Source organism: Triticum urartu, chromosome 1A (genome assembly GCF_056163025.1).
Source record: "Triticum urartu cultivar PI428250 chromosome 1A, HENAU_Tu73, whole genome shotgun sequence".
In the NCBI taxonomy this organism is placed as follows: domain Eukaryota; kingdom Viridiplantae; phylum Streptophyta; class Magnoliopsida; order Poales; family Poaceae; genus Triticum; species Triticum urartu.
The window spans coordinates 557572972-557717150 of NC_141873.1; the positions used below are offsets into that span (position 1 = coordinate 557572972).

The 144179-nt window shown below is 46.5% G+C and overlaps 9 protein-coding genes and 3 pseudogenes across 9 annotated transcripts; 8 read left to right on the forward strand and 4 right to left on the reverse strand.

Annotated features, from left to right (window-relative positions):
* Positions 1-10883: 10883 nt before the first annotated feature.
* LOC125530323 (monothiol glutaredoxin-S9) lies at positions 10884-11714 on the reverse strand. Its single transcript, XM_048694721.2, has one exon. The coding sequence runs from the start codon at positions 11697-11699 to the stop codon at positions 11202-11204; it is 498 nt and encodes a 165-aa protein (XP_048550678.2). The 5' UTR covers positions 11700-11714; the 3' UTR covers positions 10884-11201.
* Positions 11715-13752: 2038 nt separating this feature from the next.
* Positions 13753-16786, forward strand: LOC147992671 (splicing factor U2af small subunit B-like). The gene is made up of 2 exons (XM_087531354.1): positions 13753-13909; positions 15559-16786. The coding sequence occupies exon 2, from the start codon at positions 15590-15592 to the stop codon at positions 16556-16558; it is 969 nt and encodes a 322-aa protein (XP_087387480.1). The 5' UTR covers positions 13753-13909; positions 15559-15589; the 3' UTR covers positions 16559-16786.
* A 776-nt stretch (positions 16787-17562) lies between these two features.
* LOC147992672 (uncharacterized) lies at positions 17563-20424 on the reverse strand (annotated as a pseudogene).
* A 13460-nt stretch (positions 20425-33884) lies between these two features.
* Positions 33885-37978, reverse strand: LOC125530324 (polyubiquitin 11 pseudogene; annotated as a pseudogene).
* Positions 37979-42216: 4238 nt separating this feature from the next.
* Positions 42217-45432, forward strand: LOC147992673 (uncharacterized). The gene has a single exon (XM_087531356.1). The coding sequence runs from the start codon at positions 43716-43718 to the stop codon at positions 45318-45320; it is 1605 nt and encodes a 534-aa protein (XP_087387482.1). The 5' UTR covers positions 42217-43715; the 3' UTR covers positions 45321-45432.
* A 5465-nt stretch (positions 45433-50897) lies between these two features.
* On the forward strand, positions 50898-51985 carry LOC147992674 (uncharacterized). The gene is made up of 2 exons (XM_087539101.1): positions 50898-51550; positions 51911-51985. The coding sequence occupies exons 1-2, from the start codon at positions 50915-50917 to the stop codon at positions 51983-51985; spliced, it is 711 nt and encodes a 236-aa protein (XP_087395227.1). The 5' UTR covers positions 50898-50914.
* A 14332-nt stretch (positions 51986-66317) lies between these two features.
* On the forward strand, positions 66318-67750 carry LOC147992675 (uncharacterized). Its single transcript, XM_087539102.1, has one exon. It carries the CDS (start codon positions 66440-66442, stop codon positions 67748-67750), a length of 1311 nt encoding a protein of 436 aa, XP_087395228.1. The 5' UTR covers positions 66318-66439.
* Positions 67751-70290: 2540 nt separating this feature from the next.
* Positions 70291-71754, forward strand: LOC147992676 (uncharacterized). The gene has a single exon (XM_087539103.1). It carries the CDS (start codon positions 70291-70293, stop codon positions 71752-71754), a length of 1464 nt encoding a protein of 487 aa, XP_087395229.1.
* A 2375-nt stretch (positions 71755-74129) lies between these two features.
* Positions 74130-75497, forward strand: LOC147992677 (uncharacterized). The gene is made up of 2 exons (XM_087539104.1): positions 74130-75062; positions 75423-75497. The coding sequence occupies exons 1-2, from the start codon at positions 74130-74132 to the stop codon at positions 75495-75497; spliced, it is 1008 nt and encodes a 335-aa protein (XP_087395230.1).
* A 1671-nt stretch (positions 75498-77168) lies between these two features.
* Positions 77169-79340, forward strand: LOC147992678 (uncharacterized). Its single transcript, XM_087539105.1, has 2 exons — positions 77169-78905; positions 79266-79340. The coding sequence occupies exons 1-2, from the start codon at positions 77973-77975 to the stop codon at positions 79338-79340; spliced, it is 1008 nt and encodes a 335-aa protein (XP_087395231.1). The 5' UTR covers positions 77169-77972.
* A 3814-nt stretch (positions 79341-83154) lies between these two features.
* On the forward strand, positions 83155-83290 carry LOC125533312 (small nucleolar RNA Z247; annotated as a pseudogene).
* Positions 83291-101236: 17946 nt separating this feature from the next.
* LOC125533118 (uncharacterized) lies at positions 101237-103672 on the reverse strand. The gene has a single exon (XM_087539106.1). It carries the CDS (start codon positions 103670-103672, stop codon positions 101237-101239), a length of 2436 nt encoding a protein of 811 aa, XP_087395232.1.
* Between the last annotated feature and the right edge of the window lie 40507 nt (positions 103673-144179).

The window sequence follows — 144179 nt, forward strand, 5'->3', positions numbered from 1 at the left end:
ATTGATGGGAAATGATATAGAATTCTTGGAAAGCATAAAGGCCTATTTGAACAAGTGTTTTTCAATGAAGGACCTTGGAGAAGCTGCTTATATATTAGGCATCAAGATCTATAGAGATAGATCGAGACGCCTCATCGGTCTTTCACAAAGTACGTACCTTGACAAGATATTGAAGAAGTTCAATATGGATCAGTCCAAGAAGGGGTTCTTACCTGTATTGCAAGGTGTGTGATTGAGCACGGCTCAATGCGTGACCACGGCAGAAGATATAGAAGAGATGAGTGGCATCCCCTATGCCTCAGCCATAGGGTCTATTATGTATGCCATGCTGTGTACCAGACCTGATGTAAACATTGCCGTAAGTTTGGTAGGTAGGTACCAAAGTAATTCCGGCAAGGAACACTGGACAGCGGTCAAAAACATCCTGAAGTACCTGAAAAGGACCAAGGATATGTTTCTCGTTTATGGAGGTGGCGAAGAGCTCGTCGTAAAGGGTTACGTCGACGCTAGCTTCGACACAGATCTGGATGACTCTAAGTCACAAACCGGATACGTGTATATTTTGAATGGTGGGGCAATAAGCTGATGCAGTTGCAAGCAAAGCGTCGCGGCGGGATCTACATGTGAAGCAGAATACATGGCAGCCTCGGAGGCAGCACAAGAAGCAATCTGGATGAAGGAGTTCATCACCGACCTAGGAGTCATACCCAGTGCGTCGGGGCCGATGACTCTCTTCTGTGACAACACTGGAGCTATTGCCCTTGCCAAGGAGCCCAGGTTTCACAGGAAGACCAGGCATATCAAGCGTCGCTTCAACTCCATTCGTGAAAGTGTTCAAAATGGAGACATAGAAATTTGTAAAGTACATACGGACCTGAATGTAGCAGATCCATTTGACTAAACCTCTCCCTAGAGCAAAACATGATCAACACCAGAATTCCATGGGTGTTCGATTCATCACAATGTAACTAGATGATTGACTCTAGTGCAAGTGGGAGACTGTTGGAAATATGCCCTAGAGGCAATAATAAAATGATTATTATATTTCCTTGTTCATGATAATTGTCTATTATTCATGCTATAATTGTATTATCCGAAAATCGTAATACATGTGTGAATAAATAGACCACGATGTGTCCCTAGTGAGCCTCTAGTTGACTAGCTCGTTGATCAACAGATAGTCATGGTTTCCTGGCTATGGACATGGGGATGTCATTGATAACGGGATCAAATCATTAGGAGAATGATGTGATGGACAAGACCCAAACCTAAGCATAGCACAAAGATCGTGTAAGTTCGTTTTGTGAGAGCTTTTCTAATGTCAAGTATCATTTCCTTAGACCATGAGATTGTGCAACTCCCGGATACCGTAGGAGTGCTTTGGGTGTATCAAACGTCACAACATAACTGGGTGGCTATAAAGGTGCACTACGGGTATCTCCAAAAGTGTCTGTTGGGTTGGCACGAATCGAGACTGGGATTTGTCACTCCGTATGACGGAGAGGTATCTCTGGGCCCACTCGGTAATGCATCATCATAATGAGCTCAATGTGACCAAGGGGTTGGTCACGGGATCATGCATTACGGTACGAGTAAAGTGACTTGCCGGTAACGAGATTGAACAAGGTATTGGGATACCGACGATTGAGTCTCGGGCAAGTAACGTACCGATTGACAAAGGGAATTGAATACGGGATTGATTAAGTCCTCGACATCGTGGTTCATCCGATGAGATCATCGAGGAGTATGTGGGAGCCAACATGGGTATCCAGATCCCGCTGTTGGTTATTGACCGGAGAGGCGTCTCGGTCATGTCTGCGTGTCTCCCGAACCCGTAGGGTCTACACACTTAAGGTTCGGTGACGCTAGGGTTGTAGAGATATTAGTATGCAGTAACCCGAAAGTTGTTCGGAGTCCCGGATGAGATCCCGGACGTCATGAGGAGTTCCGGAATGGTCCGGAGGTAAAGATTTATATAGAGGAAGTCCAGTTTCGGCCAGCGGGAAGGTTTCGGGGGTTACCGGTATTGTACCGGGACCACCGGAAGGGTCCCGGGGGTCCACCGGATGGGGCCACCTATCCCGGAGGGCCCCATGGGCTGAAGTGACGTGGGAACCAGCCCCTGATGGGCTGGTGCGCCCCACCCAAGGGCCCAAGACGCCTAGAGTTGGAAACCCTAGGGGGCCGTTGCCTCCCGAGGGGGCATGCGCCCCCCTGGTTGGAAACCCTAGGGGGCCGTTGCCTCCCGAGGGGGCATGCGCCCCCCTGGTTGGAAACCCTAAGGGGGGCGTTGCCCCCAGGGGCCGCCCCCCTTTTAGATGGGATCTCCAAGGGGGCATGCGCCCCCCTAGCCCCTATATATAGTGGAAGGGAGGGAGGGCAGCCGGACCTTGCTCTTGGCGCCTCACTCTCCCTCCGTAACACCTCTCCTCCCCGCTTGTGCTTGGCGAAGCCCTGCCGGGATCGTGCTGCATCCACCACCACGCCGTCGTGCTGCTGGATCTTCATCAACCTCTCCTTCCCCCTTGCTGGATCAAGAAGGAGGAGACGTCTTCCCAACCGTACGTGTGTTGAATGCGGAGGTGCTGTCCGTTCGGCACTTGGTCATCGGTGATTTGGATCACGGCGAGTACGACTCCATCATCGCCGTTCACTTGAACGCTTCCGCTCACGATCTACAAGGGTATGTAGATGCACTCCTATTCCCCTCGTTGCTAGAATACTCCATAGATTGATCTTGGTGATGCGTAGAATTTTTTAAATTTCTGCTACGATCCCCAACATTCTTAAGAATGAAACGTGGCGACTGGTTCCTCCCAAGGCTGGTGTCAACATCATTGACTCAAAGTGGGTCTTCAAGGTAAAGAAACATGCTGATGGTTCTATCGAGAGATACAAGGCTCGACTGGTTGTTAAAGGATTCAAACAACGCCATGGCCTTGATTATGAGGACACCTTCAGTCCAGTGGTCAAACCGACCACGATTCGGCTTCTGCTCTCACTGGCAATTACCCGTGGATGGTCTCTTCGTCAGCTTGATGTTCAGAATGCTTTCCTTCATGGTGTTCTTGAGGAGGAGGTTTACATGCGTCAGCCTCCCGGTTTTGTTGATCCAGCTCATCCGCAACATCTATGTCGTCTTGTTAAGGCACTCTATGGTCCGAAGCAGGCTCCGCGCGCTTGGCATGCGCGTCTTGGCACCACTCTTCGGGCTCATGGATTTGTTCCCTCTCTGGCCAATACCTCGTTATTTCTTCTTCAGCGACCTACAGTTACTATGTACCTACTGGTCTATGTTGACGATATCATCTTGGTCAGTTCCTCGGATTATGCCGCGGATCGCTTGGTTTCTGCTTTGAGTGCTGACTTTGCGGTTAAGGATCTTGGGCAGCTTCACTATTTCCTTGGCCTTGAAGTATTGTCCTCTGGTTCTGGCTTGACTCTCACTCAGCAGAAGTATTGTCTCGATATTCTTCGGAGGTCTGGTATGCTCCAGTGCAAGACAGCTACTACACCTATGTCCTCCACTGACCGACTATCTGCTCTCGATGGTTCTTTCCTCCCTGCTGATGAGGCTACTGAGTATCGCATTATTGTTGGTGGCTTGCAGTACTTGACTATCACTCGTCCTGATATCTCCTATGCGGTCAACCGGGTCTGCCAGTTTCTTCATGCTCCTCGAGACTCTCACTGGGCTGTAGTTAAGCGCATTTTGCGTTACATCCAGTCCACTTCTTCTTATGGCTTGCATCTGCAACCGGCCCCCTCTGGCGTTCTCTCTGCGTTCTCTGATGCGGACTGGGCTGGGAGTCCGGATGACAGACGATCAACGGGGGGATATGCAGTGTTCCTTGGTTCGAACTTGATCGCCTGGAGTGCTCGTAAACAAGCAACGGTGTCCCGCAGTAGCACTGAAGCTGAGTACAAAGCAGTTGCAAATGCCACAACAGAGCTTATTTGGATACAGTTTTTGCTCAGAGAGTTGAAGATTCCTCAGAAGCAGCGGCCGGTGCTTTGGTGTGATAACATTGAGGCGACGTATTTGTCTTCAAATCCAGTCTTTCATGCTCGCACCAAACACATTGAAGTTGATTACCATTTTGTCAGGGAACGTGTTGCCCAGAAACTACTTCTTATCAGGTTCATCTCCTCGAAAGATCAACTTGCTGACATATTCACGAAGCCACTGCCTCTTCCTGAGTTTGAAGGGTGTAGGCGCAATCTCAACCTAGTGAATTCTTCTGAGCACGGTTAAGATTGAGGGAGGGTGTTAGACTCTGTATATATTGGGCCCCACTTGTAATTATGTTGTATATCACTATATAATGGAAAGGTCACCCCACGTTTGGAGGTGTGCCACAAACCCTAAAACCCTTGTCTAATAAGGAGGAGGAGGAGCAGACGAAGGAGAAGGCGAAGGTGGAGGCGAGCACGGGCACGGGGAACCGCCGACCACCCACGGAGACGGAGGCTGCGACGAGGAGGATCCACCCCGTTCTTCTCTGCCGCCGGGCCTCGCCATCGTCCCCGAGGTTCACGCCCCCATACCCTCTCCCATAATCGATCTGGTAGATGAACTGGAACCTAGCCCAATCGGTCTGTGCTAAACGAATCGCCTCTGCCTTTTTTTCAGAATAAGAAGAGGAAGCACGAGCAGGCCCAGGTGTTCATCCCGGAGGGCGTCCTCATGGAGATCCTGTCGCGGGTGCCCTACAGGTCGCTATGCCGCTTCAAGTGCGTGTCCAGACCATGGCTCGCCCTCTGCTCCGACCACGGCGTCCGCAAGAGGTCGCCACTGCTGGCTTCTTCCATTTTAACCACGGCTTCTTCCATTTTAACCGCTGCTGGCTTCTCTCCGGCTTCTTCCATTTTAACCGCGGCTGGCGCTTCCGCAATTATTTGTCCCGGAAAGGCCCTCCCATGGTCGACCCCGGCCTCCCTTTCTTGTGCGGCACCTACGGACACTTTGAGGTCGAACAATGCAGCACCAGCCTTCTCCTCTGCAGATGCTGGAAAGTGCCCCATCCTGAGCTACTCAGTTGGAATTCGTTTCCGAAAGGCAGGGCTGTTGAGCGCTTCAGATGGGAGGCTGAGGCTGATCAATTCGATTATGTCGTCTGCAATCCTGCTACTCGGCAGTGTGCTTTGCTGCCTCCTGTTCCTCCTGTAGAATTGCACAACCAGAAGCAGGCAGATGATGACCTTTTCCGTGCCATCACAGGACACTACTTTTTGGGTTCTGATCCAGCCGTTCCATCACGCTTTGTGGTGCTTGTGCCCGTGTTTGGCATCGGCCTGCCGATGACATGGATCTACTCATCAGAAACTAGAGGATGGACTTCCATCCGGTGCCAGCTGGATGATTATGTTAATAATCCACGGTGCTTCTTTCTGAACGACACTATCCTTTATTTTTGTAACTTCCTTTCAATAGTCACGGTGAACATGGAGGGAAATGTGTGGCGGGAAATGAAATTGCCACCTGCCATGACAAACATATATCTTGGTCCTTCCTTTGGGCAGTCCCAAGGATGCCTGTATGCTTGGCGGATGTACGATTGCCAACTCTCTGTTTGGGCTCTTGAGAACTATGATGGTGGACAGTGGACCCTAAGGTGTGTTGTTGGCTGCCTTGAACTGTTCGGAAGGGATTGTCGCAAACAAGACGAGGCCTGCTGGATGTTTGCAATTCATCCAGGTAGGTAGAAAAGGGAAGCAATGATGGAGGGGAGGAGGAAGAGGTAATATATATAGTGGTTGTGGCGTTACAGACTTAGTAGTAATGGCGCACCACACCCATGGTGCGCCACTACTAACTTTGTTTATTTTTTGATTTTGGAAGGCGGGAAAATTACTAATGGCGCACCACACCCACGGTGCACCACTACTAATTTTTTTTTTTCGATTTTTTTGCCTCCAGATCTTAAAATCCTCGTAACTTTTTTCTGTTAGGTTTTTGAGGATTCTAGAAAATCGAATACGGGCATAGCCCGTCAAATTCGGATGTAATATTTCGAGTAGATGATTTTTCATATAAAAACTTTTTCATCGGAGGTCGTATGCAAAAGTTACGGCCATTTTACCGAAACACGGCGGCCTTTTGCAAAAAAATTCAAAATTCATGTTTGTTAATTTTCCTAACAACTAGAACACATAACACATGGGCATCTATTTTTTTGAATCTTTTATCATTTTCTTTTATTTAAAAAAACAAAAGACGATCCAGGAGGTGTGTTTGTGTGTGTGAGATGGCGCACCCCCCTGGTGCGCCATTACTAACCTCTCACACACACGCAGGCACACCCCCACCAGACATAGCAATGGCGCACCACACCTAGGTAGCAATGGCGCACCACACCTAGGTGCGCCACTACTATGTAGCATAGCTGTGGCGCACCTAGGTGTGGTGCGCCATTGCTATGTCTGATGGGGAGGGGGTGGACAAAAAAAATAGCAATGGCGCATTGCTCATGTGGTGCGTCATTAGTAAAAACATAGTAATGACGCACCTGATTCTGATGTGCCACTGTTATATAGCAGTGGCGCATCACCATTGTGATGCGCCACTAGTAGAGATATAAGCCTTTTTCTAGTAGTGTGGAAACTACTTTTTTTTTGAAAAGGAAGTTGAACCCCCGGTCTCTGCATCAATCGGTGCATACATCCATCTTTATTAATTATTCCACAAAGATTTAACAAAAACATACATCAAGCCACCCGAAGCCACCACTCGCATCTATAAACTATTTCTGAGTTGGATTATTGCATTGTAAACTGAGGTAGCGTATTTTACGTTTCCAAACAGCTCTGAGGGAACAATGATGGCAAGCAGACCTTCACGTACATTAGTTTTGGGGAGCGTTGGGCTTGTAATGTCGATCGCGGTCTTGGAAAGTGGCAACAACCGGTTCTGGCTTATGACCTCTAGCCCCTTGAAGTATGTCTCTGCGATAGATGCACTCTACTAGCCAAAAATTTGAATGAAACTTACAATACAAATGTGGTAACTGTGTTTTTTTATGGGTGTCCCAAGGGAGTGTGCTATTGGACAAAAGCATCGAGGAAACACAAGAGATCAGTTCTTGTTGGCCGAGTCATTGGTGACTTGGGACGAAAACCTTGTGCGAACCTTCTTTGCTGATCCTATTGCGGAACAAATTCTACAAGTTCCCATAAGTCGTTTTGGGGGAGATGACTTCCTGTCGTGGCCCCATGACAAGCTTGGCACCTACTCGGTCAAGTCTGGCTATAATCTTACTCGTAGTGAGAACTTCTTCTCCTCTACAAGTGGAAAGGGCAAGGGTCTGGCTTCCAATATTCAGGTGCAAGAAAAGGAGTGGAAGGCCCTTTGGTCAGTCATTTGTCCAAACAAAATGAAGATTGTTTTGTGGCGTTTCGTGCATGATTGTTTGCCTACGGGTTTCCAGCTGGTGAGGCGTCACATTCCAGCTAATGATGGCTGTTTTTTCTGCAACCGGACAGAGAGTGTGGAGCATCTCTTCCTGCTGTGTCCCTTCGCTCGTTCCGTTTGGAAAGGGGTTAAAAGGAGTTCAGTGTCAGCTTGTGTAGAAAAGACATGGTTAATGGCCGTCAATGGATGTTCGATTTCCTGGCTCATGCTTCAAAGCTCCAAGCTACTGTTGTGGCTATCACTCTATGGCATATCTGGGAAGCTAGAAATGAGGTACGTAATAATGGTACCAATGTGCATCCTGCTAGAACTGCTTTAAAAGTTCGTGCCTATGTCCGTATGGTGTTGCAGCATTATTCTAAGCCTAAACCTGGTCCCAGGCGTGAGTCTTCTTCTTCAACTCTTATTTGGACTCCGCCACCTGCTGGTGTGGTGGCTGTGAATGTTGATGCGGCGCTGTTCCCTTCTATCCGACAGATGGGCATGGGCTTTGTGGCTAGGAATCATCTTGGGAAGTGCATGTTTGCTGGCAATGAGCAGCTTTAGGGCTTCTCTGAACCGGAGATGGCTGAGGCGCTTGCCATCCGGCGTGCTCTTGAGGTTTGTCGATCTGAAGGCTGTTTGTCAATTGTTTTGGCATCTGACTGCCTCTCCATGATGAACAAAATCAAGTCTCCGGCTCAAGATCGATCAAGAGTGGGCACTGTTGTCTCGGACATCAAGTCTCTCGCGTCTGGGTTTACTCAATGTTCTTTCTTACATGTTCTGGTAGTTGTGAGCATTCCGTTAATCTTTTTTATCTTGGTGTGGTTCCGGATTGTATCAGGGACGATCTTTGTTGTGATGTTCAGTAATCAATGAAGTACTGTTAATCTAAAAAAAAGAGATCAAGGTCAAGATGGTCTTCTGTGATGATGACGGGAACATATCCGAGGTTCTTGTGCAGGGCATTGATGTGCAGGTTGAGCAGATGAAGAAGGAGCTAATGATATATGTGAATATATAGGATATTCGAGACATGACCAATAGTTTAATATCTAGTACTTCCTTTGATCTATAATAAGTGTCGCAACACTTATTTTGGTCGAAGGGAGTAGTAACCAAACAAACCGTTCAACCTAGGCTTGCATGTGATGCACAAACTGGCGAGAAGCAACAGAGAAAAGTTTGTTTACAGGACTGATCATGAACTTATGTGCCCCAAAGCAAGTTGTGATAGGTTTTTTTTTTTTGACGGTAAAGTTGTGATAGGTTAGCAGAACTCCATCCAGTGGGTTTGGCACAAGGAATCGAATAGGTCCGTTCCCCTGGACTTGATGATGCTCGGACAGCACCGCAGCCTAATATAATTAACTGTAGTTTGTATAGAAATTAGCCTGAATGCTTGTTTTATTATCTCCCTAGTTGTAGCTTAATTAATAAACAGAAATGTTTCGTTTCTCTTGCTTCATATTTTTGCTTAGCAAATACCAGGTCCTAATTAGCCAAAATCTTCCTTCCACTAGGATGGGCTGAAGACCGTGGGCACTGATCCATGGCGTATTTTCAGCACCACATGCGCAAAGGTGTGACATGGACTATCCAGGAGTCGTCTCGGCAAGCCATTTGCCTGCAGCATAAGTAAGTATCTGTAATCCAACCACTTAAGCTGACTACTTGTTCAAACATTGTTGATGTCAGGAACTGATCTGATCTTCCAGAATCCAGATGTTCATCCCACTCTCAGATCAATCGTCGTACCGTGGCCTTCGTCGCCCCACGTAGGCAGGCGGCACAAGGCGCTGTTGGAGTCGTCATCACCTGATTACTTCTACACGTTTTAGATATGTGATGATCACGGCTCTTGGTTGATTGTGCTGAACATGGACTTGAATTCTGGGAGGCGTCATGCCAGCTCCTTATGAACACGCCTCCAGGTGAAATTCAGGCGGTGAAAATAATTCAGTTTGACTAATTCACATCTAGATGTTTTTTAAGGATATCACATCTAAACTTCCACAAATATATAATGCAGCAACAAAAAACAAAAAAAACTAGAACAAAAAAATAGACCATAAAAAGAGTGGACATCAGTTTAGATGTGACATAACTATGTCACATCTAGATGTGTCTTAGACGAATCCAAAATAATTTAGCGGTTGGGAAATCCACGAGAATTTTACAAGAATTTCACGAGAAACAATTTGATTACAGTACGACCGGAATTAAGAACAAAATAAATAAGATGTACCTAACGATCAGAATCAACTGGCCTGAATGTTGAAGCCATGCGTGCATTTTTCAGCCCTTAAGCGTCATCGGACGGCTTCCCCTCGCACGTTTCACTGGTCATAGACTCGCTCGCACAAGGGATCTCTACCTTCTGGAAATTCTTGACCCTTTCAGTTCGATCTTTTTCACCGTCACTTTCTCCTTTCAATTCACCAACCGTTGGCACATGCCCTTGTGCGTCTTGAGTCGCTGAGCTCATCTGAATCTGGGCGAATTGTGTCTGAGCGCGACGTGTCAACTTCACCAGCTCATGCAGTAGCATACTGGAGTATCTCTCTCTCTTTTTTTTTACCTGGAGGGCATTCTCTCGAGAGCATTATCTCACGTCGTTTTCCCAATAGAAGAAAAGGTGGAATTCCCATTATCGGTGTTAAACAACATATTGTCACGTCATATATGTTGTTACGTTCCATATCGCTTCGGCTAGAGGTTAGCACAAGTAGAGATAGATAGGATTCTGTTTAAGTGTTGTAATCTCCTGATCTTTTCTTCTCTTTCAAGATGTAAACCTCCTGTAACCGAATTCTTTGTACGCAATCAGGGTTTTGCCCCTGACCTATATTAACACGCAGGCTCGGTCTCAACAGGTACGACGCTTCATAGAAAGTTTACAATCGGAACGCGAAGCATGCAGCGTCAGCAATGCACAATTAGTCAATGTTTCTTTCATTTTACGCATCTATGCTTTGATCAGACCTCCATTCGTCATACCTATGTTTAAGACGGACTCGGCACCCTGCTGAGCTCAACTGAATCGGTGCAAGTTGTGCTGAGCTTGACGTGCTAACTGCAGTAATTCTTTTTTAGCTGAATGACATTTGAGCATGCATCAGCAATGGGTAGTTATTCAACGTACGTATGGAGATAGTCAACGCTCATTTCATATTTGTACTACTGCTCCATCTTGATTGAGATTTGAGCCAATGGGTTGGTGACACGCAGTGCCCTCAAGAGCGCATAACAGGGAAATCAATGTTGAAGCCATAGGAAAAACAGACAGTGGTGCTGCTGGGAGATTTCCATGTTAAACGTTTACTTTGCCTGGGCTCAAGTTCGCATGATGAGCTCGGTTTTTGCTTTTTCAAAAACGAAGGCAAGAGATTTGCCTCGTCGATTAATTAAACAGAAGAGAAATTGTTCAGCTAATTTTTGGGAGGAGGTTTCTCTTGTCAACACGATCAGAATATCCGACACAGTGCCGTTTCATGAAAACATCCAGAGAACCATGCAAAGCTAGCTGCTGTACAATTGGAACGAACATCATTTACATACAGTGCTAAATACTCCAGTACAGTACATCTATCTTCACTCGTCGATCTATTTACAGGCGTGTGTGGTCGAAACTAAATTCACTTGAAAGAATTTAAAATTATCATCGACTAGCTAACTATCCCTAATAGCATCACCATTACTGATTGATCCCAAGAGTCAAAAGGAGAAATGAAAACAGGGAGAAAAGATTGCTAACTACGAACTCCCAATCAGAAGGCCCGTCCCGTATATGCGTCTCCGATTTGTCTCACAGCCAGAGCGCGCCGGCGTCCTTGAGCATGGGCACGAGCTCGCCGGAGATGTGCACGGCCATGAGCCGGTCGAGCCCGCCGAGGAGCCTCCCGCCCACGAACACGGCCGGCAGCGCGAAAACGGCCTCGCCACCGGGAGCCCCGGCGAGCTCGGCCTCGTCGGCGACCTCGTGCACGGCGGGGTTCACCCCGAGCCCCTGCAGCAGCCGCTCCACCACGTGGCTGAGGCAGCACCCGCGCCTCCCCACCACCAGCACCGGGCTCTCCGCCACCGCCCTCCTCACCGCCTCCCCTCCATCGCCTGCCCGCCTACTCTCCTGACCAGCCGTGCCGACGACCTCGGCCGGCTCGGACCGCCGCGACCACGCCGGCAGCCGGGCGGCGCTGTACGGGATCGCCTGGTACATCTCGACGCCGATCAATTGATGCGTGGTGCCGTGGTGTGTGCAGCTTGCGTACGTGGTGTGACGAGCAACGGGAGCGAGGCTGGACATATAAAAGGGAGGAAGGTGGGGTGGCGTCACCCGACGACCATCGCGAGCGCCGGCCAGGTGGGTATGCGTTCTTCTCTTGGGCGGGCTCCACGCGGCGAGGACGACGGCGACCGCGGCCTTTCCGCGCTCCGTGTGTGTGTGCATGCAACGCGCCGTGACGTGTCGGCGGGTCAGCCGCGGTTGCGGGGCGGTTTGATGGGCCCGGCTCGTGACGCGCGGCTACGTGGCGGGTCACGATTGCCGGGGTGGCTGGCTCTCTCTTGCTCTCTGGTGGGCCCGCCCGTAGCCGGCTGGCGCACGAGGGCATCGTGGAAAAAATTTAGGATCAGCTTGCTTCAATTTTTTTCTAGGGGTGCCAACACCCTATTGATCTATTTGGACAGTGAGAGGGGTGCGGGTTAATGACATAAGTGGCGACCCTGATCAAGCAAAGAAGAATGTTTGGCAAAGTTGTGTGCATCAACATTTGATGCTCTACTTTCAAAAATAAAACAACTAATAAAATTATATCTAAGAAGTGATATTTCTCTAATTACTGTCAAATAAGCTCCCCCTTTTCATCATGTATGCCATCTATCACTGGTTTGCAATCACACGCCACCATGAAGTTCTTAAGAGAAAGGTCTTCTACAAGTGCTAGTGCCTCATGGAAGGTTATGGCCTCCAAGACTGCCGGATTGGTAACTCCCAAAATCACGAAGCTATGTGTCACGGAAGGTTATAGCCTCCAAGACTGCCGGATTGGTAACTTCCAGAATCACGAAGCTATGTGTCACGGAAGGTTATGGCCTCCAAGACTGCCGGATTGGTAACTCGCGAAATCTCGACCGACCGGAGCGCTTGCGCCGGCGGAAAACGGGGAGGGAGGACAACACAGGAGCCGATCGGTAGGGAGTCGACGGTTGCCGCAGGAGAACGCCGCGGACGCACGCGCTAAAGTGCGTTGCCTCGCGGACAGGGAGTGCGTCCACGTCAAGCGGAGCCTCCTGAAGCCAGGCGGAGTCGTCGGCGATGAACGTGAGCGCACCGAGACGGATCTCACGGCCCTCCACCAAAACTCTGTCGAAAACCATGATGATTCGGGTCGGAAAAGATCGCAACTCCTCCAACAAAACGCTAAAACACCGACCCCACGGTGGGCGCCAACTGTCGTGGTTCTAAGTCTGACAGTAATGTAGGGGGTAAGTATGGAGAGGCGAGATCTTAGCTATGGAGAAGTTGTAAGGACGCAAGGTTTACGAGTTCAGGCCCTTCTCGGAAGAAGTAAAAACCCTACGTCTCGGAGTCCGGAGGCGGTCGACTGGATTATGTGAGTATGAGTTACAGAGGTGCGAACCCTTGTCTCGGAGGAGGGGGGTGGCTTATATAGAGTGCGCCAGGACCCCGGCCAGCCCATGTTACGAAGGGTTCAATGTACATTAAGGCAGGGCGTTACTGATAATGCTAGTAATAAAGTGCTATGATGACCATAAAAGCTACTTAATGACCGACCGTTAGCGTGCGGAGTGACTTTAGGTCTCCTGGCCGTCGAGTGGTTGCATCTTGGTCGAGTAATTGCTTCTTGGTCGAGTGGAACACCTCCAAGTCGATTGAAAGGTGATTTATTCTAGAGGTGTCCTTGGGTTGGGCAGTTAGGACAGGTCCGTGACCCTACCTTAGGTACATAGCTTCATCAGACGCGTTTTGGGTTTTGGTCTGCGCGTTGGGCTGATGTTTTCGTCCGTGACGACTCAAACCGATATGGACGAACGAAATAGGTCGCCCGGTTGGAGTTGCTCGTAGTGTTCATTGGAGTATGGGTAACGAATCCACATTAAGAGGATGGGAGGGTACCTTTTTCATTTCCTTTCCTTTGATGAATGATGAGAAAAGAAGCCCCTGGAATTTCTTTCTTGCGGCATAATAGCCGAAGATGGTTTCATTCACCCACTCGAAGAAAAAAAAAAGAAAAAAGACAAACCCATCCACCAACGTCAGCCATCAGTCCCCGATCGTACGGCCCGAGACGAGCCACGCGCTCCGCCGCTCGTGCTCTCCCTTCCCACCAGGCTATATTTACGCGCACCCTCCCCATCCACCCCGACCCCTCTCTGCCTCCTCCGCCGCGCCGCCACAGCCAGGTCAGGTGCGCCTCCTCCGTCAACCCCCGGCCGCGGCAGCGAAGCCGCCGGATCGATCGAGACGATAGCCGCCGTCCTCCCGCTCCCGAGGTGCGTGTCCGCCCGACCCCCAGATTGTCTGTCTGCTGCCCCCGTCTTCCTCTCGGCGGCCGATCTAGGTTTCGCGCTAGATTTTTCCGCGTTCTCGGTGGACGATCTGTCGATTTGCGCCTGGTAGATGTCGGATGCAGTAGTTTTTGCATGTCTCTCGGGAGCAAATAGATCGTTGCGCCCGAATTGGTTCGGGAGATTTCGGCTGGGAATAACCCGAGGTTCAGCGATAGGGGAATTGAATCTAGGGTTTTGCAATTCCTGTGCTGGAAGATTGTTGCTATTAACTGGTAGGTGCCCCCCATGAGATTCCTAGAGCAAATAAATCGATCACTCTTCTGTTGTAAATGTCACCCTAATTGAATCTAGGGTTCTGCAAATTCTTTGTTGTTTATATCAACTACTAAATAGTGCAGGGGAAACTGAATTTATATTCAATTTTTAGAATGAATTGCTCTCCAAATTTTGCTGTTGGGTTGGGACTTGGGAGTATAAGTTGGGAATATGTTGAGATTAACTAACATGGAAATTGAATGTAGGGCTATGCAAATTCTATGTTCAAATGCCCTTGATATTAAGGGGAACTAAATTTATGGTCAGCAGTAGATGCTGAAAATTTGTCAGGGTTAAGGACGTTGAAGCGTATTCTTACCATCTATGCTGCAACAGCTGCTGCTGTTGAGTGCTCTTTGCTGAATCCTTTTGTGTGGCTAGAAGTGCTTGTTTGACGGGATACCTGGGTGGTTCTTATTGAAGTTGTATACCAGTGGCCTAGTTTAGTGGAGCTTGGGGTTTATAATTTAGACACACCTTTTACTGGATTACAAGAGGTTTGTGAGCATGTACGCAGCAGTCTGCTCTAAATTATGTGTGCATCTATGTCGTTCTGGTTGGTACTTGTTTTTGTTTGTTTCGGGTTGTTCTCTTCAATCAAAGATTAATATTCTAAAACGGTGTGCAGATTAGGTTTTAAAACGGATCGAATAGTAATCTTTGTCTGGCGGATATAACAAGGCCTGCAACCCAGAAGGAGTGCCCTCGTGCAACAGGCAAAAAGTTATTTCTTTTGTGCTATGTTGTTTGGTCTCTTTTTGCAGTTGCAGGGGGAGAAACACTAACATTCTAGTGGGAGGAACACTTCATCTCTTTATTTCTGGTTTAACCGTTTTCAACGGTGTGCAGATTTATAGGTTAAAAAAATCGATCAGATTACTAGGAGCAGATCTAGTCCTGATGATGCCTGAAGTAGATCATGATTCTTCTGGTCTTCTTTCTATTGAGCTTGTTGTTATAATATTAACGAGTTTGAATAAGTGTGCAGATTAGGTTAAAAATGGACTGGGAATAGCTTGTGCTTTATAATGTTCCAACCAAACAGTGAGCGTTACAGGGGTAAATTCACAGGAATTGTACATGTTGGTGATATTAAAAAAGATACATAGGTCTTGTGAGCCTGGTTGGTTTAATCCTATATGTTCCCTTCAATATTTTGTCTTCTGTAATGCACTATGACGACCTTAATCGAGGTATTCCAGTATTCCTTGCTCCCTGTTCTTGCCAGAGAACCCAATAATGTATTTTTTAAGCACATAGATTCTTTTGTTCTGGATAAGAATTTCTGATGCTGTTCTTATCTTTGTTTTGTGCAGCTTCAGCATCCTCTGAAGTGCTCCCAAAACAATGGCGGAGCACTTGGCTTCAATTTTTGGCACGGAGAAGGATAGGGTCAACTGCCCCTTTTACTTCAAGATTGGAGCTTGCCGTCATGGGGATCGTTGCTCCCGTCTGCACAACAGGCCAACCACATCGCCAACCATTGTGCTTGCTAACATGTACCAGCGGCCTGATATGATTACCCCTGGAGTTGATGCCCAAGGTGTGGCTATTGCACCAGAGAAGATGCAGGAGCATTTTGAGGACTTCTATGAGGATATCTATGAGGAGCTGAGCAAGTTTGGTGAGGTTGAGACCCTGAATGTGTGTGACAACCTGGCTGACCACATGATCGGGAATGTCTATGTCCAGTTCAGGGAGGAGGAGCAGGCAGTGGCTGCTCACAATGCCCTCCAAGGCCGCTTTTACTCTGGTCGCCCAATCATTGTGGAGTACTCTCCTGTGACGGACTTCCGTGAGGCGACCTGCAGGCAGTTTGAGGAGAACAGCTGCAACCGTGGCGGCTACTGCAACTTCATGCACGTGAAGCAGATTGGCAGGGAGCTCAGGAGGAAGCTATATGGGGGGCGGTCCAGGAGGAGCCACGGGAGGAGCCGCAGCCCAAGCCCACAGCACAGGAGGGACAACCGTGACCGTGGTGGTGACTTCCGCCGTGATGGCCGGGATGAATACCGTGGCGGCGGCGGCGGTGGCGGTTACCGTGGAGGCGATGGAGGTGATGGTGGCGGTTACCGTGGAGGCGGCGGTGGTGGCTACCGTGGAGGTGATGGGGGTGGCTATCGTGGTGGTGGTGGCGGCGGTTACCGTGGTGGCGGCAGAGGAGGTGGTGGCAGGCATGATAGGTACGATGATGGACCGAGGCGCAGGTATGGTGGCAGCCCGCCACGACGTGGAAGGAGCCCTCCTACAAGGGAGAACAGTGAGGAGCGCAGGGCCAAGATCGAGCAGTGGAACCGTGAGAGGGAGGAGAAGTGATGAAACCGCGAGTAGTGGAACCGCAAGCGTCATTTTACCTTTTCATTCTTGTGTCGTTAGTTTGCTCCTATGTTGAGTCTCTGTTGGTTTGCCGTCAGACATTAGTGTGGGTCGATATATTACTATTGCCTTGTTGAGTGACCTGTCAAGTGCAGGATTCTAGTTGAGGCGTGTAAGCTGCTATTTGTGCTCGATATTTATCTGCAGGATTCTCGTATTATCTGCCAACTTTACAGTGTTCTGCTTTTGTTGGTTTGATCTTATATGGTTTTGTTTTCTCATTTAGAATAGAACATCTATCTTCTGTTGTCGGCCATATAGTAAGCCATTTTCGATGTTTTCTTTCCTGGAACGCAACGGCGCAAGAGCCAATTTCAAGATGAAATACGCGGCAGCATAAAGGGCAAAAGCGCAGGGCGAAGTTTGAACAGGGGAGCCGTGAGCGGGAGGAAACAAAGTGATCTCTCTACTGCTGCTCCACTCTGTTTGGTCGTGTCGATCGCAATATTGCTTGGTTGAGTAACCTGTCAGGTGCACAGTAGTAGTATTTTCTAAGTAGAATATCCGTAATTTCCCACATTTATAAGTTCTCTTTAGAATGAAGGCTCAAGTCAAACCCTGCTTTGAATCAACAAAGCTAGCAACCGGACAGGATTACAGCATCAACCACAAGAACGTCCTGTAAATTGGTGTAAACTGGAACACAATTTACCGACTCAGCGATTTGGTTTTCCGGGGAAAATTTTGCGTGACCATCCATTGCCGAGCTAAAACCCGCTAAGAACATAATTAAATTACACTATCCAAACAGGGTAATGGATTAAGGCTGCATTTGATATTGTGGTGGAATATGATAGCCCCAATGGCTTTGTCTATTTATTAGATTTCTTTATACCCCTTGTTGCATATTTTGTGGCTAATTTTTTTTTTCACAAAAGAATATTAAGCACAACTGAGCGGAGTGGATCAGTTAGTGAATTGTCGTAGTAACTCAAGGTTCAAGGTTCAGACACATCAAACTAGTTCTATCATAATGCAGAGGCAGGCATAACAACATAGGATGGCCAAGCCAGAGATACACGAGTACAACTTCGGACAGAAAGAGGGTACAGATTTACCAGATAGTGCGATGAGAAGCATCACAACAAAGTTATTGCAGACGAAAGGATAGGATACTTGATTTGACTGTACTAATCTCTTGCGTGTTTCGCCATCGTCCACACGATGGTTGTTAGGTCACTGCCACGGCCGAGTTGCTTGGCATGGGACTCCCTGCTGCATCGGATGGACGCCTGGACAAGCAAACACACCCAGGCATCAAAGATGAACTCCAAATATCCCCTATATCACTTGCAGGAGGATAAGCCAAACGTGGGATCCAGCGTGCAAACCCTGTAATGATCCAGGTAGGCGTGACATTTTCGGTAGTTTTGCTCAGTAGGCTTAGCAGCACCTGGGCGAGGTCAGTTCCTACCCGGATGGTAGTATTCTCAATATTATGTGGCATTAACCTATGCAGCACCCACTCAGCAAATTCTTCAGTTGAACTAGTATACCCATTGGGTCTACTGGAACTGGTCTCAAACGCCATGGCGCTCCTCAACTCCTCGAGAGCACGGCGGGTAATCTCATACAGGCTGCGGTCAAGGCCCCGTACCATGTGGGGGCGTGCTGTGGCGAGGAACATCATGTAATCGGACATCACCTTGATCGCCTTCGCAGGTTCTTGGGATGCTGCTTCTGTGATGATATGGGTGGTGCTCATGAGGAAAAGGTCCGTGGCAATATGCCAGATGAGGATGACCTCTTGAAATTCAGGAAGAAACCTCATATCTCCGCCTGACTCCATAGGCTCATAGGGCATGACCATGGCCTTCACAGCTTGCTTATTTTTTCTCCCATCAGCACTGGTCCGGGGCTTTGCGGGAACACCGAAGAACCGTCTGCATATATTTTTGAACACCAGCTTCTTGACATTCTCTGGAATCTCAAGGTGCCTTGAGTGTGTTTTGATTCAATCTTCTTCGCCAGTCCATGAGTGCAGTGGTACAACAGGTTATGCTGCCCAAAAGTTCTAGCCCAACTCCTGTAGCTTTTGGGCTCCTTGCTACATGTACATGTCCACAACCACGAGGAGAGCTTGGAAAGACTGAGAGAAACCACAAAGCCACGGACCTTGTGCCATCTCCCCTGGCAGAAAAGTTCATGCTTCAACCAATTGTGTTGCCTAACTTTGAAGAATGAGTATGTCCAGGTTGACACTAGTGCTCTGAGCAGCCACACAATGTCGAGGATAAGGGCCGTCCAAAGCAACGTGTAAGTGATAACTGTATCTATTCGCTCCAAATCCACTTTATAATCAAGCCAAAACAGTAGTAGCGCTGCGGCTGTGAGGGGCGGCGAGGCCAGACGGATGGCGTAGCCACCCCAGGTGTGGACCACGGATGCCTTGGTGTAGAGGATGTCGTGCATGAGGGAGAGTTCCATCTCCACCACCTTGAACATAGTCTTCCATCTGCCAGCAAAGATGCTTCTGATGGCATCACGATCTATGTACTCCATCGGGTAATCAGAGAATGTACCCTTGCAGATGTCAAACAGACTGTGAGCAACCAGCCTTTTCATCATCTAGCTCCAGGTTCTTGACTTCACCAAAATCATCATCGACCAAGCTACTTGGCAGTTGCTTGAATGAGCTCCGGACAACGGCCAAGTCACCTCGCCGTAGCGCCACCGCACTCTCAACATATTTGAAAATGCCCAAGAACAACATGATGCAGGACGCTTGGCGCATGCTTCCCGTGGCAGGGTCTTCAAGTATGTACCGATACAAAACATAGATGGCTCTGAATGACTGAACGGGAACCAGCAGCATCCGACGTGCCCAGGCCTCATGGTCCTCCATGGCGTAGGCGCTCATGTTGTCTGGGCGAGCATGGTGTTGCAGGAGGAACGGCACCCAGAACGCAACAATCAGCTTCTCTTGCGGCGTAGTATCCAGGTAAAGGTTAGCAAGGACATACATCGGGCCCCACTCAGTCACCTGATATGCCACCCATATGAACCGCCTCTTCCACCCATGGCCTTCACGCCGGCGGCTCTCGGAGAAGACGGCGAGGACAAGATGCATGGCTAAGCTCGAAAGCACCACTGCCCGGAACACCCAGAAACCCAACAACTTCACCGTCTCTTCCAGCCATCCTTCAGCAGCCATTGCTCGCTCCTGCTTCAATCTGCATGCACTGTAGTCAAGATTAGTTACATTGCACCTGAATGCTAGAGAGAGGTGGTAACTAAGGACGAGATCCAGCGTGAAAATGCAGACCGGTGGCATGCCATACCTGGTTAGGGGGATCAAACGATGCTTCCAGTTGAGATCTGAGTCGGCAGAAAAGGAAACCGTTGCAGAGTGTTGCTTTTCTCAAGTGTCAACTAGAGATAAACAACTTTGCCTGCACAAGGTTTGTAAGATTTAAGACTGTATTAGTTGTTTATGCATTCAGATTCTGTAAAGTCCCAAGGAAGTGGTACAAAAGTTGCCCGAGAGTGGCAAGAGCTTGCTGTTGATCTGAATTAAGAATGCCAGTTGACTTCGGCAGATCCAATTTGCACAACTTGTTCTACTTGCTCAACCTTCCACTTATTAGAACATATACTATACTAACTGCCGACAAAACTAGTGATGAGTTCGTGAACAGGAGTGAAAGTGAACAAAGAATTGCTGAGGAAATGGGGGCAAACCACATGCTTCCACACGCATTTGAAGCTAGTATGTAGCCGGAGAGTGATTTTTCGACCATCCACATATAGCCGATACAAGATAGGCTCTAAAATATTAATGGTTCTTTGGGCAGGAACTCGGGATACTACTGGATACTACTGCTTCCCGTCCTCCGTGTCAGGACATAGTCCTGCTACGGCCTCACTGAAGAAACAGACACTCGAGACAAAGCAGATAAGGATGGCAATTTTACCTATGGATACGGGTATCCGCGGATACTGTACCTGCATGGGCAGGGTATGGTCACACTTTTATACCCATGGGTAGTACCCATACCCTACCCATTAAGTCATGGGTAGGGTACAGGTATAACCTTGTCCCGTGGGTATACCCATACCCTGCCCGTTTGTGAACTAATGTTAAGTTGTCGTCAGTTAGCCATTAGTTTGTCATGTGACGCATCTACTCCTATTGAATTAAGAGTATGTTATGATTTCTAAATTTTGATATATGTCATTTACTCATCTGCCTGTTATTGAGCTGAGATGATTGATTTTTTTGTCAAATGTGCTATCAATGAGCATAAAATTGTGAAGAACTTGTGTACTATTTGTTCTACCCGTTGGGTACCCAATGGGTATGGGTACCCGTCGGGTATGGGTATGGGTAAAGTTTCATAACCATGGGTACGGATATGGATAGAATTTTGTACCCACTGACTATACGGGTATGGGTATGGTATTGCTCTACCCTGCGCATACCCTACCCATTGCCATCCTTAAAAGCAGAAAAGTTCAGATAAGGGACGGCTGGGATCGACGTGCGCCACGTAAGTCAAGATGGACGGGTCGGATGACCTCGCCGTTACTTTACCGCCAATGACTACGAGACTGTTAGTTTAAACCAATCAATGGTAAATCAAGAGCACTGTAATTCCTGGGCGGCCTTATAAGCCGAACCCCGTTACCTGTAATCGCATCTCACCTACTCCAAACTCTATTGTAGCTTTAAAACCCTAGCTATCGTACTGTAAGCCGGGTCTCTTCCCATGCGGCTACTCAATTTACCCCCAAATTCGACCAGCGAATCCATCTGTTCTTCGACTCTTTGCATAGACTGAGTGATTCTTGTGATTTGGGTCTCACAAAGGTATCAAAAGCCAGTTAATTCCTCGGTGACGACGACGCTACGGCGGTGGATCAAGTAGAGGAGGACGAGGGATTGGGATCTCTCGTAAAATCCCTCCCGTCCCTCCCTGTTTGCGGCCGCAGTGGTGAACAATGTGGTGGCGTTCATTCGGGCACAGATCAGCGAGTCCGGGAAGATTGCTTGGGGATCTTCTCCTAGCTGTAAAATCCCTGTCCCTGAAGTCGATCGGTGTGCCAGTGGTGGCGCCGGACTTGAGATAGGTGGTCGGGTTGGGATTACTGTAAAATTCCTGCTCCTCCTACTCTTGCTCAAGGAGTTGTGTCCATACTAGAGCTATTGGGACGAGATTGATAGCCCGTCTCTCACACCGATCCGATCTGAAGATGGCGGACACATGTGCCAAGGTTCAGATCACAGTTGACAGGCTTGAAGGTGAGGTTTCTGAACTACGGGCTGAGCTATCGGACTTGAAGGAATTACGAACTGAAGTGCAACAGTTGAGATCTGAAATGGTAACTATGCCTAGAGTGGAACAGAAATTAGCTGATCTGAATTTGGGGATTCAGAAAACACTGAAACTCATCTTGGAAAGTGTCTCACCCACCAAAGCAGAGTGTGTGACTCCATCAGGAGCACCTAGCACTGGTCCAGTTATAAACACACCTCAACGTATAAAGGGTTTTGATGAGGCTTGGCGACGCCAGGTAGAATCCTTTACACAAAAAGAAAGTGTTGGAATTAAAGTAAATGATGATATAGGGCATTATTTCCAGACACACAAAGGCCTGAGGCAAGGTGATCCAATGTCCCCGATTTTGTTCAACATTGTGGTTGACATGTTGGCAATTCTCATTGATAGGGCAAAGGAGGCCGGTCAGGTGGGTGGCTTGGTGCCCAACCTTGTTGATGGGGTGTGTCTATTCTGCAGTATGCTGATGATACAATCATCTTTATGGGGCATGACCTGGCAAAAGCGAGAAATATGAAGCTGGTGTTATACTTATTTGAACAATTGATCGGGTTAAAGATTAAATTTCATAAAAGCGAGTTGTTCTGCTTTGATAGAGCCAAGGAGGAACAAGAGGCTTATAGGCAATTGTTTGGTTGTGAATTAGGGACTTTACCTTTTACGTACCTAGGTATACCCATTCACCATGGTAAGCTAACGAACAGAGAGTGGAAATGTATCGAAGATCGGTTTGAAAAGAAACTTAGTTGCTGGAAGGGCAAACTTATGTCATATGAAGGCCGGTTAATTCTTATTAATTCGGTGCTTACAAGTATGCCGATATTCCTACTATCTTTCTTTAAGGTTCCAGTTGGGGTTAGGAAACGGTTGGACTTCTATCGATCGAGATTCTTTTGGCAGAGTGATGAACTTAAGAGAAAGTATAGACTCGCCAAATGGGATGTTATTTGTCGACCAAAGGACCAAGGGGGTTTGGGTATCGAGAATCTTGAGGTCAAGAACAGATGCCTGCTTAGCAAGTGGCTGTATAAGCTTTCTGTTCAGACTGACGCAACTTGGGCGCAGATTCTCCGCAACAAGTATCTGCATTCCAAAACTTTGTCCCAGGTGACAGTGAGACCAACTGATTCGCCGTTTTGGAAGGAGCTTATGAGAGTTAAGACAGCCTTCTTTAATAGAACAAAGTTTATTGTCGGTGATGGCAAAGATACACGATTCTGGGAGGATACTTGGCTGGGTGATACACCATTGGCACTACAGTATCCAACCTTGCATCGTATTGTCCAGTGACGTGATGCGTTAGTTGCAACGATCATGTAGTCCATTCCCCTTAATATTCAATTTCGGAGGGTGCTTGTTGGTGATAGATGGGAAGTTTGGCTTCATCTGGTGCGTAGACTGATGGAAGTCCAGCTAGCTAATCAGCCCGATCAGTTGTGCTGGAAACTTACTAGGTCTCGACAATTTACTGTTAAGTCTATGTACATCGATGTTATTAACTCGACTGCCATTCCTAGTTCCAAACATGTTTGGAAAGTAAAAGTTCCTTTGAAAATTAAAGTGTTTATATGGTTTGTCCATAAACAGGTTATTTTAACAAAGGACAACTTGGTTAAGCGCAATTGGACAGGATCTACTAGGTGTAGTTTCTGTGATCATGACAAGACCATTAAGCATCTTTTCTTTGAGTGTCCGTTGGTGAGAATTCTGTGGCGCACCGTGCAAATTGCCTTTAACATTACTCCTCCGAGTTCGGTCGGGTCGTTATTTGGAACGTGGCTGGATGGGATAGAGTCCGATACAGCTAGACATATTCGTGTAGGAGTTTGTGCGTTGTTATGGGCAATTTGGAACTGCAGAAATGATTTGGCTTTTAACAGAATAACTACTATTCATTTTTTGCAGGTTATTTTCCGTGCTACGGCGTTGATCCGTATGTGGTCCTTACTCACTCTGACGGAGGCCAGGGAGCGTTTGGTTATTGGATCTGTCCGGTGGGAGATGGTAGCGCAACCGGTTTGGATGGCGGTCATGTCATAGGATAGGCAATTAGTTTTCCTATATTTATCTTGCCAGCCGGTTGTGGCTTTTTGGCCTGTTCTTTTTTCAGCGTCGAGGTTCTTTGTGAGCTTGCCTTTATTTTGCTTCAAGACTTTATGACATTGTTGAACCTATTTTATTTATTTAAGTGGCCGTATGCATGGTTCAGATGCAGAGGCCGGGGAATCTCCCCTTTTCGAAAAAAAACACACCTCAACAGCGAATTCATATAGCTGCTGATCATGTACCTGTACGGCTGTACCCAGTTCTCCTACTGTTACAAATAATTTGAACGCAGCCTTTGAGTTACAGAGTTCTGCTCCTAGCACACATATCCCAGGGGCCACAACTAGCATGCCCTCAGTGAATATGAATTTGTTTACTGACAGTACTCACACTACCACAGTCAGGCAACATCCATTGCCTGAACATCCACAATTTTGAATGGCCCCACAGGAAATTAGCAAAAATGACAAGGGCACAGGCCATGGGTTTTACAGGTAACAGTGGGCATTATTCCCCTTTGTCAGCTCCTGTTTATGTCCCTCCCGACACCTACAACACAATCACAGGGCAGTTCATAGATACTGCTCCAACCAGTCAAATGCAGCCCCAGGTGTACCAAGCTGCTGGACAATTATATGATGCACAAAGGAACCAGCATGCAACTCAGTTAGGAGGACCTTCATATTTTGCTGAAGCTACATTGAGAGGGCCTAGACTGGAAATTCCATTATTCAGTGGAGAGGATCCGATTGGCTGGCTAATTACTTGTGAGAAATTCTTTGACATGTCAGGTACGTACTCCCCATAATCAATGGGTCAATCTAGCAACTGGCCATCTGCAAGGCAGAGCAGCAAATTGGCTAAAGAACATTTGTGTCCCTTGGCCATCTGCAAGGCAGAGCCGCAGGGTTAGTGGCTTCCTATCCAAAATTAACCATGAAAACCGCAGTTAGAAATCTCGGAGGCAGATGTACCGGAGGCCGCGGCACACGGAATCTTGAACACTCGAGATTCACGGTCATGCCCGATCCAGCATTGCCCCCCTTATCCTGCTCGTCGGGCGGGCCGGCCGATCCAGCACACGTCGAGGGGAGCCGGCCGCGTCTCCTCGTCGCCGGATGTGCTCGTCAGGGCTGCCGGCGCCGGCGCCGCCATCACCATCCTCCCCGGCCGCCGCGTTTGGGAACGAGTGCTCCCAGTGGAAGGGCGCCTTGATGTCCTTCTCCCCGGTCGGCTCCGCGCACGCGGGAGAGGGCGCTGCCCTCCTGGGTTCTGGCCTCCGCTCTAGGATTTGGGACAGGGATGGTCCCGCCGGACGGGGCGACGGAAGGGGCGCCGCCATCGCTGGTCTCTGGTGGGTATTTCCAGGATTTTCAACAAATTCTGACCTTCTTTTGTTAAACACAGTGCAGCTATGAACACACCTACACACTCCCTATTCATATAAGCACCTCCGATAGAATCGTATGAGCACACGCACACATTCTTTATTCATATAGGCACCTTTGAGAGAATCATATGAACTCCGAAAGACTTAGTCGGCAAACCTTGGAATTTGCTTGCTATTGTCGTCTTTCATTAAAAGAATATTTTGTATTTACAAGACACCAAAAAGTCAAATCTAACGCTTGGTTCCTAAAAGCATCTATCGCCGGGCTCCCTAAATACTGGGCGAACAGCCTGGTCAATGCCGGTCACAGAAACATGACCTAGTCGGCTTCCCAAATTAGTTGCGGACGTCCAAACTAATCGACACCTCTCAAACTCAGCCTAATTCTGGGACAAGTATTAGAGGCCCAACGAGCCCGGACGCGTCCTCCATGTTGGATCGGCCCACCCAAACCTCACATAAATTCCCACCCTGACGAACGGTAGACCACAGTCAAACACTCACTCCACTCCATTCTTCATCTCCTCCTCTTCCTGTTAGCTCTACTTTCAATCTGATGTCGAGCTCCGGCAGTGCACCATCTGGTGCCGAGGACCCCACACACTGGGAGACCCTGATGCGCGGTGCGAAGCAAGACTACATGGAGGAGCTCGTTGTTCGCATCACACTGCGTTGATCGCCGCCTCTTTTATGAATTCTCCCGATTAACTAGTTAACTTGTCAATTAATCCTTACTTGTAGGGTCACTGAGTAGCCGGTAAACTGATAAATCGATCGATTGACTTGCCAATTAGCCTATTAATCCGTTACTCGCAAGCCAACCGAGCAGCTACCAGTTAACGAGTTCCTCAACATCACAGCTGGACCGGGGAGGCAACGGAAGCTCTGGCTTCACACCGTCCCCCGTTGTCCGGCAACGCAGTGTGGACAACGGCAACGGCCTATCGCATCCACGCAACTCCCGGTGCTCTGTACCCCTCTCAATTCACCGCCCGTGTGCCCTCTCTGCCTTCTCTATCTACTTCAGACGGCGTCCCTGGCCACTGCTGGCTCCTCGTGTGCCCACGCCAGCGCCCGCGCTGACAGTACAGTCCGTGGCCCAGTTCGTGGGCCGCACACAGCGAGAGGCAGCGGGCGAGGGAGAAGCCGGCGACGGAGGCCTTGTCCTCTAGCCGGGCCCACATGTGGGCACCGGTGGATCCGACGGACCAGCTCCTCACGACGTCCTCCACCGCTCGCTCACCATGGCAGAGGCCAACGTGCGCTGGCTCCACCGCAAGAACGCACATGCGCTCCAGCTCGCCATTGAGCGGTCGGAGTGCAATGCAGCGGTGGATAAGGCGGCCAAAGCTGAGGCCGCCCGGCTGGAGAAGGAGCAGGAGTGCGTCGTCCGGAGGATGGCCGATGTCGTCACCTGTGATGACAGCTCCACCGGCTCCGATGACGATGCCCCTCCTGTCGCCGATGCCTGCACGGAGGGGTAAAGCCGCGCCTGCGACCTCAAGGGGAAGGGGCCGATAAGGAAATGGTGTTTTCCTCCGCTCTTCTATTTCCCCATTTAGTTATTGAGTTATTTTAGTTTAGATCGTTGTCCTTCTGGCGATGAATTGTGCATGTTGGTCTGATGAATTGACATGTTTATGCCCGTATCCGTATGCAATTGATCTATGTTCATTTGTTGCTTTGTTCGATATGATTATCTACGTATTTTTGTACAATGGAGGATCAATGAATCATCCAACTAAGACTCAGGTTGGGTTAGAGTGATTACTAGATCATTGATGGTGGGCAATGTCACGCTCTCTATTTTGACAACAAAATGATAGGAATTTTCATAACTATCTGTATACGTTTATTTTTAAGTAATGTAAGAGTTGAATATATGTTAGTAACAGCATCTACTCCCTCCATCCTGCAATATAAGAGCGTTTTTGGACACTACACTAGTGTCAAAAACACTCTTATATTATAGGACAGAGGGAGTAGTTGAGAAAGCTCAAGTGCTTCCGCTTGATGTCCTTAATTTGAATTTGCAAGTTCCTTGATGTGCAGGACACATAACTTTGTTTTACCAAGGTGACTGCTTTTATGGATGATGTCATACTTTGTCACTATGACTACAGGTCCAGTACTATTAAAAGAAAAAGAACAGGTAAAAAAATCAGGGTTGTGGAATTCGTTTGTTTGCATTTACTGATATGAGGTCGTAAGACAGTGTAGCATAGAAGAATAATTTAGCAATCGGTGACCTTTTAACTGAAGAAATCAGAAGAAATACAACATGGCCAAGGTAATTAATGCCTCATGATTGAGCAACACGCTTTGATTCTTCAGCATCACTTTCCTCAAGAGCAGCCAACAGTTTCATGCCACTTCTCAGGAACCTTGAACCTTGCAATGCAGCATAAGAGGAAAGAAAGGTGATTTAACTCAACCATCACAACACAAAATATTTTACATGCCAATGCACTAACAGTATAACATCAATGCAAAACTTACTTTGGGCAATCAGTGTAGCATTTCCGAGCTTATTGGATTTTGAAAATCATGTTCATACATAGATGATGATTGCAGTCGGGTAAGCCTGCACACACGTAGTACAACTTTGGAATCAAATACTTCTGGCATTCAAATTGTGATACTGCTTAATTAAACAACCAAGATCTAATATATTTTTCGTTTTCCACATGAACATTTTATCAAGGATAAGCCTCCCACTGACTGTAGAGGCTGAACTTTTAAGCTAACATAGAGATCACCTAGAGGACAACGATCTGAATTCCTTGGCCAGCACTGAGACGAGAGTGTTTTGGACATCTAGTCAAACAAAACAAGAGCATGCAGGTGAAGAAAATAAAGATGTGTAGCCTGAATAATTCAAACGCCGAGATGTTTGTTTGGATCAAGTATTTCTACAGCAAAATAAACAATGAGCTGGAAGTGTCTCCTGGGTACTTGCATATGGTTGAGAAAGAAATTCCTAAATGTGGTATTGTCGATCGATACTAATGATTCACATACACCAAAGCTTGAGGCTAAGATTCAACGCTTGGAGAATGCATCCAAACTGAAAGGCTCAAATTCAACACTGGGAGAATACGTTTGCAAGCATCCAATTTGTTTATTGTGCAACCTTTCAGTCCTACCATGGAGACATCTTTTGTACACCAGTATTTTTTACACCAACGAGTTCCCTATTTGAGAAGTGTGTATGAGCATCTTTGTTTCACAGGCTAAGCTAAATCCAAACAAGGGGGATACCAGAACCTACCTATTAAGTTCTGACACCATTGTAATTAATGTTTGCCTTGTTTTGGCTTAATCATATCAGTTGGGATCCGATAAACAAATGCCGACTTAATAGGTATATATTTATGCGTTTACATTCTTTTCATTCTAAAAAAATGTGGATCGGAGAGTTTAAACAAGATATGAGAACATTCTTGACCTGGTAGATCTTACCTGTCTTTTGTCGCAATTACGAAGATTTTCTAATTAGGGACCACCTATTACAAACAGTCTCATCTCTTTGCAAGTGTGGGGCTGGATATGAGAACCAACAACAATAACACATCCAAAATTGCTCTTCAGACCATAACAAGAACACATCCTTTTTGCTGAAGAACACACCCTTGTCATGCCCATTTGCGTTGGGCCAGCATGCTGCACCACTAAGCCGAGCAGAAATTGTAGCTATGCTTCCAGGTTAGAGTGCATTCTTGACATGCACTAGCTTCCCAGCACCAGCAGCTATAAATTCTCCCATGTCAGTGTGAACCTTGACGGAAAGCTGCATCAAAGTTGATCTTCACACAGCCCTCATTGGCGCGCTTCCATGTATGCACGCTCGGGCTTGCTTGGGCCAGCGTTTTTTTCTGTTCCAATGTGAACTCTTTTTTGACAAGCCGCATCTTTTCAGCATTACAGTGAAGCTTTTATCTTTATTTTTAAAAAATTGGCGAGAATCCAGATCCATTGATCATCTAACGACGACTACAAGTGAGTATATGGATCAACCAATAGATAGATAGGGCCAACTTATATCAACAGAAACATGCTCGGTTTTGTATTTTTGGTAGTATGCAAATGTGGAAATTAGTAATTCCAAATTGTGCACATGGTTCAACCTTATTGCAGTAATAGTCCCAAAAACAAAAGGATACATCATGGTAGTTTCTTAGAGCATCTCTAGCCTCGCCCCCAACAAGCCCCCCTCCCCCCCAAGGCCCTTTTTTATTACCGGCACCGAAAAAACGGCCTAGTCGCGCCCCCAGAAACCCAAGCCGAACCCGGCGTGCAGAGGGCGCCGGGGGAAACGGTTTTGGCGCGAAATCCTGGCGGGCCCGCCGAGTCAGCGGCCCAGCACGCTCGTCGTCTTCATCGTCTCGGTTTCCCGCGGGGAATCAACGACAAGGCTGCCGCGCCGATCAACCTTTCATTGATGTCTCACGGGTGGCACACTGAAGGCACGACGACGCGCGTCCCGCCACGCGTACACACGCATGCCGCCCGCTCACCGCCCCCGCCTTTATAAAAGTCGGCCCCTCCCTAGCTGGTGAGCGCACACCCTCCATCGACACAGAATCCTCTCCCCCTCTCGACCTCACACCGCCGACGCGCGTCTCTCCTCTCTCCCCCCGACGACAAGCATGGCAGCGCGGTAGCTCCTGGACGCCGCGACGAATGGAGACGACAAGTTCCTCGTCATCGGGCTCCCTCTCCTCCGGCTCGCCAGCGTTGCGCCCCATCAAGGCGGAGCCACAAGAGACGGCACTCAGGCGCCGCACCCGCGGCGGCGCCCTCGTTATCAACGAGGGCGGCCGTGGCCCCTCTCCTCCCTCTTACCGCATCGTCCGGCCAAAGACCGAGCCGGGGCTGCTCCCCGTGAAGAAGCACGAGGCCATGGCCGCCACCAACGAGACCACCCTCAAATGGGAGTGGGAGGATTACGTCCACGAGGAGGGCGGCATTGTTATCCTCGACAACAGCGACGAGGAGGCGCCCAGGCCGTCCAACCCCCCCACACATCAGACGCTAGTAAAGGGTGTAGCAGAGACGGCGGCGACTACACCAAGATGTACAGGCTGCTCGGCATGTAGAAGACAGGCGGCAGCGGCGTCTTTACTATTAGTAGCACTTTATTCTCTGATTCAATGGCTGGATGTGGAGCATCGTTCCAAAAACGTCGTGTGTATAGCAGCTCTCTTACTATTACGAAAATACTAGACAGACGACACTCCACGCACGATGCATGCACGATTCACAATCAAATGGATGTGAAGCACTTTATTCTCTGATTCAATGGCTGGATGTGGAGCATCGTTCATGCATCGTTCCAAAAACATCGTGTGTATAGCAGCTCTCTTACTATTATTATTAGTAATAGTATTTTAGTGGTCGTATTTAGTTGTTTTTAATTTGTGTTTCAATTTTTTACTATTAGTAGTAGTATCTTAGTAGCCAAATTTGTGTTGCGTTTGGCTGGCCGAGTTTAGTATAAAAAAAGGCGACTACTAGGCGCCGGCGCGCTGGCCCAAATTTGGGCCGGCCGCCCCGTACGCATCCGATATGCTGTGTTTTAACCGTCAGATCATGGTCTTCGTCCTCAAAGCACTCTTCTCTCTGGCTTTTGCCCCCAAATCACGTGAGCGCGGTGCAGGACGAGAACAAGACGACCGGCCTTCGAAGCTAGCCGGACCACCGTCGCTCTTTGGATCGCTGTCGCTGGCCGGGTCGCTGCTACTCACCAGATCGCCATTGCTCGCCTGCTTGCCGCCCTTGCTACCGGGTTGTATCAAACCTCCTCCTCACCCTCACCCTCCTCCCCCCCACCCACCCCCGCGACCGCCGTTCCAGCAGCCCCGACGACCTTGCAGCACGTCTCGCCGCGGTGGCCGTCGTAGCTCGCAGTGCCGGCCCGTCACGGCTCTAAAAAAGCATCGGTTGTCGCAGCTCTGGAATTGCTAGTTCCAGCAAAAATAGATGCCGGTTGAAGCAAAACTGCTCGCCGGTTGTATCAAAAATGGCTTGCCAATCCCAACGAAGAAAAATGTTTCCATACTCGCATCCATGAGAAATCGCTGGTTCCAGCAAAAATGTCTGATAGTTCCAGCAAAAACAAATGGCTGGTTGAAGCAAAAAACAGAGTTGCAGGACTCACATGAAGATGAATGTAGCAAAAATCCACAAACACCGGGTAGTAACAAAAATCAAAACGGTTGTAGCAAAATGATTCACCGGTTCCAGCAAAAATCACCGTGGTAGCAAGTTTGGGATGTTGGGGTGGTAGCAAAAACATCGGCTGGTTCCAGCAAAAACAAAATATGGTTGTAGTAAAAATCCTGCCACGCCGACCTTGGAGAGCAGCGCACCCAGCTGCGGGTGGCCATAGCGACAAGCGCTGCAGCACTGTCGTGATTGCTGCAACCCACTCAGCTCCGGCCACCGCTCGCAGCAGCGGGTGGCTCAGTTCCCAGCAGGCAACGACCGCTCCTCACCCCTGCAGTAACTCCGGCCACCACTCGGCGGAGTAGCAGAACCCCTGCAGTAACTCCGGCCACCGCTCCCGAAGCAACAGATCACCGGGATCTGAGAAAAAATGAAGGATGTGGTGCTGAGGGCTTGTTTAGAGAGATGATGGGGAGGGAAGGAAGAAAAGTAATGGACAGAAAGAGATAAGACACTAGACGTGGTTCCACCAGGTTACGTGTCGCCTGTATATGAAAACGTAGCGAGCGCGTGGGTGAGGCACCGGCCGAAGCTTCGGCCGGCCTGCCGATTTCAAACGTTTCCCATAAAAAAAGGCGTCTAGGGCAGTCTTGGGGCGGCGGTTGAGAAACCAACCGCCCCATGCTGATTTTTTTGCCGGCGTTTCTACAACAAGATAGACAAATGAACTGGAAGTTTCCTGGGTACTTGCAAGGCTGAGGAAGAAATTGGTTATTCCTAAACGTGTATTGCAGATTGATACTATTGATTCACATGTACGTTTGAGGCTCAAATCCAACACTTGAGAATACGTTTGCATCTGCATCATGGATACCTTTCACGGGCTAAGGCCTCTTTTAGTTCATAGGATAGGATTATCACAGGAATAGGAATTTTGTAGGAAATGAGATGACATGTACCTCAAATCCTATGAATAGAAATAAAAAACAAGATGTCATTTGATTAACACCAAAAGAATTTTTCCATTAAGTCTAGACTCTTTTTTATTTTCCTATGAAATGTGAAGGATAGAAACCAATCCTATATAAGAATAGGAATTCATTCCTATGAACCAAAGGGCTCTAAAGAAAAAAATCCTATAAGAATCCTATCCTCTAGAATTCCTATGAAATTCCTCTCTGAACTCTGCCACAGACAGGTTGGATATGAGAACCAACAACAAAAAAAACATCCAAAATTGTTCTTCAGACCATAATAAGAACACATCTTTTTTTCTGAAGAACACACCTGTTGGTTCAGATGATACTGATTATATTTGAGACCATAATAGGATATGTCCTTGAGAAAATGGACGATGCTGCATTTGTGGAACAGACCCTTAATATAAGGGATGCAAAAATAGAAATGCATTTGAATCAACTGACATGTCTGTAGATGATAATTCAAACAGGAAACTTAACTGCCTTGTTGCAACAGACATTAATAAATAACCGAATTGCCGTTGCACTTCTGCTTATTCTCATAAGATTTGTGACAAGTGGGCCTTTTAAGTCCAATGCATCGAAACTATTGTAAATTACAGAGCTTTAACATATGTTAACATATGTTAAATGACTAATCACAACCCATGAACAAACTAAAAAAAGAAGAGCAATACTTAACAGCCAAAATACCAGAGGTAGGCAATGGTAAATGGTGAACACACACAAATCTGATGGCCAAACCACAAGGCAGCACCATACTCCACACTAGCAATCACACTGCCACTGTCCACAGCAAGGTAACTGGATATATTCACAACTAAACCAAAATTACCACCACAAGGTAAGCAATGGTGAACACACACAAAACTGGTGGCTAAACCACAGGGCAGCACTAGCCACTATGCTCCACACTAGCAATCATCGCACTGCCACTGTCCACAACAAGGAAACTAGATATACTCACATATTCAACCAAAATTACCACCACAGGTAGGCAAAGCAATGGACCAATGGTGAATGGTGAACACACACAAAACTGATGATAAACCAAAAGGCAGCACTATGATCCACACTAGCGATCATCACACTGCCACTGTCTAAAGCAAGGTAACCGGGTATATTCACAGTTTCAGACACATCTAGGTATGAAATAACACATATCTAGAACAAACCAACCACACGATCTCTTGGAATGAACTGAATTCTACTTGCAAGTGACAAAGATCACACTACCTCAACAATAAACACATGACAAACAGCAATAGCAAAATATCTATGGGCTAGTAAAACCTGCAAGAACACATGTATCAACAAGATACATGTTCTACGATCTTATCACCATCAGAACAACAAAGGATAAAAAATGATAGCCGACATGAAATAGATTAACGTCATCAGAATGACCAAAATTTAAGCCCACATCGCATATCAGTAATATCCAGGAAAGATAACATAATACTCCAAGGTTTCAGTTTTCAAAGACAAACGGGACACATATAAATGAGTTCAATTTGAAGAGCAATCGCAAGCCACCTCTAAGCCTTCTGGTTGTAGACGTAGGTGAGGCCGCACTTGCCGCAGTAGTGGCGGTCGAAGTGGTTGGCCATGAAGGTCCCGGCGCCGCAATCGGCGTTGGGGCACTCCTTCCTGAGCCTGGTTACCTTGCCGGTGGCGTCGTCGACCTTGTAGAACTGGAGGACGGCGAGCTTCACCTTCTTGTGCTTGTGCTTTTGCTTCTTGGGCTTGGTGTACGTCTTCTTCTTGCGCTTCTTGGCGCCACCGCGGAGGCGGAGCACCAGGTGGAGGGTGGACTCCTTCTGGATGTTGTAGTCGGCGAGGGTGCGGCCGTCCTCGAGCTGCTTGCCGGCGAAGATGAGGCGCTGCTGGTCCGGCGGGATCCCCTCCTTGTCCTGGATCTTGGCCTTGACGTTGTCGATGGTGTCCGAGGACTCCACCTCCAGCGTGATGGTCTTACCCGTCAGGGTCTTCACGAAGATCTGCATCTTGGCGGCGGTGGGGTGGTCGCCTCCGCGCGCTGCGGCGGCGACGGTGGCGGCGGCTGCTGCTGCGCTGGGGTGGGGGTTGGGCGGCGGTATGCGGGCTAGGGTGAAGGGAGAGTCAGGCTTTCTATAAGTACAATCGGCAGGAGAATATGAGCTGTCGGATCTAGGGGTTCCAGATCGGACGGCTGGCTTTCGTGGATGGTATTTTGGGCTGGGCTGTATCGGATTGATTATGCTTGTGGCCCATGACTCGTCAGGAGGGTTCGATCCACTGTCAATATAAACATGTATATTCCGTTCACTTGCCCCCCAAAAAGTGTAAATTACATTGACACCTAGAAACGTGTAAATTCAATTTAGTACTGCAAATTATTTTTATGAAAGAATGAACGTGTAAGTTTTATATCTTGCCTAGCAAAAGAATTGGCCTCACAATTATAAAACATAAACAAGCAAGGCTCTACAAATTCCAACATTGGTTACTTTCGCAAAAAAAGAAACATTTGTTGCCACTCACGAATTGCGCAGCTTCTGGTCTCGCTTCTTTTGTTTTTCCAAGAGAGCCTCACACTTAACAGGTAAGTGGCATGTACACACTCCTAAATTCCCATGAAAAACAAGCGGGCACCCTCCAAATTAGAGAAGGGACTGCAGGGGGTGCTGCCGGGGTTTGCCCAATATTCAGCTTCGATTCCAATTACGAATACGACCATCCAAACAACAACATTCAGGCCGTCCCAATGCCAATATCCAATTGTAAGCCCCAATATCAACACTCAAACGGTGCCTGAGTGATATTTAGTTTGCATCCCACCGGTGCCTGAGTGATATTTAGTGGTGTTTGCGGCATGGAATTTGATTCCACCGTGTGCCAACCATCACTCATGGTTTGTTACTTTGCAACAACATTCTGGGCATAGCTGTTCGAGAGTGTAACATGTCAATCAATTCTAAATATGCAATCTTGAGACGACCAATTCCAAAAATGCATGAAGGATGATGTAACTAGTGTATGCCTGAGCGGAAATGCCCAACATTACTCCATGCCGAGGCCACATAGTGTATGACTGAGCGGAAATGCCCAACATTATTAAGCAACGTTCTAAGCTCACCACAAATAGAGTCCGCCACAACTAAGATCAGTCAAACAGTCACAACAACGACGGCAGCAAACAGTAATTCCAGCTGCATGATCATTGGCATGGCATGACAAATACAAACCACAATAACCGTTGAACAACCAAACGTGTTTTTGTCCGTTGCAAATAGCATTGGGCCATTTCAGAAATCAAATTGACAAAACTAAGCAAGTTTCTGAACATGTCCAGTTATTACCACACTTGCAATTATAAATTACTCCATGCCATAGAAATTTGGCATATGCAAACTAATGCCACGTCCAGAAAAAAATCCATGACAAACAACACATGCACAGATATATCTAAGGTTGTAACCACATGCACAGATATGGTATGACCACACAATTTTGTGAATCCAACCAGAATAAACAATGAAATGCACCCAAGGCAGGCAATAGTTAATGATGGAACACAAAACAGATGGATAAACGACAGGCAAGGACTTTGCAGCATTTCTTCAGAGAAGAATTTGGATAATAGGGATGCAAAAATAGAAATGCAGATCATGGCTACATAAATGTACATATTTGGATAATTACATCAAATGGGAATCTGTAGAGGCATAATGAATAAACTAAAATATCTGTAGATGAGAATTCAAATAGCTGAACTGCCTTGTTGCAACAGCCATGAAAAATAAACAACTGAATTACTGTTGCACTTTTGCTTATTCTCACAAAAGTTCAGTGACAAGTTGGCGTTTTAATTCTAATGCATCGAAGCCGCCTTCTGTACTAGTTGTAAATTACAGATCTTGACTGTATGTGAAATGACTTGTCACAACCCAAGAACAAACCAAAAAGAGAAGAACAGAAGTCAAACTACAACTGTAAACCGACAGACATATGGTATGATAGACCCAATCAAAATTACGACCACAGGTAGGCAAGGCAATGGTGAACACACCCAAAACTGATGGCTAAACAACAAGGCAGCACTATGCTCCACACTAGCAATCATCGCAATGCCACTGTCCACAGCAAGGTAACTAGATATATTCACAGATTCAACCAAAAACCACCACAAGGAAAGCAACTGTGAATACACAAAACTGATGGCTAAACCACAGGGCAGCACTATGCTCGACACTAGCAATCATCACACTGCCACTGTCCACAAGGAAACTAGATATATACATATTCAACCAAAATTACCACCACGGGTAGGCAAAGCAATGGTGAATGGTGAATACACACAAAACTGATGGCTAAACCACAAGGCAGCACTATGCTCCACACTAGCAATCATCGCACTGCCACTGTCTACAGCAAGGTGACCAGGTATGTATATTCAGAGTTTCAGGCACATCTAGGTATGAACTAACAAATATACTACCTAGAACAAACAAACCACACAATCGCTTGGAATGAACAGCACTCTAATTGCAAGTGACAAAGATCACACCCCTCAACAATCAACACATGACAAAACAGCAACAGCAAAATATTCATCTACATGTGAATCCATGCATAGTTATTGGCTAGTGACACCTGCAATAAAGGGTTAAGCTCAAGAACACATGTATCAAAAGATACATGCTCCATGATCACATCACCATCAGATCAACGAAGCATAAAATACGATAGCTGCCATGAGATAGATTAACGTCATTCAAAATGACCAAAATTTAAGCTCGCATAGCATCTCAGCATTAGGCAATCAAATATCTAGGAAACATAATACTCCAAGGTTTCAGTTTTCAAATACAAACAGGGACACATATAAATGAGTTCTATCCTCGACAGGTAAAAGAGCAGAGCAAACGCAAGCCACCTCTAAGCCTTCTGGTTGTAGACATAGGTGAGGCCGCACTTGCCGCAGTAGTGGCGGTCGAAGTGGTTGGCCATGAAGGTCCCGGCGCCGCAATCGGCGTTGGGGCACTCCTTCCTGAGCCTGGTTACCTTGCCGGTGGCGTCGTCGACCTTGTAGAACTGGAGGACGGCGAGCTTCACCTTCTTGTGCTTGTGCTTTTGCTTCTTGGGTTTGGTGTACGTCTTCTTCTTGCGCTTCTTGGCGCCACCGCGGAGGCGGAGCACCAGGTGGAGGGTGGACTCCTTCTGGATGTTGTAGTCGGCGAGGGTGCGGCCGTCCTCGAGCTGCTTGCCGGCGAAGATGAGACGCTGCTGGTCCGGCGGGATCCCCTCCTTGTCCTGGATCTTGGCCTTGACGTTGTCGATGGTGTCCGAGGACTCCACCTCCAGCGTGATGGTCTTACCCGTCAGGGTCTTCACGAAGATCTGCATCTTGGCGGCGGCGGGGTGGTCGCCTCCGCGCGCTGCGGCGGCGACGGCAGTGGCGGCGGCGGGGTTGGGTTTGGGCTGGGCGGCGGGGTGGAATGGAGGCTAGGGTATGGAAGGGTCTGGCGTTATATAAGTATAAGTAGGCGGGAGAATATAAGCTGTTGGATCTAGGGGTTCCAGATCGGACGGCTGGCTTTCGTGGACGCTATTTTGGGCTTGGCTGGATAGGATCGATTTTGCTTGTGGCCCATGGTTCGTGTAAATTGCCAAAAAAAGTGTAAATTCCATTTAGTAGTGTACGTTATTTTTATGTAGGAATAAACGTGTAAATTTGTATCTTGTCCAAAAAAAGAATTGGCATCACAATTAAAATATATGAATAAGCAAGACGCTAGAGATTTTTTTTGTGCGAAAAGGATCAAATCTATTATAAAGATTCACCGAAAGTACAAAACGCCTCAAACATAATAAAATTTTCATTGAGGTTCATGGACCACCGAACGACCATTGCTGCTACCAGAACGACCCGCCGACGCGCCATCGTCGCTCCCATACCGGAGCCGACCCGACCTTATCGACGACAACCGGGGAGTCTTCGTGCACGTGTCCATAAGGACCAGCGCCCTGGAGCCGCATTCGTCGTCGCTGAATCCGTCAATCGATCTGAAGAACCTGACACCAAATATCGTCGCTACGTATGCACGACGAGAAACTCTAACCTCACCGCCCCAAGGAGCTGATAGGAATCTACGCCGAAGCTCCGTCTAATCCGTCCCAACGAACGAACTAGAGGAGGATCGGAACCCGGAAGACTGACTCGAAGAAGGAGCGCCGCCATCCGTCCAAACACCGTCCCTACAAGGACTAAAACCATATACATCTACTAGCTGGAGTCGAGACACCATGATTCTCCTCCCCACCACCGGCCGCCGAAGCGGCAGGCGGAGGGAAAGCGAATCAACAGGCTCGCCGGCGAAGATCGAGAGGAGGAAGGGTTTCCCAAGTCGCCTTAGGAGAGAGGAAAAAAATGGAACATTGGTTAAAAGAAAATTAAAACTCATCCAATTCGGATATTAAAATGAAAAATCTATCATCAAGAAGAATTTTTTGTATAAGTGATACATAGTGCCCAAATAGAAAACTCAACAAGCTCCTGGGGCACCGGGTCGATACAGAGTATAGCAAAAACATGTTACAGCGAAGGATTAAAATACTCCCTCTCCCGGTTTATTTGTCGCATAAATGAATAGAAATTAATGTATCTATAACTAAAAATACATTTAGATATATCCATTTCTGCGACAAGTAATTCGGGACAGAAGGAGTAGTTCTTTAAGGATTGAAAATGAATCAATCTCTCATCAGCAATACTTCTCAGTTAAGGATGAAAAGGCTGGACGTGGAGTATTTGCTCCGAGCTCAAATGTACCCCGATGAAGAGTAAAATAATAAAAATCCAAAAAATAATAAGAATATTCAAAAAGAATCTATTTTTTTGTGATAGCTGTACGCAGGGAGATTTTGGGGACCCGGGGCGAACCTAAAATCCGGGGCCCTTAGTAAACACATCATAGTAGTAAAAATAAATGTATGTATATATGAATATTTAGCAATAAAACTCCAATGCATTCAAAATCAGTGTGCGTATCAAATAATTTATACATAATACCTTAAAAATTCTTCTAACATTCCTCGATGCAAAGTCGCTTATGATGGGGTCGATGTCAATCTCATCCAATAATTTCTTCTCGATGCATGATGTAGCCAAACCATTTAACCTCTCTTGAGTCATTGTTGACCTCAAATAATTCTTCAACAATTTCAGCTTTGAAAAGCTTCTTTCAGCCGATGCGACCGTCACAGGCACAGTAAATAAGATGCGATAAGCAATGAAGATATTTGGATAACAATCAACTTCTCTGACATGCCCAAAAATCTCCATGGCAGACATTACGCCATTTGGCAAAGTGAATCTCATAATCTTCAATTCAGAAATAAGATCATATACCTCTACATCAGATGAACCAATGATATAATCCATCATGTGCTAAGGGACTCTGACTCCTGCTACTGCTAGACTTGAAGATCTTACAACAAAAGCAAAAAACTTTGTCAACACCTCCTGAATAAACTAGCCATTTTCTATCATGTTTCTCTCCATTGCTTAATTTCCTATGATAATGAACATAGGAAAAATGCCTTCCTGCATCATCTACACGGTATTCCATTTTATCCTCTTCCTCTCTCATTGGCCCTTTCTCAACTAATACATCTCTTGCTTTATTGTCAAGATTATCCCAATTTCTTGGATCATAAATATCAGGAGTATAGACTGGTTCATCAACACTAGGAGACTGTCCTTGTGCATCCGATGAATTACCTATATTCTCGGAGCCACTTACATTGTTGTTGTCGATGTTGGTGTCGGCATTTTCTTCTTGCTGATCAGATTCTGAATTCACATTATTTTGTTGCTCTTCCTCTGTGGCAACTATCGCCAACTCATCACCTCGGTTTATCGAAGTAGTGGAAGTACGCTTGAAATATCTGTGCACATGTCCATGTTGTGATTGTACCAATTTATGTGCGGCCTTCTTCTTTTTCCTTTTTTTGCTACCTGATGCATACTTCCTATTTCTCGGAGGCATGCTAAAACACAATCCTGAAAAAGTAATTTTTGCATCAATTATTAAACAGTACCACATACGCATCAAGGGACGGCCAAACACAAATATAGTATACCTGGTTCTGATGATCTGAATTCTGATAGCATCAGTCCGAGTGCTGTTTGCAGCGCCTAGACTCGGAGAGCAATGAGCAATTGACCAAGACTGAGGGCCCCCTGAATTGAAATCAGCTGTGAACTGTATTAGGAAGGGGATTAGGAAAAGAGAATTAGAAATTAGCAAGAGGCATATGGCAGTCGGCAGACCTGCAGTACGGCGCGTCGGCGACGGCGGGCGGCGGCCTAGGGCTGGGAGCCTGCGTGATGAGACGGATCGAACTGTCGAGAATCGACAGGATCATGATTGGCCTTTTTTTTCTAGGTGAAACTGTGAAAGGATAGCATATTGTTGTCTTTTTTTTAACATGGAGGACGACGAAGGAAAGCGATCGTTAATCAAGCCGCGCATGTCGCTAATCCTGCCGCTGCGGCTCGTTTCGCTTGCGAGCCTGTGCGTGTGCGTGAAAGGCTGATGAAAGGCCTCGCCTTTGGCTATTTTGTTTGACATGGGCCTACAGCCTGCTATACGTATATATCTTGTACATACCTGGGTGGGGGCCCCTACCTTGTGGGGGCCCGGGGCGGCCGCCCCCTGCCCCTCCCCAGGGCCGGCCCTGGCCGTACGGACGACGGATGGCACGGGCCTGCTCCCTTGTGTGTCGTGCCGCCTTTACCTTGCACTCCTCCCTCGCGAGGCACTTGGAAGCCTTGAGCGCGAGGCGGAGCGCCTCGCATCAGACTCCGCCTCATGAGTTCCACTGTCAATAAACGTGTAAATTCCATTTAGTAGTGTAAATTATTTTTATATAGGAATAAATGTGTAAATTTGGTATCTTGTCCAAAAAAAGAATTGACATCAACATTTAAAAATACGAATAAGCAAAACTCTAGAGATTGATTTGCTACATGAACATTGGTTACTTTCGCAAAAATTTGAACATTGGTTAAAAAAAATCAAAACTCATTCAATTCGGATATTAAAATGCAGTTTTGTTAAAGTACATCTAGATGTGCTCTAAGTATTGCACATCTAAATCTTATGTCATTGATTTTACGTTAAGATTCATGCAAGAATTTCTTTTGTCTTTTTTCCTTTTCTTTCTAGTTTGATTGACTCACTTAACGCTCTATCACCAGGAAGCTTTTTTTTGGTATAGAAGAAATACATAGTGCCCAAATAGAAATTAACAAGTTATAGGTCCTCGGGCACCGGGCCGATACAGAGTACAACAAAAACTGGGTTCCTCAAGAAGGATTGAAAATACAGTAGTTCTTTAATTAAGGATTGAAAATGAATCAAAAATTTCATACTTCTCAGTTAAGGGTGAAAATTCTCTGTGTTCCGGGTGCCTTTTGAAGCACACACAATTCCAGTCATGAGCTTCTCTGTAAGAATGTTTAGCACCGCACCCCTTTTTTCTGCAGAACAGTCCAAGAATCCAGTGTAGAGCATAGAGTAAAAATTACATCAATAGGATCTCTAGGTAGAAGGCTCTGAAAACAAGATTTATTTCTCGTTTTCCATATAGACCAAAGTAAGGCAGCAATAGCAACAGAAAACAATGGCACGATCTTTATCTATCAACATTCAGACACATCACTTACTAATAATGCAGATCAAGGGTCGTAAGGAAATGACGACCAATTAATCCAGAGATACATGGGTACAGACCAGAGATACTACATGAGTGCAACCACCAAATCAGAAAAAACAGAGATAACATGACTAAAAATACAGACTTAAAGATACTGAAGGAGAGCACATGAGTTCAACCACCAAACCAGCAAAAAACAGAGTTAATGACTATGAATAGGGACTGAAGGAGAGTACAGATCAGTTACTGAGGTGAAAAGCATCGCAACAGAGTTTATTGCAGAGGAAGATACATGGAAATTTTCAACGGAAAAGTTTCTGGAGATGGTTTTTCACGACACTGTTCTTTGTGTGTTCCGTGATGTTCCATATGAGGGTCGTGAGCTCGCCACCGCAGCTGAGTCGCTTGGCATGAGAATCCCTGCTGCACCACATGGACGCAAACATGAGCAGACGCACCCACGATTCCAAGATGAACTTCAACATGTCTTTCATATCCCAGTGTTCAGGTCCTTTCACCATACCTGCAATTTCTTTGCTGGGAAGTTTCTGCAAATCTGGAATCCAGTGTTCAAGTCCTTTCACCATATCTGCGACTTCCTTGTTAATTTTGCTTTCTCCACCCTTGGACGGTTAGCCTAGCAACTTCCAAGCAAGTTCAGTTCCTGCCCGCACAATAGTCATACCTGGGCCCTCAAGATAACGTTTTTCTACATTTTGATTTCCTTTCCCGAAATTTGGGTCATTTAGATTATCCCTATTTTCCAGCATCCACATGGCAACCACATCCTTCTTTTTGGTTCTGTAACTAGTGGGTTTAGCCACATTCCATATCTCCACCACAGCACAGCGTGCTCTCTCATGCAGGCTGTGGAGGGTCAGTGTCAGCGACCTTGCTATGGGCCGGCCCTATTCACATCGATCTGGCCCAGAAGATGGATGGCCTCCAACTACAAAAGGCACACGGGTGCCCATGGAAGAGGTGGCTTGGATCGGAAGGCTTCGGCCTGGCTTGGCTGGCTAGCGTCTCTCTATCTCTTCTCTGGTTCCTCATCGTCTCCCTCCTCTGATCTCCTTCTTTCTCCATGTAACTTGAGAGATGTAAGCAAATTCATGGTGATTGAGTCAATATAGTACTGGGTACCTAACATTTGGTATTCAGAGCCATAGATCCTAGCCTCAGAGTTTCAATCAAAAAATTTCTCCACCACTGCCTACAACCTGTTTAACAAAATGCCAAGCCACAAATTCGCCTGCCCCAAGGGCGTTCTTCACGCCCGGATCAGCGACGTTCGTTAGGTGGTCACCATCGAGTCGATTCGTCAGTTGTTCCGTCGCTCTGGTGATGGATATGTGATCTGCGTGTACGAGCGGGTGGTGGACGGGATGTATGGCGTGGAGGCATACGTCGAGTTCCGGTCTCAATAGAGGGCGACCCGAGATCGAGCTGCCTTGGATGGCCATGCTATCTATGATGGCTGCTGCATCCTTGTCGTCGACCTCGTCCCGACGGTCTACACCACCATCACCATGCCGGATGACGACGAGATGGCACCCTCGTACTTCTACGACGACACTCCCTACACGGAGTGGACTGCGGCGTTGGCCGCAGCTGAGTGCCATGATGAGGTGCCCGCTACATCCACCGACAGCCTCCAACTCGAGGCGTCCATGGGCGCCATCAGCGCGAGTCTGTCCGAGCTCGCCGCGCCTGCAGCACAAACTCTGTCCGCGACCACCGACATTGCCGTCCTGGAGCTCAGCGTGAGTGACAAGGTGCTTGAAGTTGACACCAACACCGCCGCTCCGACGCCCACCACCTGTTCGATAGGTTGCCCAAGAAGCGACACGCCCGAGGAGTCAGCGCTCACTTCGTCCACGATACTACCTTCATCCATGATCGTCGGCGACATCGCTCCTGAGCTTGCTGCACATGTATGTGGCCTCTATCATATTACTGACAGAGACGACCCAATGGCGTCGTTCCTAGTTCCCTGGAGTGCACCTACATCCTTCACAATGCCACATGAAGCCTCGCCAATGCCTCTGCGTTGGTTGTTCCCTGTCTTTGATATGGATAACTTTGCAGTTACTAAGTGTTCAACCGATTGCTTCGACTACAACACCAACGAAGCCGTATCTTCAGTTATTGAGCAAAAGGTACAGGTACTCCGACCTCTGCCATGGCCTTCCTTTTTCAGTGATTCGGCATGTATTAGCGAATCCTTGAGTGGTGAGCAGAATATTTTACACGGGTGGTTCCTTCAAAATGATCTTCTCGAATCATGTCTAGCTATCACATCATCAATTACGCCGCAACTAATGGTGCTGATGGAAGAATTTGGGAGTCTACTGACAGTTGCTTCAGCTGGTATACCCGTGCATCTATCAGTTGGTGAGAATAGTACCATTCTTATTTACACTGCTAGATGGTTGCTACAGATATCTTCCAGTTCAGTACTGCAATTGCCTTTAAGTGGATCTGCACCCAATTTTATTATGGCGATTTTTTCCGAGTGTGGCAGTTTGCTGAAGTGTGGATGGAGAGGACAGTTTGGCTTGCAAGATATTCTTGTACAGATTACCATTCCCCAAGCTGATGCAGTTTGCTATTTTTGGGAAACATCTAACCATGGGGGACAAGGTTCTTATTGCCATCCACGATCTGAGCAGGACAAGTTTTCTTGTACTACAGTAGAAGTTGATCATGCTATGAGATGGTGCTCTGTTGAATTGATATCCTGGTCATTGAAATGGAAACAGATCTATTTACTAGTATCAGAGGGAGTGAGATCTTGGCCTTGCTGGGATAAATTTGTGTTGGTTCCTGCAATGATGCGAGTTACATTTGACAATTATCACAGTATAGTGGTGCTCATGTCGACAATAGGAGAAGGAATTACCAGTTTGCAATACCTTGGAAAATTAAATAAGGAGTACCCCAGTTGCAAAGAGGCCCTGTTTGAGCAAGCTACATTCTATGATTCTGAATGTTTTGCATGGATTCTAATGGACACTATTTGTGCCTATTCAGATATTGGAGGGAGTGGACATGTCATTCACTGGTGTAAGTTGCTGGGTCAATCAAAATATTGTTCTTCATGCTATTCTTACCAGGACCATTCTGTTGCATAAGATTACAATCAACTACAGATTCTTCACAAGTCGAACGAGTGGAAGGGCTTCCAAGTGGTTCTACGACCAAAATTCTTTTGGACATATTCTCAGAGGTTATGAGCTCTTGGAGTTATTCTATATTAGGTGCAAAACCTGGAATTTTGACGAGGTATAAATTCTCATGTGTTTTGAACTGTTCTGGAGCAGAGCTACTGCATGATCGTTATATTCAAGTTTGGGTTAAATTCCTTTTTGTTGGACAACTTATTTCTGTGTGCCTTTAAGATGAACCATTGGAGAATTGCTTGGATACTAGCCTGGGATGTATATGAACATGCTGATATGAAATTGAGGGAATTATGGCTCACGAAAATGGACCAGGAGATCTGCTATTGTATTGGCAATGTTACTGCTTGGTACTTGTCCTTTACTCAATTTAGACCCACTGATGCATATTTTGTTGAGCATAAGATGCAAATTCTCGGAGGAATTGAGAAATGGCTATCATATAATCAATATGTGCAGCCAGCTGCTGAAAATTTTGAGGCTTCTCCTTGGCATGTGTTTTATGTTTCTGGAAGTTTCTTGCAAGTGAATGCTACAGGTTTAGCCCAACATTTGTTCCTTGGGCTAACCTACAGGAAGGTGGCACTAGCGAGGCTGAAGCCATGGCCTTCTTGAAAATGCTTCTTCTGGGAAGAAACGATCAGCTGACTACTTTATGTTCAGTGATGCTATATTGTAGTGGTGGAAGTACTTCATTATATGCAGCTATTGAACTTCACGGAAGTGAACAATTTCCTTGCGTCATTGCTTGGTGGAGTTGCTGCACTACTAGATCCATGTGTAAGGTGCAGTGGGTGATTCTTACCTGTAAAAATTTAAGGACTGGAGGTGATCTGTGCAAGTGGAAGCAACTACTAATGTTCATGTTTGCTGCAAGGGGTGGCACTGTTCTGATTCTGGCATGTGATCCTGACAACTTTCCAATGAAAATAATGGTCGACCTCTCTGCTCCGGAACTGAACCAACAAGGTCATGCACTGATGCAATGGAAGATCCCATGGTTCCAAGCACTGCTCGAAGAGTGCTCTCCTGTGATCTATTGCTTGAAGATTGAGGTCAGAAGCTTAGTTGTCCGTACCATTTCTCTGTTGCACTTGCCTTGGGACCCTGGTGGTCTTACTCGTCGTCGGCCTGGGATCAAGCCAAACTTCATGGGGATCGTTCAGTGGGTGCGAGGATGGTGGATTTTTGTTATGCTGATATGTTGTTGTGGCCACTAGTTCGACGGTGCATTATACCTTGACCAAGTCTGTGCCGACCAAGACTACCACCTCCATGTCTTGGTCGACCAAGTTCCTATTGGTCATGACGATGACTACATTGTCACAAGATTGAGTCAGTGGCATACAATTGGTCAACAAGGTGATTTGTGTCTAATTCTGGTTCCTGATGTGCTCATGTTACAAGACCTACAACTGGCTTGGGATCTAGATGAGAAGGTCCTTGATTGGGTTCAGTTTGCAATGCAAGTTCCTTGGGATCCCGGTGGTTCGACATGGAGTTGGCTTGAGGGCAAGCCGAAACTTATGGAGGGGGGATTGTCAGCGACCTTGCTATGGGCCGGCCCTATTCACATCGATCTAGCCTAGAAGATGGATGGCCTCCAACTACAAAAGGCACACGGGTGCCCACGGAAGAGGTGGCTTGGATCGGAAGGCTTCGGCCTGGCTTGGCTGGCTAGCGTCTCTCTATCTCTTCTCTGGTTCCTCATCGTCTTCCTCCTCTGATCTTGAGAGATGTAAGCAAATTCATGGTGATTGAGTCAATATAGTACTGGGTACCTAACATTTGGTATTCAGAGCCATAGATCCTAGCCTCAGAGTTTCAATCAAAAAATTTCTCCACCACTGCCTACAACCTGTTTGACAAAATGCCATGCCACAAATTCGCCTGCCCCAAGGGCGTTCTTCACGCCCGGATCAGCGACGTTCGTCAGGTGGTCACCATCGAGTCGATTCGTCAATTGTTCCGTCGCTCCGGTGATGGATATGTGATCTGCGTGTACGAGCGGGTGGTGGACGGGATGTATGGCGTGGAGGCATACGTCGAGTTCCGGTCTCAATGGAGGGCGACCCGAGATCGAGCTGCCTTGGATGGCCATGCTATATATGATGGCTGTTGGGTAACGTAGTAATTTCAAAAAATTTCCTACGCACACGCAAGATCATGGTGATGCATAGCAACGAGAGGGAAGAGTGTGATCTACGTACCCTTGTAGATCGACAACAGAAGCGTTTGGTTGATGTAGTCGTACGTCTCCACGGCCCGACCGATCAAGCACCGAAACTACGGCACCTCCGAGTTCTAGCACACGTTCAGCTCGATGACGATCCCCGGACTCCGATCCAGCAAAGTGTCGGGGAAGAGTACCGTCAACACGACGGCGTGCTGACGATCTTGATGTACTACTATCGCAGGGCTTCGCCTAAGGACCGCTACAATATTATCGAGGACTATGGTGGCAAGGGGCGCCGCACACGGCTAAGAATATGATCACGTGGATCAACTTGTGTGTCTATGGGGTGCCCCCTGCCCCCGTATATAAAGGAGTGGAGGAGGGGAGGGCCGGCCCTCTCTATGGCGCGCCCTAGGGGAGTCCTACTCCCACTTAGATAGACATCCCTCTAATCCTCTAAGTGATTACGTGTTCCAAATCAACTAAACCATGCTCGATCATCACGTGAGATGGAGTAGTTTCATTGGTGAACATCACTATGTTGATCATATCTACTATATGATTCACGCTCGACCTTTCGGTCTCCGTGTTCCGAGGCCATATCTGCATATGCTTGGCTCGTCAAGTATAACCTGAGTATTCCGCGTGTGCAACTGTTTTGCACCCGTTGTATTTGAACGTAGAGCCTATCACACCCGATCATCACGTAGTGTCTCAGCACGAAGAACTTTCGCAACGGTGCATACTCAGGGAGAACACTTCTTGATAATTTAGTGAGAGATCATCTTATAATGCTACCGTCAATCAAAGCAAGATAAGATGCATAAAAGATAAACATCACATGCAATCAATATAAGTGATATGATATGGCCATCATCATCTTGTGCCTGTGATCTCCATCTCCAAAGCACCATCATGATCACCATCGTCACCAGCGCGACACCTTGATCTCCATCGTAGCATTATTGTCATCTCGCCAATCTTATGCTTCCACGACTATCGCTACCGCTTAGTGATAAAGTAAAGCATTACAACGCGATTGCATTGCATACAATAAAGCGACAACCATATGGCTCCTGCCAGTTGCCGATAACTCGGTTACAAAACATGATCATCTCATACAAAAAAATTCAGCATCATGTCTTGACCATATCACATCACAACATGCCCTGCAAAAACAAGTTAGACGTCCTCTACTTTGTTGTTGCAAGTTTTACGTGGCTGCTACGGGCTTAAGCAAGAACCAATCTTACCTACGCATCAAAACCACAACGATAGTTTGTCAAGTTGGTGCTGTTTTAACCTTCGCAAGGACCGGGCGTAGCCACACTCAGTTCAACTAAAGTTGGAGAAACTGTCACCCGCAAGCCACCTATGTGCAAAGCACGTCGGGAGAACCGGTCTCGCGTAAGCGTACGCGTAATGTCGGTCCGGGCCGCTTCGTCCAACAATACCGCCGAACCAAAGTATGACATGCTGGTAAGCAGTATGACTTATATCGCCCACAACTCACTTGTGTTCTACTCGTGCATATAACATCAACACATAAAACCTAGGCTCGGATGCCACTGTTGGGTAACATAGTAATTTCAAAAATTTTCCTACGCTCACGCAAGATCATGGTGATGCATAGCAACGAGAGGGAAGTGTGATCTACGTACCATTGTAGATCGACAACGGAAGCGTTTGGTTGATGTAGTCGTACGTCTCCACGGCCCGACCGATCAAGCACCGAAACTACGGCACCTCCGAGTTCTAGCACACGTTCAGCTCGATGACGATCCCCGGACTCCGATCCAGCAAAGTGTCGGGGAAGAGTACCGTCAGCACGACGGCGTGGTGACGATCTTGATGTACTACTGTCGCAGGGCTTCGCCTAAGCACCGCTACAATATTATCGAGGACTATGGTGGCAGGGGGCGCCGCACACGGCTAAGAATATAATCACGTGGATCAACTTGTGTGTCTATGGGGTGCCCCCTGCCCCCGTATATAAAGGAGTGGAGGAGGGGAGGGCCGGCCCTCTCTATGGCGCTCCCTAGGGGAGTCCTACTCCCACCGGGAGTAGGATTCCCCCTTTCCTAGTCCAACTAGGAGTCCTTCCATGTAGTAGGAGTAGGAGACAAGGAAGGGGAAGAGGGAAGAGAAGGAAGGAGGGGGCGCAGCCCCCCCCCCCCTAGTCCAATTCGGACTAGGCCTTGGGGGGGGGGGGCGCGGCCTGCCTCTCCCTCTCCCCTAAAGCCCAATAAGGCCCATATACTTCTTCTCCCGTATTCCCGTAACTCCCCGGTACTCCGAAAAATACCCGAACCACTCGGAACCTTTCCGATGTCCGAATATAGTCGTCCAATATATCGATCTTTACGTCTCGACCATTTCGAGACTCCTCGTCATGTCCCCGATCTCATCCGGGACTCCGAACTCCTTCGGTACATCAAAACTCATAAACTCATAATATAACTGTCATCGAAACCTTAAGCGTGCGGACCCTACGGGTTCGAGAACAATGTAGACATGACCAAGACACGTCTCCGGTCAATAACCAATAGCGGAACCTGGATGCTCATATTGGCTCCTACATATTCTACGAAGATCTTCTATCGGTCAGACCGCATAACAACATACGTTGTTCCCTTTGTCATCGGTATGTTACTTGCCCGAGATTCGATCGTCGGTATCCAATACCTAGTTCAATCTCGTTACCGGCAAGTCTCTTTACTCGTTCCGTAATACATCATCCCGCAACTAACTCATTAGTTGCAATGCTTGCAAGGCTTAAGTGATGTGCATTACCGAGAGGGCCCAGAGATACCTCTCCGACAATCGGAGTGACAAATCCTAATCTCGAAATACGCCAACCCAACATGTACCTTTGGAGACACCTGTAGAGCTCCTTTATAATCACCCAGTTACGTTGTGACGTTTGGTAGCACACAAAGTGTTCCTCTGGCAAACGGGAGTTGCATAATCTCATAGTCATAGGAACATGTATAAGTCATGCAGAAAGCAATAGCAACATACTAAACGATCGGGTGCTAAGCTAATGGAATGGGTCATGTCAATCAGATCATTCATCTAATGATGTGATCCCGTTAATCAAATAACAACTCTTTGTCCATGGTTAGGAAACATAACCATCTTTGATTAACGAGCTAGTCAAGTAGAGGCATACTAGTGACACTCTGTTTGTCTATGTATTCACACATGTATTATGTTTCCGGTTAATACAATTCTAGCATGAATAATAAACATTTATCATGAAATAAGGAAATAAATAATAACTTTATTATTACCTCTAGGGCATATTTCCTTCAATGGCTGCTGCATCCTTGCCGTCAACCTCGTCCCGACGGTCTACACCACCATCACCATGCCGGATGACGACGACATGGCACCCTCGTACTTCTACGACGACACTCCCTACGCGGAGTGGATTGCGGCGTTGGCCGCAGCTGAGTGCCATGATGAGGTGCCCGCTACATCCACCGACAGCCTCCAACTCGAGGCGTCCATGGGCGCCATCAGCGCGAGTCTGTCCGAGCTCGCCGTGCCTGCAGCACAAACTCTGTCCGCGACCACCGACATTGCCGTCCTGGAGCTCAGCGTGAGTGACAAGGTGCTTGAAGTTGACACCAACACCGCCGCTCCGACGCCCACCACCTGTTCGATAGGTTGCCCAAGATGCAACACGCCCGAGGAGTCGGCGTTCACTTCATCCACAATACTACCTTCATCCATGATCATTGGCGACATCGCTCCTAAGCTTGCTGCACATGTATGTGGCCTCTATCATATTACTGACAGAGACGACCCAATGGCGTCGTTCCTAGTTCCCTGGAGTGCACCTACATCCTTCACAATGCCACATGAAGCCTCGCCAATGCCTCTGCGTTGGTTGTTCCCTGTCTTTGATATGGATAACTTTGCAGTTACTCAGTGTTCAACTGATTGCTTCGAGTACAACACCAGCGAAGCCATAGCTTCAGTTATTGAGCAAAAGGTACAGGTACTCCGACCTCTGCCGTGGCCTTCCTTTTTCAGTGATTTGACATGTATTAGCGAATCCTCGAGTGGTGAGCAGAATATTTTACACGGGTGGTTCCTTCAAAATGATCTTCTCGAATCATGTCTAGCTATCACATCATCAATTACGCCGCAACTAATGGTGCTGATGGAAGAATTTGGGAGCCTACTGGCAGTTGCTTCAGCAGGTATACCCATGCATCTATCAGTTGGTGAGAGCAGTACCATTCTTATTTACACTGCTAGATGGTTGCTACACATATCTTCCAGTTCAGTACTGCAATTGCCTTTAAGTGGATCTGCACCCAATTTTATTATGGCGATTTTTTTCCGAGTGTGGCAGTTTGCTGAAGTGTGGATGGAGAGGACAGTTTGGCTTGCAAGATATTCTTCTACAGATTACCATTCCCCAAGCTGATGCAGTTTGCTATTTTTGGGAAACATCTAACCATGGGGGACAAGGTTCTTATTGCCGTCCACGATCTAAGCAGGACAAGTTTTCTTGTACTACAGTAGAAGTTGATCATGCTATGAGATGGTGCTCTGTTGAATTGATATCCTGGTCATTGAAATGGAAACAGATCTATTTACTAGTATCAGAGGGAGTGAGATCTTGGCCTTGCTGGGATAAATTTGTGTTGGTTCCTGCAATGATGCGAGTTATATTTGACAATTATCACAGTATAGTGGTGCTCATGTCGACAATAGGAGAAGGAATTACCAGTTTGCAATACCTTGGAAAATTAAATAAGGAGTACCCCAGTTGCAAAGAGGCCCTGTTTGAGCAAGCTACATTCTATGATTCTGAATGTTTTGCATGGATTCTAATGGACACTATTTGTGCCTATTCATATATTGGAGGGAGTGGACATGTCATTCACTGGTGTAAGTTGCTGGGTCAATCAAAAATATTGTTCTTCATGCTATTCTTACCAGGACCATTCTGTTGCATAAGATTACAATCAACTACAGATTCTTCACAAGTCGAACGAGTGGAAGGGCTTCCAAGTGGTTCTACGACCAAAATTCTTTTGGACATATTCTCAGAGGTTATGAGCTCTTGGAGTTATTCTATATTAGGTGCAAAACCTGGAATTTTGACGAGGTATAAATTCTCATGTGTTTTGAACTGTTCTGGAGCAGAGCTACTGCATGATCGTTATATTCAAGTTTGGGTTAAATTCCTTTTTGTTGGACAACTTATTTCTGTGTGCCTTTAAGATGAACCATTGGAGAATTGCTTGGATACTAGCCTGGGATGTATATGAACATGCTGATATGAAATTGAGGGAATTATGGCTCACGAAAATGGACCAGGAGATCTGCTATTGTATTGGCAATGTTACTGCTTGGTACTTGTCCTTTACTCAATTTAGACCCACTGAGGCATATTTTGTTGAGCATAAGATACAAATTCTCGGAGGAATTGAGAAATGGCTATCATATAATCAATATGTGCAGCCAGCTGCTGAAAATTTTGAGGCTTCTCCTTGGCATGTGTTTTATGTTTCTGGAAGTTTCTTGCAAGTGAATGCTACAGGTTTAGCCCAACATTTGTTTCCTTGGGCTAACCTACAGGAAGGTGGCACTAGCGAGGCTGAAGCCATGGCCTTCTTGAAAATGCTTCTCCTGGGAAGAAAAGATCAGCTGACTACTTTATGTTCAGTGATGCTATATTGTAGTGGTGGAAGTACTTCATTATATGCAGCTATTGAACTTCACAGAAGTGAACAATTTCCTTGCGTCATTGCTTGGTGGAGTTGCTGCACTACTAGATCCATGTGTAAGGTGCAGTGGGTGATTCTTACCTGTAAAAATTTAAGGACTGGAGGTGATCTGTGCAAGTGGAAGCAACTACTAATGTTCATGTTTGCTGCAAGGGGTGGCACTGTTCTAATTCTGGCATGTGATCCTGACAACTTTCCAATGAAAATAATGGTCGACCTCTCTGCTCCGGAACTGAACCAACAAGGTCATGCACTGATGCAATGGAAGATCCCATGGTTCCAAGCACTGCTCGAAGAGTGCTCTCCTATGATCTATTGCTTGAAGATTGAGGTCAGAAGCTCAGTTGTCCGTACCATTTCTCTGTTGCACTTGCCTTGGGACCCTGGTGGTCTTACTCGTCGTCGGCCTGGGATCAAGCCAAACTTCATGGGGATCGTTCAGGGGGTGCGAGGATGGTGGATTTTTGTTGCGCTGATATGTTGTTGTGGCCACTACTTCGACGGTGCATTATACCTTGACCAAGTCTGTGCCAACCAAGACTACCACCTCCATGTCTTGGTCGACCAAGTTCCTATTGGTCATGACGATGACTACATTGTCACAAGATTGAGTCAGTGGCCTACAATTGGTCGACAAGGTGATTTGTGTCTAATTCTGGTTCCTGATGTGCTCATGTTACAAGACCTACAACTGGCTTGGGATCTAGATGAGAAGGTCCTTGATTGGGTTCAGTTTGCAATGCAAGTTCCTTGGGATCCCGGTGGTTCGAGATGGAGTCGGCTTGAGGGCAAGCCGAAACTTATGGAGGGGGGATTGTCAGCGACCTTGCTATGGGCCGGCCCTATTCACATCGATCTGGCCCAGAAGATGGATGGCCTCCAACTACAAAAGGCACACGGGTGCCCATGGAAGAGGTGGCTTGGATCGGAAGGCTTCGGCCTGGCTTGGCTGGCTAGCGTCTCTCTATCTCTTCTCTGGTTCCTCATCGTCTCCCTCCTCTGATCTCCTTCTTCCTCCATGTAACTTGAGAGATGTAAGTGAAGGAAATATGCCCTAGAGGCAATAATAAAGTTATTATTTATTTCCTTATATCATGATAAATGTTTATTATTCATGCTGGAATTGTATTAACCGGAAACATAATACATGTGTGAATACATAGACAAACAGAGTGTCACTAGTATGCCTCTACTTGACCAGCACGTTAATCAAAGATGGTTATGTTTCCTAACCATGGACAAAGAGTTGTTATTTGATTAACGGGATCACATCATTAGTTGAATGATCTGATTGACATGACCCATTCCATTAGCTTAGCACCCGATCGTTTAGTATGTCGCTATTGCTTTCTTCATGACTTATACATGTTCCTATGACTATGAGATTATGCAACTCCCGTTTGCCGGAGGAACACTTTGTGTGCTACCAAACGTCACAACGTAACTGGGTGATTATAAAGGAGCCCTACAGGTGTCTCCAAAGGTACATGTTGGGTTGGCGTATTTCGAGATTAGGATTTGTCACTCCGAATGTCGGAGAGGTATCTCTGGGCCCTCTCAGTAATGCACATCACTTAAGCCTTGCAAGCATTGCAACTAATGAGTTAGTTGCGGGATGATGTATTACGGAACGAGTAAAGAGACTTGCCGGTAACGAGATTGAACTAGGTATTGGATACCGACGATCGAATCTCAGGCAAGTAACATACCGATGACAAAGGGAACAACGTATGTTGTTATGCGGTCTGACCGATAAAGATCTTCGTAGAATATGTAGGAGCCAATATGGGCATCCAGGTCCCGCTATTGGTTATTGACGGAGACGTGTCTCGGTCATGTCTACATTGTTCTCGAACCGTAGGGTCCGCACGCTTAAGGTTTCGATGACAGTTATATTATGAGTTTATGAGTTTTGATGTACCGAAGGAGTTCGGAGTCCCGGATGAGATCGGGGACATGACGAGGAGTCTCGAAATGGTCGAGACGTAAAGATCGACATATTGGACGACTATATTCGGACATCGGAAAGGTTCCGAGTGATTCGGGTATTTTTCGGAGTACCGGGGAGTTACGGGAATACGGGGGGAAAAGTATTGGGCCTTATTGGGCCATACGGGAAAGAGAGAGGGGCTGCCTAGGGCAGGCCGCGCGCCCCCCAAGGCCTAGTCCGAATTGGACTAGGGGAAGGGGCTGCGCCCCCTCCTTCCTTCCTTCTCCCTTCCCCTTCCTTGTCTCCTACTCCTACTACATGGAAGGACTCCTAGTTGGACTAGGAAAGGGGGAATCCTACTCCCGGTGGGAGTAGGACTCCCCTAGGGCGCGCCATAGAGAGGGCCGGCCCTCCCCTCCTCCACTCCTTTATATACGGGGCCAGGGGGCACCCCATAGACACACAAGTTGATCTTCGTGATCGTTCCTTAGCCGTGTGCGGTGCCCCCTCCACCATATTCCACCTCGGTCATATTGTAGCAGTGCTTAGGCGAAGCCCTGCGACGGTTGAACATCAAGATCGTCACCACGCCGTCGTGCTGACGGAACTCCTCCCCGAAGCTTTGCTGGATCGGAGCCCGGGGAGCGTCATCGAGCTGAATGTGTGCCAAGAACTCGGAGGTACCGGAGTAATGGTGCTTGGATCGGTTGGACCGGGAAGACGCACGACTACTTCCTCTACGTTGCATCAACGCTTCCGCTTCGGTCTACGAGGGTACGTAGACAACACTCTCCCATCTCGTTGCTATGCATCACCATGATCTTGCGTGAGCGTAGGAATTTTTTTGAAATTACTACGTTCCCCAACAGTGGTATCCGAGCCTAGGTTTTTATGGTTTGATGTTATATGCACGAGTAGAACACAAGTGAGTTGTGGGCGATATAAGTCATACTGCTTACCAGCATGTCATAATTTGGTTCGGCGGTATTGTTGGATGAAGCGGCCCGGACCGACATTACGCGTACGCTTACGCGAGACTGGTTCTACCGCCGTGCTTTGCACACAGGTGGCTAGCGGGTGTCAGTTTCTCCAACTTTAGTTGAACCGAGTGTGGTTACGCCCGGTCCTTGCGAAGGTTAAAACAGCACCAACTTGACAAACTATCGTTGTGGTTTTGATGCGTAGGTAAGATTGGTTCTTGCTTAAGCCCGTAGCAGCCACGTAAAACTTGCAACAACAAAGTAGAGGACGTCTAACTTGTTTTTGCAGGGCATGTTGTGATGTGATATGGTCAAAACATGATGAGATATAAGTTGTTGTATGAGATGATCATGTTTTGTTGAAGTTATCGGCAACTGGCAAAAGCCTTATGGTTGTCTCTTTATTGCATAAGATGCAAGCGCCAAATAATTGCTTTACTTTATCGCTATGCGATAGCAATAGTTGCAAGAGCAATAGTTGGCGAGATGACCATGTGACGACATATTGATATAGATCAAGATGATGGAGATCATGGTGTCATGCCGGTGACGATGGAAATCATGACGATGCTTTGGAGATGGAGATCAAAGGCACAAGATGATGATGGCCATATCATGTCACATATTTTGATTGCATGTGATGTTTATCTTTTATGCATCTTATCTTGCTTTGATTGACGGTAGCATTATAAGATGATTCCTCACTAAATTTCAAGATAAAAGTGTTCTCCCTGAGTATGCACCGTTGCCAAAGTTCGTCGTGCCCAGACACCACGTGATCATCGGGTGTGATAAGCTCTACGTCCATCTACAACGGGTGCAAGCCAGTTTTGCACGAGCAGAATACTCACGTTAAACATGACGAGCCTAGCGTATGCAGATATGGCCTCGGAACACTGAGACCGAAAGGTCGAGTGTGAATCATATAGTAGATATGATCAACATAGTGATGTTCACCATTGAAAGCTACTCCATTTCACGTGATGATCGGTTTTGGTTTAGTTGATTTGGATCACGTGATCACTTAGAGGATTAGAGGGATGTCTATCTAAGTGGGAGTTCTTAAGTAATATGATTAATTGAACTTTAATTCATCATGAACTTAGTCCTGGTAGTATTAGCATATCTATGTTGTAGATCAATAGCTCGCGTTGTTGCTTTCATATGTTTATTTTGATATGATCCTAGAGAAAAATTGTGTTGAAAGATGTTAGTAGCAATGATGCGGATTGGATCCATGATCTGAGGTTTATCCTCATTGCTGCACAGAAGAATTATGTCCTTGATGCACCGCTAGGTGACAGACCTATTGCAGGAGCAGATGCAGACGTTATGAACGTTTGGCTAGCTCAACATGATGACTACTTGATAGTTTAGTGCACCATGCTTAACGGCTTAGAATCGGGACTTCAAAGACGTTTTGAACGTCATGGACCATATGAGATGTTCCAGGAGTTGAAGTTAATATTTCAAGCAAATACCCGAGTTGAGAAATATGAAGTCTCCAACAAGTTCTATAGCTAAAAGATGGAGGAGAATAGCTCAAGCAGTGAGCATGTGCTCAGATTGTCTGGGTACTACAATCACTTGAATCAAGTGGGAGTTAATCTTCCAGATAAAATAGTGATTGACAGAATTCTCTAGTCACCATCACCAAGTTAGTAGAACTTCGTGATGAACTATAATATGCAAGGGATAACGGAAACAATTCCCAAGCTCTTCGTGATGCTGAAATCGACGAAGGTAGAAATCAAGAAAAACATCAAGTGTTGATGGTTAACAAGACCACTAGTTTCAAGAAAAGGGCAAAGGGAAGAAGGGGAACTTCAAGAAGAACAGCAAGCAAGTTGCTGCTCAAGTGAAGAAGCCCAAGTCTGGTCCTAAGCCTGAGACTAAGTGTTTCTACTGCAAAGGGACTGGTCACTGGAAGCAGAACTGCCCCTAGTATTTGGCGGATAAGAAGGATGGCAAAGTGAACAAAAGTATATTTGATATACATGTTATTGATGTGTACTTTACTAGTGTTTATAGCAACCCCTCAGTATTTGATACTGGATCAGTTGCTAAGAGTAGTAACTCGAAACAAGAGTTGCAGAATAAACAGAGACTAGTTAAGGGTGAAGTGACGATGTGTGGTGGAAGTAGTTCCAAGATTGATATGATCATCATCGCACACTCCCCTAAACTTTCGGGATTAGTGTTGAGCCTAAATAAGTGTTATTTGGTTTTTGCGTTAAGCATGAATATGATTTGATCATGTTTATTGCAGTACGGTTATTCATTAAAGTCAGAGAATAATTGTTGTTCTGTTTACATGAATAAAACCTTCGATGGTCATACACCCAATGAAACAAGTTCGTTGGATCTCGATCGTACTGATACACATATTCATAATATTGAAACCAAAAGATGCAAAGTTAATAATGATAGTGCAACTTATTTGTGGCACTGCCGTTTAAGTCATATTGGTGTAAAGCTCATGAAGAAACTACATGCTGATGGGATTTTGGAATCACTTGATTATGAATCACTTGATGCTTGCGAACCATGCCTTATGGGCAAGATGACTAAAACGCCGTTCTCCGGAACAATGAAGCAAGCAACAGATTTGTTGGAAATCATACATACTGATGTATGTGGTCCGATGAATATTAAGGCTTGCAACAGGTACCATTATTTTCTGACCTTCACAGATGATTTGAGCAGATATGGGGATATCTACTTGATGAAACATAAGTCTGAAACATTTGAACAGTTCAAAGAATTTCAGAGTGAAGTGGAAAATCATCGTGACAAGAAAATAAAAGTTTCTATGATATGATCGCAGAGGTAAAATATTTGAGTTACGAGTTTGGCCTTCAATTAAAACAATGTGAAATAGTTTCACTACTCACGCCACCTGGAACACCATAGTGTAATGGTGTGTCCGAACGTCATAACCGTACTTTATTAGATATAGTGCGATCTATGATGTCTCTTACCGATCTACCACTATCGTTTTGGGGTTATGCATTAGAGACAGCTGCATTCACGTTAAATAGGGCACCATCTAAATCCGTTGAGATGACACCGTGTGAACTATGGTTTGGCAAGAAACCTAAGATGTCTTTTCTTAAAGTTTGGAGTTGCGATGCTTATGTGAAAAAGTTTCATCTCGATAAGCTCAAACTCAAATCGGAGAAATATGCCTTCATAGGATACCCAAAGGAGACAGTTGGGTACACCTTCTATCACAGATCCGAAGGCAAGAAATTCGTTGCTAAGAATGGATCCTTTCTAGAGAAGGAGTTTCTCTCGAAAGAAGTGAGTGGGAGGAAAGTAGAAAACTTGATAAGGTAATTGTACCTTCTCCCTTATTGGAAAATAGTTCATCACAGAAATCTGTTCCTGTGACTACTACACCAATTAGTGAGGAAGCTAATGATGATGATCATGTAACTTCAGATCAAGTTACTACCGAATCTCGTAGGTAAACCAGAGTGAGATCCGCACCAGAGTGGTACGATAATCCTATTCTGGAGGTCATGTTACTTGACCATGACGAACCTACGAACTATGAGGAAGCGATGATGAGCCCAGATTCCGATAAATGGCTTGAGGCCATGAAATCTGAGATAGGATCCATGTATGAGAACAAAGTGTGGACTTTGGTGGACTTGCCCGAGGATCGGCAAGCCATTGATAATAAATGGGTCTTCAAGAGGAAGACAGACACGGATAGTAGTGTTACTATCTACAAAGCTAGAATTGTCGCAAAAGGTTTTCGACAAGTTCAAGGTGTTGACTACGATGGGAGTTTCTCACTCGTATCTATGCTTAAGTCTGTCCGAATCATGTTAGCAATTGCCGCATTTTATGAAATCTGGCAAATGGATAAACAAAACTGCATTCCTTAATGGATTTATTAAAGAAGAGTTGTATGTGATGCAACAAGATGGTTTTGTCAATCCTAAAGGTGCTAACAAAATATGCAAGCTCCAGTGATCCATTTATGGACTGGTGCAAGCATCTCGGAGTTGGAATATACGCTTTGATAAGTTGATCAAAGCATATAGTTTTATACAGACTTGCGGTGAAGCCTGTATTTACAAGAAAGTGAGTGGGAGGACTACAACATTTCTGATAAGTATATGTGAATGACATATTGTTGATTGGAAATAATGTAGAATTATTCTGCAAAGCATAAAGGCGTGTTTGAAAGGAGTTTTTCAAAGAAAGACCTCGGTGAAGCTGCTTACATATCGAGTATCAAGATCTATAGTGATAGATCAAGACGCTTGATAAGTTTTTTCAATGAGTACATACCTTGACAAGATTTTGAAGTAGCTCAAAATGGAACAGTCAAAGAAAAAGTTTCTTGCCTGTGTTACAAGGTGTGAAGTTGAGTAAGACTCAAAGCCCGACCATGGCAGAAGATAGAAAGAGAATGAAAGTCATTCCCTATGCCTCAGTCATAGGTTCTATAAAGTATGCCATGCTGTGTACCAGATCTATTGTATACCATACACTGTGTTAAGAGAGGGAGTACAATAGTGATCTAGGAGTAGATCAATGGACAACGGTCAAAATTATCCTTACTTGAATAAGGATATGTTTCTCGATTATGGAGGTGACAAAAGGTTCGTCGTAAAGGGTTACATCGATGCAAGTTTTGACACTGATCCAGATGACTCTAAGTCTCAATCTGGATACATATTGAAAGTGGGAGAAATTAGCTAGAGTAGCTCCATGCAGAGCATTGTTGACATAGAAATTTGCAAAATACATGCGGATCTGAATGTGGCAGACCCATTGACTAAACTTCTCTCACAAGCAAAACATGATCACTTTTTGGGTCTTAATCACATAGCGATGTGAACTAGATTATTGAATCTAGTAAACCCTTTGGGTGTTAGTCACATGGAGATGTGAACCAATCACATAAAGATGTGAACTATTGATGTTAAATCACATGGCGATGTGATCTAGATTATTGACTCTAGTGCAAGTGGGAGACTGAAGGAAATATGCCCTAGAGGCAATAATAAAGTTATTATTTATTTCCTTATATCATGATAAATGTTTATTATTCATGCTAGAATTGTATTAACCAGAAACATAATACATGTGTGAATACATAGACAAACAGAGTGTCACTAGTATGCCTCTACTTGACTAGCTCGTTAATCAAAGATGGTTATGTTTCCTAACCATGGACAAAGAGTTGTTATTTGATTAACGGGATCACATCATTAGTTGAATGATCTGATTGACATGACCCATTCCATTAGCTTAGCACCCGATCGTTTAGTATGTTGCTATTGCTTTCTTCATGACTTATACATGTTCCTATGACTATGAGATTATGCAACTCTCGTTTGCCGGAGGAACACTTTGTGTGCTACCAAACGTCACAACGTAACTGGGTGATTATAAAGGAGCCCTACAGGTGTCTCCAAAGGTACATGTTGGGTTGGCGTATTTCGAGATTAGGATTTGTCACTCCGAATGTCGGAGAGGTATCTCTGGGCCCTCTCGGTAATGCACATCACTTAAGCCTTGCAAGCATTGCAACTAATGAGTTAGTTGCGGGATGATGTATTACGGAATGAGTAAAGAGACTTGCCGGTAACAAGATTGAACTAGGTATTGGATACCGACGATCGAATCTCAGGAAAGTAACATACCAATGACAAAGGGAACAACATATGTTGTTATGCGGTCTGACCGATAAAGATCTTCGTAGAATATATAGGAGCCAATATGGGCATCCAGGTCCCGCTATTGGTTATTGACCAAAGACGTGTCTCGGTCATGTCTACATTGTTCTCGAACCGCAGGGTCCGCACGCTTATGGTTTCGATGACAGTTATATTATGAGTTTATGAGTTTTGATGTACTGAAGGAGTTCGGAGTCCCGGATGAGATCGGGGACATGACGAGGAGTCTCGAAATGGTCGAGACATAAAGATCGATATATTGGACGACTATATTCGGACATCGAAAAGGTTCCGAGTGATACGGGTATTTTTCGGAGTACTAGGGAGTTACGGGAATATGGGGGGAGAAGTATTGGGCCTTATTGGGCCATACGGGAAAGAGAGAGGGGCTGCCTAGGGCAGGCCACGCGCCTCCCAAGGCCTAGTCTGAATTGGACTAAGGGGAGGGGCTGCGCCCCCTCCTTCCTTCCCTTCTCCCTTCCCCTTCCTTGTCTCCTACTCCTACTACATGGAAGGACTCCTAGTTGGACTAGGAAAGGGGGAATCCTACTCCCGGTGGGAGTAGGACTCCCCTAGGGCACGCCATAGAGAGGGCCAGCCCTCCCCTCCTCCACTCCTTTATATACGGGGGCAGGGGGCACCCCATAGACACACAAGTTGATCTTCATGATTGTTCCTTAGCCGTGTGCGGTGCCCCCCTCCACCATATTCCACCTCGGTCATATTGTAGCGGTGCTTAGGCGAAGCCCTGCGACGGTTGAACATCAAGATCGTCACCACGCCGTCGTGCTGACGGAACTCCTCCCCGAAGCTTTGCTGGATCGGAACCCGGGGAGCGTCATCGAGCTGAACGTGTGCCAAGAACTCGGAGGTACCGGAGTAACGGTGCTTGGATCGGTTGGACCGGGAACACGTACGACTACTTCCTATACGTTGCATCAACGCTTCCGCTTCGGTCTACGAGGGTACGTAGACAACACTCTCCCATCTTGTTGCTATGCATCACCATGATCTTGCGTGTGCGTAGGAATTTTTTTGAAATTACTACGTTCCCCAACAATATATTGCTTGAAGATTGAGGTCAGAAGCTCAGTTGTCCGTACCATTTCTCTGTTGCACTTGCCTTGGGACCCTGGTGGTCTTACTCGTCGTCGGCCTGGGATCAAGCCAAACTTCATGGGGATCGTTCAGTGGGTGCGAGGATGGTGGATTTTTGTTGCGCTGATATGTTGTTGTGGCCAGTACTTCGATGGTGCATTATACCTTGACCAAGTCTGTGCCGACCAAGACTACCACCTCCATGTCTTGGTCGACCAAGTTCCTATTGGTCATGACGATGACTACATTGTCACAAGATTGAGTTAGTGGCCTACAATCGTCGGCGACATCGCTCCTGAGCTTGCTGCACATGTATGTGGCCTCTATCATATTACTGACAGAGACGACCCAATGGCGTCGTTCCTAGTTCCCTGGAGTGCACCTACATCCTTCACAATGCCACATGAAGCCTCGCCAATGCCTCTGCGTTGGTTGTTCCCTGTCTTTGATATGGATAACTTTGCAGTTACTAAGTGTTCAACTGATTGCTTCGACTACAACACCAGCGAAGCCGTAGCTTCAGTTATTGAGCAAAAGGTACAGGTACTCCGACCTCTGCCATGGCCTTCCTTTTTTAGTGATTCGGCATGTATTAGCGAATCCTCGAGTGGTGAGCAGAATATTTTACACGGGTGGTTCCTTCAAAATGATCTTCTCGAATCATGTCTAGCGATCACATCATCAATTACGCTGCAACTAATGGTGCTGATGAAGAATTTGGGAGCCTATTGACAGTTGCTTCAGCTGGTATACCCGTGCATCTATCAGTTGGTGAGAGCAGTACCATTCTTATTTAAATTGCTAGATGGTTGCTACAGATATCTTCCAGTTCAGTACTGCAATTGCCTTTAAGTGGATCTGCACCCAATTTTATTATGGCGATTTTTTCCGAGTGTGGCAGTTTGCTAAAGTGTGGATGGAGAGGATAGTTTGGCTTGCAAGATATTCTTGTACAGATTACCATTCCCCAAGCTGATGCAGTTTGCTATTTTTGGGAAACATCTAACCATGGGGGACAAGGTTCTTATTGCCATCCACGATCTGAGCAGGACAAGTTTTCTTGTACTACAGTAGAAGTTGATCATGCTATGAGATGGTGCTCTGTTGAATTGATATCCTGGTCATTGAAATGGAAACAGATCTATTTACTAGTATCAGAGGGAGTGAGATCTTGGCCTTGCTGGGATAAATTTGTGTTGGTTCCTGCAATGATGCGAGTTACATTTGACAATTATCACAGTATAGTGGTGCTCATGTCGACAATAGGAGAAGGAATTACCAGTTTGCAATACCTTGGAAAATTAAATAAGGAGTACCCCAGTTGCAAAGAGGCCCTGTTTGAGCAAGCTACATTCTATGATTCTGAATGTTTTTCATGGATTCCAATGGACACTATTTGTGCCTATTCAGATATTGGAGGGAGTGGACATGGCATTCACTGGTGTAAGTTGCTGGGTCTATCAAAAATATTGTTCTTCATGCTATTCTTACCAGGACCATTCTGTTGCATAAGATTGCAATCAACTACAGATTCTTCACAAGTCGAACGAGTGGAAGGGCTTCCAAGTGGTTCTACGACCAAAATTCTTCTGGACATATTCTCAGAGGTTATGAGCTCTTGGAGTTATTCTATATTAGGTGCAAAACCTGGAATGTTGACGAGGTATAAATTCTCATGTGTTTTCACTGTTCTGGAGCAGAGCTACTGCATGATCGTTATATTCAAGTTTGGGTTAAATTCCTTTTTGTTGGACAACTTATTTCTGTGTGCCTTTAAGATGAACCATTGGAGAATTGCTTGGATACTAGCCTGGGATGTATATGAACATGCTGATATGAAATTGAGGGAATTATGGCTCACGAAAATGGACCAGGAGATCTGCTATTGTATTGGCAATGTTACTGCTTGGTACTTGTCCTTTACTCAATTTAGACCCACTGATGCATATTTTGTTGAGCATAAGATGCAAATTCTCGGAGGAATTGAGAAATTGCTATCATATAATCAATATGTGCAGCCAGCTGCTGAAAATTTTGAGGCTTCTCCTTGGCATGTGTTTTATGTTTCTGGAAGTTTCTTGCAAGTGAATGCTACAGGTTTAGCCCAACATTTGTTTCCTTGGGCTAACCTACAGGAAGGTGGCACTAGCGAGGCTGAAGCCATGGCCTTCTTGAAAATGCTTCTCCTGGGAAGAAACGATCAGCTGACTACTTTATGTTCAGTGATGCTATATTGTAGTGGTGGAAGTACTTCATTATATGCAGCTATTGAACTTCACGGAAGTGAACAATTTCCTTGCGTCATTGCTTGGTGGAGTTGCTGCACTACTAGATCCATGTGTAAGGTGCAGTGGGTGATTCTTACCTGTACAAAATTAAGGACTGGAGGTGATCTGTGCAAGTGGAAGCAACTACTAATGTTCATGTTTGCTGCAAGGGGTGGCACTGTTCTGATTCTGGCATGTGATCCTGACAACTTTCCAATGAAAATAATGGTCAACTTCTCTGGTCCGGAATTGAACCAACGAGGTGATGCACTGATGCAATGGAAGATCCCATGGTTCCAAGCACTGCTCGAAGAGTGCTCTCCTGTGATCTATTGCTTGAAGAATGAGGTCAGAAGCTCAGTTGTCCGTACCATTTCTCTGTTGCACTTGCCTTGGGACCCTGGTGGTCTTACTCATCGTCGGCCTGGGATCAAGCCAAACTTCATGGGGATCGTTCAGTGGGTGCGAGGATGGTGGATTTTTGTTGCGCTGATATGTTGTTGTGGCCACTACTTCGACGGTGCATTATACCTTGACCAAGTTTGTGCCGACCAAGACTACCACCTCCATGTCTTGGTCGACCAAGTTCCTATTGGTCATGACGATGACTACATTGTCACAAGATTGAGTCAGTGGCCTACAATTGGTCGACAAGGTGATTTGTGTCTAATTCTGGTTCCTGATGTGCTCATGTTACAAGACCTACAACTAGCTTGGGATCTAGATGAGAAGGTCCTTGATTGGGTTCAGTTTGCAATGCAAGTTCCTTGGGATCCAGGTGGTTCGACATGGAGTCGGCTTGAGGGCAAGCCGAAACTTATGGAGGGGGGATTGTCAGCGACCTTGCTATGGGCCGGCCCTATTCACATCGATCTGGCCCAGAAGATGGATGGCCTCCAACTACAAAAGGCACACGGGTGCCCACAGAAGAGGTGGCTTGGATCGGAAGGCTTCAGCCTGGCTTCGCTGGCTAGCGTCTCTCTATCTCTTCTTTGGTTCCTCATCGTCTCCCTCCTCTGATCTCCTTCTTCCTCCATGTAACTTGAGAGATGTAAGCAAATTCATGGTGATTGAGTCAATATAGTACTGGGTACCTAACATTTGGTATTCAGAGCCATAGATCCTAGCCCCAGAGTTTCAATCAAAAAATTTCTCCACCACTGCTTACAACATGTTTGACAAAATGCCAAGCCACAAATTCGCCTACCCCAAGGGCGTTCTTCACGCCCGGATCAGCGACGTTCGTCAGGTGGTCACCATCGAGTCGATTCGTCAGTTGTTCCGTCGCTCAGGTGATGGATATGTGATCTGCGTGTACGAGCGGGTGGTGGACGGGATGTATGGCGTGGAGGCATACGTCGAGTTCTGGTCTCAATGGAGGGCGACCCGAGCTCGAGCTGCCTTGGATGGCCATGCTATCTATGATGGCTGCTGCATCCTTGCCGTCGACCTCGTCCCGCCGGTCTACACCACCATCACCATGCCGGATGACGACGAGATGGCACCCTCGTACTTCTATGACAACACTCCCTACGCGGAGTGGACTGCGGCGTTGGCTGCAGCTGAGTGCCATGATGAGGTGCCCGCTACATCCACCGACAACCTCCAACTCGAGGCGTCCATGGGCGCCATCAGCGCGAGTCTGTCCGAGCTCGCCGCGCCTGCAGCACAAACTCTGTCGGCGACCACCGACATTGCCGTCCTGGAGCTTAGCGTGAGTGACAAGGTGCTTGAAGTTGACACCAACACCGCCGCTCCAACGCCCACCACCTGTTCGACAGGTTGCCCAAGATGCGACATGCCCGAGGAGTTGGCGCTCACTTCGTCCACGATACTACCTTCATCCATGATCGTCGGCGACATCGCTCCTGAGCTTGCTGCACATGTATGTGGCCTCTATCATATTACTGACAGAGACGACCCAATGGCATCGTTCCTAGTTCCCTGGACTGCACCTACATCCTTCACAATGCCACATGAAGCCTCGCCAATGCCTCCGCGTTGGTTGTTCCCTGTCTTTGATATGGATAACTTTGCAGTTACTAAGTGTTCAACTGATTGCTTCGACTACAACACCAGCGAAGCCGTAGTTTCAGTTATTGAGCAAAAGGTACAGGTACTCCGACCTCTGCCATGGCCTTCCTTTTTCAGTGATTCGACATGTATTAGCGAATCCTCGAGTGGTGAGCAGAATATTTTACACGGGTGGTTCCTTCAAAATGATCTTCTCGAATCATGTCTAGCTATCACATCATCAATTACGCCGCAACTAATGGTGCTGATGGAAGAATTTGGGAGCCTACTGACAGTTGCTTCAGCTGGTATACCCGTGCATATATCAGTTGGTGAGAGCAGTACCATTTTTATTTACACTGCTAGATGGTTGCTACAGATATCTTCCAGTTCAGTACTACAATTGCCTTTAAGTGGATCTGCACCCAATTTTATTATGGCGATTTTTCCGAGTGTGGCAGCTTGCTGAAGTGTGGATGGAGAGGACAGTTTGGCTTGCAAGATATTCTTGTACATATTACCATTCCCCAAGCTGATGCAGTTTGCTATTTTTGGGAAACATCTAACCATGGGGGACAAGGTTCTTATTGCCGTCCGTGATTTGAGCAGGACAAGTTTTCTTGTACTATAGTAGAAGTTGATCATGCTATGAGATGGTGCTCTGTTGAATTGATATCCTGGTCATTGAAATGGAAACAGATCTATTTACTAGTATTAGAGGGAGTGATTTCTTGGCCTTGCTGGGATAAATTTGTGTTGGTTCCTGCAATGATGCGAGTTACATTTGACAATTATCACGGTATAGTGGTGCTCATGTCGACAATAGGAGAAGGAATTACCAATTTGCAATACCTTGGAAAATTAAATAAGGAGTACCCCAGTTGCAAAGAGGCCCTGTTTGAGCAAGCTACATTCTATGATTCTGAATGTTTTTCATGGATTCCAATGGACACTATTTGTGCCTATTCAGATATTGGAGGGAGTGGACATGTCATTCACTGGTGTAAGTTGCTGGGTCAATCAAAAATATTGTTCTTCATGCTATTCTTAGCAGGACCATTCTGTTGCATAAGATTACAATCAACTACAGATTCTTCACAAGTCGAACGAGTGGAAGGGCTTCCAAGTGGTTCTACGACCAAAATTCTTCTGGACATATTCTCAGAGGTTATGTGCTCTTGGAGTTATTCTATATTAGGTGCAAAACCTGGAATGTTGACGAGGTATAAATTCTCATGTGTTTTAAACTGTTCTGGAGCAGAGCTACTGCATGATCGTTATATTCAAGTTTGGGTTAAATTCCTTTTTGTTGGACAACTTATTTCTGTGTGCCTTTAAGATGAACCATTGGAGAATTGCTTGGATACTAGACTGGGATGTATATGAACATGCTGATATAAAATTGAGGGAATTATGGCTCACGAAAATGGACTAGGAGATCTGTTATTGTATTGGCGATGTTACTGTTTGGTACTTGTCCTTTACACGATTCAGACCCACTGATGCATATTTTATTGAGCATAAGATGCAAATTCTCGGAGGAATTGAGAAATGGCTATCATATAATCAGTATGTGCAGCCAACTGCTGAAAATTTTGAGGCTTCTCCTTGGCATGTGTTTTATGTTTCTGGAAGTTTCTTGCAAGTGAATGCTACAGGTTTAGCCCAACATTTGTTTCCTTGGGCTAACCTACAGGAAGGTGGCACTAGCGAGGCTGAAGCCATGGCCTTCTTGAAAATGCTTCTCCTTGGAAGAAAAGATCAGCTGACTACTTTATGTTCAGTGATGCTATATTGTAGTGGTGGAAGTACTTCATTATATGCAGCTATTGAACTTCACGGAAGTGAACAATTTCCTTGCGTCATTGCTTGGTGGAGTTGCTGCACTACTAGATCCATGTGTAAGGTGCAGTGGGTGATTCTTACCTGTAAAAATTTAAGGACTGGAGGTGATCTGTGCAAGTGGAAGCAACTACTAATGTTCATGTTTGCTGCAAGGGGTGGCACTGTTCTGATTCTGGCATGTGATCCTTACAACTTTCCAATGAAAATAATGGTCGACCTCTCTTCTCCGGAACTGAACCAACGAGGTCATGCACTGATGCAATGGAAGATCCCATGGTTCCAAGCACTGCTCGAAGAGTGCTCTCTTGTGATATATTGCTTGAAGATTGAGGTCAGAAGCTCAGTTGTCCATACCATTTCTCTGTTGCACTTGCCTTGGGACCCTGGTGGTCTTACTCGTCGTTGGCCTGGGATCAAGCCAAACTTCATGGGGATCGTTCAGTGGGTGCGAGGATGGTGGATTTTTGTTGCGCTGATATGTTGTTGTGGCCAGTACTTCGACGGTGCATTATACCTTGACCAAGTCTGTGCCGACCAAGACTACCACCTCCATGTCTTGGTCGACCAAGTTCCTATTGGTCATGACGATGACTACATTGTCACAAGATTTAGTCAGTGGCCTACAATTGGTCGACAAGGCGATTTATGTCTAATTCTGGTTCCTGATGTGCTCATGTTACAAGACCTACAACTGGCTTGGGATCTAGATGAGAAGGTCCTTGATTGGGTTCAGTTTGCAATGCAAGTTCCTTGGGATCCCGGTGGTTCGACATGGAGTCGGCTTGAGGGCAAGCCGAAACTTATGGAGGGGGGATTGTCAGCGACCTTGCTATGGGCCGGCCCTATTCACATCGATCTGGCCCAGAAGATGGATGGCCTCCAACTACAAAAGGCACACGGGTGCCCACGGAAGAGGTGGCTTGGATCGGAAGGCTTCAACCTGGCTTGGCTGGCTAGCGTCTCTCTATCTCTTCTCTGGTTCCTCATCGTCTCCCTCCTCTGATCTCCTTCTTCCTCCATGTAACTTGAGAGATATAAGCAAATTCATGGTGATTGAGTCAATATAGTACTGGGTACCTAACATTTGGTATTCAGAGCTATATCCTAGCCCTAGAGTTTCGATCAAAAATTTTCTCCACCACTGCATACAACCTGTTTGACAAAATGCCAAGCCACAAATTCGCCTGCCCCAAGGGCGTTCTTCATGCCCGGATCAGCGACGTTCGTCAGGTGGTCACCATCGAGTCGATTCGTCAGTTGTTCCGTCGCTCCGGTGATGGATATGTGATCTGCGTGTACGAGCGGGTGGTGGACGGGATGTATGGCATGGAGGCATACGTCGAGTTCTGGTCTCAATGGAGGGCGACCCGAGCTCGAGCTGCCTTGGATGGCCATGCTATCTATGATGGCTGCTGCATCCTTGCCGTCGACCTCGTCCCGCCGGTGTACACCACCATCACCATGCCGGATGACGACGAGATGGCACCCTCGTACTTCTATGACAACACTCCCTACGCGGAGTGGACTGCGGCGTTGGCTGCAGCTGAGTGCCATGATGAGGTGCCCGCTACATCCACCGACAACCTCCAACTCGAGGCGTCCATGGGCGCCATCAGCGCGAGTCTGTCCGAGCTCGCCGCGCCTGTAGCACAAACTCTGTCGGCGACCACCGACATTGCCGTCCTGGAGCTTAGCGTGAGTGACAAGGTGCTTGAAGTTGACACCAACACCGCCGCTCCAACGCCCACCACCTGTTCGACAGGTTGCCCAAGATGCGACATGCCCGAGGAGTTGGCGCTCACTTCGTCCACGATACTACCTTCATCCATGATCGTCGGCGACATCGCTCCTGAGCTTGCTGCACATGTATGTGGCCTCTATCATATTACTGACAGAGACGACCCAATGGCATCGTTCCTAGTTCCCTGGACTGCACCTACATCCTTCACAATGCCACATGAAGCCTCGCCAATGCCTCCGCGTTGGTTGTTCCCTGTCTTTGATATGGATAACTTTGCAGTTACTAAGTGTTCAACTGATTGCTTCGACTACAACACCAGCGAAGCCGTAGCTTCAGTTATTGAGCAAAAGGTACAGGTACTCCGACCTCTGCCATGGCCTTCCTTTTTCAGTGATTCGACATGTATTAGCGAATCCTCGAGTGGTGAGCAGAATATTTTACACGGGTGGTTCCTTCAAAATGATCTTCTCGAATCATGTCTAGCTATCACATCATCAATTACACCGCAACTAATGGTGCTGATGGAAGAATTTGGGAGCCTACTGACAGTTGCTTCAGCTGGTATACCCGTGCATCTATCAGTTGGTGAGAGCAGTACCATTCTTATTTACACGGCTAGATGGTTGCTACAGATATCTTCCAGTTCAGTACTGCAATTGCCTTTAAGTGGATCTGCACCCAATTTTATTATGGTGATTTTTTCCGAGTGTGGCAGTTTGCTGAAGTGTGGATGGAGAGGACAGTTTGGCTTGCAAGATATTCTTGTACAGATTACCATTCCCCAAGCTGATGCAGTTTGCTATTGTTGGGAAACATCTAACCATGGGGGCAAGGTTCTTATTGCCGTCCGCGATCTGAGCAGGACAAGTTTTCTTGTACTACAATAGAAGTTGATCATGCTATGAGATGGTGCTCTGTTGAATTGATATCCTGGTCATTGAAATGGAAACAGATCTATTTACTAGTATCAGAGGGAGTGAGATCTTGGCCTTGCTGGGATAAATTTGTGTTGGTTCCTGCAATGATGCGAGTTACATTTGACAATTATCACAGTATAGTGGTGCTCATGTCGATAATAGGAGAAGGAATTACCAGTTTGCAATACCTTGGAAAATTAAATAGGGAGTACCCCAGTTGCAAAGAGGCCCTATTTGAGCACGCTACATTCTATGATTCTGAATGTTTTGCATGGATTCTAATGGACACTATTTGTGCCTATTCAGATATTGGAGGGAGTGGACATGTCATTCACTGGTGTAAGTTGCTAGGTCAATCACAAATATTGTTCTTCATGCTATTCTTACCAGGACCATTCTATTGCATAAGATTACAATCAACTACAGATTCTTCACAAGTCGAATGAGTGGAAGGGATTCCAAGTGGTTCTACGACCAAAATTCTTCTGGACATATTCTCAGAGGTTATGAGCTCTTGGAGTTATTCTATATTAGGTGCAAAACCTGGAATGTTGACGAGGTATAAATTCTCATGTGTTTTGAACTGTTCTGGAGCAGAGCTACTACATGATCGTTATATTCAAGTTTGGGTTAAATTCCTTTTTGTTGGACAACTTATTTCTGTGTGTCTTCAAGATGAACCATTGGAGAATTGCTTGGATACTAGACTTGGATGTATATGAACATGCTGATATGAAATTGATGGAATTATGGCTCACGAAAATGGACCAGGAGATCTGCTATTGTATTGGCGATGTTACTTCTTGGTACTTGTCCTTTACATGATTCACACGCACTGATGCATATTTTGTTGAGCATAGGATGCAAATTCTCGGAGGAATTGAGAAATGGCTATCATATAAGCAATATGTGCAGCCAGCTGCTGAAAATTTTGAGGCTTCTCCGTGGCATGTGTTATATGTTTCTGGAAGTTTCTTGCAAGTGAATGCTACAGGTTTAGCCCAACATTTGTTTCCTTGGGCTAACCTACAGGAAGGTGGCACTAGCGAGGCTGAAGCCATGGCCTTCTTGAAAATGCTTCTCCTGAGAAGAAAAGATCAGCTGACTACTTTATGTTCAGTGATGCTATATTGTAGTGGTGGAAGTACTTCATTATATGCAGCTATTGAACTTCAAGGAAGTGAACAATTTCCTTGCGTCATTGCTTGGTGGAGTTGCTGCACTACTAGCTCCATGTGTAAGGTGCAGTGGGTGATTCTTACCTGTAAAAAATTAAGGACTGGAGGTGATCTGTGCAAGTGGAAGCAACTACTAATGTTCATGTTTGCTGCAAGGGGTGGCACTGTTCTGATTCTGGCATGTGATCCTGACAACTTTCCAATGAAAATAATGGTCGACTTCTCTGGTCCGGAATTGAACCAACGAGGTGATGCACTGATGCAATGGAAGATCCCATGGTTCCAAGCACTGCTCGAGGAGTGCTCTCCTGTGATCTATTGCTTGAAGATTGAGGTCAGAAGCTCAGTTGTCCATACCATTTCTCTGTTGCACTTGCCTTGGGACCCTGGTGGTCTTACTCGTCGTCGGCCTGGGATCAAGCCAAACTTCATGGGGATCGTTCAGTGGGTGCGAGGATGGTGGATTTTTGTTGCGCTGATATGTTGTTGTGGCCACTACTACGACGGTGCATTATACCTTGACCAAGTTTGTGCCGACCAAGACTACCACCTCCATGTCTTGGTCGACCAAGTTCCTATTGGTCATGACGATGACTACATTGTCACAAGATTGAGTCAGTGGCCTACAGTTGGTCGACAAGGTGATTTGTGTGTAATTCTGGTTCCTGATGTGCTCATGTTACAATACCTACAACTAGCTTGGGATCTAGATGAGAAGGTCCTTGATTGGGTTCAGTTTGCAATGCAAGTTCCTTGGGATCTCGGTGGTTCGACATGGAGTCGGCTTGAGGGCAAGCCGAAACTTATGGAGGGGGGATTGTCAGCGACCTTGCTATGGGCCGGCCCTATTCACATCGATCTGGCCCAGAAGATGGATGGCCTCCAACTACAAAAGGCACACGGGTGCCCACAGAAGAGGTGGCTTGGATCGGAAGGCTTCGGCCTGGCTTGGCTGGCTAGCGTCTCTCTATCTCTTCTCTGGTTCCTCATCGTCTCCCTCCTCTGATCTCCTTCTTCCTCCATGTAACTTGAGAGATGTAAGCAAATTCATGGTGATTGAGTCAATATAGTACTGGGTACCTAACATTTGGTATTCAGAGCCATATCCTAGCCCCAGAGTTTCAATCAAAAATTTTCTCCACCACTGCATACAACCTGTTTGACAAAATGCCAAGCCACAAATTCGCCTGCCCCAAGGGCGTTCTTCATGCCCGGATCAGCGACGTTCGTCAGGTGGTCACCATCGAGTCGATTCGTCAGTTGTTCCGTCGCTCCGGTGATGGATATGTGATCTGCGTGTACGAGCGGGTGGTGGACGGGATGTATGGCATGGAGGCATACGTCGAGTTCTGGTCTCAATGGAGGGCGACCCGAGCTCGAGCTGCCTTGGATGGCCATGCTATCTATGATGGCTGCTGCATCCTTGCCGTCGACCTCGTCCCGCCGGTGTACACCACCATCACCATGCCGGATGACGACGAGATGGCACCCTCGTACTTCTATGACAACACTCCCTACGCGGAGTGGACTGCGGCGTTGGCTGCAGCTGAGTGCCATGATGAGGTGCCCGCTACATCCACCGACAACCTCCAACTCGAGGCGTCCATGGGCGCCATCAGCGCGAGTCTGTCCGAGCTCGCCGCGCCTGCAGCACAAACTCTGTCGGCGACCACCGACATTGCCGTCCTGGAGCTTAGCGTGAGTGACAAGGTGCTTGAAGTTGACACCAACACCGCCGCTCCAACGCCCACCACCTGTTCGACAGGTTGCCCAAGATGCGACATGCCCGAGGAGTTGGCGCTCACTTCGTCCACGATACTACCTTCATCCATGATCGTCGGCGACATCGCTCCTGAGCTTGCTGCACATGTATGTGGCCTCTATCATATTACTGACAGAGACGACCCAATGGCATCGTTCCTAGTTCCCTGGACTGCACCTACATCCTTCACAATGCCACATGAAGCCTCGCCAATGCCTCCGCGTTGGTTGTTCCCTATCTTTGATATGGATAACTTTGCAGTTACTAAGTGTTCAACTGATTGCTTCGACTACAACACCAGCGAAGCCGTAGCTTCAGTTATTGAGCAAAAGGTAAAGGTACGCCGACCTCTGCCGTGGCCTTCCTTTTTCAGTGATTCGACATGTATTAGCGAATCCTCGAGTGGTGAGCAGAATATTTTACACGGGTGGTTCCTTCAAAATGATCTTCTCGAATCATGTCTAGCTATCACATCATCAATTACGCCGCAACTAATGGTGCTGATGGAAGAATTTGGGAGCCTACTGACAGTTGCTTCAGCTGGTATACCCGTGCATCTATCAGTTGGTGAGAGCAGTACCATTCTTATTTACACTGCTAGATGGTTGCTACACATATCTTCCAGTTCAGTACTGCAATTGCCTTTAAGTGGATCTGCACCCAATTTTATTATGGTGATTTTTTTCTGAGTGTGGCAGTTTGCTGAAGTGTGGATGGAGAGGACAGTTTGGCTTGCAAGATATTCTTCTACAGATTACCATTCCCCAAGCTGATGCAGTTTGCTATTTTTGGGAAACATCTAACCATGGGGGACAAGGTTCTTATTGCCATCCACGATCTAAGCAGGACAAGTTTTCTTGTACTACAGTAGAAGTTGATCATGCTATGAGATGGTGCTCTGTTGAATTGATATCCTGGTCATTGAAATGGAAACAGATCTATTTACTAGTATCAGAGGGAGTGAGATCTTGGCCTTGCTGGGATAAATTTGTGTTGGTTCCTGCAATGATGCGAGTTACATTTGACAATTATCACAGTATAGTGGTGCTCATGTCGACAATAGGAGAAGGAATTACCAGTTTGCAATACCTTGGAAAATTAAATAAGGAGTACCCCAGTTGCAAAGAGGCCCTGTTTGAGCAAGCTACATTCTATGATTCTGAATGTTTTGCATGGATTCTAATGGACACTATTTGTGCCTATTCAGATATTGGAGGGAGTGGACATGTCATTCACTGGTGTAAGTTGCTGGGTTAATCAAAAATATTGTTCTTCATGCTATTCTTACCAGGACCATTCTGTTGCATAAGATTACAATCAACTACAGATTCTTCACAAGTCGAACGAGTGGAAGGGCTTCCAAGTGGTTCTACGACGAAAATTCTTCTGGACATATTCTCAGAGGTTATGAGCTCTTGGAGTTATTCTATATTAGGTGCAAAACCTGGAATGTTGACGAGGTATAAATTCTCATGTGTTTTGAACTGTTCTGGAGCAGAGCTACTGCATGATCGTTATATTCAAGTTTGGGTTAAATTCCTTTTTGTTGGACAACTTATTTCTGTGTGCCTTTAAGATGAACCATTGGAGAATTGCTTGGATACTAGCCTGGGATGTATATGAACATGCTGATATGAAATTGATGGAATTATGGCTCACGAAAATGGACCAGGAGATCTGCTATTGTATTGGCGATGTTACTTCTTGGTACTTGTCCTTTACATGATTCACACGCACTGATGCATATTTTGTTGAGCATAGGATGCAAATTCTCGGAGGAATTGAGAAATGGCTATCATATAAGCAATATGTGCAGCCAGCTGCTGAAAATTTTGAGGCTTCTCCGTGGCATGTGTTATATGTTTCTGGAAGTTTCTTGCAAGTGAATGCTACAGGTTTAGCCCAACATTTGTTTCCTTGGGCTAACCTACAGGAAGGTGGCACTAGCGAGGCTGAAGCCATGGCCTTCTTGAAAATGCTTCTCCTGAGAAGAAAAGATCAGCTGACTACTTTATGTTCAGTGATGCTATATTGTAGTGGTGGCAGTACTTCATTATATGCAGCTATTGAACTTCAAGGAAGTGAACAATTTCCTTGCGTCATTGCTTGGTGGAGTTGCTGCACTACTAGCTCCATGTGTAAGGTGCAGTGGGTGATTCTTACCTGTAAAAATTTAAGGACTGGAGGTGATCTGTGCAAGTGGAAGCAACTACTAATGTTCATGTTTGCTGCAAGGGGTGGCACTGTTCTGATTCTGGCATGTGATCCTGACAACTTTCCAATGAAAATAATGGTCGACTTCTCTGGTCCGGAATTGAACCAACGAGGTGATGCACTGATGCAATGGAAGATCCCATGGTTCCAAGCACTGCTCGAGGAGTGCTCTCCTGTGATCTATTGCTTGAAGATTGAGGTCAGAAGCTCAGTTGTCCGTACCATTTCTCTGTTGCACTTGCCTTGGGACCCTGGTGGTCTTACTCGTCGTCGGCCTGGGATCAAGCCAAACTTCATGGGGATCGTTCAGTGGGTGCGAGGATGGTGGATTTTTGTTGCGCTGATATGTTGTTGTGGCCACTACTACGACGGTGCATTATACCTTGACCAAGTTTGTGCCGACCAAGACTACCACCTCCATGTCTTGGTCGACCAAGTTCCTATTGGTCATGACGATGACTACATTGTCACAAGATTGAGTCAGTGGCCTACAGTTGGTCGACAAGGTGATTTGTGTGTAATTCTGGTTCCTGATGTGCTCATGTTACAATACCTACAACTAGCTTGGGATCTAGATGAGAAGGTCCTTGATTGGGTTCAGTTTGCAATGCAAGTTCCTTGGGATCTCGGTGGTTCGACATGGAGTCGGCTTGAGGGCAAGCCGAAACTTATGGAGGGGGGATTGTCAGCGACCTTGCTATGGGCCGGCCCTATTCACATCGATCTGGCCCAGAAGATGGATGGCCTCCAACTACAAAAGGCACACGGGTGCCCACAGAAGAGGTGGCTTGGATCGGAAGGCTTCGGCCTGGCTTGGCTGGCTAGCGTCTCTCTATCTCTTCTCTGGTTCCTCATCGTCTCCCTCCTCTGATCTCCTTCTTCCTCCATGTAACTTGAGAGATGTAAGCAAATTCATGGTGATTGAGTCAATATAGTACTGGGTACCTAACATTTGGTATTCAGAGCCATAGATCCTAGCCCCAGAGTTTCAATCAAAAATTTTCTCCACCACTGCCTACAACCTGTTTGACAAAATGCCAAGCCACAAATTCGCCTGCCCCAAGGGCGTTTTTCACGCCCGGAACAGCGACGTTCGTCAGGTGGTCACCATCGAGTCGATTCATCAGTTGTTCCGTCGCTCTGGTGATGGATATGTGATCTGCGTGTACGAGCGGGTGGTGGACGGGATGTATGGCGTGGAGGCATACGTCGAGTTTCGGTCTCAGTGGAGGGCGACCCGAGCTCGAGCTGCCTTGGATGGCCATTCTATCTATGATGGCTGCTGCATCCTTGCCGTCGACCTCGTCCCGCCGGTCTACACCACCATCACCATGCCGGATGACGACGAGATGGCACCCTCGTATTTCTACGACGACACTCCCTACGCGGAGTGGACTGCGGCGTTGGCCGCAGCTGAGTGCCATGATGAGGTGCCCGCTACATCTACCGACAACCTCCAACTCGAGGTGTCCACGGGCGCCATCAGCGCGAGTCTGTCTGAGCTCGCCGCGCCTGCAACACAAACTCTGTCCGCGACCACCGACATTGCCGTCCTGGAGCTCAGCATGAGTGACAAGGTGCTTGAAGTTGACACCAACACCGCCACTCCGACGCCCACCACCTGTTCGACAGTTTGCCCAAGATGCGACACGCCCGAGGAGTCGGCGCTCACTTCGTCCACAATACTACCTTCATCCATGATCGTCGGCGACATCGCTCCTGAGCTCGCTGCACATGTATGTGGCCTCTATCATATTACTGACAGAGACGACCCAATGGCGTCGTTCCTAGTTCCCTGGAGTGCACCTACATCCTTCACAATGCCACATGAAGCCTCGCCAATGCCTCTGCGTTGGTTGTTCCCTATCTTTGATATGGATAACTTTGTAGTTACTCAGTGTTCAACTGATTGCTTCGAGTACAACACCAGCGAAGCCGTAGCTTCAGTTATTGAGCAAAAGGTAAAGGTACGCCGACCTCTGCCGTGGCCTTCCTTTTTCAGTGATTCGACATGTATTAGCGAATCCTCGAGTGGTGAGCAGAATATTTTACACGGGTGGTTCCTTCAAAATGATCTTCTCGAATCATGTCTAGCTATCACATCATCAATTACGCCGCAACTAATGGTGCTGATGGAAGAATTTGGGAGCCTACTGACAGTTGCTTCAGCTGGTATACCCGTGCATCTATCAGTTGGTGAGAATAGTACCATTCTTATTTACACTGCTAGATGGTTGCTACACATATCTTCCAGTTCAGTACTGCAATTGCCTTTAAGTGGATCTGCACCCAATTTTATTATGGTGATTTTTTTCTGAGTGTGGCAGTTTGCTGAAGTGTGGATGGAGAGGACAGTTTGGCTTGCAAGATATTCTTCTACAGATTACCATTCCCCAAGCTGATGCAGTTTGCTATTTTTGGGAAACATCTAACCATGGGGGACAAGGTTCTTATTGCCATCCACGATCTAAGCAGGACAAGTTTTCTTGTACTACAGTAGAAGTTGATCATGCTATGAGATGGTGCTCTGTTGAATTGATATCCTGGTCATTGAAATGGAAACAGATCTATTTACTAGTATCAGAGGGAGTGAGATCTTGGCCTTGCTGGGATAAATTTGTGTTGGTTCCTGCAATGATGCGAGTTACATTTGACAATTATCACAGTATAGTGGTGCTCATGTCGACAATAGGAGAAGGAATTACCAGTTTGCAATACCTTGGAAAATTAAATAAGGAGTACCCCAGTTGCAAAGAGGCCCTGTTTGAGCAAGCTACATTCTATGATTCTGAATGTTTTGCATGGATTCTAATGGACACTATTTGTGCCTATTCAGATATTGGAGGGAGTGGACATGTCATTCACTGGTGTAAGTTGCTGGGTTAATCAAAAATATTGTTCTTCATGCTATTCTTACCAGGACCATTCTGTTGCATAAGATTACAATCAACTACAGATTCTTCACAAGTCGAACGAGTGGAAGGGCTTCCAAGTGGTTCTACGACGAAAATTCTTCTGGACATATTCTCAGAGGTTATGAGCTCTTGGAGTTATTCTATATTAGGTGCAAAACCTGGAATGTTGACGAGGTATAAATTCTCATGTGTTTTCACTGTTCTGGAGCAGAGCTACTGCATGATCGTTATATTCAAGTTTGGGTTAAATTCCTTTTTGTTGGACAACTTATTTCTGTGTGCCTTTAAGATGAACCATTGGAGAATTGCTTGGATACTAGCCTGGGATGTATATGAACATGCTGATATGAAATTGAGGGAATTATGGCTCACGAAAATGGACCAGGAGATCTGCTATTGTATTGGCAATGTTACTGCTTGGTACTTGTCCTTTACTCAATTTAGACCCACTGATGCATATTTTGTTGAGCATAAGATGCAAATTCTCGGAGGAATTGAGAAATTGCTATCATATAATCAATATGTGCAGCCAGCTGCTGAAAATTTTGAGGCTTCTCCTTGGCATGTGTTTTATGTTTCTGGAAGTTTCTTGCAAGTGAATGCTACAGGTTTAGCCCAACATTTGTTTCCTTGGGCTAACCTACAGGAAGGTGGCACTAGCGAGGCTGAAGCCATGGCCTTCTTGAAAATGCTTCTCCTGGGAAGAAACGATCAGCTGACTACTTTATGTTCAGTGATGCTATATTGTAGTGGTGGAAGTACTTCATTATATGCAGCTATTGAACTTCACGGAAGTGAACAATTTCCTTGCGTCATTGCTTGGTGGAGTTGCTGCACTACTAGATCCATGTGTAAGGTGCAGTGGGTGATTCTTACCTGTAAAAATTTAAGGACTGGAGGTGATCTGTGCAAGTGGAAGCAACTACTAATGTTCATGTTTGCTGCAAGGGGTGGCACTGTTCTAATTCTGGCATGTGATCCTGACAACTTTCCAATGAAAATAATGGTCGACCTCTCTGCTTCGGAACTGAACCAACAAGGTCATGCACTGATGCAATGGAAGATCCCATGGTTCCAAGCACTGCTCGAAGATTGCTCTCCTATGATCTATTGCTTGAAGATTGAGGTCAGAAGCTCAGTTGTCCGTACCATTTCTCTGTTGCACTTGCCTTGGGACCCTGGTGGTCTTACTCGTCGTCGGCCTGGGATCAAGCCAAACTTCATGGGGATCGTTCAGGGGGTGCGAGGATGGTGGATTTTTGTTGCGCTGATATGTTGTTGTGGCCACTACTTCGACGGTGCATTATACCTTGACCAAGTCTGTGCCGACCAAGACTACCACCTCCATGTCTTGGTCAACTAAGTTCCTATTGGTCATGACGATGACTACATTGTCACAAGATTGAGTCAGTGGCCTACAATTGGTCGACAAGGTGATTTGTGTCTAATTCTGGTTCCTGATGTGCTCATGTTACAAGACCTACAACTGGCTTGGGATCTAGATGAGAAGGTCCTTGATTGGGTTCAGTTTGCAATGCAAGTTCCTTGGGATCCCGGTGGTTCGACATGGAGTCGGCTTGAGGGCAAGCCGAAACTTATGGAGGGGGGATTGTCAGCGACCTTGCTATGGGCCGGCCCTATTCACATCGATTTGGCCCAGAAGATGGATGGCCTCCAACTACAAAAGGCACACGGGTGCCCACGGAAGAGGTGGCTTGGATCGGAAGGCTTCGGCCTGGCTTGGCTGGCTAGCGTCTCTCTATCTCTTCTCTGGTTCCTCATCGTCTCCCTCCTCTGATCTCCTTCTTCCTCCATGTAACTTGAGAGATGTAAGCAAATTCATGGTGATTGAGTCAATATAGTACTGGGTACCTAATAGTCAGTCCTGGTAGCATTTCGGGGCGGTTAGCGACGAGGAACATCATATAATCTGACATCTGCTCGATCACCTTTGCTTGTTCTTTGGACTCTTCTCCTGTGATCCTGGGGCTGGGGCTGGAGCTGTACGAGAGGAAGACATTTGTAGAGATATGCCAGATGAGGATAGCCTCTTGAAGCTCAGGAGGGAATCCCATATCTTTGTCTGGCTGGCCTTCGTCTGATTGGCCCTGACGCTTAGTGTCCAGCGGGATCCGAGCATAACTAGAACTGGTGTGGACATGCCTCAATATATTAGCTTGCTCATATGGTTCAGGAGGGGCTCGATCATACCTCCATCGATCAGTTTGTTGCTCGTAGGGTTCGAGCGAGTACTCTGCAGCTTGCTCGTCAGGGTGATGGTGTGGTCTTGCTTGCACATTGTATTCGTTTTCTTCAAATGGTGCATTTCTAATACCAGCACAGACCTGCCAGGGGTAAGGCAGCCTCGGGGGCTCATTGTTGACACTGATGCAGATCCGCTCCCTAGGGTATTGCAGCCATGGAGCAGCCTGATCCTCCACGCTGTTGCAGATCCACTTGTTAGAATAGACGTGTATAGGAGTTGTATAGGGATAGAAGTTTGTTTAAATTCTGTACTATCTCTTATCCCTTCTTCTCTCTTATCCTTCTGTAACGACCGCCCCGGTCGATCTCTTGATCGTTCTCTCGATCTCCCCTGTAACTTGTATGCCAAGGCTTTTGCCCAATATATACGTGCGGCCCGAGACAAAGGGTTCTACGCTTCCCATATACTTTTACATGGTAATAGAGCCTCTTCCTCATCCAATCGAGAGAGATTGCATCTAGCTACCCCGCGACCAAGACCATGTCCACCACTGCCGCTGCCATGCTGCCGAGCACCATGGGTGCGCTCTCCACCACCTCATCCTCCACCTTTGCATCATCTTCCACCTCCACCCACAATACCACCTCCCTTGGATCGCCACCACAAGAGAAGCTTACGAGGGGCAACTTCCTGCTCTGGAAGGCCATCGTGCTCCCGCAGATCAGGGGCGCGCAGATGGAGCACCACCTCGATGAGAAGAGCCCGCCACCGCCGGCCACTCTCACCATCACCAAGGACGGCAAAGACGAACAAGTCGACAACTTTGCAAGATCCCTCTGGTATGCACAACAGCAACAACTTCAAGGATACTTAATGGGTTTGTTTTCCCGTGAGATTCTTGCTCAGGTCGCCACGCTCCAGACGCCGGCCGAGGTGTGGCGCACCATCCACGCCATGCTTGCTGCTCAAAGTCAAGCCCAAGCGATAAACACTCGCATCGAGCTCACCAACCTCAAGAAAGGTAACATGTCCATGGTTGATTATCTTGGTAAGATCAAAAGTCTCACTGATGAGGTCGCAAGCACGGCTGCGGCCCTCTTTGATCCGGAGATTGTCTCCAAAATCCTTGCTGGTTTGGACATGGAGTACAACCCGGTGGTATCTGCACTTGCTGCCAGGGTAGAACCCATCACCGTCCAAGAGCTCTACAGCCAGCTGCTCAGTTTTGATGCCCGCCTCACCCTCCTTCATGGCGGCGATCTTCGACAGTCCTCTGTCAACTCCGCCTCTCGTGGTCACGGCCGTGGGCGCGGTCACCAGGGCCAACATGGCGGTGGGCGCAGATGCGGCGCTCCTCCAGGCGATGCCGCCCGCTCTGGTGGGGGTTCTGGCTCCCATGGCGGGGGCGGATACAACACCAACGGCCATGGCGGCGGCTTCAACAACAACAACGGCCGTCGCCCTCCTTCCCATGGCCGTCCTCGCTGCCAGCTTTGCAAAAAGTCTGGCCATGAGGTGATTGACTGCTGGCATCGTTACGACGAAGACTTCGTGCCCGACGCCCGCCATGTTGCTGCTGCCATGCGTGACCAGTGTGGTGACGGTGTCTGGTACGTGGACTCTGGCACTACGGATCACGTGACAAACGAGCTCGAGCAACTCGACCTCCGTGAGCGGTACCATGGCACCGACCAGATTCACACCGCCAGCGGCGGAGGTATGGATATTTGTCACATCGGTCAAGGTTCTATTAATTCCCCTACTCTTAAACATAATCTTGTTCTTAGAGATGTCCTTCATGTTCCTCAAGCTGACAAGAACCTTGCATCCATGTCTCGTCTAGCCACCGACAATAATGTCTTCTTTGAAACTCACCCTCGTTATTTTTTCATCAAGGACCGGGCAACGAGGGAACTACTTCATCACGGTAGATGCGTTGGAGGGCTCTACCCCATTCCATCCGGAGCATTAGGTCGCAAGCGTCGTCACGTCTACTCCGTCATCAAGCCCTCCTTGGCATGATGGCATCAACGATTAGGGCATCCATCTTCGATCATTGTCAAACAAATAGTCAATAAAGACAAACTTTCTTTGTCTTCTAGTCAAGTTTGTGAGTCTGTTTGTGAAGCTTGTCAATGTGCCAAGAGCCATCAGCTTCCTTATCCCAAGTCAACTAGTGTGTCTCATGCTCCGTTAGAACTTATTTTCAGTGATGTATGGGGCCATGCCTGAGATTCTTTTGGTAGAAAAAATATTATGTCTGTTTTATCGATGATTATAGCAAGTTCACTTGGATCTATTTGCTTCGATATAAATCTGAGGTTTTCTCTATTTTCCAAGAATTTCAGAAACTTGTTGAACGCCAATTTGATAGGAAAATTCTTGCATTCCAAAGTGACTGGGGAGGGGAGTATGAAAAACTCCACTCTTTTTTCCGTAGCATTGGAATAATCCACCATGTGTCTTGCCCTCATGCTCATCAACAGAATGGCTCTGCTGAGCGCAAACATCGCCACATTGTTGAAGTTGGCCTTTCTCTTTTAGCTCATGCTTCCATGCCTCTCAAGTACTGGGATGAAGCTTTTATCACTGCCACTTATCTTATTAATAGGCTCCCTAGCAAAGTTATTGGCAACACTACTCCGTTAGAGCATCTCTATCATCAAAAACCTGATTACAACTACCTCAAAATATTTGGGTGTGCTTGTTATCCAAATTTGCGTCCCTACAATCATCATAAACTTGAGTTTAGATCCACTTAATGTGTTTTTCTTGGCTATAGTAATCTTCATAAAGGTTATAAATGCCTTGAAATTTCTACCGGACGTATATATATATTTCTCGTGGCGTTATTTTTGATGAGACACTCTTTCCTTTTGCCAAACTCCATCCCAATGCGGGGCCCTGCTTCGTGCAGAAATTGCCCTCCTTTCTGATCCTACTACACTACCTGATCGTGAGGGGGAATTAAATGATCTTGATCATGTACAAAAATCCCAAGAAAATTCTGGTTCTGTTGATGTTTGTGCTAATTCACGTTGTCATTTTATGTGTGAGGAAACCAACAAAACAGGCACGGAAATTGTTGCTGATTCGGCTAACAGCGGGCGATCCCAGGCAGATTCACCCGCCCAGCCTGCTGTCTCTGACGGCGTCCAGGTGGATTCCCCCGAGCGCCTGGCCTCACCTGGCCTGGTGGCCGACCGCGCTGACTGGGTGGCGCCCACCGGTCCCTCAGCGTCGCCTCGCACCAATCCCGCTGCGCCTTCACCCGCCACGTCTCCCCGCGCTGACAGCCCATGTGCGGGGGGGGGGGGGGGGACGAATCGGACGCGTCGCCTGCGCGGGTCTCCACCACGCCCGACCGTGAGTGCAGGCCTGAGCCCATAGCGGCTGGCGCGCCTAGTCGGGGGCGTGCGGCTGAGTCGTTGCATGGATCCGTCTTGGATTAGGACCCGACTGGCTCTGGTTCGCTGCATGGATCCGTCTCGGATCAGGAGACGGCTGGATTTTCTGTGACAACAACTGCTCTTGTACCGCCTACATCTTCTCTTCGGCAAACACGGTCTCGGTCAGGTATCGTCAAAGAAAAATAGTACAATGATGGTACGATAAGGTATGACCAAATCAAACGTGCTTTTCTTACCACCACCGGTGAACCAATTCATTTGCATGATGCTCTTGCTAATAAGGATTGGAAGGAAGCTATGGATAATGAATATGATGCACTTATGAAAAATAAGACTTGGCACTTGGTTCCACCAAAGTATGGAGACAATGTTATTGATTGCAAATGGGTGTATAAGATAAAAAGAAAGTCTGATGGAAGCATAGACAGGTATAAGGCTAGATTAGTTGCCAAAGGATTTAAACAAAGGTTTGGGATTGATTATGAAGATACCTTTAGTCCTATTATTAAGTCAACTACTATTCGACTTGTCTTGTCTATTGTTGTTTCCAGAGGATGGAGTTTAAGACAGCTAGATATTCAGAATGCGTTTCTTCATGGTGTTATTGAGGAAGAAGTGTTCATGCGGCAACCACCAGGTTATGAGAATCCCAGCACACCACAACATGTCTACAAGTTGGATAAAGCTTTGTATGGTTTGAAGCAGGCCCCAAGAGCCTGGTATTCAAGACTGAGTATGCAGTTGCAACGTCTTGGGTTCATCCCATCCAAGGCAGATACCTCATTATTCTTCTTTAATAAAGGCAATGTCACTATCTTTGTGCTTGTTTATGTTGATGATATAATTGTTGCTAGTTCAAGTTCAGATGCCACCACTTGCTTGCTTAAAGATCTTAAGTTGGAGTTTGCTCTCAAGGACTTGGGTGATCTTCACTATTTTCTTGGTATAGAGGTTAAGCAAGTTAAAGATGGCATACTTCTCTCACAAGAAAAATATACAACTGATATTCTCAGGAGAGTAGGATTGGAGAAGCGTAAGCCTGTTAACACTCCGATTTCTACCTCAGAAAAGCTTACAGTGGAAAGTGGAGAAGTTCTTGGACCAGAGGATGCAACAAATTATAGGAGTGTTGTAGGTGCCTTGCAGTACTTGACACTCACTCGTCCTGATATATCTTATTCAGTAAACAAGGTATGCCAATATTTACATGCACCTAGAACTACTCATTGGACTGCAGTTAAAAGAATTCTAAGGTATCTCAAGTTCTCAGAAGGTCTTGGTCTCAACATTACCAAGTCCTCTTCTATGCTTGTTACTGCATACTCTGATGCTGACTGGGCAGGATGTGCTGATGATAGAAGATCTACATGTGGTTTTGTTGTGTTTCTGGGAACTAATCTTGTGTCATGGAGTGCAAGAAAACAGGCCACGGTTTCTAGGTCAAGCACAGAGGCTGAATATAAGGCCCTGGCTAATGCTACAACTGAAGTGATGTGGATACAAACATTACTCTATGAGCTTGGAGTTAAAACTCCACAGGCTGCGAGATTATGGTGTGATAATATTGGTGGAACGTATCTCTCAGCAAATCCTGTTTTCCACGCACGGACAAAACACATTGAGGTTGATTTCCATTTTGTCAGAGAAAGAGTAGCTCGAAAGCTTCTGGAAATTCGGTTTATCCCCACAGGAGATCAACTTGCAGATGGGTTTACAAAGCCCCTTACAGAGAGAAGGTTGAATGAATTTAAGTACAATCTTAACCTTGGCAAAGCTCATTGAGGTTTAGATTGAGAGGGAGTGTTAGAATAGACGTGTATAGGAGTTGTATAGGGATAGAAGTTTGTTTAAATTCTGTACTATCTCCTATCCCTTCTTCTCTCTTATCCTTCTGTAACGACCGCCCCGGTCGATCTCGGTCGATCTCTTGATCGTTCTCTCGATCTCCCATGTAACTTGTATGCCAAGGCTTTTGCCCAATATATACGTGCAGTCCGAGACAAAGGGTTCTACGCTTCCCATATACTTTTACACCACTCTCTGGGGTATTGCGGACATAGAGCAGGCTCATCATCTATGCCATTGCAGATCCGCTCCCTGGGGTATGGCGTCCCTGGAGGCCCATACAGGATACCAAGGCAATGACCACCAGGGTCCAGCGACCCTGGATGCACACATGTGCAATAGTCGGGGTTCGATGAGACATCGAAGCAGCCCTTGACGGGGTTCGTTGACGTTGGATGACATGTGCAATAGTCGGGGAGCTCCCCACAGCTCGGGCAGTGCTTGTCGTGGTTTGGTGGCCTTGGAGGTGAATCATCAGTGTTGCTTTGTCGCTCACGTTTCGCCAGTTCCACGGGATCACGGAATAACTTTTCCCATATGTTTTGGAACCCCAGCTTCTTGACACTGTCTGGAATCTCAAGGCCTCTTGAATGGTCTTCCCATTGAAAGTCCCTCAAACTCGAGTGGCCTTCCCATTCAATCGCCAGTCTAGGTATGCTGTATAGGCTGTGCCTGTTTCCAGCGGTGCACTGGCTCAACAAGTTACACTGCCCGAAGATGCCCGACCACCTTCTGTAGCTTTTGGGCTCTTTGGGCCGGACATGCACATGTCCACAACCACAAGGAGAGCTGGGAAATACACAGCGACTTGACAAACCTTCGGAGCTTCTTCCATTACCCCTGGCACCAAAATTCATGCTTCAACCAATTGCACGGCATACGTTCGAAGTATGAATATGTCCAGCCTGACGCTAGTGCTCTGAACAGCCATCTCACATCGAGGAGGAGGGTCATACACAGCAATACATAACTGATAACTTCATCTTCTGTCGGCATGCTCTCTTTGCAGTGGAGACCAAACAGCAGGAGCGCGATGGCGGTGAGGGGCGGCGAGGCCAGACGGATAGCGTAGCCATGCCAGGTGTGGACCACTGCTGCCTTTGTGTAGAGGATGTCATACATAAGGGAGAGTTCCATCTCCACGACCTTGCACATACTCCCCCATCTATCTTCAGAGAACGTGTTCATGATGTCATCATGATTTTATGTTTGACGGATAATCACAGAAGGCTCCCTTGCAGATCTCAAACAGGTCATGAGCAACCAGCAGGGCTTTCTCATCGTCGAGTTCCGACAGCTTCTCTTGATCTCTATAATCATCAAGGTTGAACATCTGCTTGTTGGAAAAACCTCTGTTTCGAATGTGGCCCAATTCGCTTCGCCATAGCGCCAGAGTATTCTCGAGATGCTTCAAAATGCCCAAAGGTAACATGATGCCAGACGCCCAGCGCAAATACAAGCCGGCAATGCATTCGGCAAGTATATACCTGTATGCAACAAAGAAGGATCCCACGGACAAGGGGATGTCTAACACGAGCAGGCGCAGCCAGAGCTTAGCGTCCTAGGCATAGGCTCCGATGTTGTCCGGGCGACCGTGGTGGAGCAGGAGGAACGGGACCCAGAAGGCGACCATCATCTTCTCGCTCGGTGAGGTTTCAAGGTACAGGTTGCCGATGACATATGTCGGGCCTAGGTGTGGAAACGGATCGGATGCGGATCGGATAGTGCTCTTACCACTGTCATTTTCATATTTACAAAACGAATCCGAATCTGAATACGGATGTTATCGGATACGGATGCGGCTCGGATATTATTCGAATACGGATACGTATTGGATATTTTCTTGATTCGGAACAGATACGAATAATATCAAGTAAATTAGTCAATAGCTATGTGACCTAAAATAATCAACTTGTGACATACAATAAGTCAATGATATTTTATGAATAAATATTATTGTAATGCATAATAATTTATAAGTTTAATCATATAAAGAGTAAAATTTGACCCCTTATTTGGCTTTTATGTTGGATAATTGGAATACTGGGTCTAGAATTTTGAAAATTACCTCCCATAATCTTATTCGGATACGGATATATCCACTTCCATATTCATATTTGTGTCAAAATCTCCTACCATATTTTATTTTTTATTTGTTTAATAAATTCGGATACGGATAATTTCCATTTTCATTTTGGTTCGGACGCGGATGTTTCGGATACGAATAGGCATTTTCTCGAATACGAATATCGGATATTTCGGATTATCCGCTACCACTTTCCACCCCTAGTCGGGCCCAGTCAGTCAGCTGGTACGCCACCCACACGAGTACTCTCTTCCAACCTCTGCCTTCACGCCGGCGGCTGTCAGAGAAGATGGCGAGGATGAGATGCATGAGTAAGGTAAGAAGCGGCACTATGCAGTACACATAGACACTCAACCACTTCACGCAAGCTTCGACCAATGCTGCAGCCATTTTGCTACCACCTGCAGGCACATCAATTAAGATTAGTTTGTTACTACACTCATATCACATATGCAAGCATGCTCTAGTATGTGTTCAGCATGCTAGAGAGAGGATATTAAGGACCAAAAACCATGATCGAGCATGTACATACCAGCACGCAGCAGCTAGGCAGATTGAGGACAATGAGCTCCGTCTGCACTTCCAGTCAAGACTAAAGACAAGAGTTGTTCTTTAGTCTTAACTCTAGAGATAAGTAGTATTATAAGACTGGCACATGGGCATTTCTAAGTTGATCCGCTAATAGTGCGTAACATGTGAACCCTAGCTATCATTGACAATACAAACAAAAGGCCTCGACTGCGAAAAAGACAGGGAAGCGTCCAATTTGGTGAATTCCCCACTTGCTCTGCCTTTCTTTTTTTGTGAATGTGTATGATTTGAACAGAGGATGCATATTACATAAGGCTGTTGATATATTTATGACTGTTCTGAAATTTACGCTTGAGAGGGGTATATTTTACCGGGCCAGGTGACAGGTATGGGAAGAAATCTGGAGGTACGGGTAATAGGTGAAACCAAAAGACAAATGTATGGTTTTGGGCACATATACTGAAGCTATAAGACAAATGTATGGTTTTGGGCGCATGATTGCGCATGCGCTGAAGCTATAAGACCATAAGTGTATCTACTTGGCTATCAAGTAGAGTGGTCAGTGGACTAGCTCCGGCTTGCGCCTCACAAATACTTGGTTTGCTTATCTGCGTTGAGTAGAGTAGTATGTAGAGAAGAAAATGTAGTGGTGCTCATCGTCCTCGTGAAGGGGCAGAGAGATGGAGAGAGGGAGAGCTCACCAAAATCAGCGAAGTGGCGCTTGGGCATATACTCTGCATCGTCGTCGTTAACTCCCCGTCCTCCGCTTCAGCATCCTCGTCATGATCCCTTCGAATTAAGGCGGACATTTAGCATGAAAACCATGGCACAGAAAAGTCGACAGAGAACTCGGAGGCAGACGCGAAATTGGGAGTCACACCAGAGACCGCGGGCGGGGCCTGCATTGCCGGCACCGCTGTTGATGGTGCCCCGCCGCTCCACCGTTGGAAGGGTTGATCACCCGTTGTTATTGCAAATCAGACATATCACTTACTGATGCTAGGGGCAAAGCCACGGAGTAGTGGTTGGTTCTTAGATCAAGATTCAGACATAACTACTATTGTGCTGATCATCGGTGGTGTTTTTTTGTGTGGCAAATTTTGAGGGTACGCTAGAGCCTGATGAAGCCTGTTGAGTATAATCGCCCCTGGGTACAACTCCAGTCTGGGTTAGGAATAGCTTCAGCTTGTGCATAAGCCAGTTGTCCGAGTGAAGTCTGCTTAAGCTGTGTTGAAAAGAAAAAAAACAGAGGAATTCATTTGATTGGGTTGTAAAGGCTTAGGGCATGTACAATGGTTGATAAGATAGTCTTATCTTAAATTTTGCATCTAATTTAGAGATGACAAAAAAGAGAATTTACAATGGGTCATCTCTTAGTCTTATCTTCAATAACCAGCAATTCCTAAAAACGTGGTGAGACATATTGTGCTAAGAGATCATCTCTTGTATAAGAGAAGACAAGCCTTTTCTTATGAGTTCTCTTTCCTCCACCTCATCATTGATCCTACGTGGCACTCCTAAGATAGCACCATTGTACATGCCCTTATGTATTTTAGCTTATTTCTGGTGGTGAATTGTGTAAATTATATAAAAAAACACCTTTTATGCTTGTTTAATTTATAAGATTGTTATTTTAAACTGTTTATTTGCACAAAATATCAATGTTATATCCGGTTCACGCAAGAATTGGCATCACAACTGGAAAAATGTGAACGAGCAAGCAAGATTGTACGAATTCATTTGGTACAGTGAGCAACCGATTTCAAGAACAGCGTAGACACATCAGTAACATTAGTGGAAAAAAATATCAAAAGTCATCAAATTCTGGTAGTAAAATGAAAGCTTAATTTGCTTTATATATAGAGCGGACGTGAAAGCCTGTTTCAAGAAATGAAAGCTTAGTACAGAGTACGGTCAGGAAAACAACATGCCAGGCATGCAACTCGTGTTCCAGCGGAAAGGGAACAGGGCTCGTCAAGAAGGATTGAAAATGAACAAAATCTCTCATCAAGAGTACAATTTGGTGAATTCCTCACTTGCCCTGCCTTTCCTTTTTTGTGAATGTGTATGATTTGAACAGGGGACGCAGATTACATAAGGCTGCTGATATATTTATGAATGTCCTGAAATTTACGCCTGAGAGGGGTATATTTTAGCGGGCCAGGTGACAGGTATGGGAAGAAATCAGGAGGTACGGGTAAATGGTGAAATCAAAAGACAAATGTGTGGTTTTGGGCACATATGCTGAAGCTATAAGACAAACGTATGGTTTTGGGCACATGATTGCGCATGCGCTGAAGCTATAAGACCATAAGTGCATCTACTTGGCTATCAAGTAGAGTGGTCAGTGGACTAGCTACGGCTCTTATCAAGCCACAAATGCTTGGTTTGCTTATCTGCGTTGAGTAGAGTAGTAGATACAGAAAAGAAAATGTAGTGGTGCTCATCTTCCAGGTGATGGGCAGAGAGATTGAGAGAGGGAGAGCTTGGGCATATAATCTGCATCGTCGTCGTAGACTCCCCGTCCTCCGCTCCCGCATCCTCGTCAGGATCCCTTCTTATTGAGGCGAACATAACAATGAAAACCAGGAAAAATACATTTGGGAGGATGGACTCTGGCGACACGCCGATGTCCGAGGGCGCGGCGGCTGATCCACCTCCACCGTCCTCCCCAAGTCCGGCAGTCGTCCCCAGCCACCCCCACGCCGCTCTGGCTGCTGGCTCCTGCCCTGGAGGTAACCCTAACTCGCTCTCTGTCGGTTGTTCGTCCCATGCTCTTCCCCGTGCCTTGGTTCCGCGTCCGGGCATTGCCTTCCGTCAGCGTGTGCTGGCCTCGTTCCTCACCTCTGTGCCCCGCAACACGGTGGCCGCCCTTGTGCTTGGCCCTCCTGGTGTTCTCTGGGTCGTTGCCCCTTTTCCGGCGAAGTGCTTCTCGGCGAGCGGGATTGCGAACCTTCTCTCCTACTTCTTCTGCTCGCCAGATGAAAAGCTCATCGCCTCCCCCGACCGTGCTCTGGTCTTCTCTGTAGAGGTTGCTAGCCCCGCCGTCGCTGAGTTCCTCGTCGCCGTCGGACCTGGCCTCTTGCACGCCATCAACCTCTCGCTGTTCGTCTCTAAGGGTGGGGCCTACGCTGCCGCGGCGAGGGCCCGGAAGCGCGCTGTGCGCGTGGCTCGCGCTTCGCGCGTGGATGGCCGCGGGTACCAACTGGGTGTTACTGCGGGAGGGGCTAAGGCTAGCCGCCATAGGCTTTTACAGATTTGGTGCCCCATCCCCTCAGGGTTTAATTCCCTCGGTTTGCTCCCCCTGCCGCAGGCTAACGTTTCGCCCGCTGATTCGTCGAGAACGCCCAAGAGATCTCCTGCCCATCCCGCTCCCGATCGCCCGGCAAGTGTGGTCGCAACCCAGTGCGACAGCTCCGCTGTCCGAAGCGGCTGTTCGTCGGGCATTGACTGCAGGGGGAGTGATGGCCCAGCAGCGGCTGTCACATCAGCGTTTACTTCCCCTGCCGGTGCGGGGGGAAGCCGATATCGGGACGCGCTCCTCTCCACTAACCATAGCCAAAAACCTACCCCGCGCCCTTTCATCCCCCCGCTATCGCTCTCGGGTTGTTTCCGCTGCCTCTCCACTCTCCATTTCGTCAGGGACCGCCGCGACCCTGTTCGTTGCCGGCGCTGCCGTGTCTCGGGCCACCGCGCCGGATCACCGCGTTGCGCCATGGCGTCCCCTCGCAAGTCCGCGCACCGCCACGCCCCCTGCACCTCCCCACCCAGGCCGATGCCCTCCGCCTCCACCGCCACCTCCTCCTGCCCGGCGCCCCGCCACACCGTACCCCTCCGCCGCCGCCCGTGCTGCCCGAGCCCTGGGTGACGTGCCCCTCCTTGGGGGGTTCGAAACTGGGGGCTCCAGTTCGCTGCCGGAGAGCGTCCCTGAAGTGGGCAAGGAACTGCGATTTCGCGACATATCCACCTCTGCTGTGGTGTCCTCTCCCCCGCCCCCTCCTCTCCGGTGACGAGCCACCCCGAGCCGGTCCTGGGCGGCAACCATGGTCAGGGGCTTGCGGCTGCGTGCCCTGCTCCCGGCGTTGACGGGTCGGGGTCCGGCCGCGCTCCTACCTCCATCATGGGGTCGCTGGAAAGCTCGGAGTCCTCTCGGTCGTCGGGTCGCTCCATTGCTGCTGAGTCCCGCCGCCTGGACTCTGTTGAGGTCTTCATGCCGGACGGCGACTACTCCGCGGCCTTGCGGCTCGCGTTGGTCACCATCGAGCCTCCGAATGCCTTCTACAACGACACTGTGGCGGTGCAGGCTGCCCTCCTGCGTGACATCGGGCACATCCTCCCCGAGACCATCCCTTCGTCGATCGGGGCCATGTACCTGCGCTTTGCCACCCCGGCGGACCGTGAGGAAGCCATGCGCCACCAACCCTTCATGCACGAGGGCGCACGCATCGATCTCCATCGCGAGGAGCAGTATGCCCGCACGGAGGTGCACGTGGGGACGTGTGCCCTCCTCGCCGCCACTTGCTTCCCCTCCGAACACCTGAATCCTGTCGGCATCGCGGCGGCCTTCGCGCCCTTCGGCAAGGTGCTTGAGATTGACCCGTTGGTCCTCGCGGGGCGCGAGCTGGCCACGGTGAGGGTTGTGGTGCGCCTCCGCAACCCGCGGGATGTGCCCTGTGACATCTGGCCTATCGGCAATCGATGGGGTGTCAGGGTGATCTCCGTCTGGCCGGTGCGCGCATGAGCCGTCTCCGACTCCTTCTCCAGAGATGGGCAGTACCTGCCCTTCTTCCATGACCCCCGCCCCCTTTGCGCACAACTTCCCCGTCCTCCAGGAGGCGCCAGCGGGGCGGGGGCGCGGCGTCACCGTCAACGCTCCCTTCCGGGGGCGCAGGCGTGGGAGTGGGCGGCGGCTCGCTTCGGTGCTGCGTGTGCTTGGAGCGCCGCCTCTCCCCGGCCTGGGGAGCGCTCTTCCCCGTGTGCTTGGATCGCCGCCTCTTCCCGCCTCTCCTCTCCTCCTCGATTCGCCCATCTCTGGCTTGAAAAGCTCCCGCTCTACGGTGACCATTGTCGAGCTGGACGGGGACCTGCCTGCTGCCGAGGTGACAGGAGCTGGAGACGAAGCCAGGCGCAGTCTCCGTCTGGCAAGGAAGGAGAGTGCGGCCTGGGTCAGCGTCGAAGCCAAAGCCGTCAGACTCAAAGCCCTGAAAGAAGCTCTAATGGGATGCTCTCCCAGGCTCAAGGCGAAGGCAGAGAAAGACAAGATCCTTGATGGCGTTCTTGCCCCCTTAAGCAAGAAAAAAGTCACTCGGCTGCTTCCATTCCCACTGCCCCGGTGCCTGCCCCGTCTGATGATTAGCGGCCCTGACTTTGTCACTGCTGTGGCGATGGCAAGCCGTGAGTTGTCGTTTATCCGCATCCCCTCGGGCTGGCTTGTATCTTTTCTTCGCTCTTTCCTGCACTACGCTGGTGTTTCCCTTAATTCGTGTTGCTACGGTGTTTGTCGTTGTAATGGGGAGTAGTTCCGTTAGGACTGTCCGTGTGTTGTTCTGGAATGTCCAGGGTTTGGGTTCTAAGGACAAATGCGACGTTGTCAAAAACCTTGTGATCTCAGCCAACCCTAGTCTTGTTTGCCTTCAGGAAAGTAAGCTTTCTGTCTTAGACTCCCGTAAGGCTGCTACCTTCCTTCCAGGGCGCCTCACGGAGTTTCTCACCAAGGATGCGGATGGGAGCCGTGGAGGTGTGGTGACGGCCTGGGATCCTGCGCGTTACTCCCTGGTTTCCTCTTCTGAATCGCGTTTCTCTCTTACTGTCACGCTGGCTTGCACTTCCTCGGCCGCGCGTATGACGATTACCAATGTGTACAGGCCCTCTGATCACTCCCTCGTGGATGTTTTCGTGGGAGACATGGTTGCCTTGCCTGCTATTGTCTCGGATGCCTGGCTCGTTCTTGGTGATTTCAATTTTATCCGTGATCCGTTAGAGAAAAATAATGATCGCTTTGGCGTCAGGCGTGCCGCTAAGTTTAACTCTTTGATCAACTCTGCTGCCCTCCACGAACTGCATCTCTCGGATCGTCTATACACTTGGTCTAATCGGCAGAACCCCCCGACCTTGGCTCGCTTGGACAGGGCGTTTTTCGACAATAGGTGGGACGCGGCCTTCCCTGACTCGACTCTCTCCTCCTTTCCCCGCACCACGTCTGATCATGTCCCTCTTTTGGTGGCTGCTTCCACCAAAGTCCCCACCCCCTCTCGCTTCTTCTTCGAAAATGCTTGGTTAACCGACCCCCTTCTCCTCCCTTCCACTCTCCCTTCTTGGGTTAACTCGGTCCGAGGCACGGGCGCGGCTGGGATTCTTTCAGCCAAAAAGAAAGCATTTAGGTCTGCTTCCAAGGCTTGGAAAAAGCGTCACCAGTTCATCCCTACTTTTGATAACGACTGCCGGTTCTTGATCGGTTTCTTTGACTTTTTGGAGGAAAACCGTTCTTTGTCTGCAGAAGAATCAACACTGAGAGGTGACGCGTGCCAGGCGCTTGCGAGCTCGATTCTCCGCCAATGTGCTCACTGGCGACAACGCGGGAAGAGGCGGGCGGTCTGCGAGGGGGACGAGAACACTCAGTTCTTCCACGCGTCCGCCTCTCACCGCCGTCGTTGCAATACAGTCGCCTCCCTGGAAGTCGAAGGGGTACGCGTGGTGGATCATGCAGGAAAGGCCGCCGCGCTACTGGGCTTCTTCACCGGCCTCTTAGCTTAGACGCGACGGCCCGTCTGGCGTTTCTTCCTCTCTGGGTTGTACGCCCACTCGGAGCGGGTGGACGGCCCGCCTCTCATCGCTCCATTCAGCCGCGCAGAGGTCAAGGCCGTGGTCGAGGCGTTGGACCGCACCAGTGCGCCTGGGCCCGACGGGCTAGGGCCTGCCTTCTACCAGGCGGCTTGGCGCGAAGTGGCGGATGATCTTCAGAGGCTGTTCGATGACCTCTGGTCCGGTTCTGCCTCCCTGGATGGGATTAATCGAGCTTATGTGGCTCTCCTCCCCAAGACAACCGGTGTGCCGACGCCGGCTGATTTCCAGCCTGTCTCCCTGCAAAACGGAGATGTCAAGATCTTGTGCCGAGGGCTGACGACCAGGCTTCAAAAGCAGATTGTGGATCTGATTGATGAAGACCAGTCTGGATTCGTGAAAGGGAGGAGCATCTCTGAAAATTTTGTCTATGCCACTGAATTAGTCCAATGCTGCCACAGAAGGAAAACGCCAGCAGTTGTGTTGAAGCTAGACTTCTCCAAGGCTTTTGACTCGGTTAACTGGGAGAGCCTCCGTTCTATCATGGAGGTTCGTGGCTTCCCACCTGCTTGGTGCGGCTGGATTGACGAGATCCTCCGTTCATCCCGCTCGGCGGTCTTGCTGAATGGGGTGCCCGGAAAATTTTGAAATGAAGTGTGGTCTCCGCCAGGGGGATCCGATCTCGCCTTACCTCTTCCTGATCGTTGCAGACGTGCTGCAGCAGCTGATCCGTCAGGATACGGTCATGAGGCATCCGCTGGTGCCCGGCTCCCCCGCCGTTGTGCTCCAATATGCCAACGACACGTTGGTACTCATGAGGGCAGACGAGGAGGGCGCGGTTCGTCTCCGTCAAATCCTGGATATGTTCGCGGAGGCGACTGGGCTGCGGATAAATTTTGCCAAAAGCACGCTCGTCCCAGTTCATGTTGATCAAGGGACCCAGGGTGTGGTCGCTCAGGCGCTGGGCTGCGCGGTTGGAGCTTTCCCGCAAACCTATCTCGGGTTGCCGCTGTCGTGGGAAAAACTGAAATTCGCGGATTTTCTGCCGATGCTCACAAGAGTAGATAAGTATCTTGCTGGTTGAGCGGCGCGCCTACTCTCACCCGCTGCGCGTTTGGTCCTTATCAACGCGGTTCTGGATGCCTTACCAACCTATGCCATGGCTGCCCTGCTCCTCCCCCCAGCTTTGATCAGAGCGCTGGATGCCATGCGGAGGGACTTTCTATGGAATGTTGCTGAGAGAGCCTCGGGAGCACAATGCTTGGTTGCCTGGGACAGGGTTTGCCGCGCGAAAAATGAAGGAGGGCTGGGGGTTCGCAGCCTTGCAGCCCAAAATGAATGCCTCTTGCTGAAAATGGTTCATAGACTTCATGTTGCTCAACGATCGCGGTGGGCGGCTTGGGTCTGGGCGGAGGCAAATGGGCGATCGCTGCTGGGCAATGGTGACCGTGCCCTGGGAGAGTAGGGAGTGGTCCTAGCCAGGCTAATCCCCCTGTACCGCGCGCTCTCTTCGGTGGAAGTGATGGATGGCCGCACTGTCTCCTTCTGGATGGACCGATGGCTGCCATGTGGTCCTATCGCGGCAGCGTTCCTGCACTCTTCTCACACTCCATTTCGGTGGAGGTGACGGTCTAGCAAGTTTGAGCCGATGGGCTCCGCCAACACCTTGTGCCGCGCCTCACGCGGGGCGGGGAGCAGGAATTAGCTGCGGTCTCAACCATGATCTCAACCGCGCCGGTCCGAGGCGAGGAGGACGAGCGGTCTCTCATCCACATCGCCGCCCCAGGTGGGCGCCTGTCGTCTGCCAAAGCATACCAGCTGCTGAGGTTCGGCGGGAGGACCTTACATTGGGCGCAGTTCATCTGGGATGCGCGGGTGCCGTCCAGAGTCAAATTCTTCTGTTGGCTGATGGCGCAGCGACGCATTCACACCAGAGACGTGCTGCTGAAGAAGCACATTGTCGAAGCTGATGGGGCCGGGTGTCCAATCTGTGAAAGGGAGCTGGAGAGCGCGGACCATCTGGTCTTCTCCTGCCCGTTCGCAGCGGCTTTCTGGAGACATGTTGGCATCGAGGTCAATGCCGCAGCGGTTAACGCCCTGGATCTGCTGGCTTCTTCGGCGAGCTCAGTTGTCAGCTCTGCCCGAGATTTCACCATGCTCTGTTGTTGGCACTTGTGGAAACATAGGAATGCGGTGGTATTCCAAGGGCAGCGGCCCTCTCTCGCTCGGTTGCTGCGGGGCTGCCGGGAAGACGCTCTCCTGTGGCGTGGGCGCCTGAAAACGGATGCCCGGGGCCATGTTGATACTTGGTTAATGGCCCTGGAGTAGCAAGGGACGGACAGGCATCTCGGTGCACCCTTCAGTTTGTTCTATCCCCCCCCCCCTTGTGTAATTCTCTTGCTAGGCATCTTAGTTGGTGCTTGTAATCTCTGGGGTTTTTGCCTCCTTGATTAATATATTCAGGTGGGGGAAACTCTCTCCCCCCGTTGAAAATTCAAAAAAAAAAAACAATGAAAACCATGGCATAAAAAAGTGAGAAAGAGAACTCTGTAGGCAGACGCGAAATTGACAGTCATACCGGAGACCGTGTGCGGGGCCTGCGTTGCCGGCCGATCCAGCACGACGTTGAGGGGCGTCGGACCCGTATCCTCGTCGCCCCCGGGGGCGACGGAAGGGGGCGCCGCCACAACCATGCTGTCTGGGAACGTGGGGCGCCCGCGCCGTCGCCTGCCTCCTCGACGGTCGGGGGCGTTGTCCTCCTTGGAGTTGGGAACCGGAAGGTTCTGCCGGGAGTCGGTGGCGGACGTGCCGACGTGAGGGGCGCCGCCATCGCTGGTCGGGCGCGGCAGCGGCCAGGAGGCGAACATTTCTTTTAAAAAAATATTATCCAGAGCGAGGGTATTTTGGGGATGTACAAGAACTGCTGCGTTTTGTCTCTTCTTTTTGACGGCAACGAGGACCAGCAGATGATGCTGCATCAATCATGGATGGCCCAGGCCACGGTGGTTCCTCGAACTTGATGGCGAGGCTTGGCCCGACGGGCGGGGCACCGGCTCCAATTGTTTGCCGTAGGCGGCTCTTCGTCGTCCGCGGCGGTACTCTAAAAAATCTCAAAATTACACACGAGTGCCTTCACCCTATTATTCTCAATCTGGTAGAATGTTTTGCCGTCGACTAACCTGGTAGTAATCGAGCGAGCTGGTAGTTTGCGTTGTTTGATCAAGTAACCTGCTATAAGTAAGTGCAGGATCCTACAACTGCCTTTTTTTTTGTGACATCCTTCTACAACTGTTTTTTGGTTTCATGCACGAGACCTGTAAAACATTTTCCTTTTCGCGAAAGAACAAGGGTCTCGTAATAGAGAATCCCTCGCACATAAAAATACAATCAGGTCCTTTGGGAACCATCCACCTTGCTCCACCCGTCCACCGGCACGAGTTGATGGTGTGCCGCCGCTCCGCTGTTGGTAGGGTCGATCACCCGTTATTGCTGCAAGACGAGACACGCGATGCTAAGGGCAAATCCACGGAGGCCTCTTAGATCAAGATTCGGACATATCACTTGCTGATGCAAATCAAGGGTAGCAAGGAAATGACAAATCAATTAATTCAGAGATATAACTCCAGGCTAGGCTGGTTTAGGAATTGCTTCAGCTTCGGCTTGTGCATAAGCCAGTTGTCCCAGTAGAATCTGCTTAAGCCGCGGTGAAAAGAAAAAACAGTGAAATTCATTTGATTGGGTTTCTAAAGGCTTATGGATCTTAGCTTATTTTTGGTGATGAATGGTGTAAAGTATAAAAACACCTTTCATGCTTGTTTCATTTACAAGATTGTTATTGTAAACTGCTTATTTGCACGAAATATCAATGTTATATCCGGTCCACACAAGAATTGGCATCACAACTAGAAAAATGTGAACAAGCAAGACTGTACAAATTCATTTGGTACAGTGAGCAAAGGATTTCAAGAACAGCATAGACACATCAGTAACATTGGTGGGGAAAAATATTCAAAAGCCATCAAATTCGGGTAGTAAAATGAAAGCTTAATATAGAGTACGGTCAGGAAACCAACATCCCATGAAGCTAGCAAATGTTCCAGCGAAAAAAGAAACAGGCCTCATCACGAAAGATTGAAAATGAACCAAATCTCTCATCAAGAATACAATCTGAACCCATCTCTGTTAATAATGAAAAGTTTCTCTTTCTCAGGTAAATATTGAAGCACATACAAACAAACCAGAAAGTTGTAATAAAAATGAACTGAAGGAGTACAGAGTACAACCACCAAACCAGAAAAACAAGATTACAACTAGATACTGAAGGAGACTACAGATTAGCTAGTGGGATGAAAAGTATCACAACAGAGTTTAAACAGTAGGTGATCAATAGACACCTTTTTTTCACCAGAGAAGCAGAGATATAGATGAACACAAATACAACCAAACCGGAGGAAAGAGATACACGGATACAAACCAAGACCGCCAAACCAAGAGTACAACTTGCTAGTCTCATGAGGCAGCATTTTTAAAGGAAAAGCGATGGGCACTTGGATCTGACAAACGTGTCTTCCGCGTGCTCCGTGATGATCCACACGAGGGTCGTGAGCTCGCCGCCACAGCTGAGCTGCTCGGCATGGGCCTCCCTGCTAGCCCGGATGGACGCGTACATGAGCAGATGCACCCACTCTTCTAGGATGAACTTTAACATGCGAGAATCATCCATATACTGAAGTTCCTGCAGACGTGGAATCCAGCACGCAAGTTTACGCATACTTTTTTCCACGTCAGTATCCCTCCAATCAGGTATTTGGCGTAGCAGGACCCGAGCGAAATGAGTTCCTTCCAACAGAGTATCAAGGCCCTCGAGACGATCCTTCCTTAATTCTTTCCTGATAGCAGAAGTTGGGTCCTTGAGATGATGCACATTTTTCAGCATCCACTTGCCAAGCTCATTAGCCTTCTCTTGTTTTGTTGTATAACTACTGGGATTATCCTTCTCTTTAACTTTCCCTATCTCCTTCAGAGTAGTGCGGGCATTCTCGTACAGGCTGCGGAGCTTGAGGCCCGGCAGCATGCTGGGGCGTTTGGAGAGGAGGAACACCATGTAATCTGATATCGCCTTGATTGCCTTCCCATCATCTTGGAGCGCTGCGGTGTGGTTACTTGAGAGGAAAACATCCGTGGCGATGTGCCATATGAGGACGGCGTCTTGAAGCTCAGGAGGGAAATCCGTGGACTTGGGGGGAGCAGCTTGATTGTTGGGGTTGTTGAGCTTGAGCGTGGACTGGTCATGAATGGAACCGACGTGGACATTTCTCCAGAGACAAGCTTGCTCATAGGTTTCAGGCGGGGCTTGATCATACCTCCAGCAATCATCAGTTTGTTGCTCATAGGGACCGGATGAGGTCATTGCGGCTTCCTCGCAAGGGCAATGGTGCGCCCATGCAGGAGGTACATTGTCCATACCACTGCAGATCCACTCCCTGGGGCAGGGCAGCAACGGAGGGCTTGTTCGGTTAATTCCTCCCACAGGGGGAACCTTCTCTGGTTCTTCCTTATCTTTGCAACCGGTGCCAGTCGGTTTCTGGGGAGGAGGGAATAAATCTGCACATAGAACCTTGAACACCAGCTTCTTGACAAGGTATGGAATCTCAGAGTCTCTGGAGTGGTCTTCCGATTCAATCTCCAGTCTGGATACGCTGTATAGGCTGTGCCTGTTTCCTGCGGTGCACTGGTCCAACAAGTTGCGCTGCCCGAAGGTGCCCGCCCACCTTCTGTAGCTTTTGTTGGGATCCTTGGGACATGCGCATGTCCACAACCACAAGGAGAACCGGGAGAGAAACTGAGACACACCCCAGTAACGGAGCTTCTTCCATCCTCCCCGGCAACATAATTCATGCTTCAACCAATTGTGTGGCAGGCGTTTGAAGTATGAATATGTCCATGCTGATGCTAGTGCTCCGAACAGCCATCTCAAGTCGAGGAAGAGGGTCGTCCACAGCAATATGTAACTGACATCTTTATCTATTGGCTCCATGCCCTTTTTGCAGTGGAGAAAAAACAGCAGCAGCGCAGTGGCGGTGAGGGGCGGTGAGGCCACACGGATGCAATAGCCATGGCAGGTGTGGACTACGGATGCCTTGGTGTAGAGGATATCATACATAAGGGAGAGTTCCATCTCCACTACCTTGCACATACTCTCCCATCTATCAGTGAACATGCTTCTGATGGCGTCATGATCCATTTTTTTATCATCCCTATCACCCATTTTTGCCTTATAATCACAGAAGGCTCCCTTGCAGATCTCGAACAGGTCATGAGCAATCAGCAGGGCTTCCTCATCTTCCAGGTTCAGCTTCCGTTGATCTCTATAATCATCAAGTTTGATCGTCTGCTTGTTGGATAACCCGCTCTTCCGGATGTGGCCCAAGTCGCTTCGCCATAGTGCCAGCATACCCTCCAGATGCTTCAAAAGGCCCAGGGCTAACATGATGCCAGCCGCCCAGCGCAAAAACCAGTCAGCAGAACATTCAGTAAGTATATACCTACACACAATGAAGCAGGATCCCAAAGATAAGGGGATCTCTATCACGATTAGGCGCTCCCAGAGCTTAATGTCCTCTGTTGCGTAGGCGCTGATGTTGTCCGACCGAGCATGGTGCATCAGGAGGAATGGCACCCAGAATGCGACGGTTATCTTGTCGTGCGGCTCGGTTTCAAGGTACAGGTTGCCGATGACATATGCCGGGCCCCAGTCAGTCAGCTGGTACGCCACCCACACTAACACTCTCTTCCAAGATCTCTTCCAAGATCTCTTCCAGTTCCAACCTTTGTCTTCACGCCGGCGGCTGTCGGAGAAGATGGCGAGGATGAGATACATGCCTAAGCTGACAAGCGGCACTATCCGGAACACAAGGAAATTCAATCGCGTCACCAGAGCTTCCACCCATGCTATAGCCATTTCGCTACCTCCTGCATACACTGCAATCAAGATAAGTTTGTTACACTGGCATCACGTATGCAAGCATGCATCATCTGGTATGGGTTGCATCTGCATGCTAGAGAGAGGTTAATAAGGAGCAAAAAGCAGGATAAAATGCGACATACCGGCATGCAGCAGCTACCCAGGCAGATTGATGCTTCCACCTTCTAGAGCAGGCTTAAGACAAGAGTAGCTCCTGAGTATTGCGTCTAGAGATAGGACTGGCATATGGGCAGTTCTAAGTTGATCCAGTAATAGCTTACCCTGCAAAGAGTTACCTAACCAGGTTTGGTGCGTTTTAGTATTTGATCCATTAAACAATAGCTATTATGCATCAAGATTCCTCTGAAGTCCTAAGAAAATAGGAGGTTGTCAGGGACAGTTTTCTTTGGCTAGGGTTGTTGTCTCGATCTGAAATAAGGATGCAGTGTTTGGCAGATCTATATGCAAAATTGGTCCTTTTTTGATAAAAGGTGGATTTTATTGGCTTAAAATGAAGCATCAAGAGGATACAAACGCTATGAACATACACTCAGCCTCTGCATAGCTAAGATGCACACAATCAACACTCAACACCAACACACACTTAAGACCAAAGCTATGCGTAGGCGAGGAAAAAGAAAAAAATGTCAAAGGGATTAGATCCACGATCGGCAAAGTATAGCAATGACCGTATATGCACCATCCATTTCATGACACCACACACACGACGAATTTCTTTGGAGGTCATTTAGGAAGCAGCAACCACCTGTCAGTATCTTCAGATATGATTATGGTGGAGTCAAGAATCTGAAAGATGAGGAAGCCTTGTTGGTTGCTCATGACCTGATCGAGATCTGCAATGGAGCCTTCTGTGATTATACGGGAAAAATGGATCATAATGCCGCCATGAGAAGCAGCTTCTGGGGTCAACGGGAGAATATATATATATATATATATATATATATATATATATATATATATGTGTGTGTGTGTGTGTGTGTGTGTGTGCAAGGTGGTGGAGATGAAACTCTCTCTCATGTTAGAGTGGACGCGGTCTGGACCGGTCCAGTCCCTGACCGAGCCACCACTTTGACCGGCCGCCAGCGGTCCGGACCGGACCGGACCGACCAGCCAAGCGGTCCTGTTTCCAAGGACCGGACCGGCGGCGGCAAAGCCCGGGCCGGACCGAGCGGACCGGCAAACTACTACGGGAGACGATGTGCATGGGTGCAACGGCAAGGTGGGTGACGTGCACAGGTACTGTGGCGAGGTGGGCGACGTGGTATGGGAAGTGCACTGGGCGGCGCGGCTGTTAGCCATTAGGTTAGAGGACGCAAGAATGTTACTCGTTGTTCTGTGTATAGCAATTAGGTTTGTAGCTGATATATGGTCTGATATGTGTCTCAGCTAGGATCCATTGGCTACGTACGTAAGGTAATTGTTAAACAATGTACATACGGTATATCTATAAACCGTATATAGTTGTTGTAACTATATATAGTTAGGATGTTGGGATTGCATCTTATCTTAGATTGTGTCTTGAAGATCAATCCATAGCCCAACAACTTTGTATATCTCGCGGCATTGTGCCTATATTAACACGCACGCGTCTCTGCTGATTGCATACACTTTAACCTCATTTTCTACATGGTATATAGATCCTCTCTCTTCCAATGCATCTAGTTATGTCATCCTCCTCCTCCTCTGTCGCCATAGCCTCCCCTTCCCTCGCATCGCTCGGCCACACCATCACCGAAAAGCTCACCAAGGAGAACTTCCTGGTATGGAAGGCGCAGGTCCTGCCGCATATCAAAGCGGCAGGGATGATGGGCTACCTCGATGGCTCGATCAAGGAGCCGGCCGCCACCCTCGTTGACGGTGTCCTGGGCTGGGGGGTACTCACCACGTCATCTCCCGATCTGTTAGATTGGGCCGAGGACCCCCATGGCCGTATACTCATGGGTCAGTTCGGACAGCTGCCGCGTACAAGGAAGATACCACAAGACTTGGTGATCAAGACAATGACTCCTCCCCACCGGTGTATTCGGCTAGGACTCTTGTTATCCTAGGCATCTGGTGCATTATATAAACCGAGGTCAGGCTAGTCGATAGATCATCAACAATCATAATCATAGGCTAGTTTCTAGGGTTTAGCCTCTACGATCTCGTGGTAGATCAACTCTTGTAATACTCATATTCATCAATATCAATCAAGCAGGACGTAGGGTATTACCTCCATCAAGAGGGCCCGAACCTGGGTAAACATCGTGTCCCCTGTCTCCTGTTACCATCGATCCTTAGACGCATAGTCCGGGACCCCCTACCCGAGATCCGCCGGTTTTGACACCGACAATGGTGCTTTCATTGAGAGTTCCGTTGTGTGATCGTCAAAGGATCAATGGCTCGCCTGCAGATCAACTGCGATGCCGGCATCTTCGTCGCCGACTCGACTGGTCACCTTGGCTCGACCGAGGACCGCTCTCCATCTCCGATCGTCATGTTCGGACGGGGGCCTTCATCAACATCAACTCCGATCTCTATCAAGATCATGGAGGAATCATCCATGGAGCTCGGGGGCTCAACTTCAACATTGCCCTCGGGCGACCGTGCTGTTTTTTCGAACAGCGAACTTGTATCCGCTGCCACCACCTCCTCAAGCATCGCTTTAACGATTCCTTTGGTGGAATTGTGCGGAATTTAGTCTACAACAACCATGCAAAATTTCGTCGAGTTTCGATGGAGGAATCTCGGGCAATCTACGATATACCGGAACCCTGTCAAATCTGGACGGGAATCTGGACGAGTTTAGGTCGTGGTCTCCAACACCTAGCTCAGACGTACTTTGGAAGATCCAACAGTTGATCGGCTGGAATTCCCATATCTACCACCCCTCCAAATTTCAGCTCGATCCGACGGTTCAAACTCCGGGAACCTTCCGATGAGTGGACCAATTTTCAGATCTGTTTCCTGCGCGAATACGGATCCGACCAGAATTCATGTTTCTTTATGAACGTGATATTGAACAACCTTTTTAAAGAAATTTTCTTCTACGGTATTGTGCATTGTTTTTAACACGTGCCCATAAAAGTTTAAGCCTTCTTTGAGGCACTCTTCACCATCACGCTAGTGTCACACCAGTCCGGTAACATTGCTCCATGTCTGCCGACCTACGCTAGATAGATCACCGCTCGAGCCGAGCCTAACCTTATCGGATCATCAGCTCGGCAAGCCGAACAAGAGTTCAGCATCGCGAAGGATAAATCATCACCAACACCATCGCCCCATGGATTGCACGGGTCAGGCGCACCGACATCGCCGCTCGGTCACTTCATCAATCCGGCATTGACCGCGTCACAAGTTATGACCAGTTTCGGCATGGCCGCACTGTTGCTTTTTCAAGCCGATGTCCATCATGCCGAACTGCTTCAACACCTCGGCTGACATGGCAGCTGCAACGTCTCCTTACTGACCTGCTCCATCATTTCGGCTAGACCGGGGACTTTGCTATTTCTTCATCAACATACTCTGGTGACTTCGGCGTCACCAGCCGACCAGTTTCGTCACGTTAGCTGGACCGGGGGCTTTGCCTCGGCGAGCCCACCTTTGCCAGCATCGTCATGCCGTTGCTTTATCGCCCATCAAGTAATGAGTGTGCGGATCGAGTCCCAATTTTGGGAGTAACCTTTTTTCATATTGCTACAACAGATAAATCAGGTGCTATTAATCCTAGTATTTTTTCTTGCTTGGGTCTATTTTTCCCAAGGACTTATTACTCTGGTTTGTTTCATCATCTGTACACAGGTCTATCAAATGGTGGCCGCATTAACAACGGTCGCGTGATGGTTCGGTCAGTTTCCGTATACAGTCCGGCGAATACCGCATCCGGAACTTAGACCGGCCTGCGAATTCAGACTTGGCCACGCCTTCACCGCATCATGCTGACGCCCTGCATCAACATGACTTCGGCGCCAGGCCACATCTCTTTCAATAAATTATTTTTGCAAAAAGCAATTATCCTTTTTTTCCCGCACTATTTTATGTGTGTAGGTGATCGACTTCGACTGCGTCACGTGGTCACTTCGGCAAACCGACGTTGTTGTCCCAATCGGCTCGCGTGATCACCTTGTTGGTCGAATCGCCATACCGACATGTTTGGTTGCCTCGGGGACTTCGGCATCGCTGAGAGAGCTCTACCTCATCAAGTGTTTGGCACACGGGCCATATTTCTTTTATTACTCACTTTGCATAAATTATTCATTATGCAACGATTTTTTTAAAAAAATTATTATTATTACTATTATCTCCGGTTTGCACTATTTTTTCTGCACAGGAAAATGATCCGGGTTGGGCAGTATCGTCAACTCGGCGTACTTACATACCACGTCACCTCGGCTGGACGGGGGGCTTCGTCAACACTTCATTACCCCATGCTGGGGACTTCAGCATCACTTTGACGGCCTACATTGACCGTGCTATGTCACCACTTTGGTGTGCCGAGCTCTTTGCTCCGCCACCTCGGGACCGGCCTGGGGGATGGAACCTTGTCCCATATCAAGCTCGAACCGCGTCATCAATACCAAACACATTAACCAGCTAAGTTGCCTTCATGCTCAAAGTTTTTAATTTTTAACTTGTGTTCGGTTCGATCAAGCATTATACTTTTTTGTAAAAAAATTTCTTGTCAAAACTTTGTTTGTGACACACAAATTCAAATACCCCTTTTACTTGGGGGCTTCCTTTATGAAGCCTTTCCTCTTGCAAATGATTACACTTGTACGGCTTCGTTCCTTGTTCGTGTATTACGCCACAATATGCACCATGTTGACTTAAGCGATTTGCAAGCTGGGTTGCCTCGCTCCTGTGTTTACCCCTACGTTCCCGATTGTTCGGCTAGGGAGTAAAGGGAGCACATCTGCGATTGTCACGACCGGGTCATCCGAGCTCTGACCTCAGACTGGATGAAGCCGAAAGCTAGCGCTCTTATTGTTTTCAATCATGGTCGGCACACAACGGAACTCATGAGTACAAAAAATCTATTGCACAAGTCTCATAGTAATAATGAGCACCGAAGAAAGGTATCAGTGGGGGTACTATTTTCTTCGAAGATGCTTCTTACACTTCGTCAATAATATAGCATAAGTTCCCTGAGCGCGCTTTGTCTGTTACAGCCTTATGGCCTGATTGCCTGGTTATCGGAAACGCCGTCGATGCTTTCGACAGGTGGAGTACATGACACTTTTCGGTCCTTGGCCAAAGAGGGAGAAGCCGACGGTTGGTTAAGACGCGTTTAAAGTTCGGGTGAACACATATATGATATAAGTACTTCGGTACATACAATCATTATACATAAAATTCTTTTACCCAAGTCACTTGGGGGCTCTTAAAATTTATATGAGCTGTTTTCTTCTTGGTCGTTGCAAAGTCTTTTTCTACCGCTCATTTTTCGACTTGAGTTTATGGTCAATAGCCGGATAGCATGTATTCTCTCTGAAAGCCGCTTGAATTTAGTTTGCTAAACTAACCTCAGAGAAGTACTCCGCCTTTGGGATGAGGAGCTTGAAGCCGTAGGCTGACCCGCGTGAAGTCTTGAGATCGGATGTGTCATGTTAAAGCACGACAGAAGCACATTTTTTTCCTAATTTTCGGATTGGCACCGGACACTTGATCTTGTTCGGACGTCAAGTTTTTACTGACGTTTTTTTGGTTTTCCAAGCTTATGTCACTTTTAAACTATTTGTGTGTTTTCAGCACAAGTCTCACAGTGCAACGCCGGACACCTTTAGAGATTCGGCAAAAACATTCTCGGATATTGCTATATATGCATCGGTTTCGAATTGTGTCTTCGGTCAATAGTTGGGTTGCCCGGCTCCTGCGCTTGCCTACGTTCCGCTTTCTTGGGCTAGGTGTGCAAAGGGAGAACCACTGCAATTGTGCTTCCAGCTCACATGGTTAAGGACCTCAGTGGAGAAAGCCGAAAATTGACTGTCACAATAAGCGTAAACTGGTCAGCGATCCGATGACTGTGTTAAATGACGGGTCATTCATAACATTGGCCGAAGTGTTTACGGCTCGACCTCGACTGTCGCCGAACACTACCGGGGGCTAGTAAGTGGCCTCCCAAACTAAATCCTCAATATTTTGCTCTTACATTAGAGCTGAGGTTTCATGATCATGCTTAGCATGACAACCCAAAGAAAGGAACCGATAGCTGGACTATTTTCTTTGGAAGACATTTCTTATGTTAAACAATAATATAACATATCTCTCCGCATACCTTTTTTTTATAAAACCGTATGGCCAGATTGCCTTATTTGTCGTAAATCTTTGCGCTCATAAAGGCTTTATAAAGTAGGACAAACACTCCTCGGCTACTGGCCGAGGAGGTGGAAGCCGATGGTCGGTCAACAAAGTTTTGTACAATGCGGATCCGAGCATTAATGATGTAAAGTACTTGTATACATTGAATCATTACACATAATTTGTGATTTTACTCTGGATATCGATCCTTAATTCGGCCACCCGTGCTCGCATTAAGGCTCGGGGGCTACTGGGCTCCGGGCTTATCATTTACTAATGTTAAAGGGGCACATTGATCCCCTGACCTGGTGTTACCACCCGATCAGTGTCTCGGGGGCTACTACATTGGCAATCCAGTGCAGAAAATTTAAGTGCAATAGAGTTTTCGAGGAGATTATGATCCTCACGTTGGTCGGCCGCATCCAACCTGAGTCTCGAGGACTCTGCACACCGCTTTTTGTGTCCCGAAGTATTCTGCCGAGCTAGGAGTTGATCCTCAGACTGATTTTGCAAATCAACCCGAGTCTCAGCGGCTACTGGGATCAGTGGTCTCATGTCATCCTTCAGGTGCATCTCGGGTTTTAGACCGATACACACCTTGAGGGCTACTGGCTATATATCTCGTCAGAGAATAAATTGCACCAATCAAAAATATTGACAAAAAATCAGCCCACAGTCGGGGCGGTGCACCACCTCGGAAGCAGTCCGGCATAAAGCTCGGGCGCCAGTGGCTGGCTCCATAGAGGGCATTCCCGGCATTAAGCTCGGCTAAACTCTTTCAACTTTTTTGAACCAAGGTGATCTATGACACCTCGGATATAGTCAGGCGTTGGAGCTTGGACATAGTCCGACGTTGGAGCTCGGATACATTCCGGCGTTGGAGCTCGAAAGCGGTCTGGCGTTGGTGCTCGTCTGCAAAAAATACCTCGAATATAGTCCGGCGTTGGAGCTCGGACGCAAGAGGACACTGCCGCCTGGGAACAACTTTAAACCCAAGGTGTGGCATAAAAATAACAAGGCATTGATAAAGGCCAAAGAATTAAAGGGCTCCTCGGATACGCGACATGTGAGATCTTCAGATTTAGCTCGGCAATCCTCAAGATAGAAGATGTGAAGATTTGTTGAACCAGTTTTCAAGACCGACGACCGAAGATGAAGAATAGTTTGGAAGAACCGAGGAGCGTCCCCAACTTGAAGACCGGTTCACGGGGCTACTGACGGTGTCCTGAACTGGGGGGGTACTCACCACGTCATCTCCCGATCTGTTAGATTGGGCCGAGGACCCCCATGGCCGTATACTCATGGGCCAGTTCGGACAGCTGCCGCGTACAAGGAAGATTCCACAAGACAAGGACTCCTCCCCACCGGCGTATTCGGCTAGGACTCTTGTTATCCTAGGCCTCTGGTGCATTATATAAACTGAGGCCAGGCTAGTCGATAGATCATCAACAATCATAATCATAGGCTAGCTTCTAGGGTTTAGCCTCTACGATCTCGTGGTAGATCAACTCTTCTAATACTCATATTCATCAATATCAATCAAGCAGGACGTAGGGTATTACCTCCATCAAGAGGGCCCGAACCTGGGTAAACATCGTGTCCCCTGTCTTCTGTTACCATCGATCCTTAGACGCATAGTCCGGGACCCCCTACCCGAGATCCGTCGGTTTTGACACCGACACTCGTCTCTGAGAAGGAGATCGCAGATGGGGAAAAGGAGATCGTCACCACGCCAAACCCGAAGTACGCCATCTGGGTCACGCAGGATCAACAGGTGCTCACGTTCCTGATTGCTTCTCTCTCGCAACGTTCTCATGCAAGTCTCCAACCACACCACCTCTGTTAGCATTTAGCAAGCCCTGCTCCAGAGTTTTTCATCGCAGTCCAGGGCGCGCACCATCCAGCTTCGCTCTGCCCTAGGTAACACGCGCAAGGGGGGCCTCTCGGCCGCAGCCTACTTCACCAAGATGAAGGGCATCGCCGATGAACTCGCAGCCGCCGGGAAGCCCCTTCGAGAAGACGACCTCGTGGACCAAATTCTCCAAGGCCTAGTGCACGAACCCGACTACAATGGCTTTGTTTCTGCTATCTCCACATGCGCCGCCATGGATCAACAGATCGGGCTCACGGAGCTCTTCTCGTTGCTCTTGGCGGCTGAGGCCCGCATCACCGCTCAGCAGGTGGCCTTCTCCTCCAATCACTCCACCAACCTCGCATCTCGTGGTGGAGGCCGCGGCGATGGTCGTGGTGGCGGTGGACGTGGCGGCTACAACAACAACTCTGGCTCTCCCCTCTACAACGACAACTCCGGTGGCGGCTCTTCTGGTGGCGCACCGCGCAAGCAGGGTGGTGACCACGGTGACCGCGAGCGCTGCTAGATCTGCAAAGAAGAAGGGCACGGCGCGTGGCGCTGCAGAAAGCGCTACGACAGGAACTACAATAACAATGTCCGCAACCCCGCAGGAGGTGGTGGTAGCGGCAACGGTGGCGGCGGTGGTGGCGATGGCGGCCAACGCCAACGCGGCCCATTCATATGGTGTAGATACCAATTGGTATCTCGACACCGGTGCAACTAACCACATCACCAGCGAACTGGATAAGCTTGTTGTTCGGGATCGCTACACCGGCAACGAACAGATTCATACTGCCAGTGGACAAGGTATGGACATTGCACACATCGACCACTCATTTTTATCTACTCCATCCGGATCGTTGAAACTAAACAATATTCTGCATGTTCCTAACTCTGAGCAAAGTCTACTTTCTGCCTATCAACTCATGAAAGATAATCATGTGTTTATTGAACTTCATCCTGAAACTTTTCTTGTCAAGTATTAGGCTACCCGGAGGACCATACTTCAAAACAAGAGTAGATGGCGTTTGTTTCCGGTCGCCGGACGGCACAGTGCTCCCCAACGGCAAGTGCTTGGGGCGATCAAGCCATCCACATCCCGGTGGCACAAGCGTCTAGGGCACCCTTCTCTTCTGGTTGTCCAGAAAATTGTTCGAGATTTCAATCTTCCCGTGTCCAATAAACAAGATCATATTCTTGTGTGTGATGCATGTCAGATGGCCAAAAGCCATCAACTCCCTTATCCTTGCTCAGTTAGTGAATCCAAAGCTCCTTTAGAGCTAATTTTCTCAGATGTTTGGGGTCTTGGACCCGTCTCTGCAGGCAGGCAAAAATATTGTGTCAGTTTTATTGATGATTTCAGTAAGTTTAGTTGGATATATTTGCTTAAGAACAAATATGATGTGTTTGAGAAGTTTCATCTTTTTCAAGCTCATGTTGAACGCTTGTTTAATCACAAAATTATTGCCATGCAAACAGGTTGGGGTGGTGAGTATCAAAGTATGAATTCTTTCTTTGAGCGCATTGGCATCACTCACCACGTCTCTTGCCCTCATGCGCACCAACAGAATGGATCCGCTGAGCGGAAACATCGTCATATAGTGGAAGTTGGTCTCTCTTGGCACATGCGTTTATGCCCTTGAAGTTTTGGGATGAAGCGTTTCTCACAGCCATTTATCTCATTAATCGTGTTCACAGTAGAGTCATCAAAAACCAAACTCCACTAGAACGTCTCTTTGGCACTAAACCCAATTATAGCTTTCTTCGCATTTTCGGTTGTGCCATGTGGCCAAACTTGCGCCCCTTTAATAAGCACAAACTTGAGTTCCGCTCCAAGCAATGTGCTTTTTTGGGTTATAGTACACTCCACAAGGGATACAAATGCTTAGACATCTCCTCCGGACGGGTCTATATTTCTCACGATGTCGTCTTTGATGAACAAGTCTTTCCCTTTGCTAGCCTTCATCCAAATGCCGGTGCACAACTCCGCAAAGAGACTTGTTTTGCTACCCTCACATCTCCTGCCATCACCCAATTTTGTTCCAGGGGGAGTCGATGCTACTGCTGGTCATGTATCAATGGCTAATACTCTTGATGAGGGGTCTGCTGATAGTGTGCAGGAAACAGGGCCGGTCAACCATGAAGAAATTGGTGAAAATACCCATGATTTTAAGCAGCAAACAGGAGACTACGCAGAAGATCCGAGCGCCGCCTCCAATGCTGATTCTGGCGGGCGAATCCCCTTGGGATCCGGCGCTGCAGCGGTGTCAGGCGAATCCCCCGCAGGATCGCTGCCAGCAGACGGGACAGGCGGTCGGCCGGGCGGGCCCGCTATCTCCCTGTCCCCTAGTCGGGCCAATCCCGCCTCGGTGAGGGCCGGGGCCCCCTCCTCTGCGGTCGCGCACGGCCCACGTGGCCGTTCTGGTGCGGGGCGCGCTGGCTTGGGCGGGTCGGGCCCCTCTCAGCCGCTGGCACCAAGTCCGCCGCTGCCGCGTGGCGGGTCTGCACCAGGCTCTGCGTCCGAATCTCAACAGGAGTCCTCCCTCGGATCCGGTGCGGGATTCGGTGTGGCAAACTCCGGATCCTATGCGCATGATGCGGCCACCTCCGCCCCTGCTGTTTCTGCATCAATAAATAGGCTGCAGGTTCAGGCTGACCAGCCGGCTCCGCCCCCTCCTATGCGTACACAAACTAGATCTCAAAGTGGCATTGCTAGACCTAAAGTTTACAAAGATGGCTATATTTGTTGGGGGCCTTTTTGTGCTGTAGGTGAACCAAGAAATTTACAAGATGCTCTTGGTGACCCAAAGTGGAAGAAGGCGATGGATGAGGAGTACTCTGCTCTTATGGATAACAAAACGTGGCGCCTCGTTCCACCTATCAAAGGGAGGAATGTGATTGACTGCAAATGGGTGTACAAGATTAAGAGGAAGTCTGATGGCACTATTGACAGGTACAAGGCCCGGTTAGTTGCCAAAGGCTTCAAGCAAAGGTATGGTGTTGACTATGAAGACACCTTTAGCCCTGTGGTAAAAGCTGCTACTATCCGTTTAGTTCTTTCCATTGCAATCTCTCAGAATTGGTGCATGCGTCAACTAGATGTGAAGAACACGTTTTTGCATGGTGTTCTGGAAGAGGAAGTCTTTATGAGGCAACCTCCTGGGTATGAGAGCTCAGTCTCACCACGACATGTCTGCAAGCTTGATAAAGCACTCTATGGCCTGAAACAAGCACCAAGAGCCTGGTACTATCGTTTGTACTCCAAACTTCGGCCTCTTGGCTTCCTTGCTTCTAAAGGAGATACCTCATTGTTCTTCTATCATAAGCATGGAGTAACTATTTTTATGCTTATATACGTTGATGATATTATTGTCACAAGCTCCTCATCCAAAGCAGTTGCAGCTCTTCTCAAGGATTTGAGTATGGATTTTGCACTCAAAGACTTAGGTGCTTTGCATTTCTTTCTTGGTATTGAGGTGAAAAATATTGCACGTGGAGTTCTTCTGTCACATGAAAAATATGTGCAAGAGATACTTCAGCGGATGGGCATGACTGGATGTAAACCTCCGCCTACACCCTTGTCTACCTCCGAGAAGTTGTCTCTTCATGATGGAGCTATCCTTACAACCGAAGACTCCACCAAGTATAGGAGCATCGTGGGAGCATTACAGTACCTCACTTTGACACGGCCAGATATTGCATATGCTGTTAATAAGGTTTGTCAGTTTTTGCATGCTCCTACTATTGTTCATTGGACTGCGGTAAAAAGGATACTCATATATCTTCAAGGAACACAGAGTCAGACTCCATGCTTGTTAGTGTGTTTTCTGATGCAGATTGGGCAGGCTGTCCTGATGACAGGAGATTTACAGGAGGTTTTGCAGTTTTCCTTGGAGGTAACCTGGTTTCATGGAGTGCCCGTAAGCAGGCTACCGTTTCTAGGTCTAGCACAGAAGCTGAGTACAAGGCTCTAGCTAATGCCACTGCTGAAGTAATCTGGGTCCAAAACATGTTGACAGCATCACTATGGTGTGACAATTTGGGTGTCACATATTTGTCTGCCAACCCTGTGTTTCATGCTAGGACAAAGCATATCGAGATAGACAATTACTTTGTTCGAGAATGAGTAGCCAACAAGCTGTTGAATGTTAGCTTTGTTCCTACTGGTGATCAAGTTGCAGATGGGTTTACTAAACCCCTTTCTTTGAGGCAGCTGGAGGCATTTCGACGCAATCTCACCTTAGATAAGTTGTGATTGAGGGGGAGTGTTAAACAATGTACATACGGTATATCTATAAACCGTATATGTGTGTGTGCGTGTAGTTGTTGTAACTATAGTTGGGCTGTTGGGATTGCATCTTATCTTAGATTGTGTCTTGGAGATCAATCCACAGCCCAACAACCTTGTATATCTCGCGGCATTGTGCCTATATTAACACGCATGCGTCCCTGCTGATTGCAGACGCTTTAGCCTCATTTTCTACAGTAATTAGCTAAAAAGTAATAATGCTTGGATGCATATGTGATGCCAGTACAATACCAGCGACGACGTACGTGCACACACGTACGCGGTGCTCTTGCTGGTGAGGCTGCCGGAGTATGGGGATGAGATGACAGGACGTGTACTCGCTGGTGACTCGGTGAGGCTGCCGAAGGACGAAGTACTGGAGATCCCGGCGCGCGTGCATGGCGTCGCTCACCTCTTCCGGGTGCCGCTGTGTGCAAGTGCTGGCGCGCCGTCGTCACCTAGCCATCATTCCGGCACCGCACTGCTCCTCCCTCGTCGGCTTCCTCGGCCAGGAGCGGCACCACTGCGGGGAAGGTCCGTCTGTCAGCTTTTGTCCCTGTGCCATGGTTGGTTCTTAGCCTTGGCCGTCCCCAGGTCAGCTCCTTCGTGCCAGACACCGCTGGTCTCTTTGACGACCGCGTCGTTCCGCTCGCGTCGCACCACGCAATCCGAGAGGAACATGGAGAGGGGTCGATGGAGAAGAGGAGGGGCCATGCTGGGGGCTTCGGTGCGTTCATGGTGAGATTGAAAACACGGTGAGAAGAAATCTTAGAGGAAGGGTAGAAATAGTGGTTACCGGTGCTCTTCGGCTACCAGTTATAATTAGAAAGAAAGAAAGAAGGAAACCGAAGAGGAAGGGAAAGGGTCAGAGATGCATCACGCACTCACGCTATTGAAAGCCTCGACTAAACGGCTGATACACCTTTTGAGTAAACTAAACGATTTATGAATGGATCTTTGTGAGTTAATTAATACAATAGGGTCACGTTATGTACATAACAGGAAGGTTGCATTGCGCCTCACATCTGCGTACAGAATGCATGTATACGTGACAAGAATTGCTGACGTGGCTAGATGATGATATGAACAGGGTGCATGTTGAAAGAATGGATAATAGTGGGGATCAACTTTTTAAGAATGTAAGATATATTAAAATATGATTCATCTACACATGGTCGTCCCCAACCTCCGACATCCCGACGTCGCCAATAAATCGCAGCCGGCCCAGCCTGCAGTCCGCCGGCGGCCACCCCTAACCCCCGCATCCCAACACCACTTGCATGCCCTCACCCTTAGGACCTCGATCATCTTGACGCTGCCTGCCCTCCTCCAGGCGCGCGCCCTCGTCTTCATGGCAGCGTGTGTTAGCAGGGCTGCAGCTTGGATTCACAAGCTTATGTCGTTGAAGGCTCGTGCGTGCTTGGATTCACAAGCTTATGTCGTTGAAGGCTCATGCATGTATGTAGTGATTGGTACAATTCTCTATCCAGCCGCCAGACTAATCCATCACACACACACTACTAATCCAGTGCCCCCCGCACACACACACATCCAGTACTAAGCAGCAGAGACACCCATCATCCATCCAGTACTCGCACACAAATGGGAATCAGCAAAACACATAGGCCACAATTACCAGAGGAGAGATAGAGGGGAGGGAATCCAGTACTAAGCAGCTGAGGGACGGGGGTTTACGAGGACGACGTCAGGCCGTTGGTGACGGTAGGCGTCGATGGTGTCATAGGGAAGGAATCGATCTCCGAGCAGTGGTCCGGCCGTGGCGTCTGTGGTGTGGGGGTCCGTGTGATGGAGAAAGGCAGCTCCGGTGCATGAGTAGACGGCCGCTGAGCGGCGTGGCGCGGTTGCGTTGAATTGCTGTGTCCGCCTGTGACTTCGCCGTGTCCTTGCCCGGCTGAGTTTTAGCCGATTACTATCTAAAATACCCCTATCGCCTTAAGAGCATCTCCAATGGTCGCACAAAAATTTTGCGCCCAATAAAAGTTATAACGCGTCATTGTGGCACTTTTAATGCGCTTGGACCAACATTGCTTTAGTAGACGCTCAAAAACGCGCGCCCAAAAAGCACACAGTGCAAATTGTGAAACGCGCGCAATCCGGAGCCCAAAATATGTTGCGCGCGATAGCGTTTTTCAGCGCGTGCCCAAAAACTTTTAGCGCTACAGCATCTGCTGGAGCTGTTCGGCGTCAAAAAAAAAACAAAATTTAGTGCGCGGAGCTCTTTTTGGCGCCTGCTGGAGATGCTCTAATATACTACTACGGTACTACCCAAACTGTGCAATAGTATTGGTAAATCTGGACCGTTCGTCCGCTTAAATGGACGGCTAATATATTGTGGATGTACTGATGCACGCGTCAATCAAGATTAGTTTGTTACACCGGTATCACATATGCAATCATGCATCTAATATGGGTTGCAGCATGCAAGAGATATAGGTTAATACGGTACAAAAACCAGGATAAAGCAGGACATACCGGCATGCAGCAGGCTAGCTAGGCAGATTGATGCTTCAACCTTCCGTTCGAGACTGAAGGCAAGAGTTGTTCCTGAGTCCTGTCTCTAGAGACGGGACTGGCATATGGGCAGTTCTAAGTTGATCACTGCTAGTGATAGCTCGCTCGCAGAGAGTTACCTAACCAAGTCTAGTGCTTTTTAGTATTTTGTGCTGGCCCATTAAACCATAGCTATTGCCCATCAAGATTCGTTTGAAGTCGTAAGAAATAATATAAGGTTGTTAGGGAAAGTCCGCTTTGCCGGGGGTTGTTGTCGATCTGAACTAAGTATGTCAGTGTTTAGCAGACCCGATCTCCAAAATTTGCACTACTTACGGGGACCGCTGATCAACATTGTTCTTTAATTCCACTAGCTAGTACACACCCACTACCTAGTACGCACCAACAGCCACAAACAGAAACTAAGGACGAATAAGCTAAGAATCACCAAGGAGATAGTGCACATCGCATGCTTGGACATGCACTGAACCTAAGATGATAAGTATAAACAAAAGAATCTTTTTGCTTATTCCCTCACAAACGCTTGCTTTGCTGCTCTGACATTCTTTTCATCACTCGCAACAAGAGAAAAATGTAGTGGCAAACATGTCCCAGTTCTATGAGTTGCATCTACGAGAGCACTCACCCAAATCAGTGAGGTGGTGCTTGGGCATACGCAGGAACTCGGCATACTCCTGCTCCTAATCACACCGGAGACCGCGGCACACGAAATCTTGAACAATCGGAGAAGGGCGCAGGATTAACGGCCATACCGCTGCCTTGCGGTCCTCCCCGCGGCCAGCCGCTTCAGGTCAGGGACCGAGCGCGGAAGGGCGCCGCCGCCGTCTCGATGCCCTCCTCGGCGGTCGGCTGGGCGCACGCGGGAGAGGACGATGTCTTCCTTGGCCTTTCCTATAGGATGCGGAACCGGGAGGTTCGACCAGGAGTGGCGGCGGACGGGCCGACGGGAGGGGCGCCGCCATCGCTGGCCGCCTGGTCCGGTGCCGCCGTACGGGAGGCAGGGCAGCAGGCGAACAAATGACGATGTTTCCCTTTCTTTTCGAGTGAATCTCACATCACCCTAATTTTTTCGTACAGTAAATATAATTCAATGAATAAATATAATTTTGTGCTAATGATTATCACAAGATCTAGTGACAAAATTGACCGGCAAGGCTCACCTGTCAAGCCTAGTGACAACAATGGCATCTCAAGATTATCATTTACTTTGAAATAACTTTTGAATTTCAAACCATGATCCAATTGAATTTGGACAAAAAAACATTAAACCGATGATTCTCTTCTCTCAAACAGTTATCCGAATGTGTTGAAACCGGACAGGACCTGGAATCCAGGACAGAAAGACTCCAATTGGAGCCCCCGCTCTCAGTACATAGTTCCGGGACCCAAAACATATGTGAGGCGGATATGGACCACCCGAACGCGTCCAGTCTAGAACAATGAAAATACACACGCGATCCGCATAAGCTCACCGGTCCACCTGTCCGCATTCATGGCGGACAGTCCACAGTGCAGCTGGTAAGACCTACAGTAGGCTCGGAGGAGGAGGGCATACAGGTTGAATCTAGCGCCGGGTTCAAGGTGGTCGATGTCATGACCGACAAGGGCGGCGACATCCGCCTCCTCTGAGGCCCTCCCAATGCTCCACCTTGTACAAGTGCTAAGGCTGGCATGTAGACAAAAAATCTGATGTGACGAGATAATAAATTAAGAGGAGAGAGGTGAGTTTGATGACCCCAGAAAGAACCAATGCCAAGCACATGAACCTAGACAAAAACAATTAAATGAAAGAAACTCACCAATGCATGAAATAGTTTAGTTGCTAAAGCATTAAATGAGGAGAGCTTAACACCAACAAATGAAGCAACTATGCATTGTGGACATTAGTCACTAAACATTTTAATATGCTTAGCACCTTTGGCAAATGTTTTAAAACCGCCTCTCAACGGCGGACAATGTGGCCAAAAGGAATGGACCTTCCAATGGCACATGTATAGTGTGTGGGAATAACGAGGACGTGAACCATGTCTTCTTTCATTGTGCGTCAGCAAGTTTGTGTGGAGCGTGGTTAGGGAAGCGTTTCAACAAAATTGGTGCCCTGCATCTGGAGCTGATTTGCATTAGATTCTGCAAACCCAGAAGGGGACTAGTGGTCGGATCATATGGCGATGCATTGGGGCGTTATTGTGGGTTCTATGGAACACTAGAAACAAAATGACGATAAAAAAGCTCCCTTCCCACCTCGCTGATGTTATCTTTAAATGACATCTCTTCTTAAAGATGTGAATACCGTTGGGGAAGCACCGCGATACTGAGCAGATGACGGAGGCCATGAAGAAGATTAGAAGCACCTTGACGATTGCGCGTCAACCTCCATAGATGGTCTCACCTTTTGGTGGAGAGGTAGCTGTAGGAAGTAGGGGTTGGGTTGATTTGTTTTACCAAGCTGTACCCTGCTTTCTTTTTGCCTTGTACCTTTTCGTTTCTTTTGTGGTTTCGTGACTGCCGGTTTGTAAGACTATTGAACCTTTGTGATGGGTGCCCTGGTGGCTTTATTAATTTAAAGTCGGACGCGTCTAGCATCTGAAGGAAATATGCCCTAGAGGCAATAATAAAGTTATTATTTATTTCCTTATTTCATGATAAATGTTTATTATTCATGCTAGAATTGTATTAACCAGAAACATAATACATGTGTGAATACATAGACAAACATAGTGTCACTAGTATGCCTCTACTTGACTAGCTCGTTAATCAAATATGGTTAAGTTTCCTAACCATAGACATGAGTTGTCATTTGATTAACGGGATCACATCATTAGGAGAATGATGTGATTGACTTGACCCATTCCTTTAGCTTAGCACTTGATCGTTTAGTATGTTGCTATTGCTTTCTTCATGACTTATACATGTTCTTATGACTATGAGATTATGCAACTCCCGTTTACCGGAGGAACACTTTGTGTGCTACCAAACGTCACAACGTAACTGGGTGATTATAAAGGTGCTCTATAGGTCTCTCTGAAGGTACTTGTTGAGTTGGCGTATTTCGAGATTAGGATTTGTCAGTCCGATCGTCGGAGAGGTATCTCTGGGCCCACTCGGTAATATACATCACTATAAGCCTTGCAAGCATTATAACTAATGAGTTAGTTGTGGGATGATGTATTACGGAACGAGTAAAGAGACTTGCCGGTAACGAGATTGAACTAGGTATTGAGATACCGACGATCGAATCTCGGGCAAGTAACATACCGATGACAAAGGGAACAACGTATGTTGTTATGCGGTTTGACCGATAAAGATTTTCGTAGAATATGTAGAAGCCAATATGAGCATCCAGGTTCCGCTATTGGTTATTTACCGAAGACGTGTCTCGGTCATGTCTACATAATTCTCGAACCCGTAGGGTCCGCACGCTTAAAGTTCGATGACGATCGGTATTATGAGTTTTTGTGTTTTGATATACCGAAGGTAGTTTGGAGTCCCGGATGTGATCACGAACATGACGAGGAGTCTCGAAATGGTCGAGACATAAAGATCAATATATTGGACGACTATGTTCGGACACCAGAATGGTTTCGGGGAGTTTCGGACATATACCGGAGTACCGGGGGGTTACCGGAACGCCCCGGGGAGTTTAATGGGCCAAGATGGGCCTTAGTGCAGAAGAGGAGGGGTGGCTAGGGCAGGCCGCGCGCCCCCTCCCCCTCTAGTCTGAATTAGACAAGGAGGGGGGGCCTTTCCTTCCTCTCTCTCCTTCCCTTCCTTTCCCCCTCCTACTCCAACTAGGAAAAAAGGGAGTCCTACTCCCGATGGGAGTAGGACTCCTCCCTGACGCGCCCTCCCCTGGCCGGCCGCCTCCCCCCTGGTCCTTTATATGCGGGGGTAGGGGCACCTCTAGACACAACAATTGATCTCTTGATCTCTTAGCCGTGTGCGGTGCCCCCCTCCACCATATTACACCTCGATCATATTGTAGTGGTGCTTAGGCGAAGCCCTGCGTCGGTAGCAACATCATCACCGTCACCACGCCGTCGTGCTGACGAAACTCTCCCGTGAAGCTCTGCTGGATCAGAGTTTGTGGGACGGCATCGAGCTGAACGTGTGCTGAACTCGGAGGTGCCGTATGTTCGGTACTTGGATCGGTCAGATTATGAAGATGTATGACTACATCAACCGCGTTGTGCTAACGCTTCCGCTTTCGGTCTACGAGGGTACGTAGACAACACTCTCCCCTCTCGTTGCTATGCATCACCATGATCTTGTTTGTGCGTAGGAATTTTTTTGAAATTACTACGTTGCCCTACAGTGGCATCTGAGCCAGGTTTTATGCGTAGATGTTATATGCATGAGTATAACACAAGTGAGTTGTGGGCGATACAAGTCATACTGGTTACCAGCATGTCATACTTTGATTCGGCGGTATTGTTGGATGAAGCGGCCCGGACCGACACTACGCGTACGCTTACACGAGACTGGTTCTACCGACGTGCTTTGCACACAGGTGGCTGGCGGGTGTCAGTTTCTCCAATTTTAGTTGAACCGAGTGTGGCTACGCCCGGTCCTTGTGAAGGTTAAAACAACACTAACTTGACAAACTATCGTTGTGGTTTTGATGCGTAGGTAAGAACGGTTCTTGCTCAACCTGTAGCAGCCACGTAAAACTTGCAACAACAAAGTAGAGGACGTCTAACTTGTTTTTGCAGGGCATGTTGTGATGTGATATGGTCAAGACGTGATGAAATATAAATTGTTGTATGAGATGATCATGTTTTGTTAAAGTTATCGGCTACTGGCAGGAGCCTTATGGTTGTCTCTTTATTTTGCATAAGATGCAAGTGCTATGTAATTGCTTTACTTTATCGCTATGCGATAGCAGTAGTTGCAAAAACAATAGCTGGTGAGACGACCATGTGACGACACATTGATAAAAGATCAAGATGATGGAGATCATAGTGTCATGCCAGTAACAATGGAGATCATGACAATACTTTGGAGATGGAGATCAAAAGCATAAGATGATGATGGCCATATCATGTCACATATTATGATTGCATGTGATGTTTATCTTTTATATATCTTATTTTGCTTCGTTCGGCGGTATCTTTATAAGATGATCCCTTGCTAAATTTCAAGGTATAAGTGTTCTCCTTGAGTATGCACTGTTGCGAAAGTTCTTCGTGCTGAGACACCACGTGATGATCGGGTGTGATAAGCTCTACGTTCAAATACAATGGGTGCAAAACAGTTGCACACGCGAAATACTTAGGTTAAACTTGACGAGCATAGCATATGCAGATATGGCCTCGGAACACTGAGACCGAAAGGTCGAGCGTGAATCATATAGTAGATATGATCAACATAGTGATGTTCACCATTGAAACTACTCCATCTCACGTGATGATCGGACATGGTTTAGTTGATTTGGATCACGTGATCACTTAGATGATTAGAGGGATGTCTATCTAAGTGGGAGTTATTAAGTAATATGGTTAATTGAACTTTAATTTATCATGAACTTAGCCCTGGTAGTATTAGCATATCTATGTTGTAGATCAATAGCTCGCGTTTAGCTCCCCTATTTTATTTTTGATATGTTCCTAGAGAAAAATAAGTTGAAATATGTTAGTAGCAAAGATGCGGACTAGCTCTGTGATCTGAGGATTATCCTCATTGCTGCATAGAAGTATTATGTCCTTGATGCACCGCTAGGTGACAGAACTATTGCAGGAGCAGATGCAGACGTTTTGAACATTTTGACAAAAGCTCGGTATGATAACTACTTGATAGTTTAGTGCACCATGCTTTACGGCTTAGAACCGGGACTTCAAAATTGTTTTGAACGCCACGGAGGATATAAGATGTTCCAAGAGTTGAAATTGGTATTTCATACTCATGCCCGTGTCGAGAGGTATGAGACCTCTGACATTACTTTGCCTACAAGATGGAGGAGAATAGCTCAACCAGTAAGCACGTGCTCAGATTGTCTGAGTACTACAATCACTTGAATCAAGTGGGAGTTAATCTTCCAGATAAGATAGTGATTGACAAATTTCTCTAGTCACTATCACCAAGTTACTAGAACTTTGTGAGGAACTATAATATTCAAGGGATAACGGAAACGATTCCCAAGCTCTTCATGATGCTGAAATCAACGAAGGTAGAAATCAAGAAAATCATCAAGTGTTGATGGTTGACAAGACCACTAGTTTCAAGAAAAGGGCAAAGGGAAGAAGGGGAACTTCATGAAGAATAGCAAGCAAGTTGCTGCTCATGAGAAGAAGGCCGAGTCTAGGCCTAAGCCTAAGACTAAGTGCTTCTACTGCAAAGGAAATGGTCACTAGAAGTGGAACTGCCCTAGATACTTGGCGGATAAGAAGGATGGCAAAGTAAACAAAGATATATTGGATATACATGTTATTGACGTGTAATTTACTAGTATTTATAGCAACCCCTCGGTATTTGATACTAGTTCAGTTTCTAAGAGTAGTAACTTGAAACGGGAGTTGCAGAATAAACAGAGACTAGTTGAGGGTGAAGTGACGATGTGTGTTGGAAGTGGTTCCAAGATTGATATGATCATCATCGCACACTCCCTATACTTTCTGGATTAGTGTTGAACCTAAATAAGTGTTATTTGTTGTTTGCGTTGAGCATGAATATGATTTGATCATGTTTATTGCAATAGGGTTATTCATTTAAGTTAGAGAATAATTGTTGTTCTGTTTACATTAATAAAACCTTCTATGGTCATACACCCAATGAAAATGGTTTGTTGGATCTCGATCGTAGTGATACACATATTCATAATATTGAAGCCAAAAGATGCAAAGTTAATAATGATAGTGCAACTTATTTGTGGCACTGCCGTTTAGGTCATATTGGTGTAAAGCGCATGAAGAAACTCCATGCTGATGGGCTTTTGGAATCACTTGATGCTTGCGAACCATTCCTCATGGGAAAGATGACTAAGACTCTGTTCTCCGGAACAATGGAGTGAGCAACTGACTTATTGGAAATAATACATACTGATGTATGCGGTCCGATGAGTGTTGAGGCTCGCGGCGGGTATCGTTATTTTCTGACCTTCACAGATGATTTGAGAAGATATGGGTATATCTACTTGATGAAACATAAGTTTGAAACATTTGAAAAGTTCAAAGAACTTTAGAGTGAAGTGGAAAATCATCGTGACAAGAAAATAAAGTTTCTACGATTTGATCACAGAGATAAATATTTGAGTTACGAGTTTGATCTTTAATTAAAACAATGTGGAATAGTTTCACAAATTCGTGCCACCTGGAACACCACAGCATAATGGTGTGTCCGAACATCATAACCGTACTATTATTGGATATAGTGCAATATATGATGTTTCTTACCGATTTACCACTATAGTTTTGGGGTTATGCATTAGAGACACCTGCATTCACGTTAAAAAGGGCACCATCTAAATCCGTTGAGACGACACCGTATGAACTGTGGATTGGCAAGAAGTCAAAGTTGTCGTTTCTTAAAGTTTGGGGTTACGATGCTTATAAGAAAAAGTTTCATCCTGATAAGCTCAAACCCAAATCGGAGAAATGTGTCTTCATAGGATACCCAATGGAGACAGTTGGGTACACCTTGTACTCACAGATCCGAAGGCAAAATATTCGTTGCTAAGAATGGATCCTTTCTAGAGAAGGAGTTTCTCTCGGAAGAAGTGAGTGGGAGGAAAGTAGAACTTGATGAGGTAACTGTACCTGCTCCCTTATTGGAAAGTAGTTCATCACAAAAATTTGTTCCTGTGACTCCTACACCAAATTAGTGATGAAGCTAATGATGATGATCATGTACCTTCAGATCAAGTTACTACCGAACCTCGTAGGTCAACCAGAGTGAGATCCGCACCAGAGTGGTACGGTAATCCTGTTCTGGAGGTCATGTTAATTGACCATGACGAACCTACGAACTATGAGGAAGCGATGATGAGCCCAGATTCCGCGAAATGGCTTGAGGCCATGAAATCTAAGATGGGATCCATGTATGAGAACAAAGTGTGGACTTTGGTTGACTTGCCCGATGATCGGCAAGCCATAGAAAATAAATGGATCTTCAAGAGGAAGACGGACGCTGATAGTAGTGTTACTATCTACAAAGCTAGACTTGTCGAAAAAAGGTTTTGACAAAGTTCAAGGTGTTGACTACGATGACATTTTCTCACTCGTACTGATGCTTAAGTCTGTCTGAATCATGTTAGCAAATTGCCACATTTTATGAAATCTGGCAAATGGATGTCAAAACTACATTCCTTAATGGATTTCTTAAAGAAGAGTTGTATATGATGCAACCAAAAGGTTTTGTCGATCCTAAAGGTGCTAACAAAATGTGCAAGCTCCAGCGATCCATCTATGGACTGGTGCAAGCATCTCAGAGTTGGAATATACGCTTTGATGAGTTGATCAAAGCATATAGTTTTATACAGACTTGTGGTGAAGCCTGTATTTACAAGAAAGTGAGTGGGAGCACTACAACATTTCTGATAAATATATGTGAATGACATATTGTTGATCGGAAATAATGTAGAATTTTCTGGAAAGCATAAAGGAGTATTTGAAAGGAGTTTTTCAAATAAAGACCTCGGTGAAGCTACTTACATATTGAGCATCAAGATCTATAGAGATAGTTCAAGACGCTTGATAAGTTTTTTCAATGAGTACATACCTTGACAAGATTTTGAAGTAGTTCAAAATAGAACAGTCAAAGAAAGAGTTCTTACATGTGTTACAAGGTGTGAAATTGAGTAAGACTCAAAGCCCGACCACGACAGAAGATGAGAATGAAAGTCATTCCCTATGCCTAAGCCATAGTTTCTATAAATATGCCATGCTGAGTACCAGATCTATTGTATACCATACACTGAGTTTAGCAAGGGAGTACAATAGTGATCTAGGAGTAGATCACTGGACAATGGTCAAAATTATCCTTAGTGGAATAAGGATATGTTTCTCGATTATGGAGGTAACAAAAGGTTCGTCGTAAAGGGTTACGTTGATGCAAATTTTGACACCGATCCAGATGACTCTAAGTCTCAATCTGGATACATTTTGAAACTGGGAGCAATTAGCTAGAGTAGCTCCGTGCAGCGCATTGTTGACATAGAAATTTGCAAAATACATACGTCTCAGAATGTGATAGACCCGTAAACTAAACTTCTCTCACAAGCAAAACATGATCACACCTTAGTACTCTTTGGGTGTTAATCACATAGCGATGTGAACTAGATTATTGACTCTATTAAACCCTTTGGGTGTTGGTCACATGACGATGTGAATTATGGGTGTTAATCACATGGTGATGTGAACTATTGGTGTTAAATCACATGGCGATGTGAACTAGATTATTGAGTCTAGTGCAAGTGGGAGACTGAAGGAAATATGCCCTAGATGCAATAATAAAGTTATTAGTTGTTTCCTTATTTCATGATAAATGTTTATTATTCATGCTAGAATTGTATTAACCGGAAACATAATACATGTGTGAATACATAGACAAACATAGTGTCACTAATATGCCTCTACTTGACTAGCTCGTTAATCAAAGATGGTTAAGTTTCCTAACCATAGAATGAGTTGTCATTCGATTAACGGGATCACATCATTAGGATAATGATGCGATTGACTTGACCCATTCCGTTAGCTTAGCACTTGATCGTTTAGTATGTTGCTATTGCTTTCTTCATGACTTATACATGTTCCTATGACTATGAGATTATGCAACTCCTGTTCACCGGAGGAACACTTTGTGTGCTACCAAACGTCACAACGTAACTGGGTGATTATAAAGGTGCTCTATAGGTGTCTCCGTAGGTACTTGTTGAGTTGGCGTATTTTGAGATTAGGATTTGTCACTCCGGTCGTCGGAGAGGTATCTCTGGGCCCACTCGGCAATACACATCACTATAAGCCTTGCAAGCATTGTAACTAATGACTTAGTTGCAGGATGATGTATTACGGAACGAGTAAAGAGACTTGCCGGTAACGAGATTGAACTAGGTATTGAGATACCGACGATCGAATCTCGGGCAAGTAACATACTGATGACAAAGGGAACAACGTATGTTGTTATGCGGTTTGACCGATAAAGATCTTCGTAGAATATGTAGGAGCCAATATGAGCATCCAGGTTCTGCTATTGGTTATTGACCGGAGACATGTCTCGGTCATGTCTACATAGTTCTCGAACCCGTAGGGTCCGCACGCTTAAAGTTCGGTGACGACCGGTATTATGAGTTTTTGTGTTTTGATGTACCGAAGGTAGTTTGGAGTCCCAGATGTGATCACGGACATGACGAGGAGTCTCGAAATGGCCGAGACATAAAGATCGATATTTTGGACGACTATGTTCGGACACCGGAATGGTTTCGGGGAGTTTCGGACATATACCGGAGTATCGGGGGGTTACCGGAACCCCCCAGGGAGTTTAATGAGCCAAGATGGGCCTTAGTGGAGAAGAGGAGGGGCAGCTAGGGCAGGCCACATGCCCCCTCCCCCTCTAGTCCGAATTGGACAAGGAGGGGGGCGCCCCCCCTTCCTTCCTCTCTCTCTCCTTCCCTTCCTTTCTCCCTCCTACTCCAACTAGGAAAAGAGGGAGTCCTACTCCCGATGGGAGTAGGACTCCTCCCTGGCGCGCCCTTCCTTGGCCGGCCGCCTCCTCCCCCCTGGTCCTTTATATACGGGGGCAGGGGGCACCTCTAGACACAACAATTGATCTCTTGATCTCTTAGCCGTGTGCGGTGCCCCCTCCACCATATTCCACCTCTATCATATCGTAGCAGTGCTTAGGCGAAGCCCTGCGTCGGTAGCTACATCATCACCGTCACCACTCCATCGTGCTGATGGAACTCTCCCGTGAAGTTCTGCTGGATCGGAGTTCGCGGGACATCATCGAGCTGAACGTGTGCTGAACTCGGAGGTGCCGTACGTTCAGTACTTGGATCAGTCAGATCGTGAAGACGTACAACTACATCAACCGCGTTGTGCTAACGCTTCCGCTTTCGGTCTACGAGGGTGCATAGACAACACTCTCCCCTCTCGTTGCTATGCATCACCATGATCCTGTTTGTGCGTACGAATTTTTTTGAAATTACTTCGTTCCCCAACAGCATCTTTGTTCCAAAAACACCCAACACATGGATGATGTCGTCCTCGCCAAGCTTGTCAGCGACCCCACCCTCGTCACTAAGAACCGCTACATCCTCGAGTCCGTCGAGTCCGAACGGGTGGTCGCGGAGAATCGCACTACTAGAGAAAACCTTATACACAAAAGCTTACTAGTAGTGCTTTCTAAAAGACACCGCTGCTACTAATTATCAGTAGCGCGGATAAAAACAATGCGCCACTACTAATAAATAGTAGTAGCATGGGTTCACCGTTCCCACGCTACTACTAAGTGTCCCCAGGACAGGGCATTAGTAGTAGCGAGGGGTATAAAAAACCGCGCTACTACTAATGAATAGTAGTACCGCGGGTGAATTTCTAGCGCGGGTCTAATGTTCCCACGCTACTACTATGGTCAGACCGGATCAAATAGTGTACCCCGCTTAGTAGCAGCACATCACCCTGATACGTCTCCAACGTATCTAGAATTTTTGATTGCTCCATGCTATATTATCTACTGTTTTCGACATTATTGGGCTTTATTATCCACTTTTATATTATTTTTGGGACTAACCTATTAACCGGAGGCCCAGCCCAGAATTGTTGTTTTTTGCCTGTTTTAGGGTTTCGAAGAAAAGGAATATCAAACGGAGTCCAAACGGAATAAAACCTTCGGGAGCGTGATTTTCTCACCGAACACAACTCAGGAGACTTGGACCCTTCGTCAAGCCAACTAACAGGAGGCCTACTAGGTAGGGGGCGCGCCTGCCCCCCCCCGGGCGCGCCCTTCACCCTCATGGGCCCCTTGTTGCTCCACCGATGTACTTCTTCCTCCTATATATATCCACGTACGCCCAAACAATCAGAACAGGAGCCAAAATCCTAATTCCACCGCCGTAACTTTCTGTATCCACGAGATCCCATCTTGGGGCCTGTTCCGGAGCTCCGCCGGAGGGGGCATTAATCACGGAGGGCTTCTATATCAACACCATAGCCTCTCCAATGAAGTGTGAGTAGTTTACTTCAGACCTACGGGTCTATAGTTAGTAGCTAGATGGCTTCTTCTCTCCTTTTGGATCTCAATACAATGTTCCCCCCCTCTCTTGTGGAGATCTATTCGATGTAATCTTCTTTTTTTGCAGTGTGTTTGTTGAGACCGATGAATTGTGGGTTTATGATCAAGTCTATCTATGAATAATATTTGAAGCTTCTCTGAATTCTTTTATGTATGATTGGTTATCTTTGCAAGTTTCTTCGAATTATCAGTTTGGTTTGGCCTACTAGATTGATCTTTCTTGCAATGGGAGAAGTGCTTAGCTTGGGGTTCAATCTTGCGGTGTCCTTTCCTAGTGACAGTAAGGGCAGCAAGGCACGTATTGTATTGTTGCCATCGAGGATAACAAGATGGGGTTTTCTTCATATTGCATGAGTCTATCCCTCTACATCATGTCATCTTGCTTAAGGCGTTACTCTGTTTTTAACTTAATACTCTAGATGCATGCTGGATAGCGGTCGATGAGTGGAGTAATAGTAGTAGATGCAGGCAGGAGTCGGTCTACTTGTCTCGGACGTGATGCCTATATACATGATCATACCTAGATATTCTCATAACTATGCTCAATTCTGTCAATTGCTCAATAGTAATTTGTTCACCCACCGTAGAATACTTATGCTCTCGAGAGAAGCCACTAGTGAAACCTATGGCTCATGGGTCTATCTTTATCTTATTAATCTCCTACTACTTAGTTATTTACTTTGCCTTTATTTTACTTTGCATCTTTATCATAAAAATACCAAAAATATTATCTTATCATATCTATCAGATCTCACTCTCGTAAGTGGCCCTATAGGGATTGACAACCCCTATTTGCGTTGGTTGCGAGGATTTATTTGTTTTGTGCAAGTACGAGGGACTCGCGCGTAGCCTGCTACTGGATTGATACCTTGGTTCTCAAAAACTGATGGAAATACTTACGCTACTTTGCTGCATCATCCCTTCCTCTTCAGGGAAAACCAACATAGTGCTAAAAGAGGTAGCAAGAAGGATTTCTAGCGCCGTTGCTGGGGAGGTCTACGCAAAAGTCAACATACCAAGTACCCATCACATACCCTTATCTCCCGCATTACATTATTTGCCATTTGCCTCTCGTTTTCCTCTCCCCCCAATTCACCCTTGCCGTTTTATTCGCCCTCTCTCTCTATCCTCCCTCACTTTCTCTATTTGCCCCTTTTTGTCCGCTTGCTTTTTGTTTGCTTGTGTGTTAGTTTGCTTGTTTGTCGCGATGGCTCAAGATAATACTAAATTGTGTGACTTCACCAATACCAACAACAATGATTTTATTAGCACTCCGATTTCTCCTCTTACCGATGCTGAATCTTGTGAAATTAATACTGCTTTGCTGAATCTTGTCATGAAAGATCCGTTTTCCGGCCTTCCTAGTGAAGATGCCGCTACCCATCTAAATAGCTTCGTTTGATTTGTGTGACATGCAAAAGAAGAAAGATGTGGATAATGATATTGTTAAATTGAAGCTATTTCCTTTTTCGCTTAGAGATCGTGCTAAAGCTTGGTTTTCTTCTTTGCCTAAAAATAGTATTGATTCATGGAATAAGTGCAAAGATGCTTTTATCTCTAAGTATTTTCCTCCCGCTAAGATCATCTCTCTTAGAAACGATATTATGAACTTTAAGCAACTTGATCATGAACATGTTGGACAAGCTTGGGATAGAATGAAATTAATGATACGTAATTGCCCTACTCATGGTTTAAATTTGTGGATGATTATACAAATTTTTTATGCCGGATTGAATTTTGCTTCTAGAAATCTTTTAGATTCAGCCGCGGGAGGCACTTTTATGGAAATCACTTTAGGAGAAGCTACTAAAATCCTAGATAATATTATGGTTAAGTATTCTCAATGTCATACTAAAAGATCTACTAATAAAAAGGTGCATGCGATATAAGAAATTAATGTTTTGAGTGGAAAGATGGATGAACTTATGAAATTATTTGCTAATACGAGTGTTTCTTCTGATCCTAATGATATGCCCTTGTGTACTTTGATTGAGAATAATAATGAATCTATGGGTGTGAATTTTGTTGGTAGGAACAATTTTGGTAATAATGCGTATAGAGGAAATTTCAATCCTAGGCCTTATCCTAGTAATCCCTCTAATAATTATGGTAATTCCTATGGAAATTATAATAAGATGCCCTCTGATTTTGATTCTAATATTAAAGAATTTATTACTTCGCAAAAGAATTTTAATGCTATGATTGAAGAAAAATTGCTTAAGATTGATGATTTGGCTAGGAACGTTGATAGAATTGCTCTTGATGTTGACTCTTTGAAACATAGATCTATTCCACCTAAGCATGATATCAATGAGTCTCTCAAAGTCATGAGAATTTCCATTGACGAGTGCAAAGAAAGAACCGCCAGGATGCGTGCTAAGAAAGATGACTTTATAAAAGCGTGTTCTTCTAGTTCCTACGAAAATAATGATGAAGATCTAAAAGTTATTGATGTGTCCCCTATTATATCTTTGTTTTGCAATATCAATCTTGATAATGATGGGACTGAATATGATCCACCTTTACCTAGAAGGCGTTCCAAGAATTCTGAATCTTTTGATCTTGATGCTAAATTTGATAAAAGTGGAATTGAAGAACTTAAAACCCTAGATGTTGCTAAACCCACTATTATGGATTTCAAGGAATTTAACTATGAAAATTGCTCTTTGATTGATTTTATTTCCTTGTTGCAATCCGTACTAAATTCTCCTCACGCTTATAGTCAAAATAAAGCGTTTACTAAACATATCGTTGATGCCTTGATGTAATCTTATGGAGAAAAACTTGAATTGGAAGTTTCTATCCCTAGAAAACTTTATGATGAGTGGAAACCAACTATTAAAATTAAAATTAAAGATCATGAATGCTATGCTTTATGTGATTTGGGTGCTAGTGTTTCCACGATTCCAAAGACTTTGTGTGATTTGTTAGGTTTCCATGATTTTGATGATTGCTCTCTAAACTTGCACCTTGCAGATTCCACTATTAAGAAACCTATGGGAAGAATTAATGATGTTCTTATTGTTGCAAATAGGAATTATGTGCCCGTAGATTTTATTGTTCTTGACATAGATTGCAATCCTTCATGTCCTATTATTCTTGGTAGACCTTTCCTTAGAACGATTGGTGCAATTATTGATATGAAGGAAGGAAATATTAGATTCCAATTTCCGTTAAGGAAAGGCATGGAACACTTTCCTAGAAAGAAAATTAAATTACCTTATGAATCTATTATGAGAGCCACTTATGGATTGCCTACCAAAGATGGCAATACCTAGATCTATTCTTACTTGTTATGCCTAGCTAGGGGCGTTAAACGATAGCGCTTGTTGGGAGGCAACCCAATTTTATTTTTATTCCTTGATTTTTGCTCCTGATTAGTAATAAATAAATTATTTAGCCTATGTTTTGGTTGTGTTTTTGTTTTTAATTAGTGTTTGTGCCAAGTAGAACCGTTGGGAAGACTTGGGGAAAGTCTTGTTGAACTTGCTGTAAAAAGCAGAAACTTTAGAGCTCACGAGAACTACTGTCATTTTTATTTGGAAAGTGGTATTAGTTAATTATTTTTGCAGATGATTAATAGATAAATTCCTCATGTCCAGAAATTTATTTTAGAATTTTTGGGTTCCAGATCTTGCGCTAGCTACAGATTACTACAGACTATTCTGTTTTTGACAGATTCTGTTTTGCGTGTGTTGTTTGCTTATTTTGATGAATCTACGGCTAGTAAATTAGTTTATAAACCATAGAGAAGTTGTAATACAGTAGGTATAACACCCTTATAAATAAAGAATGAGTTCATTACAGTACCTTGAAGTGGTCTTTTGTTTTCTTTCGCTAACGGAGCTCACGAGATTTTCCACTTTAAGGTTTGTGTTGTGAAGTTTTCAAGTTTTGGGTAAAGCTTTGATGGATTATGGAACAAGGAGTGGCAAGAGCATAAGCTTGGGGATTCCCATGGCACCCCCAAGATAATCTAAGGACACCTAAAAGCCAAAGCTTGGGGATGCCCCGGAAGGCATCCCCTCTTTCATCTACTTCTATCGGTAACTTTACTTGTAGCTATATTTTTATTTACCACATGATATGTGTTTTACTTGGACCGTCTTGTATGATTTGAGTCTTTGCTTATTAGTTTACCACAATCATCCTTGCTGTACACATCTTTTGAGAGAGCCATACATGATTTGGAATTTGTTAGAATACTCGATGTGCTTCGCTTATCTCTTTTGAGTTATATAATTTTGCTCTAGTGCTTCACTTATATCTTTTAGAGCACGGTGGTGGATTTATTTTATAGAAACTATTGATCTCTCATGCTTCACTTAGATTATTTTGAGAGTCTTAATAGCATGGTAATTTTCTTAAAATCCTAATATGCTTGGTATGCAAGATTAATAATACAACTTTCCTATGAGTGTGTTGAATACTAAGAGAAGTTTGATGCTTGATGATTGTTTTGAGACATGGAGGTAATAATATCAAAGTCGTGCTAGTTGAGTAGTTGTGAAATTGAGAAATACTTGTGTTGAGGTTTGCAAGTCCCGTAGCATGCACGTATGGTAAACGTTATGCAACAAATTTGAAACATGAGGTGTTATTTGATTGTCTTCCTTATGAGTGGCGGTCGGGGACGAGCGATGGTCTTTTCCAACCAATCTATCCCCCTAGGAGCATGCACGTAGTACCGAGGTTTTTGATGACTTGTAGATTTTTTCAATAAGTATGTGAGTTCTTTATGACTAATGTTGAGTCCATGGATTATACGCACTCTCACCCTTCCATCCTTGCTAGCCTCTTCGGTACTGTGCATTGCCCTTTCTCACATTGAGAGTTGGCGCAAACTTCACCGGTGCATCCAAACCCCATGATATGATACGCTCTTTCAACATAAACCTCCTTATATCTTCCTCAAAACAGCCACCATACCTACCTATTATGGCATTTCCATAGCCATTCCGAGATATATTGCCATGCAACTTTCCATCATTCCATTCATCATGACACATTCATCATTGTCATATTGCTTAGCATGATCATGTAGTTGACATAGTATTTGTGGCAAAGCCACCGTTCATAATTCTTTCATACATGTCACTCTTGGTTCATTGCATATCCTGGTACACCGCCGGAGGCATTCATGTAGAGTCATCTTTGTTCTAGTATCAAGTTGTAATAATTGAGTTGTAAATAAATAGAAGTGTGATGATCATCATTTTCAAGAGCATTGTCCCAAGTGAGGAATACAAAAAAAGAGGGAAGGCCATAAAAAAAAGAGAAGGCCCAAAAAGAGAAAGGCCATAAAAAAGAAAAGGCCAAAGAAAAAAAAGAAAATGAGAGAAAAAGAGAGAAGGGACAATGTTACTATCCTTTGCCACACTTGTGCTTCAAAGTAGCACCATGATCTTCATAGTAGAGAGTCTCTCATGTTATCACTTTCATATACTAGTGGGAATTTTTCATTATAGAACTTGGCTTGTATATTCCAACAATGGGCCTCCTCAATTGCCCTAGGTCTTCGTGAGCAAGCAAGTTGGATGCACACCCACTAGTTTCTTTTGTTGAGCTTTCATACATTTATAGCTCTAGTGCATCCGTTTCATGGCAATCCCTACTCCTTGCATTAACATCAATCGGTGGGCATCTCCATAGCCCATTAATTAGCCTCGTTGATGTGAGACTTCCTCCTTTTTTGTCTTCTCCACATAACCCCCCTCATTATATTCTATTCCACCTATAGTGCTATGTCCATGGCTCACGCTCATATATTGCGTGAAAGTTTATAGGTTTGAGATTACTAAAGTGTGAAACAATTGCTAGGCTTGTCATCGGGGTTGTGCATGATGATAGCATTCTTGTGTGACGAAAATGAAACATGACTAAACCATATGATTTTGTAGGGATGAACTTTCTTTGGCCATGTTATTTTGAGAAGACATAATTGCTTAGTTAGTATGCTTGAAGTATTATCATTTTTATGTCAATATGAACTTTTGTCTTGAATCTTTCAGATCTAAATATTCATACCACAATTAAGAAGAATTACATTAAAATTATGCCAAGTAGCACTCCGCATCAAAAATTCTGTTTTTATCATTTACCTACTCGAGGACGAGCAGGAATTAAGCTTGGGGATGCTTGATACGTCTCCAACGTATCTATAATTTTTGATTGCTCCGTGCTATATTATCTACTGTTTTGGACATTATTGGGCTTTATTATCCAATTTTATATTATTTTTGGGACTAACCTATTAACCGGAGGCCCAGCCCAGAATTGCTGTTTTTTGCCAGTTTTAGGGTTTCGAAGAAAAGGAATATCAAACGGAGTCCAAACAGAATGAAACCTTCGGGAACGTGATTTTCTCACCGAATACAACTCAGGAGACTTGGACCCTACGTCAAGCCAACTAACAGGAGGCCACGAGGTAGGGGGCGCGCCTGCCCCCCCCAGGCGCGCCCTCCACCCTCGTGGGCCCCCTGTTGCTCCACCGACGTACTTCTTCCTCCTATATATATCCATGTACCCCCAAACGATCAGAACAGGAGCCAAAACCCTAATTCCACCGCCGTAACTTTATGTATCCACGAGAACCCATCTTGGGGCCTGTTTCGGAGCTCCGCCAGAGGGGGCATCGATCACGGAGGGCTTCTACATCAACACCATAGCCTCTCCGATGAAGTGTGAGTAGTTTACTTCAGACCTACGAGTCCATAGTTAGTAGCTAGATGGCTTATTCTCTCTTTTTGGATCTCAATACAATGTTCTCCCCTCTCTTGTGGAGATCTATTCGATGTAATCTTCTTTTTTGCGGTGTGTTTATTGAGACCGATGAATTGTGAGTTTATGATCAAGTCTATCTATGACTAATATTTGAATCTTCTCTGAATTCTTTTATGTATGATTTGTTATCTTTGCAAGTCTCTTCGAATTATCAGTTTGGTTTGGCCTACTAGAGTTATCTTTCTTGCAATGGGAGAAGTGCTTAGCTTTGGGTTCAATCTTGCGGTGTCCTTTCCCAGTGACAGTAAGGGCAGCAAGGCACGTATTGTATTGTTGCCATCGAGGATAACAAGATGGGGTTTTCTTCATATTGCATGAGTCTATCCCTCTACATCATGTCATCTTGCTTAAGGCGCTACTCTGTTTTTAACTTAATACTCTAGATGCATGCTGGATAGCGGTCGATGAGTGGAGTAATAGTAGTAGATGCAGGCAGGAGTCGGTCTACTTGTCTCGGACGTGATGCCTATATACATGATCATACCTAGATATTCTCATAACTATGCTCAATTCTGTCAATTTCTCAACAGTAATTTGTTCACCCACCGTAGAATACTTATGCTCTAGAGAGATGCCACTAGTGAAACCTATGGCCCCCGGGTCTATCTTTATCATATTAATCTCCTACTACTTAGTTATTTACTTTGATATTTACTTTGCCTTTATTTTACTTTGCATCTTTATCATAAAAATACCAAAAATATTATCTTATCATATCTATCAGATCTCACTCTCGTAAGTGGCCCTATAGGGATTGACAACCCCTATTTGCGTTGGTTGCGAGGATTTATTTGTTTTGTGCAGGTACGAGGGACTCGCACGTAGCCTCCTACTGGATTGATACCTTGGTTCTCAAAAACTGAGGGAAATACTTACGCTACTTTGCTGCATCATCCCTTCCTCTTCGGAGAAAACCAAGGCAGTGCTAAAAGAGGTAGCACACCCATGCCCCGCGCTACAACTACTTGCCCCGCACCGCAATGCACCGCTCCGCAACTAAGTGTGGGTTCTCTCCCCTCTCCCTACACCCCACCCAACCCCGCCGCTCTCCTCTCTGTCTTCCCCCTTTCACCCAACCCCGCCGCCGATCTCCTCTTCCCAGCCCCTCATCGGTGACCTCCTCCCACCAGCCACCCCAGCGTCGTCCTTCTCTCCTTCTTTCCAGTAGCTCCGCCGGCGACCCCCAACCACAACCCCGCCGCTGCCTGATACGCCTCCAACGTATCTATAATTTTTGATTGCTCCATGCTATATTATCTACTATTTTGAATGTTTATGGTCTTTATTATGCACTATTATATCATTTTTGGGACTAACCTATTAACCCAGAGCCCAGTGCCAGTTTCTGTTTTTTACCCTGTTTTAGGGTTTCGAAGAAAAGGAAAATCAAACAGAGTCCAATTGACCCGAAACTTCACGGAACTCATTTTTGGCAGTAAAGAAGCCCAGAAGAGTTAGAGTGCACATCGGGGAATCTGCGAGGAGGTCACGAGGTAGGGGGCGCGCCCTCCACCCTCGTGAGCCCATCGTGCCCCCCCCTGACGTACTTCTTCCACCTATATATCTCCATATACCCTAAAAACATCCGTGAGCACAATAGATCGGGAGTTCCACTGCCAGAAGCCTCTGTAGCCACCGAAAACCAATCTAGACACGTTCCGGCACCCTGCCGGAGGGGGCAATCCTTCTCTGGTGTCCATCTTCATCATCCCGGTGCTCTCCATGACGAGGAGGGAGTAGTTCTCCCTCGGGGCTGAGGGTATGTACCAGTAGCTATGTGTTTGATCTCTCTCTCTCTCTCTCGTGTTCTTGAGGTGATACGATCTTGATGTATCGCGAGCTTTGCTATTATATTTGGATCCTATGATGTTTCTCCCCCCTCTACTCTCTTGTAATGGACTGAGTTTCCCCTTTTAAGTTATCTTATCGGATTGAGTCTTTAAAGATTTGAGAACACTTGATGTTTGTCTTGCCGTGCGTATCTGTGGTGACACTGGGATAACACGTGATTCACTTGATGTATGTTTTGGTGATCAACTTGAAGGGGTTGGCACACGTTTTCATCGTGATTCTCCGGTAGAACTTTAGGGCACTCTTTGAGGTCCTTTGTGTTGGTTGAATAGATGAATCTGAGATTGTGTGATGCATATCGTATAATCATACCCACGGATACCTGAGGTGACATTGGAGTATCTAGGTGACATTAGGGTTTTGATTGACTTGTGTCTTAAGGTGTTATTCTAGTATGAACTCTAGGGATGTTTGTGACACTTATAGGAATAGCCCAACGGATTGATTGGAAAGAATAACTTTGAGGTGGTTTCGTACCCTACCATAATCTCTTCGTTCGTTCTCCGCTATTAGTGACTTTGGAGTGACTCTTTGTTGCATGTTGAGGGATAGTTATGTGATCCAATTATGTTAGTATTGTTGAGGGAACTTGCACTAGTGAAAGTATGAACCCTAGGCCTTATTTCCTAGCATTGCAATACCGTTTACGCTCACTTTTACCATTCCTTACCTTTCTGTTTTTATATTTTCAGATTACAAAAACTATTATCTACCATCCATATACCACTTGTATCACCATCTCTTCGCCGAACTAGTGCACCTATACAATTTACCATTGTATTGGGTGTGTTGGGGACACAAGAGACTCTTTGTTATTTGGTTGCAGGGTTGCTTGAGAGAGACCATCTTCATCCTACGCCTCCTACGGATTGATAAACCTTAGGTCATCCACTTGAGGGAAATTTGCTACTGTCCTACAAAGCTCTGCACTTGGAGGCCCAACAACATCTACAAGAAGAAGGTTGTGTAGTATACATCAAGCTCTTTTCTGGCGCCGTTGCCAGGGAAGTTAGCTCTTGAAGGTATATCTTTAGATCTTGCAATCGAGTCTTTTAGTTTCTTGTTTTATCACTAGTTTAGTTTATAAAAGAAAACTACAAAAAAATATGGAATTGAGTTTGTCTCATACGCTTCACCTTTTTAATATCTTTCATGAGTATGATGGAAAGGAAAATTATGCCAAAGTGTTAGAAGAAGAATGCATTAAAATGTTTGGCACTAAATATTTGAATGATGAGCATGATTTCAACGTTGTTAGTATGAATTCCTTGAATATCCATGATGCTAATGATATGCAAAGCCACAAGCTTGGGGAAGCTATGTTTGATGAAGATGATATTTTTTGTCCCCCAAGTTTTTATGAGCAAATTTATTATGATGAAAGCATGCCTCCTATTTATGATAATTATATTGATGAAAGTGGATTTTGAGGAGTCATGACTTTATTTTGTGATGAATCCACTATTCTGGAAGAGGTTCCAATTGATTATGAGAACAAAGTTGCTATCTATGATGATTATTGTGATGAGTTGTATGCTATAAAGAATAATGATATCCATGAAACTTGTCATCATGATTTTAGTTTTCAATTGGATTATGCCTCACATGATAATTATTTTGTTGAGTTTGCTCCCACTGTTATTCATGAGAAGAATTTTGCTTGTGTGGAGAGTAATAAAATTTCTATGCTTGTAGATCATGAAAAGAATGCTTTAGGTGCTGGTTATATTGTTGAATTCATTCATGATTCTACTGAAAATTATTATGAGGGAGGAATATATGCTTGTAGGAATTGCAATAATACCAAGTTTCCTCTCTATGTGCTTAAAATTTTGAAGTTATGCTTGTTTTACCCTCCTATGCTAGTTGATTATTGCTCCCACAAGTTGTTTTCTCAAAAAATCCCTATGCATAGGAAGTGGGTTAGACTTAAATTTGCTAGTCATATTCTTCATGATGCTCTCTTTATGTTTCAATCCTTATCCTTTATGTGAGCATCATTGAAATCATCATGCCTAGCTAGGGGCGTTAAACGATAGCGCTTGTTGGGAGGCAACCCAACTTCAATTTTGTTCCTTACTTTTTACTCCTGTTTAGTAATAAATAACTCATCTAGCCTCTGTTTAGATGTGGTTTTAGTTTTTTAATTAGTGTTTGTGCCAAGTAGAACCTTTGGGAAGACTCGGGAGAAGTCTTGTTGATCATGCTGTAAAAAACAGAAACTTTAGCGCTAACGAGAATTGCTGCCATTTTTATTTGGAGAGTGCTATTTAGTTAATTCTTTTTGAAGATGATTAATAGATAAATTCCTCAGGTCCAGAAATTTATTTGAGAATTTTATGAGGTCCAGAAGTATATGTTTGATACAGATTACTACAGACTGTTCTGTTTTTGACAGATTCTGTTTTTCATGTGTTGTTTACTTATTTTGATGAATCTATGGCTAGTAAAATAGTTTATAAAAGATAGAGAAGTTGGAGTACAGTAGGTTTAAAACCAATATAAATAAAGAATGAGTTAATTACAGTACCTTGAAGTGGTGTTTTGTTTTCTTTCGCCAACGGAGCTTACGAGTTTTCTGTTAAGTTTTGTGTTGTGAAGTTTTCAAGTTTTGGGTATGGATTCGATGGACTATGGAATAAGGAGTGGCAAGAGCCTAAGATTGGGGTTTCCCAAGGCACCCCAAGGTAATATTTAAGTATAGCCAAGAGCCTATGCTTGGGGATGCCCCGGAAGGCATCCCCTCCTTCGTCTTCGTTCATCGGTAACTTTACTTGGAGCTATATTTTTATTCACCACATGATATGTGTTTTGCTTGGAGCGTCAATTTATTTTGTTAGGATTTGCTTGCTGTTATTTAGAACAATGTTTTTCATCTTTTATTTCAATAAAAGTGGCATTGATAGTCTTTACTATGCCTATGTTACAAGTCCACATGTTGCTGTTTGAAAACAGAAAGTTTACCGCTGTTGCAATAATTCCCTAGAAAAGTCAGAATGTGATAAAATGTTGAAACCTTTTGCATATTAAGCTCGGATAAATTTACTACAGTGGGAATTTTCTTTCATACTTTTTGGAGCTAGGTAAGTATGGATGTTGCTGCATTCTTTACAGACTGTCCTGTTTAGGCAGATTGCTGTTATGTTTGCATTGTTTGCATATGTTTGCTTCTTTAATGATTCTATTTGAGGATAGGACTATTAAATATGCAGAGGCATTTAGTATGCAATGTTGAATAATAATTTTAGTGATTTGCTACAGTAGAGTATGATAAGGTTTTGGCAATGGTTTATACTAACTTATCGCACGAGTCCTTGTTGAGTTTTGTGTGGATAAAGCTTTTGAGATTTAGGGAGACCGTGATATGAGAGGAATTAAGGAGACACAAAAGCTCAAGCTTGGGGATGCCCCGGTTGGCATCCCGCCTTTCTTCTTCAACAACTATCGGTTAGTATCGGTTGATCCTAAGTTTTGCTTCTTCACATGATGTTTGCTATTATTAGATGTCATTTTCTTTTGCTTTGCTTGCTGTTTGAATAAGGTACCAAGATCTGAAATTATTAAATGTTAGAGAGTCTTCACATAGTTGCATAATTATTCGACTACTCATTGATCCTCACTTATATCTTTCGGAGTAGTTTGTCATTTGCTCTAGTGCTTCACTTATATCCTTTTAGAGCACGGTGGTGGTATTATAGAAATAGATGAACTCTCATGCTTCACTTATATCATTTTGAGAGTTTTAAATAGCATGGTAATTTGCTTAAATAATCTTAATATGCTAGGCATCCAAGAATAGTAAAAAACTTTCATATAAAGTGCATTGAATACTATGAGAAGTTTACTGCTTGATGATTGTTTTGAGATATGAGGATGGTAATATTAGAGTCATGCTAGTTGAGTAGTTGTGAATTTGAGAAATACTTGTGTTGAAGTTTGTGATTCCCGTAGCATGCACGTATGGTGAACCGTTATGTGATGAAGTCGGAGCATGATTTATTTATTGATTGTCTTCCTTATGAGTGGCGGTCGGGGACGAGCGATGGTCTTTTCCTACCAATCTATCCCCCTAGGAGCATGCGCGTAGTACTTTGTTTCGATAACTAATAAATTTTTGCAATAAGTATGTGAGTTCTTTATGACTAATGTTGAGTCCATGGATTATACGCACTCTCACCCTTCCACCATTGCTAGCCTCACTAGTACCGCGCACCTTTCGCCGGTACCATAAACCCACCATATACCTTCCTCAAAACAGCCACCATACCTACCTATTATGGCATTTCCATAGCCATTCCGAGATATATTGCCATGCAACTTTCCACCGTTCCGTTTATTATGACACGCTTCATCGTTGTCATATTGCTTAGCATGATCATGTAGTTGACATTGTATTTGTGGCAAAGCCACCGTTCATAATTCTTTCATACATGTCACTCATGAGTCATTGCACATCCCAGTACACCACCGGAGGCATTCATATAGAGTCATATCTTGTTCTAAGTATCGAGTTGTAATTCTTGAGTTGTAAGAAAATAAAAGTGTGATGATCATCATTATTAGAGCATTGTCCCAGTGAGGAAAGGATGATGGAGACTATGATTCCCCCACAAGTCGGGATGAGACTCCGGACGAAAAAAAGAGAGGCCAAAGAAGCCCAAATAAAAAAGAGGCCATAAAAA

Excerpts from the sequence above, each read along its gene's own strand:
- LOC125530323 (XM_048694721.2), bottom strand. The coding sequence starts at position 11,699 with ATGTCCAGCCTCGCTCCCGTTGCTCGTCACACCACGTACGCAAGCTGC.
- LOC147992671 (XM_087531354.1), top strand. The coding sequence starts at position 15,590 with ATGGCGGAGCACTTGGCTTCAATTTTTGGCACGGAGAAGGATAGGGTC.
- LOC147992673 (XM_087531356.1), top strand. The coding sequence starts at position 43,716 with ATGCCGGATGACGACGAGATGGCACCCTCGTACTTCTACGACGACACT.
- LOC147992674 (XM_087539101.1), top strand. The coding sequence starts at position 50,915 with ATGCCGGATGACGACGACATGGCACCCTCGTACTTCTACGACGACACT. Across the intron at positions 51,551-51,910 it reads TTATTGAGCAAAAGGTACAG|TTTGCTGAAGTGTGGATGGA; the intron begins GTACTCCGACCT and ends CGAGTGTGGCAG.
- LOC147992675 (XM_087539102.1), top strand. The coding sequence starts at position 66,440 with ATGTTTGACAAAATGCCAAGCCACAAATTCGCCTACCCCAAGGGCGTT.
- LOC147992676 (XM_087539103.1), top strand. The coding sequence starts at position 70,291 with ATGCCAAGCCACAAATTCGCCTGCCCCAAGGGCGTTCTTCATGCCCGG.
- LOC147992677 (XM_087539104.1), top strand. The coding sequence starts at position 74,130 with ATGCCAAGCCACAAATTCGCCTGCCCCAAGGGCGTTCTTCATGCCCGG. Across the intron at positions 75,063-75,422 it reads TTATTGAGCAAAAGGTAAAG|TTTGCTGAAGTGTGGATGGA; the intron begins GTACGCCGACCT and ends TGAGTGTGGCAG.
- LOC147992678 (XM_087539105.1), top strand. The coding sequence starts at position 77,973 with ATGCCAAGCCACAAATTCGCCTGCCCCAAGGGCGTTTTTCACGCCCGG. Across the intron at positions 78,906-79,265 it reads TTATTGAGCAAAAGGTAAAG|TTTGCTGAAGTGTGGATGGA; the intron begins GTACGCCGACCT and ends TGAGTGTGGCAG.
- LOC125533118 (XM_087539106.1), bottom strand. The coding sequence starts at position 103,672 with ATGGCTATAGCATGGGTGGAAGCTCTGGTGACGCGATTGAATTTCCTT.